General features: G+C 37.3%; 1 protein-coding gene and 1 long non-coding RNA gene across 2 annotated transcripts; one reads left to right on the top strand and one right to left on the bottom strand.

Annotated features, from left to right (window-relative positions):
• The first annotated feature begins 14918 nt into the window (after positions 1 to 14918).
• Positions 14919 to 92173, top strand: LOC129761403 (neuromedin-U receptor 1-like). The gene is made up of 5 exons (XM_055759122.1): positions 14919 to 15587; positions 64709 to 65754; positions 65818 to 66038; positions 73972 to 74092; positions 90525 to 92173. The coding sequence occupies exons 2-5, from the start codon at positions 64845 to 64847 to the stop codon at positions 91379 to 91381; spliced, it is 2109 nt and encodes a 702-aa protein (XP_055615097.1). The 5' UTR covers positions 14919 to 15587; positions 64709 to 64844; the 3' UTR covers positions 91382 to 92173.
• Positions 30905 to 32102, bottom strand: LOC129761404 (uncharacterized). The gene is made up of 3 exons (XR_008740442.1): positions 31946 to 32102; positions 31449 to 31886; positions 30905 to 31392 (listed from the first exon to the last, which is right to left on the bottom strand). It is a non-coding gene; the product is annotated as an uncharacterized LOC129761404 (long non-coding RNA).
• Positions 92174 to 123284: the final 31111 nt, after the last annotated feature.

Here is a 123284-nt window from a genome sequence, read left to right on the forward strand (position 1 = left end):
CGCTTCACTAGATACCCGACAACATTCTGCAAATGTGATCGAGACCAGACAGTTGAGCAAACCTAAGCCTAATTCCAACCAATACTTCAGGCCCTACATTCAACCTGGAGTATAAACGTATCGACCAGAATCTGCAATGAGATCTGCCACAACACAGAAAAATCTCGATATAATTATCTGTCAAGAAGATGAATTTACGAGTATTCCGGTTGAGCTATCCCTAGCTTCCCTCTGGTTTTCACATTATACCCCTTGGAATGCTACAACTTTTCCGCGAAAAACTGCTTTTGCTTATGTTCGATCTAAAGTATTTTTATGTCTGTCAACGCGCGCGGGCTCAAACTATTGCAGACTTCACAACTATTTTATTTTTTAAATTTATTTAAAAACTAAAAATGAAATACAAACAAAATCAATCAATACCATCATCATCAAAGTCTTGAAATAAAACAAAATAAAATTTAAAGAAAAATACACAAAAAAATACACAAACACAGAAGACAATATTTTAAAATATGAAATCATGATGATGATACCCTTACACAAGCTTGAGCTGAACGAGTTCTCTTGTTAAATTATTATGAAGAAATTTATGAAAAAACAGACTGTTTATGTCACAGGCATAGATTCCCATTCGAAAGAGCAACTTAAATCATCATCTGGAACTATTTATTCCATGGCATGTCGAGAGAATTTCCAACCCGGGAAGACCCTAGACCGATCGGGAATTGAACCTAATACCTATGTCAGCATTAGCCTTGAATTTACAAAGGAATTCCCGCTTTACTAGATACCCGACAACGACCTGCTAATGCGGTCATTTTCGAGACCAGACAGCTGAGCAAACCTAAGCCTAATTCCAGCCGATACTTCAGGCCCTACATTCAACCCAGGGTGTAACGTGTCAACCTGACTCTGCAATGAGATTCGCCACAACACAGAAAAATCTCGTTATAATTATCAGTTGAGAAGATGAATTTACGAGTATTCTGGTTGAGCTATCCCTAGCTTCATTCTGGTTTCCACATTAACCCATTGGAATGTTTTTTTTACGTTAATCGAGAGAAATTGCTTTTACTTGTGTTGAATCTCCTGCTTCTTTGCGTCTGTCACAGCGCGTGGGCTCAAACTATTGTTTGAAGTTAAATTTGGGTCTACGACTGAAGGAAAAGAATATATTGCAAAACTAAACAAATAATTAACATACCATCATCATCATAGCACATGGTGCTACTGACACTCGACCGCAACGGTTATGTTTTTAGCGCCATTCTAAAAGAGAATCATAGAAATAAAAGTTTTCTCCTACAACCGGATGCAAACCTTTTTTCAAAGCTGTTTTCGGTCCTAAATATAGCGTTTCTTTTAGCAACAGTCGTCCGGACATCAGGAAAGGAGGAAGCAGCCGAGAAGCCCCCAACGGCCATTCAGGAAGTTGGTTCGGTCGGATTGGCCACTTTGACCGGCAGTTTTCACTGCCCCTTGCGTGTCCCGCTGTTTGCGCCCGTCTCATCAGCAACTTTTTTCCTGCCAGTGACGCGCGTTTTTGGCGCAATTTCTGCTTGAACCACCAGCAACTCAGGAGGTGTGAAAAGAGGTTTTCTTCGCTTCGTCGCTTCGAACCGCTGCGGCGATTGCCCTGCCGTCGGCGGTATCCGGTCCCTTCCCCGCTACCCCACTACCATTTGGTGGTGTATTAGGAGTGGTTCTTCAACACGATCGGTGAGTGACCAAACCTTTATTAATACCAGGAGCTAGTGAGAAATAGGACGCCCATAGGGTATAGGTTAGAAAAAATTTAGATCCAAGGAGTGATCGGTACGGAATGTAAAGACGCTAAACCTCAACGCGACGATAAAAATCGCCTTCAATATGCGCTACATCTACGAGATGAAAAACTCGTTCAATTGCTTCTGGGTACAAAGTCGCTGATCGACGAAACACCCATTGAAATTTTATACCATCCCACCTTGAACCAACGCAAATGCGTTGTGTCCTGTCGTGACGTAATGTTCTTAAACGAAGACCTCCTCCTATCTGAACTAGCCGACCAAAATGTGATCGGCGTTAAAAAAATTTTACGATTTGACCCAGTCTTGAAGGAAAGAGTTCCTACTTCAACCATGATCCTCACCATTAACGGAACAGTTATCCCTGAAGCAATTAACTTCGGATTCCTCCGTGCTTCAACAAGAAACTTCTACCCAAACCCGATGCAATGCTTCGGATGCTTCGCTTTCGGCCACACTTCCAAAAAGTGCGCCAAAAAAATCCAACTTTGTCGTAACTGCGGTGTAGCCCACCCTGAACTTAACACAAATAGTAATGATAAGGACAAAATTAAAAAATTTATCTGCAATGCACCTGCCTCTTGTGTGAACTGCAAGGGAAATCACGCCTCTACCAGTAGGAAGTGCCCAGCGTGGATCGCAGAGGATAACATCACCAGAGTCCGAATTGACCAAGGTGTGTCATATAAGGAAGCTAAATCCATTTTTGAGAACAAAAATGGTCCTTCCTTTGCTAGTAAGCTTCAAGAAAGACTAGTCAAAATCCAGAATACTGGTTGTTCTCAATGCAAATGCAACTGCAATCAGGCTAAGCAAACTTCTTCAAAAAAAGCAGTTCCAATCCCGTCCAGTAATCCACAGGAATCGGAACTCAGCACCTCCTCGTCAGATTCAGAATCCGACCCAGAAATTTCTATGGAAATTGAAACTACCCCCTCCAACAAGAGGAAAAATACAAACAAAAGGTCAACCTCAGATGAATTCAAATCATCAGAAGAGGAAATTTTTAGAGGAAAAAAATCCAATAGGAAGAAATCCAAAAACCAAAAATATAACTCAACCCAACCAGCCAACGAATCCAAACCATCCACTTCCTTCCAACCATCCACTTCCCCCCAACCATCCACTTCATTCCAACCAACCACCGCATCCAAAACTAAAACTTCCAACCAATCCAACCATTCAAACAAACCCACCCCACCTGGCAACAAATCAATTGCCAAACTTTCCAAAAATGATCCTAGACTGAAGAACAAATCCAGCAAATCTACCCATTCCTAATCTCAAGTCTTCTGATGAGGAAAACAAGCAAACCAAAGAAGTCCAACGGAAACGGACAAGGAACGAACAAACAAATCAAATAAATGAAAGAAACAACACACACACACACCAACAATAAACACCCACATAACAACAATCAACAATCACATGCTAACACTCTATACCACTCCACTCCAAATAAAAATAACACTAACACAAATAACACACACACCAGGAAAGTTTCCAGCCCTCCAAAGGGTAATAATAAAAACAAATAAATTATTCCTTCTATTACATAATTTTAACCTTTGATCTGCAGCATTTTTATATCAATCAATATTGTTTTAGTTAAGCCGAACGGCCCGGAGTTGCCGTCCACCTTATTTTTGAGGGAGGTAGGATGGACGGCGGCTCCAGCCCTCGATCTCTTGATACTATTTGCCATACTTTTCGTAGAGTGATTCATAAATCGAAGGACCTGGAGCCACCTTCCGCCTTGTTCAAGGAGGGATGGGACGGAGGGCGGTCTTCAGGCTTTCACTTATTCATATGATATTTAATCGGATTATTTCTTTAAATAACTTTCATAATCGTAGGACCGGAAACCGACTCTCACCTTATTTTGGAGATGGTAGGGTGAGCGGCGGTTCCTAGTCTAATATTATATTTTCTCTAAAGGCCGGGAGTTGTCCTCCATTTCACTCAGTGGGATTGATGGCGAAGACTCACGGTTGCAGACACCATAAGGACAGCACTATCGGACGACGCCGTCGAGCAAAAAAGGACCATCGAGTTCCTAAAGGATACAGGTTTATTCGATCAGATCTAATGTCAAATTACTAAATCTACCTATACTGATAAAACTACGTTTGTTTTCTCTTCTAATTTCAGCAAAAGATGAGCAGGTTTTTTACGCCCTTTTTAGAAGCGAGCTCGTCAAGCACACTAAAAGGGGCTTTTTCCCTGCTCCATTTGTTTGGTTGTGTTTTTGGCCCCAGAGCCGTGTAGGGTGCGGCGTTACGACATACATCCATAGCGGTTACTAGGACTGAGTCGAGCGAGAATAACGAATTTTGCAATAGTTTTTCTTAGTTTTCCTTTAGTTAAATTTCCCGCCCTCAAGGGCAAGAGACGAATGAACTCTCAGAGTTTAAAGTCTCTCTAATTCATTACCATTACCATTACCATCATCATAGTCTTAAGATAAGAAACACAAATATCCGTTATTACTTCGTCATCTTACACACTAACATTGATTAACATTGCATACTGGGTTAAAAATCTAGATCATGTTTCAAAAACTCTTTACAAATACTACGGAACGTTCGAAGGCTTGTTGCTATCTTTGCTTCATTTGGTAATGTGTTGTATAGTCTATATCCTTTATAAAAAAGTGAATTTTGGGTACATGACATTCGAAAGTTCATGGATCTGAGGTCATCTTATGTATGAACGTAAGCGTGCAATATTTAATACGCTGTCCACTGACATCCATTGCAGGCAATCGCGCATAAATTTCCGTGGAGTTAGTCGATCACATCTCAATATCAGGCGCATTGCCTTATTTTGCACAATTTGCATTCTTTGCATTTGCCTCTTATACGCGAGAAATAGCACAGATGCACAATAATCAAAATGTGGAGCGATCAGCGCTTTGTAGATCGTGATTTTACTTTCAAAAGTTAAGAATCGATTTATTCTACAAAGCACTCCATATTTTTGAGCTGCCTTCTTTATAGTATAGTTAATATGTTCATCGAAGTGCAGCATTTCGTCAAGAATAACGCCAAGATATTTGATCGATGATGCTCTTTCTACCGTTTGCCTATCAATATTTATACTAAGACCTTCACTGCCAAAATTGCGTGTCGATACTACCATGTACTTTGTTTTGTTTATGTTAAATTTTATTTTTTTCCATTTCAACCATTCGTCTAAGTTTTGCAGTTCATGGTTCATCTTTGTGTAGCAATCTTGCAATGTCTCAGCTACAACGAATATTACAGTGTCGTCAGCAAATAAGTTTACGTCACTGTCATTTAGCACCTGTTTGATGTCATTGATATAAAGCAAGAAAAGTAGCGGCCCCAGAACACTTCCTTGAGGCACACCCAGATTCACTGGTCCCGCCGATGATTTACTGTCCCTGTAAATAGTGATTTGTGTTCGTCCGTTCAGGTAACTTTCAAACCATTTCAATGCAGGTCCAGTAACATTGTAATTGTAAAGCAAATTTAGTAATTTTATTCGATCTATTGTTTCAAAAGCCCTTTTTAGGTCAATAAATACGGCTAATACTATCTTCTTCGCTTCTATAGCCTGTTTCCACTTCAGGAGCAACAAATTGAGAGCCGTTTCGCAAGAGTGGTTTTTTTCTGAACCCAGACTGTTCATCCACCAGTATTCCATTTTTCGTTATATGTTCCAACAATTGATCTTTAATTACAATCTCGAGAACCTTTTCGTATAATGGCAACATATTAACTGGTCTACGGCCTTCTGGTTTGGATGATTTCGGATTTTCTGGAATCGGTATGACAACAGATTTTTTCCAACTTTGTGGGCATTCGCCGCGAAGCATCGATTCATTTACGATATATAGCAAATTCTCTTTGATTAAGTCAAATGCATCTACTAAAGGGTGTGTCACATCAAATTGCATCACGGAAAAAACGCTGTAGAAATTCGCCCAGTAGACCGATCCTTTTGAAAATTTTAGACAGTAAAATAAAAACTATTAAACAACTTTTGGCATTTTCTTTTTATTCATACTTCGAGCCCAAGCCCGTATGCTCGCACCTTCCTCTTTACCCCGTCCATAAGGTTCTGTACAACGTCAGGTTGTCGTTTTTTTGAACAGAAATCCATTTTCTCTTGAAGTCCGCCTCCGATTTGACAACTTTTGGGTTCTTCCGGAGGGCCTGCTTCATAATCGTCCAATATTTCTCTATTGGGCGAAGCTCCGGCGCGTTGGGCGGGTTCATTTCCTTTGACACGAAGGTGACCCCGTTGGCTTCGTACCACTCCAACACGTCCTTTGAATAGTGGCACGAAGCGAGATCCGGCTAGAAGATGGTCGGGCCCTCGTGCTGCTTCAATAGTGGTAGTAAGCGCTTCTGTAGGCACTCCTTAAGGTAAACCTGCCCGTTTACCGTGCCGGTCATCACGAAGGGGGCGCTCCGCTTTCCGCAAGAGCAGATCGCCTGCCACACCATGTACTTTTTGGCAAACTTGGATAGTTTCTGCTTGCGAATCTCCTCCGGAACGCTGAATTTGTCCTCTGCGGAGAAGAACAACAGGCCCGGCAGCTGACGAAAGTCCACTTTGACGTAGGTTTCGGCGTCCATTACCAGGCAATGCGGCTTCGTCAGCATTTCGGTGGACAGCTTCCGGGCTCGCGTCTTCCCCACCATGTTTTGCCTTTCGTCGCGGTTAGGAGCCTTCTGAACCTTGTATGTACGCAGGCCCTCCCGCTGCTTGGTCCGCTGGACGAATGAACTTGACAAATTCAGCTTATTGGCGACATCCCGGACCGAACTTCTCGGATCACGTCTAAACTGCTTAACTACGCGCTTGTGATCTTTTTCACTGACGGAGCATCCATTTTTGCCGTTCTTCACCTTCCGGTCGATGGTTAGGTTCTCGAAGTATCGTTTTAGTACTCTGCTGACCGTGGATTGGACGATTCCCAGCATCTTACCGATGTCCCGATGTGACAACTCCGGATTCTCGAAATGAGTGTACAAGATTAATTCACGACGCTCTTTTTCGTTCGACGACATTTTTCCAAATTTACGAAAAATTGACAGTGAAGCATGGCCAACGTGATCTATACACTCTGATCTGATTATAAAACCAAAGCTGAAGATATAATTCCTAAAAATTAAATTTCTACAGCGTTTTTTCCGTGATGCAATTTGATGTGACACACCCTTTAATACTGTTTTATTGATGTTTTCAACACCTGCACAGTTTCTTAAATCCATCACTACCTTCCTAAGAGTTCCCATGTTGATAGTTTTAAAACATCTCAATTGCGAAGCCAGGCTAGGGAAAACAAAATTCAGTCGATTTGATGGAGCTACAATCGGCCTGATTCTACGCGGCGTGTGAGGTGAGATGACAATTGTCACATCACCATCACGCAACTCTCCTCACTCTATTCCTACAGTCGTTTCGGATGCCGTGAGAGGTTCATTTGATGTATGTGAGAGGATGAACAGCAAGTGACAAGGCGTTCATTCTGCTGGTTGCCAAATCTGATCAAAGATGCCACATTCGCACATGTGTTCACGAATTTGTAGACATTTAACTTTTATCATAACCTTTTATTCCTGCTGCAGGCTATTTAAAATAGTGACAAAACATTATTGATTCCATATGATAAACGAAGCTGGTCAGTATGTCAGACATTAGCACATATTTACAAATATTTCAGATTTTTATCGCATATATTTGAGAAAAAACATCTGGCATCCCAGAATTTTATTTGTTTTGCTCAGAGAGGTCAGATATTTGTTTTGCTGCAGTCAGTACCGTATCTATAGATCTGATTTAACCTGGCCTGTTGTTAGTGTATCAGGACATTCTGCCGAATTTGCAGGTATTTGATTTAGATTTGGTGAAACAGTTGATTGCATCCTGTAAAGTTTAGCATTTTTGTTTGTTTTGGTCGTAGTTGCTGCTGCTCTCTGCACTCTCAGTGTTAAATTGTTGCTCTGGCTCCGGCTCGGGCATATACCACGGCTTCTGAAATGGATATGCAGTTCGGTGACGATGACTCGCGGATAGATAGATGAAACACAAGACCCATATGATAGATATATTTTAGAGAAAATAAATAGATTTCATGAAATGAAAATAATTTCGGTGTGCTTATTCGTCCAATTGAGGAATAACAGACTCACTACCGCTTTCACAAAAAAAACAAACTACTTGCAATTTGTCTTTCGTACTGTGAAAATTGAAGATAAATTGAATTTATTGATACATATAATACCATTACTATCGATTCTATACGACCCAAAAAAACACTTATTATTCCTCTTTCTTTTTTCATTTGTTTTCATGCACTGTCGACACCTCAAGACATGTCGACGATTGTCACCTAGAAATCCCAGTTCATGTGACAATCGTCACGTATATTTGAGAGCGGGAATAAAGTGAGAGTTCATTCAAGTGAGATTTCTCACGGCATACGCCTGGTGGAATCGCGTGACATAAGTGACAATTGTCATCTCACCTCACACGCCACGCAGAATAAGGCCGAATACCATTGTGGATTTCTTCTACACTTGACGTGAAAATTTTTTTAAGTTTCTCTGCTGTTATGTTGTCACTTTCTTTGTTACCGTCAAACTCAATGTCGATGTCTTTGCGGCCGCCTGGATTACACAATGCTTTAATTTTTTCCATAGCTTCTTCGGATCATGTTGAATTGCATGTATTTCATTTTGGATGAATTTATTCTTTGAATTCTTCAGCTCACGTACATAAATATTTCTCCAGAATCTGTACGTGTTCCAATTTTCAATAGTTTTTGTGCGTTTAGCTATTATTAGGTAATAATCTCGTCTTCTCTTGATGTAAGCCAATGAAGAGTTATACCAGACTTTGTTGCCAATATGTCTGAGTACTGCAATTCCAGTGTGAATACCAGCAATTATCTGGTTCATTGAAGAGCAAAGCGCTTCTTCAAGATTTTCTGCAACAACATGAAGATAGATTTGTTCACTAACCGGAGATATTTTGTTCTGAAGAACAGATAGCAACCTTCGTTACGAATAATTATTCCAACACTTATAAGATTTTTCTTTTTGTATTTCGGAAAAGTCTACATCAGAAAAATTTTACTCCATACCAATTGTTTCATGATCCGAAATTTTGCTATCATAAAAAATCTCAATCACACCATCGTCAAAATTTGTAAATACTAAGTCGATGGTCGTCGAAGATGTTCTTGTTATTCTGGTGTGATCATTAATTCTCTGTTTGAATCCAGCGGCTTGGGTGATTGCTCGTAATTCAGAAGATTTTCTATGCTCGGTCCAATCAATATTAAAATCACCAGTAATGATAATTCTTTTTTGTTCATGTACTTGTATGTGTTGTAACCATACACCATATTTGTAAGTGTTATAATCAAGAAACGATCTGAATACGTACTAATTAATCATCTAGAGGTTAATTAAAAGCTAGCTCAAATAAGGGACGCATTGATACCAATAGAAGGTGATTTTTATAAGCCTTCAAAACATGTGAATACGTAAAAATATCCTATAGAACTTACGAAAATTAATGAAAAAGACTATTTTATTTATATGTTTTGAAACATTTGAATACCAGATTTGACAAATGTACGCTGAACTAGAGCACTCGAAAAGTGGAGAAACCAAGATCATATTTTCGACTGGATCAACCTGTGTGTGTACACCGAAACTAGCGTTGGCAGAAAACATTTCATCTTTGGCAGAAATGATGCCTTTTCGTGTGCTGGAGAGTCAAATGCGCAAATAATGAGCTGTTTTAAAAGCTTAAAATGGTTTGTATGTATGCGAGCAGACATCTCTTTCTGTTTTCTTTTCTCATTTCATTTTGAATTGTGCCAAAAACAAAGTCCATACGACGTCAATGGGGATCGAACCAACGCCGGCTGGATTGCAAAAGCTATTTCACACGACCACGCTATCCATAAAGCTGCCAGCGCTGTTATATTGAAGCGTGATAATATTACACCTGATCATAAAATGAAGTTGGAAAGTGTTTTCTAAGAGGACAAAGAAGAACATGAACGAGAATATATCTTTCTCTGTCTGGGCCGTGTATTTGGCAAACTGTCCGAAAAGTTTTCATATGCTTTCATTTAAATTTGTCTCCTGTTTCGCTCGCTCATATTGGCTCTAGTATATATATTATACAAATGATATACATGTATTGAGGAGTAGAACATTTTCTGTTATTTTTCAGCTCATTCAATGTAATAAATCGGGATGCTATAACTTGTGCTAAGAATTAACTTTGGGTGTAGAAAGCCTAGTTACCAAGAAGACGATTTTGTTGCTCACGTCACTTTTACGAACGTGGGCAGTGTTCACATTCAATATCTTAAAAAAAATAACTACCACGTAAATATATCTCTAGAAAAATAGTGCAAAACCTAAGGAAAACGTTGAAAAATAAGGCATTAGACCGGAAAAAATATCTGTACCCATATTAGGTTCGAAATTTAGCCGACTGCCCTCACAGGGTCTCCGTTTCAGACAGGTGTTAATCTTGAATTGGGATGCGTCTTGGGACTCGATTTCAGATCGACGCTCCCATAAGAACGTAAGGAAGCGGGGAAGCCACTGAAGAATAGAGATGTTGTGTTTAGCCGATCGAACACAGCAACTTATCGTTCGACATTGTTTTGCTTTCGTCGTTCGTCCCGATCCGCTGTAAGGAATGCAAATGGGCTCATCAAGGTGTTGTGTTTTGCCGTTTGCTCCGCTATCGAGGGATATACGTTGGCAGAATATGTATTACTTTGGCAGGTAAAACGGAAATATGGAAGAGCCAATGCTTACTGTTTTTTTGTTTTTGTCGTGTTTTTTGTCGATGGTTTATTTCGCACCAAAAATATGCTCCAATTCTGTGTTCTGAGTTCTATATCATTACAGAACATGGCGAACGTTCGCTTCCCGGCTGTATCATTATTTGCTTTTTTCTGTTCTATCTCGCCGAGCAGGTGGCGCTGATTGTTTCAAGTTTCTATAGTACTTTGTTGGGTGTAGGTTTTTTTTCCTGTTTGTCCCTGTCCCCAGTGAAATCTTGTTCCACTACATCGGCCATGGCGAGGAAATGGATAGCTTTCAAACATGACCACAATAATGAACCGTCTGTCGGCAATGGAATCAGAAGCGGCATCTTGGTCATAACAGAGGATGTTTTTTTTGGGAGTAGATGTTTTCAACATTAGCTGGGGGTGGATAGGGAACAGGAAATCGATTAAATTTCAGTCGATTGATTCATTTTCGATTACCCTTTTTGAAAGCTCGCATCAAGATTAACTTTTACTTACAAAGGCACTGAGGTAATCAGTAAATTAGTTTCAACTGATCCATTCGATTTATCCCAACTTGTTTAATTTACATCAAAATGTTTATATACGGATAGTGCTCATCGTCTGATGGAAGCACCGCTTCTTTTTTATTTTGTTGGTGCGTAACTAATATCGGCAAGCTCCAGCTCTGTTGATATGGTAATGAGATCTTTTTTTGGCCAGACGAGCATGATAATTTATTTATGAGATTCCGTTCGGATGCCCGAGTTTACCTTACTCTAGCATGATTGATGGAAGCTAGTTTTCGACTGTCTGTGGATATTCATCAATCGATGATATGTTTCTGAATCAAACGTATTCATTTATGTACAGACAAGAGCAGGTGAACTAACAGATCAAACCGGCATCGCACCGATTAGTGTAATCTATCAATGCTATTATATTCCCAAAATAGTCCCTTCTGGGGGGTGGTGGTGGGTTTCGCTTCAATGACAAACACACATGCCCCCGGGTTGAATTCATGTCAAACACGTTTGTGGCAAAAGTTGCACCAAAGGGCAAAGGGTGCCCAAAACAAGCAATCTTCTCGGGTGAACTTGGGAGCGCTTTTAGATGTGGAAACAATCAGGCTACCGTCGGACGGGGATGCTTTCGACAGTATTAAAAATTAATTGAATTTTACTGAAAACATATTGATATTAAATTATTCGGTACTAAGAAATAATCAAGCCAGTAATTACTTTGGATGGAGCACTAGACGAGAACCCTCGTAATAAAAAGGACCTAGAAATGGGAATCCATCATTTTGAGCATTTACTCTTGATGCAATAAAGGGTGTGTCACATCAAATTGCATCACGGAAAAAACGCTGTAGAAATTTAATTTTTAGGAATTATATCTTCAGCTTTCGCTTATAATCAGATAAGAGTGTATAGATCACGTTGGCCATCCTTCACTGTCGATTTTTCGTAAATTTGGAAAAATGTCGTCGAACGAAAAAGAGCGTCGTGAATTAATCCTGCGCACTCATTTCGAGAATCCGGAGTTGTCACATCGGGATATCGGTAAGATGCTGGGAATCGTCTAATCCACGGTCAGCAGAGTACTAAAACGATACTTCGAGAACTTAACCATCGACCGGAAGGTGAAGAACGGCAAAAATGGATGCTCCGTCAGTGAAAAAGATCACAAGCGCGTAGTTAAGCAGTTTAGACGTGATCCGAGAAGTTCGGTCCGGGATGTCGCCAATAAGCTGAATTTGTCAAGTTCATTCGTCCAGCGGACCAAGCAGCGGGAGGGCCTGCGTACATACAAGGTTCAGAAGGCTCCTAACCGCGACGAAAGGCAAAACATGGTGGGGAAGACGCGAGCCCGGAAGCTGTACACCGAAATGCTGACGAAGCCGCATTGCCTGGTAATGGACGACGAAACCTACGTCAAAGCGGACTTTCGTCAGCTGCCGGGCCTGTTGTTCTTCTCCGCAGAGGACAAATTCAGCGTTCCGGAGGAGATTCGCAAGCAGAAACAATCCTAGTTTGCCAAAAAGTACATGGTGTGGCAAGCGATCTGCTCTTGCGGAAAGCGGAGCGCCCCCTTCGTGATGACCGGCACGGTAAACGGGCAGGTTTCCCTTAAGGAGTGCCTACAGAAGCGCTCACTACCACTTAAGCAGCACGAGGGCCCGACCATCTTCTGGCCGGATCTCGCTTCGTGCCACTATTCAAAGGACGTGTTGGAGTGGTACGAAGCCAACGGGGTAACCTTCGTGCCAAAGGAAATGAACCCGCCCAACGCGCCGGAGCTTCGCTCAATAGAGAAATATTGGGCGATTATGAAGCAGGCCCTCCGGAAGAACCCAAAAGTTGTCAAATCGGAGGCGGACTTCAAGAGAAAATGGATTTCTGTTAAAAAAAACTACAACCTGACGTTGTACGGAACCTTCTGGACGGGGTAAAGAGGAAGGTGCGAGCATACGGGCTCGGGCTCGAAGTATGAATAAAAAGAAAATGCCAAAAGTTGTTTAATAGTTTTTATTTTACTGTCTAAAATTTTCAAAAGGATCGGTCTACTGGGCGAATTTCTACAGCGTTTTTTCCATGATGCAATTTGATGTGACACACCCTTTATTACGTGAATTTTTGTTTTACTGGCATCATCTTGGTGTCCGAAATTTAACGTGGACAGGCTTTATATCTTGTCATCACGCGTTGATTTTTAACAAAGTTACAGCATTTTAAAAATCACCTAAAAACTTCGACTCTGTTCTTTTAAATTTTGTCTCAAGTGTATCTGCATGCTGTCTGTAACTGAAATGTTTCCAATTTGCTGTACATTTGTTAAGAATTCCATCATAATTTTGAACACTGTTTACGAAATGTTAAAACGATTCTAGCTAGAGAATATCTTTATTAGAGTGGAATATTTCGCTTTTTATTGACATTTCAAAAGCTACAATTGTTTGAATATGTGCGAATGTCGAATACTGACTTTAATCAATACATTTTGGAGATATCTTAGTGCGCTCCTTAAAGGTATTACGTATTCTTAAAATATTTGCTATGTTTTATTATTGTTTTTTTGCCAAATATCTCCTGAAGAGACGACATCAATCGTGGATGATTAAATTTCACGTGCTTTATATTTACATTCTTGTTTTAATAGCAATTCCGCATGGTGACGAGCACATGACTATCCTTTTCCGGTTCAACGCTACCCTTATTGACGGTATCACACTTGCCAGCTCTATTTGACAAGGGTTCAAACGCGGAGAACAATAGAGCTAGACTTCGTGTGAAGGTTGTTTTCTCCATCCTGTGAAAGGGACAATAAAATCATTTATCCGCTTATCCGCCACGGACCGCGTGTAAATTGGAAATATCTTTTGCGAAACGAAACACCTTTTCAAACAAGCTATTGAAAATCAATGAGACTCATTGTGCTTGATTTGCTTCGATAATGAAGCTGTCCGCTGACTCTCTGTGCTCCGCTTTTTTCTCCACAAACCATAAGCTTTTTCAAGAACTACGTCGAGGATCCTATGCATACACTCGGAACACTACCCTGCCTGAATTAAATCTCGCAACGGTGTACAATTAAACGGATAATAGCGTTTTGTCGCGTTGTTTTTGTGTTGCATCAGTGAATAATTATCGTCGCTGGAACGCCATGATTGTGTCGAACGAGTGATTTGATGAGCTATCAACCGCAAACACCCTGTAGGAATTTATGATGACTGTTGTATCACTCCCCCAGCGGCTTAGCTAGCTTCCTGTTCAATAGCATCTCTCGCATCACAGCAAAACGATAATTAATTAAATCCATTTATCATTAGGGTACTAGCATCGCTTCATATATTTAAATGATTCTCGACATCGTTCGCTCAGAGCAGGTTTTTCTTGTTTACACCACCGGTCGTAATTGCATCCGACGAAGAGCACTTCCCCGACTTCGACTGTCTCTGGAAGTTTACCGTTAATTGATATAAGGTTATCATCGGCTTTCAGGATATCGCTTTGTAAATTAATGGGGAACTCCCAAGGAAAGGAAAGAGCAAACCAAAGAAATGGAATCGGCCTGACTCCTGAAATTATTGTTTCTTTCACTGAATGACCGATATTGCGCGCTGAATGAGAAGAAGTCACTCGTGAGAGATCTCACGCAACATCGCCTCTTGGCGCGCGCTAGTGGTCTATTGACCGCGTGTCGCCCGTGCGCGTATCTCACCGAGATGAACACCCGCAGCCACCCCCCCCTTCCCCAGTGCGGTGATGGTGATACAGGAGCAAGTGGCACTCGCGTGCTGAGAAGTACGTTCAGTCTAACGCCGACCATCGACCGTTCCGCAGGTCGATTCTCCAGCACTCGCTGTTGCGTAGCAAATTTGGCAGTTTGGTGATTGGTTCCAGGTTCAAATGTTTGAGATGTGAGACTGCTAAAACGGTTCTATTCTATCCTGTGTAACCCAAGTGACAGAAGCAATAACTTTTATTGTGAAGCCAATTCGTGTACTGGATGTGTACTCCCGCGTATTATTACATCTCTGTCGTTGGAGTTTAACGAGCGCAAAATGTATCATAAAATCACCGAGGATGGATTTCAGTTGTCTACCAACGGTTAATTCGGCCCATTTATCTGATACGGCAGCAGGGCCTATCGTTCCGTGGAAATTTTGGCAGCAGTTCAAGTATTATATTGTTATACCCAATTTGTAATCTTGATTGAACAGAAGACGTAATTGTGATTGATTGAGTGTGCTTATTGGATCCATGGTGACGTTAAATAGGATTAACTGTGCAATAGAATTTTTCGCAATACAATTCATGTAGTATAAATGTTGAAGTTTGTTGAAGTGGTTCGTGTAATTCATCTGGATATATATCATTTTCTGCGTATGTGGTACAGGAAGACTACGCAATGCTATTTCGGCATGATCGGTTTGAAACTACCGGAGAATTAGTGGATAAACTTTTCGGAGAACCCATAAAGGTTCCTGTGAGGTGAGTGTTCAATGAAAATCGCTTGTTTCAATAGCTGTGGTATTTTGTTTCAGTTATCAGAGGGATAGATGGAAATATGTATCGACTGTTTAAATGATAACACTGCGCCCATCATATCACCTTTGAAGTCGAAGACTATGAACTGGAAATGTTATTAACTGATGTTCTTCAGAAGTTGTGTCAGCGTCAGACATTTTCTGAAACGTATTGGTAAATCCAACTCGCGACAATGTTGTTATTGTGACTCACAATGGAGACTTCCGCTGTTTCATTTGACAAACTACACCGTTTTTAAAATTTCTAAAACCTAAAATTTCAGCGTGAAAGTACTTGATATCTTATAATTATACAGGTAAACTTCGATATAACGTACATTTCACTTTCAAAATTGTACGTTATATCGAAGCATAATAAAGTACTCACAAACGTAGTCATTGTTGTGTTGCTGTTTTAGTTAATGAATAACTTCAATCAGAAGACGAAGCCAGCCTTTCTCATGATGTTTTCCTTCGTACTGTTGATTAAAGCTTGATTCATTTAGAATCCGGAATCACAAAACCAGCTGTATTTCGGGATTTATTGAAGGTACAAAACGTGTTTTAGCACCACAATACAGATAATTCATTGTTCTATCAGAAAAAAAATATTGAAAAAAAATGTCCTTTACACTTTGGAAATCTGTACGTTATATCGAGTGACGTTATATCGAGGGTACGTTATATCGAAGTTTCCCTGTAATAATATTAATGAATTATTCAATTTTTTAAATTGTACCCCGAAAATTCCGAATCCTAGAAATTTATATTCCAGTGTCAAAAATATGAAATATATAAATCTTAATTAAAAAAGAGATTCCAAAATCTAGAATCTTAAATCTTGAATCCAGAAATCTGAAAATCTGAAATAAAAACAGTACTAATTCCAAAATCTTGAATCGAAAAAAAAATAAATCCAAAGAATCTTGAATTCAAAAATCTAGGAATCTAAAACATAAAATCTCAAATTCTAAAACCCAAAAAAATCCTAAATCCAAAAATCTGAAGCCAATAAATCTCAAATCCAAAGATACAAATAATTTGAATCCAAAAAATATCCAAAAAATTTCAGAAATAGAAAAAAAATCAATCAATATTCCAAATTTTAAAAATCTGAAATAAAAATAATCATTCTAAAATTGGAAATCCAAAAAAACCAACGAATCTTTAATCCAAAAATTTAGAAATTCAAAATCTAAAAAATCTGGAATTCAAAAATCCAAAAAAAAAGCTCAATCCCAAAATCTAAATCAATCAATCTCAAATTCTAAAAACCAAAATATCTGAATTCCACAAATCTTAAATCCACAAAACTGAAATCGACAAATATCAAATCCAAAGATCCAAAAAATGTAAAATATAAAAATTGAAATTCCAGAAATCAAAAAGTTCCAAATCCTACATCCAAATATCAAAAATCTGAGATTGAACAATCTAAAATAAAAAAAAATCGAAAATCGGAAATCCGAAGAATATTTAATACAAAAATCTAGAAATCTAAAATAAGAGAATCTAAAATGCAAGAATCTAAAATAAAAAAAAAATCCACAATCTGAAAATCAATGATTTTAAAATAATAGAAATAAATTTTAAAATCCTCAATAAAAAAAATATTGAATTTGAAGAATCTTTAATTCGAAAATCTAGAAATCTAAAATCTATGATCCAAAAAATATGACCCATAAAATCCAAACATCTAAAAATCTAGGAATCTAAAACAAAAAATCTCAAATTCTAAAATCCAAATCATTTGATTTCCAAACATCTCAAATTCAAACAAAAAAAATCATCAACTGAAATCGATAAATCTCAAATCCAAAGATCCAAAAAATCTAAAATATAAAAATTTAAATTCCAGAAACCAAAAAGTTCCTACATCCAAATATCAAAAATCTAAGATTGAACAATCTAAAATAAAAAAAAATCGAAAATCGGGAATCCAAAGAATATTTAATACAAAAATCTAGAAATCTAAAATCAAAAGAATCTAAAATGCAAAAATCTAAAGTTTAAAAAAATCCTTAACCTGAAAATCTATGATTTAAAAATAAAAGAAATAAATTTTTAAATCCTCAATAAAAAATATTGAATTCAAAGATTCTTAATTCGAAAATCTAGAAATCTAGAATAGAAAAAATCTCGAATTCTAAGATCCAAATAATCTGAACCCAAAACATCCAAAAAATCTAAAAATCTAGGAATCTGAAACATATAATCTCAAATTCTAAAATCCAAAAAAAAGGTCCCTTATCCCAAAATTTAAAATCAATAAATCTCAAATCCAAAGATACAAATAATTTAAATCCAGAAAATATCCAAACAATTTAATTCCAGAAATAAAAAAAATTGCAATCATAAACCCAAATTACAATGAATCTGAAACCAAAAAAAAAAACCAAAAAAAAAAAAAATCTAGAAATCTGAAATAAAAAAAAATCCAATTCTAAGATCCAAAAAATCCAAAGTTTGGAATCATAAATCCAAATTTCAATAAATCTGAAATTTAAAAATCTTAAATAAAAAAAATCATTCCAAAACAAAAAATCCAAAAAAAAAACCAACGAATCTTTGTATCCAAAAATTTAATAATCCAAAATCAAGAAGTGGGTTATATCTGTGATATAACCGCAAGGTAGACGTAGGACTACCGTTGGCTCGGCAATCATTTATTTGAAATTGGATCTGAATCAATTCTTAATGCATGAATGAATGAATATTTGAGATTGCCGAAAGTTTTTCTTATTAGTGTGTGGATGGATGAGTATACGTGTGGAATTGCTATTAACATAAAATTTAACTCTTTCGAACATGTTGGTGGTCCCGAAACGAACCGATGGAATTTTAGTAGAAAGCAACTGCAACTGAAGATGTTTGATACGTGACTCATTTTTGTTTTCGTGACACGAGATTTTTCATGATCGCTCAATACGCAGAATAGAAACTGAGGGCGCCATTTCACGGTGAAAACGAAAAAAAATCTATATAAACTTGCATAAAATTCATTTCGTATTTACCGTGATGTGGCAATTTTTCATGACTTTTCCACGCGGAAGCAGAACAGAAACTGATACTATTGGATTGCATCACGGGAACACCAAGCCGAATGCGTAAATGAGTGCGAATATTCCTTCGCTCGGACGCATTCACACGCAAACAATTTTTCATGACTGCTTCATGCGAAAGCAGAACAGAAACTGATGCGAGTGAAAGTACTCACGCCTTGCGTGTGTCCGCTATAGTTTCCCAAACACTAATGCAAGCTAGCAAAACAAATCACAGCTTGCATGTATTCGCTATAAAGGTTTCTCCAGGTGCCTAGATTTTGCGTCCGTGTTCGGGAACACAATGCGATCACCAACCATCATCAATGAGCTAGATTGTTATGACTTCAATAGCATGTTTTCAAAGCAATTTTTAATTATACCACTCCATTCAGCCAATTCCAATTCCAATTGGTGATCGGAAATTTTGAGCAGCTGATCGAGCTAAATTTTCACTCCGGATTCATGAGTTCATATCATGAATTCATCTCCATGCAGGTTGATCCTTCTTCGTATATTCCCAACCGTGTTTGTTTCCTTGACTACATCAATTCCTCTGTGCATTTTGATCTGTCCATGAAGCAAGATATCCATGGATATTCAGATTACCAACGATCGAGGATCGCTCCAACGATCTTCGATGAAAAGTATGGGGTTATCAATTGTGATAATATGTACTTTACTGATGGGTCCACTATAAACGAGTCCACAGGATTTGGAGTGTTCAACGAATTTTTTAGCACCTCACACAGTCTTCAGAATCCTTGCTCAGTGTATATTGCTGAATTGGCAGCAATTCATTGGGCGCTGGACAGCGTCGCCTCACGACCTGTTGAACACTATTACATTGTAACGGATAGTTTGAGCTCTGTCGAAGCTATCCGTTCAGTGAGGCCGGAAAAGCACTCGCCGTACTTCCTTGAGAGAATACGAGAAATTTTGAGTGCTTTATCCAAACGCTGTTATGTCATTACCTTTATCTGGGTCCCTTCACATTGCTCCATTCCGGGTAATGAGAGGGCTGACTCATTAGCAAAGGTAGGTGCAATTGAAGGCGATATTTATCAGCGTCAAATCGCCTTCAATGAATTTTATTTTTTAGTCCGCAAAAATACCATCGCCACCTGGCAACGCAAGTGGAATGAAGATGAATTGGGCCGGTGGTTTCACTCGATTATCCCAAAGGGTAGCCTCAAACCGTGGTTCAAAAGTCTGGATTTGAGTCGGGACTTTATTCGCACCTTCTTCCGACTCATGTCCAATCACTGTTCGTTAGACGCGTTACTCTTTCGTTTCAATCTGGCCGCTAGCAATCTCTGCATTTGTGGCCGAGGTTACCACGACATCGAACACGTTGTTTGGTCGTGTGAGGTGTATCTTGTTGCCAGATCGAATTTAGAAAACTCCCTTCGGGCTAGAGGAAGGCAGCCCAATGTGCCGGTGAGAGATGTGTTGGGTCGGTTAGACCTCGATTACATGTCCCATATATATGTTTTCCTTAAAGCTATAGATCTTCGTGTGTGATTGTCCCTACATCCTTATACCCTCCTTTCCTTCCTTTGCGGGTAATTCGTCCCCTTGCTATAAATAGTAGAATAAGTTGAAATGTAAATACACTCTAGATATACGAATAGATTTAAGAAATGAGTGTTCATCAACATTGTTACAATTTCCTTATATCCCATCCTTCTCCTAAAAATATGTCACCCTTCTAAACTCGAGTACACCGCGAGTAATCGGTTTTCCACCTTACTAACCATAGATTTAAGAAAATTGTTTATATATATAGTTTTAAAATTATATTTAAGAATTCGGCTCCTTTAAACTTAAGTAACTGAGCCTGTAAAAATAAACGAATTAATAAAAAAAAAATAAAAATCTTATATAAATACAAATTAATCAAATTCATTAACTTCAATAAATTCAATAAATTCATTACATTTGAGTTGGAGTTCGCAAAATCTATTTGATTCCTATGTAAACGAACTTGAATTAGTAAAATTCGTTAAATTCGTTGAATTCGTTTGATTTGTTGAATTTGTTAAATTCTTCAATTTTTTTTTGAATTCTTTAAATTCTTTAAATTCTGTAAATTTGTTAAGTTTGTTAATTTTGTAAAATTGGGTAAATTTGTTAAATTTGTTAAATTTGTTAAATTTGTTAAATTTGTTAAATTTGTTAAATTTGTTAAATTTGTTAAATTGTTAAATTTGTTAAATTTATTAAATTTGTTAAATTTATTAAATTTGTTAAATTTGTTAAATTTGTTAAATTTGTTAAATTTGTTAAATTTGTTAAATTTGTTAAATTTGTTAAATTTGTTAAATTTGTTAAATTTGTTAAATTTGTTAAATTTGTTAAATTTGTTAAATTTGTTAAATTTGTTAAATTTGTTAAATTTGTTAAATTTGTTAAATTTGTTAAATTTGTTAAATTTGTTAAATTTGTTAAATTTGTTAAATTTGTTAAATTTGTTAAATTTGTTAAATTTGTTAAATTTGTTAAATTTGTTAAATTTGTTAAATTGTTAAATTTGTTAAATTTATTAAATTTGTTAAATTTGTTAAATTTGTTAAATTTGTTAAATTTGTTAAATTTGTTAAATTTGTTAAATTTGTTAAATTTGTTAAATTTGTTAAATTTGTTAAATTGTTAAATTTGTTAAATTTATTAAATTTGTTAAATTTATTAAATTTGTTAAATTTATTAAATTTGTTAAATTTGTTAAATTTGTTAAATTTGTTAAATTTGTTAAATTTGTTAAATTTGTTAAATTTGTTAAATTTGTTAAATTTGTTAAATTTGTTAAATTTGTTAAATTTGTTAAATTTGTTAAATTTGTTAAATTTGTTAAATTTGTTAAATTTGTTAAATTTGTTAAATTTGTTAAATTTGTTAAATTTGTTAAATTGTTAAATTTGTTAAATTTATTAAATTTGTTAAATTTATTAAATTTGTTAAATTTATTAAATTTGTTAAATTTGTTAAATTTGTTAAATTTGTTAAATTTGTTAAATTTGTTAAATTTGTTAAATTTGTTAAATTTGTTAAATTTGTTAAATTTGTTAAATTTGTTAAATTTGTTAAATTTGTTAAATTTGTTAAATTTGTTAAATTTGTTAAATTTATTAAATTTGTTAAATTTGTTAAATTTGTTAAATTTGTTAAATTTGTTAAATTTGTTAAATTTGTTAAATTTGTTAAATTTGTTAAATTTGTTAAATTTGTTAAATTTGTTAAATTTGTTAAATTTGTTAAATTTGTTAAATTTGTTAAATTTGTTAAATTTGTTAAATTTGTTAAATTTGTTAAATTTGTTAAATTTGTTAAATTTGTTAAATTTGTTAAATTTGTTAAATTTGTTAAATTTGTTAAATTTGTTAAATTGTTAAATTTGTTAAATTTATTAAATTTGTTAAATTTGTTAAATTTGTTAAATTTGTTAAATTTGTTAAATTTGTTAAATTTGTTAAATTTGTTAAATTTGTTAAATTTGTTAAATTTGTTAAATTTGTTAAATTTGTTAAATTTGTTAAATTTGTTAAATTTGTTAAATTTGTTAAATTTGTTAAATTTGTTAAATTTGTTAAATTTGTTAAATTTGTTAAATTTGTTAAATTTGTTAAATTTGTTAAATTTGTTAAATTTGTTAAATTTGTTAAATTTGTTAAATTTGTTAAATTTGTTAAATTTGTTAAATTTGTTAAATTTGTTAAATTGGTTAAATTTGTTAAATTGGTTCAATTTGTTAAATTTGTTAAATTTGTTAAATTTGTTAAATTTTTTAAATTTGTTAAATTTGTTAAATTTGTTAAATTTGTTAAATTTGTTAAATTTGTTAAATTTGTTAAATTTGTTAAATTTGTTAAATTTGTTAAATTTGTTAAATTTGTTAAATTTGTTAAATTTGTTAAATTTGTTAAATTTGTTAAATTTGTTAAATTTTTTAAATTTTTTAAATTTGTTAAATTTGTTAAATTTGTTAAATTTGTTAAATTTGTTAAATTTGTTAAATTTGTTAAATTTGTTAAATTTGTTAAATTTGTTAAATTTGTTAAATTTGTTAAATTTGTTAAATTTGTTAAATTGGTTCAATTTGTTAAATTTGTTAAATTTGTTAAATTTGTTAAATTTGTGAAATTTGTTAAATTTGTTAAATTTGTTAAATTTGTTAAATTTGTTAAATTTGTTAAATTTGTTAAATTTGTTAAATTTGTTAAATTTGTTAAATTTGTTAAATTGTTAAATTTGTTAAATTTATTAAATTTGTTAAATTTGTTAAATTTGTTAAATTTGTTAAATTTGTTAAATTTGTTAAATTTGTTAAATTTGTTAAATTTGTTAAATTTGTTAAATTTGTTAAATTTGTTAAATTGTTAAATTTGTTAAATTTATTAAATTTGTTAAATTTATTAAATTTGTTAAATTTATTAAATTTGTTAAATTTGTTAAATTGTTAAATTTGTTAAATTTATTAAATTTGTTAAATTTATTAAATTTGTTAAATTTATTAAATTTGTTAAATTTGTTAAATTTGTTAAATTTGTTAAATTTGTTAAATTTGTTAAATTTGTTAAATTTGTTAAATTTGTTAAATTTGTTAAATTTGTTAAATTTGTTAAATTTGTTAAATTTGTTAAATTTGTTAAATTTGTTAAATTTGTTAAATTTGTTAAATTTGTTAAATTTGTTAAATTTGTTAAATTTGTTAAATTTGTTAAATTTGTTAAATTTGTTAAATTTGTTAAATTTGTTAAATTTGTTAAATTTGTTAAATTTGTTAAATTTGTTAAATTTGTTAAATTGTTAAATTTGTTAAATTTATTAAATTTGTTAAATTTGTTAAATTTGTTAAATTTGTTAAATTTGTTAAATTTGTTAAATTTGTTAAATTTGTTAAATTTGTTAAATTTGTTAAATTGTTAAATTTGTTAAATTTATTAAATTTGTTAAATTTATTAAATTTGTTAAATTTATTAAATTTGTTAAATTTGTTAAATTTGTTAAATTTGTTAAATTTGTTAAATTTGTTAAATTTGTTAAATTTGTTAAATTTGTTAAATTTGTTAAATTTGTTAAATTTGTTAAATTTGTTAAATTTGTTAAATTTGTTAAATTTGTTAAATTTGTTAAATTTGTTAAATTTGTTAAATTTGTTAAATTTGTTAAATTTGTTAAATTTGTTAAATTGTTAAATTTGTTAAATTTATTAAATTTGTTAAATTTATTAAATTTGTTAAATTTATTAAATTTGTTAAATTTGTTAAATTTGTTAAATTTGTTAAATTTGTTAAATTTGTTAAATTTGTTAAATTTGTTAAATTTGTTAAATTTGTTAAATTTGTTAAATTTGTTAAATTTGTTAAATTTGTTAAATTTGTTAAATTTGTTAAATTTGTTAAATTTGTTAAATTTATTAAATTTGTTAAATTTGTTAAATTTGTTAAATTTGTTAAATTTGTTAAATTTGTTAAATTTGTTAAATTTGTTAAATTTGTTAAATTTGTTAAATTTGTTAAATTTGTTAAATTTGTTAAATTTGTTAAATTTGTTAAATTTGTTAAATTTGTTAAATTTGTTAAATTTGTTAAATTTGTTAAATTTGTTAAATTTGTTAAATTTGTTAAATTTGTTAAATTTGTTAAATTTGTTAAATTTGTTAAATTTGTTAAATTTGTTAAATTTGTTAAATTGTTAAATTTGTTAAATTTATTAAATTTGTTAAATTTGTTAAATTTGTTAAATTTGTTAAATTTGTTAAATTTGTTAAATTTGTTAAATTTGTTAAATTTGTTAAATTTGTTAAATTTGTTAAATTTGTTAAATTTGTTAAATTTGTTAAATTTGTTAAATTTGTTAAATTTGTTAAATTTGTTAAATTTGTTAAATTTGTTAAATTTGTTAAATTTGTTAAATTTGTTAAATTTGTTAAATTTGTTAAATTTGTTAAATTTGTTAAATTTGTTAAATTTGTTAAATTGGTTAAATTTGTTAAATTGGTTCAATTTGTTAAATTTGCTAAATTTGTTAAATTTGTTAAATTTGTTAAATTTTTTAAATTTGTTAAATTTGTTAAATTTGTTAAATTTGTTAAATTTGTTAAATTTGTTAAATTTGTTAAATTTGTTAAATTTGTTAAATTTGTTAAATTTGTTAAATTTGTTAAATTTGTTAAATTTGTTAAATTTGTTAAATTTGTTAAATTTGTTAAATTTGTTAAATTTTTTAAATTTTTTAAATTTGTTAAATTTGTTAAATTTGTTAAATTTGTTAAATTTGTTAAATTTGTTAAATTTGTTAAATTTGTTAAATTTGTTAAATTTGTTAAATTTGTTAAATTTGTTAAATTTGTTAAATTTGTTAAATTTGTTAAATTTGTTAAATTTGTTAAATTGGTTCAATTTGTTAAATTTGTTAAATTTGTTAAATTTGTTAAATTTGTTAAATTTGTTAAATTTGTTAAATTTGTTAAATTTGTTAAATTTGTTAAATTTGTTAAATTTGTTAAATTTGTTAAATTTGTTAAATTTTTTAAATTTGTTAAATTTGTTAAATTTGTTAAATTTGTTAAATTTGTTTAATTTGTTAAATTTGTTAAATTTGTTAAATTTGTTAAATTTGTTAAATTTGTTAAATTTGTTAAATTTGTTAAATTTGTTAAATTTGTTAAATTTGCTAAATTTGTTAAATTTGTTAAATTTGTTAAATTTGTTAAATTTGTTAAATTTGTTAAATTTGTAAAATTTGTTAAATTTGTTAAATTTGTTAAATTTGTTAAATTTGTTAAATTTTTTAAATTTTTTAAATTTTTTAAATTTGTTAAATTTGTTAAATTTGTTAAATTTGTTAAATTTGTTAAATTTGTTAAATTTGTTAAATTTGTTAAATTTGTTAAATTTGTTAAATTTGTTAAATTTGTTAAATTTGTTAAATTTGTTAAATTTCTTAAATTTGTTAAATTTGTTAAATTTGTTAAATTTGTTAAATTTGTTAAATTTGTTAAATTTGTTAAATTTGTTAAATTTGTTAAATTTGTTAAATTTGTTAAGTTTGTTATATTTGTTAAATTTGTTAAATTTGTTAAATTTGTTAAATTTTTTAAATTTGTTAAATTTGTTAAATTTGTTAAATTTGTTAAATTTGTTAAATTTGTTAAATTTGTTAAATTTGTTAAATTTGTTAAATTTGTTAAATTTGTTAAATTTGTTAAATTTGTTAAATTTGTTAAATTTGTTAAATTTGTTAAATTTGTTAAATTTGTTAAATTTGTTAAATTTGTTAAATTTGTTAAATTTGTTAAATTTGTTAAATTTGTTAAATTTGTTAAATTTGCTAAATTTGTTAAATTTGTTAAATTTGTTAAATTTGTTAAATTTGTTAAATTTGTTAAGTTTGTTATATTTGTTAAATTTGTTAAATTTGTTAAATTTGTTAAATTTTTAAAATTTGTTAAATTTGTTAAATTTGTTAAATTTGTTAAATTTGTTAAATTTGTTAAATTTGTTAAATTTGTTAAATTTGTTAAATTTGTTAAATTTGTTAAATTTGTTAAATTTGTTAAATTTGTTAAATTTGTTAAATTTGTTAAATTTGTTAAATTTGTTAAATTTGTTAAATTTGTTAAATTTGTTAAATTTGTTAAATTTGTTAAATTTGTTAAATTTGTTAAATTTGTTAAATTTGTTAAATTTGTTAAATTTGTTAAATTTGTTAAATTTGTTAAATTTGTTAAATTTGTTAAATTTGTTAAATTTGTTAAATTTGTTAAATTTGTTAAATTTGTTAAATTTGTTAAATTTGTTAAATTTGTTAAATTTGTTAAATTTGTTAAATTTGTTAAATTTGTTAAATTTGTTAAATTTGTTAAATTTGTTAAATTTGTTAAATTTTTTAAATTTGTTAAATTTGTTAAATTTGTTAAATTTGTTAAATTTGTTAAATTTGTTAAATTTGTTAAATTTGTTAAATTTGTTAAATTTGTTAAATTTGTTAAATTTATTAAATTTGTTGAATTGGTTAAATTGGTTAAATTTGTTAAATTTGTTAAATTGGTTATGTTCTTTATGTTAAATTTATTAAACTCTCAAAATTCGTTAATACAACAATATCACTCTATCATTGAATTAATAATATTCATACTAAAATTCGTAAAATTTATTAAATTCGTTAACTCCGTTGAATTCTATACATTTGTTACATTTGTTGAATTGGCTGAATATTTTTTTTTAATTCTATAAATTAGTTAAATTCGTTTCAACCAATTCTTAAACTTGTGACATTAGTTAAATTGATTGAAATCGGAAAATTCGTAAAACTTGTTATATTCGTTGAATTCTTCATAATCTTTAAATTTTTCAAATGCGTCACTTTAAAGTATTAATTTTTTTTCCATAATACCAAGTCTACCTCAATTGATTTGAGTTGTGTGCGTTGTTCATGACCAACCACTAAATTGAATACGTCAATTAGATTGCTTGTACAAATGCATTATAGATCATTTTTAAAATTGAAACAAAAAACAAAGAAATATTATTTGGCTTCCTGAATGTTTCGAGGTTTTTCGAGGTGTCGGGCTAGAATTATTGCTGTTTATATCATTTTTAGGAAGCTCATCGTTTATTTTCACATCTATGTATATAAAAATGGATGTCTGTCTGTTTGATTTTGCCATACAAATGAAACACAAATTTCTGCATTACTCAAGAATTAATCAAGCAAATGAAACCAAATTAGGCAAAACCCCTCTCTAAGGGGGGCTGCCATACAAACGAAACACAAACTTCTGCATAACTCGAGAACTAATCAAACACAATTTGGGAGGGTTTTAGGGTACCCCTCCCTCCTCTGGAATGGAGAGAGGTCCCATACAAATATTACACATGTTTCAACCAAAAGTATTCCAACCAAACATGACAATTGAAAATTTTCGGAAAATTATGAAGGGAAAATTCGGAAAATAAATTCCCATATGTTCTACAATTGCATAGTGACAAGTGCTGCTAGTCCATGGGATGTTTGCGCTAGCGAAATTGATCTTTGTTCGAAACTGGAAATGGATTTGAATGTGATGAAACCCACTCCTATATCTTCTTCTATCTATACCAATAAAAAAGTATCGCCGAATGTGTTGATAAGAGCAGAACTCGAGGAACGAATTGTCCGATTTAGGGCTGACTTTTTTCTATCACATTTTCTGTATAAAACATTCATTCCAAGTAACGGAGAAACATGTTATTTGCAAGTGGTTGAAAAATCTTGAACGGGAATTTTGTCTGAAAACAATCTGATATTATATTGATGAGTTTTGTTAGAAATACTAGGAATTTTATAGTGAAAGGTAAATTGAACGGGGTCGATTAGAAGATTAGCAAAACACAATTTTTGAGCGGGATGAAGTTTGCCGGGTCAGTTAGTAAAGCGTAAAAATCTCAGGAACATTTGTTTTTTTATTTTTGAGAATTTTTTTCTTGTCAGAGAAAGCGGAAACTTTTTCACAAAAAAATATCAAAATATAAGGAACACTTTTTTTAGATTTTTAGACTCATTTTAGACTCATTTTACAAAATTTGTTACTTTCATACCACCTGACCCATTTTTTTATATTTTTTGGCTGAAAAAACTCAAATTCCATTCATTTTGTTTTGTATTTTTGGTGGTGGTACTCCATAAGTATTTTTAACAGAGAAATGGTTTTGATAATAAAGTTATAATATAAATAAAATTATAATATAAATAAAATTTTGGTTTACCTTTTTTTCAACTTACCATTCATGGATTATGGATTCATGGGGTTTATTGATTCGTGCAGTGAACGGCTCAATTCACGGTCAGATACAACTCGCTGTGACAAATCCGCTGACACATTCCTTTATGGATGGAAAATTATTTATTTATCAAAACACAATGATTAGAAGCACAACAACTGTTGCCGCTTTGGTTTCCTTTGCGAATGTCCCAGACATGGATTGGGAATCACCGCTTGGTGAGTGATTATTAGCGAAGGTGAATGTAATTAAATGCAAGTGAGTGGAAAATTGCAACCAGTACTTATTCAGCATGATAAATAGTCCCGTATTATGCGTTAGAATTAGGGATAGATCATCGAAGATCGTTTGCTTTTTTCTGATGTAACTTTTCTGGAGTGTAACTTGAAAACATGTCTTTTTCCAGAGAATTTTTTTTTGAACCGTCCATGGCTTTCCACTATTTTGTTTACATGTTTCTGGCATTTTTTGAATTTTTTTGAAAATTATTGAATAATTATGAATTAGTGATCAAAGAAATTGAAACATTTCTTATTTGGAAGCAGTTCTTTTGGATCAAAAGCAAGACCAATCCCTCAATTACACTCTAATTTGTTCAGATAGGATTTCAAAACAAAAAGAAATGAATGTTTGTCTCGAGAGTGAATCGATCAACCTTGAACATTCTATGCATTTTTAAAAGTCACAATCTCTGTAAGAGTCGGATCAAACTTATCACAAACAAACTTATTATTTTTTTCCATTTCCAACAGTTCGACTAATTTTCTTTTTCCTACGCTGTGTTTTGAAACAAAATAATTGAGACGTCTGAAATTTAGAACAAAAATAATCATTTTTTGAAATCTTCCTCTCAAAAGCGTTGATCAAGACACAATCAATTGATTAATTGCAAGCTAACCTTGCACTGCACTTGCTTTGCTGGTGCGTAGCTCAGGCGATGTTTCTCTAGCTACTACTCATGGAAAATGAAAAATGAAAAATGAAAAAACTAGTGCACAATGTGCGAGAGCAAAACTCGGTTCTAGTAGACCTGTTAAAAGCATAGTGGTTGGCTAAAAAGTCACACGGCTAGCGGCAACACCTAGAGTAGCTGAAATCGATGCTTTTGAGGTGAAGCGTTTCATTAACTGAATCACGCGAACTCTGATAGTGCCATTGATGGATAGGAAAATGCCCTCACAATAGGTTATAGCGCCTGAAAAGTGTTGGGCGGAGACACGCTAAGGTCACCCGATAAGATAAGGTATGGAACAGGTTATTGATAATATAGTCGATACCTTGAGGAAGACGACAAGGATCTTTGGGCAGTAAATGTCGATGTTTGGCTACTCTCGGGATGAGGACTCTCTGTCTCCCCCCTTGAAACAAACACATTACAAACTTTTTTTGGCTCAAATTTGTTTTCATCGATGGTGTATTGGATCAGAATGTTTACCTGAACATCCTGGAGGAAAATATGAAGCAAAGTGTCAAAAAAAAAATAAGATGAAATCGAGACTTCACGTTTTACTAACATAATGACCCAGATCACAAGACATATAAAGTCTTCACATATATGAATATTGGAATATTGAGATTCCTCCACAATCTTCCGACATCAATCCAAAAAAAAAACTAAGGATGTTATCTGTGTACAAAATTTAGAAACCATCAAATCTCTAAAAGTAACAATTTTCAAAACCACTTGATGAAAAAATGATAAATATTCCTTCCGAACACCCCATAAACTCGCAGATAACGGCTTATGACAGCTGAAAATAGTTGCAATGAACACGGGATATCATATTAATGATGGAATTCTGAAATTGGTCAGCGCCTTCGATAACGAGTTGAGATTTCAACCAGCGTACGAATATGAGTTTGAGTCAATTTTCATACATCAGCCCATACAATCGCCATTCTTAGAGAAGTAAAAACCATTATTCTGAGAACAGATAGCAAACATTTTAGCTCGCATATGACACTATGACTTTATCTAAATAGAATGTTCCGAAAGATTGTTTTCGACTTTCAAACGAAGGAAAAAGAGATTCTGCATATTGGAGTACGATTACGAGTTTGAGTCACTGTATCTCTATTGTTGATGCGAAATTCCACCCTTTTTCGGTTATTATTTTTTTAAATTTACAATAAATTTAATTTAAAGTATTTTACGGTAAATATAACAAATGAGGGGCTCAGAATGCAAGGGGTGTAAGTGACTTGATCGATTTCTCTTCATCAACTTTTTCTTCGGTTAATAACCCACATTCCGTTTTGCCTGCCAAGATCGGGTCGATGAAATGTCAACAATCGACCTCAAATGCTGCCACCTTGCAATCGAGTTATCGACCTTTCATATGCATTCATCGAACAACTTGACGCCACTTTTTCGCCAACATGTGCAAGGCGTCGACCTGCTTGCAGCGCTGCTTCCAGCACTGCTTGCCGCTTGTTTGTATTGGTTTGTTATTGAAAATGAAAAGGAAATACATTGATCGATTTTAATCATTTTATTGAAGAAAAATAATAAAAAACCATGTATAATAAAAATAAGGTATATAAGGAAGGAAGGAAGGTATTGAATTAGAGAGACTTTAAACTCTGAGAGTTCATTCGTCTCTAAGGTATATAATGGAATCGGTGCATCCGGGTTGTCTGGATAGACGATTCAAATCCGACTGAGTACATTGATGAATACCTCCTTGCCCTTGATGACACAGATATGTGGCTGAGGAGGATTCTTCAATGTGCGTGAAGCACGGGATCTCCGATGGGGAAAATTGCTCGAAATACTATCGATGGCCGGGTCCTGCTGCTGTTGCTGTTGATGCTATTCCCCGGAATAGCACCCTGGACTTAAAGGATACTGCTGCGGGAAAGCTGATGCTGTTGGCTGGTGTGACAGAAGTGGAAATAAGCAATGTGGTGATGAGGGAAATCATCTTTCTCACTCGCCGATTGATTGAGTCGGATGTATTCATAGCTGAAACAAAATAAAATGATTAGTAAGTGAAAAGCAGAAATGAATTCCCTACTCACCAGTTGTATGATCCGGATAAAAATGCGAACATTAAAATATCATGCGACTACGTTCGCTAACCTCGCCTATTTTCATTCTACTATACTACGGAATCAGTGCATTCGGGTTCCTCCGGGGTGGTAATTCAGCTGAGAAAGTTGATAAATACCTCCTTGTCGTTGAGTTTTCGTGTCTGAAGAGGATTTTTGAATGTGCGCGAAGCACGGAACCTCTAATGGGAAAAGTTCTTCGCAATACCATACCATGGTCAAATTCTGCTGCTGCTGCTGTTAATGCTGTCCCCCGACATTGCCAACAGGGGTTGGAGGTTACTGCTGCAGGAAAACGGATGTTGTTGGCTGCTGTGATAAAAGTGGAAATCCGCACTGTGCTGATGGGAGAAATCATCTTTCTCACTTACCGATTGATGGAAGCGAACGAGTCGAATGTATTCATAGCTGATAAGACAAGATAAAATAAATAATAATTAAAAAGCCGAAATATATTTCATACTCACCAGTTGTATGATCCATTTGTTTTTGTTTGAGATGACAGTTTAGCGGAGTGGAAAAAAGAACCACCAGTGATGCCATTTGGTTTGTTTAATTATTCAGTATTTTCGACTAACGAACTATCCGCGTTGACGATATTGGGAATAGGCATGACAGTATGGATTTGCAGAAGGAATGAATACACTTTTAAAATGAAAATTATGAATGAACATGATTTTTCCATAATCAAATTAGTACTCTATGTAAGTGAAAATCACCATTGCCTGCAAGTGGTGAAAAAACATCATAAAAAAATATGTTTTGAGATAATTTTATATTATAATGACAAGTTTTTTTGAGAATATCTGAACGTCTATAGAAAATAATTCAAATTAGGGTCATGACAACGTACTTTAAGTAGAAAAAATTATACCAAGAAAAAAATTTCATACAAATTATAGCAAATATAAACTGATTCGGGCCGACTAATATGATAGAGAATAGTTTGCCTCACACAAACTAATGCCGTATCCAGATGTCGATACCTAATCGTCGTCATCGTGAATAGGTAACAGCGTTACGGTCGTTGTTAGGTCGATGTTTTTTTCGTCGATTGGATTGTGGGAACTCATCTGCAAAAACGTTCCAGTTTGAGTTTGCTATAGAATCCGATAGATGAGGCTCTGACCTGTCTTCCGCATTGTCAAATACAGCTGGGAATGTATTTGCAGCTAAGTTATGACCAAAAGAAAGAGTCGATGTAGAGAAATCGATAAAATCACTTACACCCCTTTCATTCTTCTTCTTCTTCTTCAATGGCACTAACGTTCCTAGAGGAACTTCGCCGTCTCAACGTAGTATTACTTGCGTCATTTTTATTTGTACTTAGTTGAGATTTCTATGCCAAATAACACGCCTTGAATGCATTCTGAGTGGCAAGCTCTAGAATACGCGTGATCACAGTGCAAGTCGGAGGAAATTTCTTTGTCGAAAAATTCCCCCGACCAGAACGGGAATCGAACCCGAACACCCGGCATGTTAGTTATGACGCTATCCACTCGGCCAAGGGAGCACTCCCTTTCATTCTAAGCTCCTCAAATATAATCTTCCGAATGTAAATCTGTATTGAAAATTTGGTTCTGAAATTTTATTCTGGAATTCGACTCTGAATCCGAATGCAGAATGTGAAATATTAAATGTAATGCATTGTATACTTAGAATTCGTACGCGTTACTTATTTTGTAACGGCACGCTCAGTAACCACATCAAGACTTTTTTGACAGCGGTTTGTTTATAAAAGAATTCTCTTCAGCAGGGTTGCCAATAATATTTTTCAATAAAGTTCTCTTCCACAAAAGAAAAATGAATCCTGTAAAACCGTTTTGTTTTCAAGAAGGTGACAATTTATGAAATTATTATTATGTTTTTATTATTATTTTAATTATTTTGTTTTTTGGCGTCTCGGATATTTTCTTTTGGGAAACGTTTCAGGAACGCCTAAATATAGGCAATTTTTTACCACATGAAGTTCGAACTCGGTAAGAGATTATTTCGATTTCAAAATACGGAATTTTACTCGGTGTGATAGTGATAGTGATTGTATCGACTTCTCGATTCGATTTACATAATAGGGCCCATTGTACATATACAGTCACTGCGAAATGCTATAAAGGTCCTCGCATTAGTATTAGTGAATAAGTAGTAAAATATTGGGTGCAAAAACATTGTAACTTGAAAACTATTTTTATTTGTATGGGTGTGTTTGTTGTGTTTTGGAGTGAGACATAAAACATCAAGCATACCTGTTAAACTACACCCAAACTAGCGTTGGCAGAAAACATGCCATCTTTGGCAGAAAAGATGCCATTTCCTGGTCATGAGAGTCAAATGCGCTAATAATGAGCTATTTTGAAGCTTAAAAATGGTTTGTATGTATGCGGGCAGACATCTCTTCTGTTTTCTTTTCTCTTTTCATTTGGGATTGTGCAAATAAAAAAGTCCATACGACGTCAATGGGGATCGAACCGAGGCCGGCTGGAATGCGAAGTTACTTTACACGACCACGCTATCCATATAGCGACCAGCGCTATTATAAAGGAGCGTGATAATATTACACCTCATCATAAAATGAAGTTGGAAGGTGTTTTCTAAGCTGATAAAGAAGAATACGAACGAGAATATATCTTTCTCTGTCTGGGCCGTGTATCTGGCAAACTATACGAAAAGCTTTCATTTAAATGTGTCTCCTGTTTCGCTCCCTCATATTGGCTCTCGCATATATATTATACAAATGATATGCATGTATTGGGGAGTAGAACATTTTATGTTATCTTTCAGCTCAGTTAATGTAATAAATCGGGATGCCAGAAAATGTGCTAAAAATTAACTTTGGGTGTAGAGACCACAAAAATATTGTAGGAAAGTAATGACAATGATAATGATAGTGTAGGGTTGAAGAAAAACGATAATGTGGATTGAAGTGCATTTCGAATGAATATAATTACTGGTAATGTCAATTGCGATGATCGTGTAAGGGCCGCTTAAGATTTTTTCGACTCTATTTCATCTCAATCTTAGTTCTTCCTTTGCATTTGCTCGTCTTATACAACGTATTAAAACAATTGATTGATTCATTTTTGGTGGTAATTTTTCATTGAGTACCATATCCAATTCGCCCAAGCCATCGATGATTACTCCGACAGACAAACACTACTTAACTTTATTGGTTTCGGTCGGAGTCACGACTAAAAATTGAACATTTAAAACTAGAACTGTCGACAGTTTTTATATACCTTTTTCTACAAAACTGGTCATTTTGACCAGTGTGATATTTAGTTGGCATAATATGTAAATTTCAAAAGAAATAAACTATAGTTAGAAGAAGTCATAACCTTAATAGAAAATATTAAATAAAATTTCATGTTTGTGAACAAATGATTCAACCTGTCATTTTAGCCGATTGATAGTTCTAGTGTGAAGATAGTTTTACCTCGAAATTTAATCCTAACACTTACCTTCCGCGCAAAAAAAATGAATAAATAAACAATGGATTTAACAAACAAAACAAGTAATCGTGAATAGTTTTTAAATAAATAAATAAAAAAAAACATTTGCATAAACAAATAAACATATTTTTTTCCCGGTTGTGTAATATTTTTTCGAATCGGGTAAACGCGATGCAACATTTATTGGAAAACTAGCTGATCCGGCAAACGTTGTTCAGCCATACAAATTATTTCTAGTGAATATCCTGAGACGATCTGAACGAAAGTGTGTTTGATGTTAGGGCTGTCTTACAATTTCAATGTCTGCGTTGTTGATATTTTAGAACAGTGGTTTTCAACCTTTTTTGCTCCATTCCCCCCTTTACGAAAATTAATCCCAGTGCATCCCCCCTATCAGTAAAGGGTGTGTCACATCAAATTGCATCACGGAAAAAACGCTGTAGAAATTTAATTTTTAGGAATTATATCTTCCGCTTTCGCTTATAATCAGATAAGAGTGTATAGATCACGTTGGCCATGCTTCACTGTAAATTTTTCGTAAATTTGGAAAAATGTCGTCGAACGAAAAAGAGCGTCGTGAATTAATCCTGCGCACTCATTTCGAGAATCCGGAGTTGTCACATCGGGACATCGGTAAGATGCTGGGAATCGTCCAATTCACGGTCAGCAGAGTACTAAAACGATACTTCGAGAACCTAACCATCGACCGGAAGGTGAAGAACGGCAAAAATGGATGCTTCGTCAGTGAAAAAGATCACAAGCGCGTAGTTAAGCAGTTTAGACGTGATCCGAGAAGTTCGGTCCGGGATGTCGCCAATAAGCTGAATTTGTCAAGTTCATTCGTCCAGCGGACCAAGCAGCGGGAGGGCCTGCGTACATACAAGGTTCAGAAGGCTCCTAACCGCGACGAAAGGCAAAACATGGTGGGGAAGACGCGAGCCCGGAAGCTGTACACCGAAATGCTGACGAAGCCGCATTGCCTGGTAATGGACGACGAAACCTACGTCAAAGCGGACTTTCGTCAGCTGCCGGGCCTGTTGTTCTTCTCCGCAGAGGACAAATTCAGCGTTCCGGAGGAGATTCGCAAGCAGAAACTATCCAAGTTTGCCAAAAAGTACATGGTGTGGCAAGCGATCTGCTCTTGCGGAAAGCGGAGCGCCCCCTTTGTGATGACCGGCACGGTAAACGGGCAGGTTTACCTTAAGGAGTGCCTACAGAAGCGCTTACTACCACTATTGAAGCAGCACGAGGGCCCGACCATCTTCTGGCCGGATCCCGCTTCGTGCCACTATTCAAAGGACGTGTTGGAGTGGTACGAAGCCAACGGGGTCACCTTCGTGCCAAAGGAAATGAACCCGCCCAACGCGCCGGAGCTTCGCCCAATAGAGAAATATTGAGCGACTATGAAGCAGGCCCTCTGGAAGAACCCAAAAGTTGTCAAATCGGAGGCGGACTTCAAGAGAAAATGGATTTCTGTTGAAAAAAAACTACAACCTGACGTTGTACAGAACCTTATGGACGGGGTAAAGAGGAAGGTGCGAGCATACGGGCTTGGGCTCGAAGTATGAATAAAAAGAAAATGCCAAAAGTTGTTCAATAGTTTTTATTTTACTGTCTAAAATTTTCAAAAGGATCGGTCTACTGGTCGAATTTCTACAGCGTTTTTTCTGTGATGCAATTTGATGTGACACACCCTTTAGAATACAAACGGGTTTCAAGATATATTCACAACAAATTTGAGGTTATACTTGTACCTGATTTCAGAAAGGTATATAAAGTCAGTATGGCACCTGAACTGCACCTGAACGATTTCCGACAAAATCGTAGTTCTTGAGAACGTTGTCGAAAAGCACACCTCATGTCATCTTCGATATCCACTCTGTTATGGTGTTTTGTTTCCATCAGCAGCATTGTAGGAAATCCAGCCTCACATAAATACTACGCAAAAGACAACAACGCTCGTAACGCCTATTCAAACCTTGTCCAAATCTTGTTCTTTGATATAAGGAAAATATGTTTCAAGTTTAACTTGGTGTAAAAATAGCTTGACAAATGCTGTACAATTTTCTTTTTAATGGTATTCTGAACTGTTTCGTCGTCTGTTCCATCATCATTCACTGAAGAAAGTCTTTCAAAGATTGTGAAGTTGTTCAATCAAACATTAAATTTCAGATTTGGAAATGTTTTCCGAGAAATCCGCAAATTTCCGAAAATTTTAGCACATCCAAGATGGTTTTGTGGCAATTTTTGCTAATCATTGTCATCTTCAAAACGAAGTAAATATGCAATATTCCCTTGCAAATTCCCCCCTTTTGATGACCAAATTCCCTACTAGGGGGAAATTTCCCACCGGTTGAAAATCACTGTTTTAGAATGATTGTCCACTGTTATTAGTGTTTCTTCGTTGATATATTGAATATTCGCCTATGGCTGTGATCGTGTCAATGGTAAAATCTTTAGGAAATCGCTTTGTACATTTTCCATCTGCCATGCAAGACGATAAAAGTTTCCAATCACCGCATGGGCCATGAACCACATTTGTGGTAACAATATCGAAGAGTCTTCATTCGTATTCCGAAATCCAATTCGTTCGAAACTCGATCGAGTTTCACGATTGAATTCTGAAATCCGTTGTTAAAATTTGAATGTTAATTAATACTCAATGATATTTGAAAACTTAGAAGACAAAGTCCTGATACTAATTTAACTATTTTTCTTTGAATCTTCTTCCATTTCCGCCAGAAACTTGATCCATGATATAAAATCGTTATCAGACACAACTTTCGTTCACAATGTTCAAAGAATGTGTTCCTTTGTCACATTAAATAGATATTATATAGCGATTTTCATTTATAATTTTCGTTTTAAAACGTGCTTATTCTATCCGAAAATTCATTACAATTTTCGCTTCACAGAAATGGAACACGAAGCTCAATGGCGTCTATGTCGAATTGCGTGTCAAGGTTGCCACATTATCGCTACTCGTTTGGAGTTGAGTCGAACGGATTACAGAATGCAAAATTGCGATCAGTTCGGGTAATTATGACTCGATCGAATTCCATAATACGGGTTAACAGTTGATCAGTAGACAAATCTGGAATTTCAGAGGAAAACTATTTAACCAGGGTGTATTCTGTCGACTAACCAAAGTAAAAATGTGTAATGCTAGCCTTCGCTATTCAACCGAATACATCCATTAACGTGTGGCATCGAAGACGTGTAATGTAATGAGGCTCATTAAGGACTTCATTGTTCGTTTGAACAAACGTGTTGTAATGTCATGATAATACACTGCGTTTTGGCCCGGCAGTAGCAAAGGCTGTGTCGACGTTGCTAATGATAGCGTCTCGCAAATAAAGGTATTCTTCCTCATGCCGCTTCTGTTCTGGGGGACTGGGGGAGGTCAAAGATTTTTTTCTAACATGCACTGGAACTCGTTTTCTAGAAATCTCAAATAAGTACTATAAAATGACGCAAGTTATGATAAATTGAGAAGGTGCACGTAAGGAAGTGTTATTCATATTAAATTTTCCGGGAGCGTAACAATAATAGGTTGAGTTATTTGGAATACAATATTGCTGTATTAGAACTCACATTTGTGGGTTTCTCATTAATTCGTACCCAAACTGGATCCTACATGTATGCGATCTCTCAGTATTTCCTGGATAAAAATGTTCAATCAGTAATGCATCAAAAAATCGTATCTACCTGAACTACCTATCAGCGTGTTTATATCTCTATAAGAGCCAAGTGAGGTTTTATTGAATTTGTGATGTGAATTCTATACAACGTTTCTTCAGAACAGTTAAACTGGCATTGTTCTTTTCCAAGCAAAGAATAAGCTGTTGCTGTTGAGCTGAAACCTCAAGAACCTGAACAAGGTGAACTTTCATCATTAAAAGCTCTCGCAGTTTAAACGTCGGCGCGTTGATTCTCGTCATGAGTGTACGCAACAACATGCGTATTGGATCTAGATGCGTGCTCTCCAGCCTAAAGGGTGTGTCACATCAAATTGCATCACGGAAAAAACACTGTAGAAATTTAATTTTTAGGAATTATATCTTCAGCTTTCGCTTATAATCAGATAAGAGTGTATAGATCACGTTGGCCATGCTTCACTGTCAATTTTTCGTAAATTTGGAAAAATGTCGTCGAACGAAAAAGAGCGTGGTGAATTAATCTTGTACACTCATTTCGAGAATCCGGAGTTGTCACATCGGGACATCGGTAAGATGCTGGGAATCGTCCAATCCACGGTCAGCAGAGTACTAAAACGATACTTCGAGAACCTAACCATCGACCAGAAGGTGAAGAACGGCAAAAATGGATGCTCCGTCTGTGAAAAAGATCACAAGCGCGTAGTTAAGCAGTTTAGACGTGATCCGAGAAGTTCGGTCCGGGATGTCGCCAATAAGCTGAATTTGTCAAGTTCATTCGTCCAGCGGACCAAGCAGCGGGAGGACCTGCGTACATACAAGGTTTAGAAGGCTCCTAACCGCGATGGTGGGGAAGACGCGAGCCCGGAAGCTGTACAAGGAAAAACCGACGAAGCCGCATTGCCTGGTAATGGACGACGAAACCTACGTCAAAGCGGACTTTCGTCAGCTGCCGGGCCTGTTGTTCTTCTCCGCAGAGGACAAATTCAGCGTTCCGGAGGAGATTCGCAAGCAGACACTATCCAAGTTTGCCAAAAAGTACATGGTGTGGCAAGCGATCTGCTCTTGCGGAAAGCGGAGCGCCCCCTTCGTGATGACCGGCACGGTCAACGGGCAGGTTTACCTTAAGGAGTGCCTACAGAAGCGCTTACTACCACTATTGAAGCAGCACGAGGGCCCGACCATCTTCTGGCCGGATCTCGCTTCGTGCCACTATTCAAAGGACGTGTTGGAGTGGTACGAAGCCAACGGGGTCACCTTCGTGCCACAGGAAATGAACCCGCCCAACGCGCCGGAGCTTCGCCCAATAGAGAAATATTGAGCGACTATGAAGCAGGCCCTCTGGAAGAACCCAAAAGTTGTCAAATCGGAGGCGGACTTCAAGAGAAAATGGATTTCTGTTGAAAAAAAACTACAACCTGACGTTGTACAGAACCTTATGGACGGGGTAAAGAGGAAGGTGCGAGCATACGGGCTTGGGCTCGAAGTATGAACAAAAAGAATATGCCAAAAGTTGTTTAATAGTTTTTATTTTACTGCCCAAAATTTCAAAAGGATCGGTCTACTGGGCGAATTTCTACAGCGTTTTTTCCGTGATGCAATTTGATGTGACACACCCTTTATGTTCTATCAGGATTGATGATAAAAGTGTGATTGTCATTTCGCAATCCGAGCATTTGTGATTTGAAGAATTTAAATAACTTATTCTGCTCATTCAATACGATTCCCAGCTTTCCTACCAAACATAGAGCATCACTTTGTTCGCCTAGAGACTCTTCATGTGTACTTAATGATATGTAATGGTGGTTCATTTCGCTTATGCTAGTTTTTTTTGTTCAACATTGATGTAAATGATATTCCATGACCATTATGTTATGATTCAAAAAACGGCATGTTTTCGTTGCGTTTAAAAAAAGGATTCAAAGATGGATATGCGATCAATTAAAGGTGTTTCGGTCAAATCGTGTGGATACATATGTCGTAGTGATTTTAGTAACCAAGCTTCCCTACATGCTCACCCGAAAATTATTCTTGATCAGTGTCTCGATTTCCGAACAATCCAATTCTATTCCAAAGCTGTCATACATATCATTGATAACACGTAAGCATGATTGCAGATGAAAGACACATTCGCATGTTCGAAGCATGTTCCATTCTGCTCATTCAGAGATAGAAATCTTCGACATATTACGGAAAGCACGCTGTTGAGACAGTGCACACATTCCTCGTTCTTCCTGAATTATCACAAGACCCTGCATATCGGATGAAGCCTTCTACATATGTACTTGTTGGTGAATCGTTTGATTGCACTAAATTGATAACTGTGAGCGATTTGCTTTTCACCGGATCGTTACACTTGATGCGAAATGCAAAAGTGCCTTCTTCATCCTTAAATTCGCGGAATACATTGCAACGGAGCATGTCCCTATGATGTTATGATACCCTTCCTAGTTGTAAAGGAATCCGGGAATCTCCTCAAGCACAGGTTCTGCTTTGAAGCAAATGATGAGTAGTGGTAAACATTAAGACATTGTGCATCGCATTATACATTTACCATCCTCGCGTGAATTTTCCCCCGGGCACAGAATGGATTCATGAAAATTCAATTTCCGTATCAATTAAACTTAAAACAAACGGTTGAGTCGAAATATACTCAGTCAATTACATCGGTAATCAATTTCCCTGCCGAAGATTCTCGGAACTGAGGTCTGCGATTTATCCGGAATTCGGTTCAAAGCGTTATTGGTGAAACACATTTCTTTTTATCTCATGGTGTCGTGTAAAGCCCGATAATCGATCGAAATCCGAAACATCTGCGTACGCAAAGTCCCTTTTCTTAAATGCTGCGTTTGTCTGAAATTAATCGTTTACCGAAGATTTTTTTTTCCTCTTTCTAGTGTATGTATAATTATAATTTATCCGATTGAAGTCCGCAAATCATCGCTCGGAGATGGGGGGAAAATTAAAACAAATGTGTCCGCCGCTATCGAGATTGTTACCTGGTTGTGCCAGCCGTAATTGGGTTTATCTCACGGGCATAAATATATCGCAAACGTTTTGCCTGTTTTTGTCGGTAGCTCACGATGGAGATATCCTATAATCCAATTCCTCTGATCTGGAAGCTCATTTTTTGTGGCTTTATTCTTTATCCTATGAACGGTTCTGACCGCTAAGCTGATCTTTTTCTTGGGGAGGATGGATGGCGCGTGCACAGAACATAACATGACAGCACTGCAATCAAGAAAAACCGTTCGGAAATGAGGGAATGCATTCCGTCGAAAATGAGAAACGATCGTCGATAGTATCTAGCATATATTGGGATTCTCAGTTATGAATGTGAAATAGACCACTGGAGCCAATGAGCACACACACCAATGGTAGACGTACATACCTGCCATTTCCGGTGAATGGAAAAAGCAGAATAGGATAAAGTTATTTGCTACAATATTTCCGCGCGCAAAAAAGCGCCCCTTTCAAATAAGTGCATTTTGATACACTTGATACGCTTTTTTTTGCACGGGTTTTAGATCGCATTCTAAAAACCTTTTCGATGTGCAACAAGCACGGAAAAGGGTTCGATAGCGCAGCAACAATCAATTAACGAACAGCAAGTACCACGGAATGGATACTTTTTTAATGGATTGGGAGAGGGATAAAACTCTGACAAGAGCCGAAAAAAGATTAAGCAGTGGGTGAAATTTAACTTCGCTTGAAAACGGGGAAGTGGGATGTGTTTAAGAAGTTTTTGTCGGATTCTTAAGTTAGACAGCAACCAACGTATTGAGTAATTCCACGAAGAAACATTCATCCGGTGCGCGGACCATGTCTGGGCTTCCTAGAATTTGTATATGATGCTACACTGAATGGAGCTTTTTAAATATAAAGTGGCCAATTTAAGTCTAGACATTATTAGTAAAAAAGAAAGTCTTTTACCTATGATAGACGTTTTTTGGAGATCCTGCTAAATATGAGTACAGGGCGGACTCGATTATACACAGTCTCCCATTTGTTTTCACTGTATATAATTGAGTTAAAATTATTTAATTAATTATTATAAATTTTTTCAAATTTTCATGCATATATGATTCGTTTTTTTGAATATAAAACAAGAATTTAATTTTATAATATAGGGTTGGGGAAAAATAAATGTCGTATTTCTGATTGAAATTTGACGCTTTATTTCACATACTTAAAATTACCCCCCCCCCCCCCTTTATAAAACCCCCCCTCATCATTAGCAAAAAAACTCAGACAGCCAGTTTTCGCAAGCCTCATTTGAGGCCAACTTAGTATCACCAAGAGCGTTTTGCATGGATCGGAAGAGATGATAATTATTTGGAGCCAGGTCCGGACTATACGGTGGGTGCAATAGGACATCCCATCCGAGCTCCCGTAGCTTCTGGCGGGTGATCAAAGATGTGTGAGGCCGAGCGTTGTCCTGATGGAAAACAACACCATTCCTATTGATCATTTCTGGCCGCTTCTGGGTAATCGCCTGCTTCAAACGGTCAAGCTGCTCACCGTAGAGAACCGAGTTGAGGGTCTGGCCATAATTGAGCAGCTCATAGTGGATGTATCCCTTCCAATCCCACCAAACACACAGCAAAACCTTCCTGGCCGTCAATCCGGGCTTGGCGATGGTTTGGGCCGGCTCATCTCGCTTCGACCACGAATTTTTTCGTTTTAGGCTGTCGTACGTGAGCCATTTTTCATCACCAGTCACCATCTTCTTCAAGAATGGGTCGAGTTCGTTCCGTTTCAGCAGTGCATCGCAGGCGTTGATTCGGTCTAAAAGATTTTTTTGCGTCAACTCGTGTGGCACCCATACATCCAGCTTTTTTTGGAATCCAATCTTCTGCAAATGGTTCCAAACGGTTTTATGGTCTATACACAGTTCCTGGCCAATCGAGCGACTGCTCACATGCCGGTCTACTTGGATGATTTCAACGATTTTATTGGTTTCCACGACGATTGGCCTTCCAGAACGGGATGTATCTTCGACAGCCACTACACCAGAACGAAATCGATCAAACCAACGCTGTGCTGTGCGAATCGTTACAGTATCGGGTCCATAAACTTTTGATCCATCCCCTTAAAGTCGGAAAACACCTTTTTCACACGAAAAAAATAAATTTATCGAGAATCTCCCAGAAGGTGATATCATTATATTTGATGAAAAAAAACCTTCTGCGCATATGTTCGAACTTCAACAATGACAGAGTTATATTTTTTTTTGTTTCGCTTCCAGTGAAAATGCTACTACTCTTAACACTCCTATACTCGCACATTGGTCTGTCAGACCGAGAAATCAATAATTCGTTCATTTCTCAGAAAACATCAACACTACGACTTTGCGATTCTCTCTAGCTTCGTTATTCGTCGTTCGTCATCGTTTAGCGTATCGCATGTGTTGGTGCAAAGGGGACGTGTGTCACTTTTTAACACTTTTGGTCTGACACACCGACGCGAGTATAGGAGTACCTTTTTTGGACAAGTGCCTTTTTTCATATTCTAGAATATTGTTGAATGAAATGTATAAATTAATGTTAGTGGCGTGGAATATTTATTGAATATAATGCATAAGATCATTACCGGACTATTTTTATTTGATTTCAGTCCATTTTGTGATTGGATTGAACGGATCCATATATCAACTATTCGTCGTTAGATTCATACGCTCAAAAGCGCAATATAAATATTTGACTTTCGTATAGTTATTCGCTAAATATAATGGTCATACATATACACACTTGTGAAAGAATTTCACTTGTGGAAGAATTGTAAACAGTAAACTATAAACTAATCGGTAGTTTATGGTAATTTTTAACAGTTACAGTTTCGGGGGTATTTTTTTATAATGGACAACATCGACAAGAAAACAAGAAAAAGAAAAGGAAGTTCCTAGATCCGTCTATATCACCTTTTTATGCCCCATCTAAAAAAAGGCATTAATTTTTAGTTTACTAAGAAAACAGAGACAAAGAATATTAGAAATATGCAAACTTTATATTCCAGAACCTTTATCATCTGGTAATTATCTAGAAGGTCGTTATACATTCTTCTCTTCGACAAAAGACCCGAAAAACACACAACAACTGAACGAAATGTAAAAAATATGTTTGTTTCGAGCATGCAGTTATGCCATGTTCTGATTCTTACTCAAATGAAACCACAATCGATTAATACGATTAATACATGAATTATATTCAGTTGCTTACTTTTAATTAAAAACAGTGAAAAATTCGAATTCCGTTATTTGTGTTGGAGTATCAACAATTACTCTATTTTGAGAAGGCTGACTTAGATGATTATTAAAACATAACAAAGACGAAAAAAACATATTTTTTGGAGTTTTTTCATTCAATCATATCCTGTTCTTCAAATAAATGCCAATACAGCCTGAAAAATACACAATAGCAACATTACAGAGAAGTTCAATTGTCGGTCTGTGACACCGTGCGCGAGTATACCCCCTTTATTCCGCGCGGCGAATGAGGTGAGATGGCTCAAGTCACTGCATTCTCGTAGGCGAATGGCGTGACTATAGTTTATCACTAGGTGAGATTTGAAGTCGTGTCCTCATATGTTATCGACTCGGGTATCAAAAAGATGTTGAAAAGTAAGGTAGCTTCCACAATGGAACGAGAAACTTTGCTATCTCACGTCACTCGCCGCGTGGAATAAGGGGGTACGTGTTATGATTTTGCACGCGAGTACGGGAGGGTTAAGGACTATGAATACGACTGCTCTCTGCATCTTTTTACTAATCAAAAAACGGAAATAAGTCACAATACAAATGCCATCTATTAGATAACAAATAGTTGTAAGAATTTGTGAATTTTTTTTCTCAAAACATCATGAAACAGAGAGTATTTTCAACAATGTTATGTTTATATACATTTCACATTGAATGCAAATAATTACGACACCATATTTGTTACCAATCCAAACACACTTCGCCTACTACTCCATCTCGACATGTAATTACCTAAGATAAGATCAGACAATAGGGGGTCTTTTACGGACCAAATTTCTGTCAGATACGGACCAAATTTCTGTCAGTCGTTCTGATTTCTGATTGGTCGATTTCGATAAATTTTGTAAACAAAGTCGATTTTTCCAGTGTTGCCAATAAAAATAAATTACGTTGGGTTTGTATTGAATTTAGAAAAAAAATGAATTTAATTGATATTACGATACTTAGTTTAGAGGAAATGTGAAGGAATTGTATACACGTTTTACCTAATTATTTTGTTACTATATTTTGATTGAATTGAAAAATTTATATATATATATATATATATATATATATATATATATATATATATATATATATATATATATATATATATATATATATATATATATATATATATATATATATATATATATATATATATATATATATATATATATATATATATATATATATATATATATATATATATATATATATATATATATATATATATATATATATATATATACATCCATTTCATGTCAAACCGATATAGTGCTCCTCAGATTTCTATGAAAAGTGGTAGTTTCTTTCTTTATTGCAAAATATTAGACCCGTATTTTTTATTTTTTCGTTAGGGTGACCTTTTCTTATTTTAGGGTGGTCCGAAAAATCATTTTTTTCAACTTTTTCCTAAAAGTGCCTTTTTTAAAAATTCATAACTTTTGAATCACTGAACCGATTTAGATGATCGATATATCAAATTGAAGCCAATTAATCTTTTTTGGAAAAATATTAGGCTTGCCAAGAAATCTAATTTTGTTTTCGTAACTATTGATTGTAGTTGTTTTTTGTTATTTTTATGTTTTTTGTTTTTATGTTTTTATATTTTATGTTTTTTCTTGAAAGCTGAGGATTTATTACATAACATATCTCGATATCAGATAGGCTTTTTTGTGTTTTTGAGTGACTTTTCAAAGTTAACCGGTCGTCCGTAAAATCATTTTTCCACTCTTATCCAAAAATAATTTTTTGCAAAAATTTATTACATTTGAACTACTGAACTGATTGAGATGATCGACATATTAAATTGAAGCCAATAAGCCAATCTTTTTTGAAAAAATATCACACTTACCGGAAAGATAGGATTCTAGTCGCATAGGTCTAGTCTAGTCACATAAGAATATTGAACGAAGACTTAAAACATGTTAAATTTACAAAATAATGACTCTAAAACGAAAAAAACACCTCTCTAGAACCCTCTTTCCAAGTTCAATACTTTTTTCAATATTTTTTCTATTAAAAATCTACCTCATTGGCTTCAATTAGATTTATTGATCATCTGAATCGGTTCAGAGGTTCAAAAGTTATGATTTTTTGAAAAAGTCATTTTTGGGAAAAAGTGGAAAAAATGAGTTTTCGGACAACACTAAAATGGAAATGGACATAAGTTTAGTTTAATAATAATCTATTTGGTTTCTGATACTAATATATTTTATTTCTACCATGCCATGCTCCTGCTATCAAATTTTCGTTTCCTTGTTTTTTTGTTTTCTCCGCTTTTTAAACGAAAAGATATAAATTTTTTTATAATGTCATTCCTTGTTTTTTCACAATGGAATAAAGTGGATGGCAAAACATACATTTCTCCTGCCATTTTCTTCGGCAAATCAGCTTCGTTAGGTTCCAAATGCGATTTCATATTTCGGAATAGAATTTCCATTGCTAAGAAGAAATTAAAAGTCTCATCATTCACTATGCAGATGGGAGAGTTAGAAGCTGTAGCTCGCAAATATGAAAAAAGAGACGGTTGATACAATCTAGGTTGTGTTTTGCTGACTACCAATCTCTTGTTACACTGCTGACATGTTCTTTCCCGCTGAATAATTTTTTTGATGATGAAACCAGCTATATAGAACAACGAATTTTGTTCTGTTCTGTCGAGAAAAGTTTTCGCTTCATCGACGGTGTACTCATAGTCGAATTCAATATTCATATCATCCACATTATCACTAGAATTAGATGAAGCTGAAATTCGATATGATGTCGATGCTGCTTCATTGTCCATCAATTTCTGGGCTGAACATTCTTCACGCCGCTTTGATAGCAAATCTATCAATCCAATAAGATGTTGTTGTGTATCGGCTGTATACGAAGCATTCGGTACTACGGTCATGTATTGCGAAAGAGTCACAATTTTCAAGTTATTGCTGAATTGCAATGGAGTTGGGCGTCGTTGCTTTGCACGAATCAATGAGAAAAGACTCTCCAGACAATCTTGGACGAACCGCGATGTAAATATTTGTGGGTGTCCTTCATGCAAAAGCCGATCTGTCAACCTCACAATTGCATTCGTGCAAACGATTACACTTATTTGCCATGGTTTCCAATGTCCGTGTCCTACTTGGAGATCATACATTAACCGCACCATGGTCTTCAGATGAGCGATATCCTCGTCATATTTCATAGGATCATTCAAACAAAATACTTTTTCTTCTGCCCTATTATTGATAAGCTCGAACCATCGAGCAAAGTCTTCTATGAAGCATGCGGTAGTAAGAAGCTCCGGTAATTATCGTATTTCCGCATGAAACTTCAATGCTGCAGCCACCGTCCTGTTGCAATATTTTGTTGCGTTGCATACTTTCATTTTATCTATTGAAGATGTTCTGTTGTCAAAGCACACATCCGAGGCCGTTAGTCTGTGACAAAGCCGCAACGTGTTGTTTATTTCGGAGTTCACGATTGTGGTTAAATGGTCTCGATGAACAATATTGGATGTTAGCTTTTTTTCACGAACATACCAATCCGGAACTTTCAGGTAGACATTGTTCAACCAGCCATGTACTGTATTTTTAAATACGTGTACGGGATCGGGTATGATCTCTAGCATTCTGTTCTCTGCGTTTGGATGAGGTATCGCAGCATTTAATGTCTCATTTTTGCGACGAATATCGATCCCCAAATCCTTCCACATGCGCTGGTTTTCGGACCCGGAATCTGTTGTTATAAAATGGACACGCAAACTGATTCCCTCTGCTCTTGAAACTGCAGACAATACAGCATTCTTCAAAAACTCTTTTTGTATAGAGTTGCCGGTGTACTCGAAAGCAACCACCTGTTTCCAGCGCGCTGCGATTCCAACTAGCATGAATACCAAAGCTTTACAGGCTAAAGTTTGGGACATAGGAAGCGTTGTTGTTCCAACAAACTGCTTCGTATTTTGGCAAAACTCATTTGCCTCGTCTATGCTCATTTCGTCTAGAACCAATCCGCAGTCCTTTTCTTCAACCGACATTGTGGAGACTTTATGTTGTAGCAGCTCGAATATATCTTCAAGAATACCTACAAAATATCATTTCATATATTAACATGCGATGAGACATATGATTATAATTACATACCAGGACTGAAACGAACTCCTTCAATTTGGCGTAGTAGAGTCCTCGTGGATGGGAACGGGAAGCCTTTTTGAATAAGCTTGTCGTATCCACCTTGACATGCAAACCGAATTTGTAAATTTTCCGTAATCGTTTCATTGGACCAACGTTTCACTTTTTTAACCTCTCCTGTTAATAGCTTAATTTGATCTTCTCTGAAAAGCTTCTTCAAGGGTTGTTTTCCACGAATTCTCGAGGTCAGATATCCACATTTTTTCTTCCATTGTTTTACAATTCTATTAACGGTTACATCAATATAAAATATTAGAAAATAACATATTTTTTGACACACTACCTTTTCAGCTTGGAAATTTGATGTTTCAAACGAAATATTTCTTCCTGTAGTTGTTTATCTCCTTCATATACGTCAACCAAATCATAATTGTTCTCAATACTTTGTATCTCTTCCCATTCCTCATTCGCGGATGCAGCTAAGGTCGGAATTTTCGTAACTCCATTTTCATTGTATTTCCCATCAACAAAATGAGCCTGTATATATACTAGTATTAGGATATGTTTTAGAATTAGTTTTTAATACTTACGCTACATATTCTTGTGCTTGATTTGATTTCAAAGAATGGAACTTCTAATTCACTGTTCACGCAAAATCGAATCCATTCTTTCCGAATATTTTTGTCTTGAGGGAACCGATAAAATTTATACTCAGGATGAGTATCCGTCCTTCGCTCACAATTTAAGGCTTTACACTTCATTTTTATTTTTGAATTACGTTTTGTATGAATAAAATGGCTTCCTAACGTTGTTTTGGTTGTATTCCTGCTCATATAATAAGATAGAATGTTTTGGTTCAGACAATGAGAATCTGCATAACGCTGTAACGGTTGTCAGATTAGATTTATTTGCTAAAAAAAAATCCCAAATTTGTTTTGGAAACGATTATATTATAGATATGGGTATTTAAAAGACTTATTTTATCCTTTTAAAGCATATTTTTGAGATTGTCTATTTGAAAATATGCAATAATCATTGAATTCGCACCAACCAAATGTTACGATTCATTAAAATAGAAATTTGAAAAATCCGATATTTTATAATATTTGGCAGCTCTGGCATCTTCATGTCATGGCTTCGTTTTTGGACGACGAAGAAGAGTAAGAAGCCAGTTGTCTGGTCTTGTCTTAGGTAATTACAATGAGGTACATATTGAAGTGGAGTAGTAGGCGAAGCATATATGTATTGACAAGCAAAATATGGTGTCGTAGTTAATTGCATCCAATATGAAATGTATATGGAAGAACCAAAACAATGAGCGAAATGTCTCATGAAATGTTCCTACTGTTGGTTTCAACTCTGTTTCCTTAAAATAATGAATGTTCGTTTGTTTCTATGAGGGTGGGAGAGTGAAAATGACGTACCAAAATATCATTTTTATTTGCCTTTTGCGACGTGATTCGCATGTGATTTGCATTTAAGGTGAAGGTGGAAGCTAGCCACAAATGGCTGCTACAATGGCGCTCATTTCTTTCATCTCCCTCCCTCACCTCTCGCCAGAAAATCAATAATTTTGCGAAACAGTGTGAAGAAAATGATCGTTTTTGCACACTTCCCATCAAGTAATATCAACCAAACTTTAATCGATTACTCACAAGATATTAAATTTTCATCTGCTTTCGCACCGTATAGTGAAGAACGTCGGAAAACTCGAGCAAGTGCTCTGAAAGTTAAATTTTCGTTTTTCAATCTTCAGCAATGGTTTTGTTTGCATTGGTGGAAGCATCGTTATTTTTTCGACACTGATGCCAAACAACATCATCGAAACAGCTATAAAAACCACTCAATAAAATGTTATTCCGGAGTCATAGCGTCCCATGTCATGAAAATCAATAGAATAAAATTGTGTTGATATCAATACAATTATTATTTTTACGTTTGATGGGTCTATAATGTAAGTTTTAGCAACTTTAACATTGGGTAAGAAAATTGTATTGCAGAGCTCGGAACACTGCCACGGCTGCCTATGCTTTCAAAAACAGTAAACGGAAAAGTATTAAATTCAATCTAAATGCCTCGGCCAACGAAGAGGAGGGTTAAGGATCTCCAACGTGAATATATGTGAAAACAATACGATCAACGAAGGAAAATATTAAGGAATTATCAACATCGAGTTACTATGCGGAAGAACTTGTTAATACCAAAAGAGCCCCAATTCGCATGTGTTATAAATTTGCTCATGTTACGCTCGCGTATAATCAGAATCATATGCAAATGCACCTTCTATATATATTTATATTTGCAATTGTTCATCGGAACATATCGTTCATACATTTTACTTTAGTATTGAATTGTTATTTGTTTTTTTTTTTCAAATGTATTCAAAGACTCGTGTCAATGAAGCGCCACACAGTCTGATAAGTGAATTGATCTATTTACGTGTGCTTTGCTCTTCTCTCACAAACACTATTACCCCATTTTTACAAGAGGGTTTACCTATACTACTACAATGGCTAGCTTCCACCTTCACCTTAAACATAAACACAAATCTGGACGTCACGATTTGAAAATAGTTATGGCAGCGCATGCTAAGTTATGGCAGCGCATGCTAAGCATCCTTCACCATCTTCATTACTTCTATTTCCAGGACATTGATGTAATCAAGGAATTGTGAAGATGGCTGCCTTTTAGTCGCTAGCATAGAAAATCATGGGTATAGAAATCATAACCTAAAATTAAAAATGAAGTGCTCCGCGCGATTCTTCAGCTGTGATTTGATTGCAAATCATCAAGAAAGCTTCCGGATGCGTATCTGAACATCGCTTGCCAAAGGAAACTATCCAACGTAATCAAATATTCACATATATGACTCCAAACATTAAACAATACGTGAGCCCCCAAAGCGCGAGCCCTGTTTTATGCTGCCTACGCTCAATTTGCATTGGATGGGATAGGGTTTGCCAGAGCCCCGGATGTAATTCATTGTGTATGGTGAATTAATCAATGCCCCTCTTTATACTACGCCCTTGTCATGTATTTTATTACATTTCCCTTTGTTCCGCGCGGCGAATGAGGTGAGATGGCAAAGTTTCCCGCTTTATTCTGGAGGCCACCTTTCTTTTTAGCTGCTATTTGATACCACAGTTGATCACATATGAGGACACGACTTCAAATCTCACCTAGTGACAAACTATAGTCACCCCACTCGCCTTCGGGAACCCCGTGACTTAAGCCATCTCACGTCATTCGCCGCGTAGAATAGGAGGGATTACTTCATGTGTCAGTGGATAAGAAAGGCTACGCTACAGAGATGCGTGTTTTTTTTTTCCTAGACGCTATTTTCGTTTTTTTTAAACGGTAACAAAATAATTTCAAAAGTCTTCGTAGATACGGTTGGTTTGTTAGGAAGTGCGAAAGTCACGAGTGTGTTGTTTTCTGAATAATGTAAACTACAAAAATTAGCGAAAAACGGCGACTCCTAAAAACAGTGGTGCTACGCAAAAGCTAGAACAAAACTTTTCCAGGTGCGGGTGCCGGAAGGTGCAGGTATAACGGACAGTGGGAGTAATATAGACAGATGGTTGATTTATATAGTTACATTATGAATTTAATTTTTTTTTAATGGGAAGCTCTTCTACATGTTATTCTCTAATATTTAAATCATCCTATGACAATGAATAGTGATCAAAAGTGGAAAAGGGAAACAAATAGCGAAAATTATATATGATTCTGCGTGTGGATGTGATTTTTGCGGCCTCGACATTAAACATTTTGAATGGTTTAATTTTAAAATTCAATTCGCTGATGGTTATATTTGGTTAACGGAGAAGAAATATCAGGTACGTACGAAAAAGTAAAATACATTTTAAAGTGGGAAATTTCAATTCTTCAAATAATTGTACATGTGGGGTGAAACGGACAGTTGCCAGCTGGAGTGAGATGGACTGTGAAAAGTCTGTTTATTCTATTCATAAGAAATTCCCTGCGACTATAAACAGAAATCAAATCGTCAAAGGTGGACTGACTAGAAGCTGACTGGAACCAAAAGCAAAATAGTTGAGGGTCTGTTCGTTTATGCTGCTGAAAAGCACAATATTACTTCTAGGTGGATTAATTCGATTTTTCCATTATTTAGCGGACATTCGTGGTTCAATAGAATTAGTTCTCTCGCGAGCGATAAACTTTTACGCTTCGTATATTACCAACCTGCCCATATTCCCCCACTATAAGTCCATATTACCCGCATCAAAAAAATTCATGTACTTTTTGGTCTGTTTAAATTTCAGAAAAAAAAACAATGAAAAACATATTTTTGGTGGATAAACAACTAATGGTATAAGGTATACTAAAAATACTCTTTGTTTTATTTTTACGGAGCATAAGAAAACGTTCAAAATTCGTGTCTCTATACTAGAGACTATACCCGTGAATACAAAGAACGTGTAAGACAAGAAAGATTGATCTATTACTTTAAAGGTAAATACATCTTGGATGAATCGAACGGTAAAAGTCGAAAATCAAAATTGATCAAGGAATAGGAAGGATGAAGGAGGGATAATATATTAATTTATTTGGGTAAAACTCAAGCACACATATAAAAAATGGATAAAACTGTTTAATTGTTTGACTGGATTGAGAAAAAAAATGAAAGAATCCAGTTTAAACTGGAACGTGTCCAACCCTGATGTTTACACATAGCACTTCTAACAACCGGTTTTTTGCGCACTCTAAAACTGTGACCTGCTGATTTAGAATCAAGTAACATTTTTTCCCCGTTCGTTAAAAAAAAATTGCTTGGACAACGGCTTTTCTAGACTACAGTGGGTGTTTAATGGTTAATGACAACAGATGATTATGTGCATCGAATGGATGTTTTACACGCATAACGCCTATATTCACATCCCTCACAAAAATCATGTACATTACAGTAAAAACAATCCGCCATAAATTGTTGAAATATTCATGAATGATTTCGCTCTCATATTGTGTGAGTGCCCAGTTGAATGGGTGAGAGATTATTTATGAATATTTCAACGACTTTTTACGGATTGCTTTCACTGTGAAACCTTTAAAATCTCCAAGTACACCAAAAAATCCATGTAATTCAATTAATCAAAAAAAGGTAAAGAGCTACCGAATGCTTTCAGTATCAAGATGCAGATAAAAACCTCACTCGAGGCATTGCATATATCCACAGCGCACCATTTGAAGTGTAAACATTTGAATGGGGAGTTTATCGGAACACAAATATGCGTACCGAATCCGTACGCAAAATTTTACAACAAGGTGCGAAAATCCTTATCTTCTGCCACTCGATACAGAGAAAATTTTCCCGAGAAACAAATTTTAGCACCCACGCACGATTCCCGGCTCCGGTCTCCTTCCACTCCGCCAAAAACTTGGGGCAACAAATAAATCGATTCCTCCAGCAGTTTCACAGGGCGACAACATTACAATTACCTTTTTTGTTTGCGATAAGAAAGTCCTTAACCGTCCAACGACGACTGCTGGAATTAGAACGCCACAGTGAAGGGGAGAAGGGGGTGGTGGGTGCCCGGTTGTTTGAAACATAAAAAGAAATATAAAAATACATTTCACCAGATTTGTGGCATGTAAGGCGCGCGCGATCCTTGGACCAGCTGCCGGCTGACATTAAAAACGAGAGTGGATTACGTTCGAAGGCGTCGTCGGTCGTCCTTCGACAAACACGGAGTTCCGCTCCTCTCCGTTGACGTGAAACGATTCATCGAACTGGAACGCATTAGTCGTTTCATAGATCCCTTGCCCCAACTCCCAAATCTAATCCGGGATAGATTCAAACCCTCCCGCGTCATGAAACCGTGTTAAGAATTGGGACACCCGTGAAATGGTGTTTTATTCGTATCAATTTCTCCACTAACTCACGTTATATGGGTTCCACGGTTGAGCACGGTTTGAAGTTGAAACGATGTTTGTTTGAAATTTTAATACAACGCATTCATTCAGTCTGTTTCGAGCTTCGGCGCCACTCCAGTTGTTATATTTTTAGACATGCACTCAACATTCGGCTTCGCGGAGTCGGAAAAGCAATTACGCCCTTCAGACACCACATGCGAGAGAGGGTGGTGGCAAACAAAGAATCACCCCGAGAACATCTCGGGAAAAAAGAAATTGGCTGCATCACCCGGGAGACGGCGTTAAAACGCAATTCGCGCAACAACCAATGAATCTGGCCGAAACCCACTAATTTCTGTGATTATGAATTGCTAGGAAAAAGCGGAACATTCACTGTGGTGGGAGGCCACATGGTGACGTCCCACTAGTTTATTTTATTTCATGTTACATTGCCATGTGCGCCAATGTTGATTCCCACGCTCGATTGTCCTTCCAGAAAGGATGTTTGTTGACACAGAAGAGCAATTCCACATAGTGGCTACCCTAAATGTGAGTTTTTCATGTGACTAATTCTTATTGAGATTGTTGTTTCAATAAAGATGTGTTGGATAATGGACATACACTTGACAAAAAAAAATCAGAGGAACAGATCAGAAAAAACAACGTATTAAGACATCATTGTTATCATTTCGAAACTTCAACTTTCATGTCCCGAAATACTCTACAAAGTTCCATCCTGCCGTGTGCCCACGTGGTGCCCAAAAATATTGGGGAGAAACAAAAAAATCGAGTTCATTTCGTTCTTCTATGTTTTAAATCAAATGGAGCCCAACTACAGGAAGTTCTAGTGAGAATTTCTTCGAGATGGGGGTGTTTGGATGAAAAAAAAATCCCGCTAACTATTAGGTGTACCGGTAAGTTTCTTCGGTTTTACAACAGATGGCGTAACTTGTTTATTTTTCCAGTGAATCGAATTTCCAGACATTCGTTGGAAAGCTACTGTCATTGCGCGTTTTTTTTTTGTGTCAAAAAGTTGAAGCGTAAACAACATAGTTTTTTGCCACTTCGAATATGTTGAATTTCGTACCAGCGAAAGTGTTTTTGCGGGGAGTGTTACTTCATTACTTCAATATGAAGAAAAATATAGGAGGTTATGTCCAACATACGACCGCATTGTTGACGTAGAACTACGCTGTTATTCTATAGAAGTCGCTTGTTATTATCGGATATTATTCTATAATGCTGTGAAATTTTAGAAACAACTGCTTAGTAGAATAATCTCTGAAATGATTTTTTCATTGTAGAATCAGTTGACGATAATTGATTGATGATTCAATCCTGCCCTCGCAAAACAATCGTATGTCGCCATTTATTTCATGTCAATGCATTGAAAATTTACCCTGAAGGCTATTCCGGTGGCCTATTTCGAAATTGACATAGACTCGGCTACAGTCGATTATATACATGTTGCACCAGCACCATTATTCCATATCTCATAACTACATCAATATATCTTTGGCACCGCATGTAAACATCAACAATGACAACACTTGCAAGTATCAAATATCATGCTACATGTTATTTAGTATTGCCTCAAAGGAATCGCACCTCTAGATATCGTTCGTACAAACTAAGCGTAAACCAAGCGCCAAACAAGCGTTCACCATAGCATGCATACAGAGCCATACATTGGTGGCTTGAAACTATTAACAATATAAACATTTCTCATCATTTTGCGCTATTCTCAAAAGAAACGCTTCTGTTAATATTACTGGCCTCGAAAAGAGTTGCATTACTTTCTTATGCTCGAGATAAGCGCAGCTGTCTCCTTTAGTGGAGGAAGTTTTGCTACTGGCAAGCAAAACCTAATCACATACAAAATTCCAGAACATTTACTTTCTTGATGACTAAACAAGAGAAATAAACTTTTTTTGTTAATAACAACCTCGAAAACAGTAGCAATGCTTCATTATGATCAATATTAGCGCAAATGCAATCCTAGTTGAAGGCAGTTTTGCGACTGCGACGCGAACCCAAATAACTTATAACATTCCAGTAAGATATTCAAGATGCTTAGTATTCCCAAATAATTTTTTGGTGCACAACCTTAACGTCTGCTTCGCCATAACGTCAGTTTAATGCATTGATGCATTCTCAAAGGCACAAACGAAGCCCTTATGAAGACGGAAAATAAACAATGTTAACTGCTTGGAAAAGGATCGAATTATGCCACACAGCTTGTACTCTGCTGTAACACCCATCGATGCGAATTCGCTGATGAGTTTGTCAAGAGCGACCGCCTTCACCACCAGCGGGGGGAGCTTGATTTTGGTTGCTGCCTGGGCATTTACATTTTCGACCGACGCGCCGAAATCGTCTACTTCGCTGTTGTTCGGTGCGGTGTCACATTCGCGAAGGCTCGGTTCAGTGCGAGCGCTTTTCACTGCACCAACACCGCGTGCATCATTAGATGACGCTTACCTCGAAAATTTATTGCCCCTGGCAATACGTTCGTTTTTTGCAGGGCTCGAGCCTGCCTTCCTCTTCCTCTTGCTCATCGCACACTACGCGAAGCCTCCAATTTATGACGCGGAAAGAAGAACACACGATACGAATAACGCGAAAAACGAACAGAAAAATCAAACGACGATTTCCAAGTTGGATTACCACTGGTGGGGTCCAATCTTAGATCGAAGCGCAGCGAAAGCAAAGTGAACTGGATTACTTAACAGTCCGATGCCGAATGAAAGTTTGCCTCAGCGGGATCCACTGTTTATACTCTAGGCAAGTATTCCCCTTCATTCTTCTTCTTTTCCTTTGTTCACGGAGACTTTAAATCCTACGATTTCCCCTCCGTTGGTCGTCGATAAGTTGCTCGTTATTGATAGCTCTGTTCGGGAAAGCACTCAAATGGATAGAACAAATGTATGGGAAAATAAAAACACTTAAAGTTTTCATGAATTTTAACCATTTACTAACAAGGGGATTCTAATGTATGGCATATTAAACAAATCTTACGGAATTTCCGATTCGTTTAGTATGTAAATCGCCAAAATCCGTTCGCGGCAAAAATAGTTATTGAGGTTAACTTTATTTCATAAAAACGTGACCTGTTTTCTGATTTGACACCCTTAATGAAAGACGTAGTTCTACGTCAAAAAGCTGCGGAAAGTCATCGCATTTTGATGGAAGTTTATGGTGACCACGCTCCAACTGCGCGAACGTGTCAGACGCGGTTTGCACGGTTTAAATGTTGCAATCCCACCCGCCGTATTCTCTAGACATTGCTCCGTCCGATTACTACCTTTTTCGATCGATGCAACATGGCCTGGTTGACCAGCACTTCTCCAATTTTGATGAAGTCAATAATAGGATCGATTAGTGGTTAGCCGACAAACCGGCTGATTATTTCCGCAAAGGGATCCATGAATTGCCAGAAAAATGGGAAAAAGTTGTGATTAGCGATGGGCAATTCTTTGAATATTACATTTGTAAGCATTTTTGCAGAATAGAGCATTATTTTTTTAAAAAAAAACGAAGAAACTTACCGGTACTACTATTAGAAAATTTAAAAAATATAGGAGGTTATGTCCAAGACACGTCGGCATTGTTGACGTAGAACTACGATGTTATTTTATTCAAGTCGCTTGTTTATTACTTTGGATATTATTTTATAATGCAGCGAAATCTTAGAAATAACTGTTTCGTAGAATGATTTGGTCGCCCTGAAATGCTTTTTTTTTATTGTAGAATCTGTTGATAATAATTGATTGATGATTCATTATTGCCCTCGCAGTATACAGAGTCATACATTGGTGGCTTAAAGCGACTAGGAATATAAACGCTTCTCATCATTTGGCGCTATTCTCAAAAGAAACGCTTCTGTTAATATCACTGTCCTCGAAAAAATTGCATTACTTTCTCATGCTCGAGATAAGCGCAACTGTCCTCCTTAGTGGAGAATGTTTTGCTACTGGCAAGCGAAACCTAATCACATACAAAATTACTGAAAGTTTGCCTCAGCGAGATCCAATATTTATGCTCTAGGCAGATATGCCCCTTCGATTTTCTTCTCCTTTTTTGCTCATGGAGACTTTAAATCATTCCACTTCGTTGATCGCCGATAAGTTGCTCGTTATAGACGGCATGGTTAGGGAAGCTCACAAATAAGCCGAACTAATGCATGGGAAAATGGAAGTGCTTCTAGTTTTCATCAATTTATACCGCTTACAAAAAAGGGATTGTAATATTTAGGATAAAAAACAAATCTTAGGGAATATCCAACTTGTTTGGTATGTAAATCGTCAAAATCCGTTCGCGGCAAAAATAGTTATTAACGTTAACTTTATTTCATAAAAACGTGACCTGTTTTCTGATTTGGCACCCTTAATGAACGTCAAACGTCAAAAAATGAGTCTAATATGATAAAACTATTTTTAACGAACTCAAATTTTTATAAATTTTTGAAACTTCGATTTTTTGTATTTTAACAATAAATTTTAGCCACAAATTATGAATCCTGATATGATTGAAAATCTCCTTCTAAATACAGCCATTCTCTAGATATTATATTAGGCTGTCAAAAAAGTCCTGCGGTATTGCTGCGAGGTGTCGTTGTAAGCGCGTAGTTCTAGTTGTATTCATTGTATCGAGTCATACTATAGCTTGTTGGAAAGGTATTTTTGCGCGCTATAATATAGTCCTTGACAGTGTTTTGTTTGGTTAAGTCGTTCGTGAGTTATAGTGTCGCAATTATGGAGCAAAATAAAGAGAAAATCCGACATATTTTACAGTACTACTATGACAAAGGCAAAAATGCATCTCAAGCTGCCAATAAAACTTGTGCAGTTTATGGACCCGATACAGTTTCCATTTCCACCGCACAACGATGGTTTCAACGTTTTCGTTCTGGTGTAGAGGTCGTCGAAGATGCGCTACGCTCCGGAAGGCCTGTCGTCGAAAATTGCGACAAAATCGCTGAATTAGCTGAGAAAGACCGACATAGTAGCAGCCGTAACATCGGCCAAGAGCTGGGGATAAGTCATCAAACCGTTATTAACCATTTGAAGAAGCTTGGATTCACAAAGAAGCTCGATGTATGGGTGCCACACACGTTGACGCAAAAAAACATCTTTGACCGTATCGACGCAAGTGAATCGCTGCTGAATCGCAACAAAATCGACCCGTTTCTGAAGCGGATGGTGACTGGCGATGAAAAGTGGGTCACTTACGACAACGTGAAGCGCAAACGGTCGTGGTCGAAGCCCGCTGAAGCGGCTCAGACGGTGGCCAAGCCCTCATTAACGGCCAGGAAGGTTCTGCTGTGTGTTTGGTGGGATTGTCAAGGAATAATCTATTATGAGCTGCTTCCCTATGGCCAAACGCTCAATTCGGACCTGTACTGCCAACAACTGGACCGCTTGAAGGTAGCACTCATGAAGAAGAGGCCATCTTTGATAAACAGAGGCCGCATTGTCTTCCATCAGGACAACGTCAGGCCACACACTTCTTTGGTGACGCGCCAGAAGCTCCGGGAGCTCGGATGGGAGGTTCTTTTGCATCCGCCGTATAGTCCGGACCTTGCACCAAGTGACTACCACCTGTTTTTGTCCATGGCGAACGAGCTAGGTAGTCAGAAGTTAGCCACAAAAGAGGCCTGTGAAAATTGGCTATCCGAGTTTTTTGCCAATAAGGAAGCGAGCGTCTATAACAGGGGTATTATGAAGTTGGCATCTCGTTGGGAACAAGTCATCGAACAAAACGGCGCATATTTGACTTAAAACAGATGATTGTAACTAAGTTTATGAACAAATGAAAATTCAAAAAAAATATCGCAGGACTTTTTTGACAGCCTAATATTTAAAATAATATTTCTAATTTATTATCTTTTTTATAGTAAATAGGTCCTTTTAATATGTTTGTCGTGTTATACCGTCATGTTCATGACATTTTATGATAACTATAACTTCTAACAACTGTTCCAAATACATCATTATGGTAAAAATATACGTTTAGGAGTTACGTTGAAAAACATTTGAAGACGTGGGGGTTAATACAAAACGTAGTGTTATTAAAATTTTTCTTTGTCTCAATACTTACTTAACATAGGAATACTCTTACGCCTAAAAATGGCTACAGTGTAATGTACAACAAAATTGTAAGATAAAAATGTACATGAATAAATTCTGCTCTGTTACAGCTGAATTGCTCAATGAGCCTAATAAAATAAACAAATGGGATAAAAAAAAATCGCTGTGCGGCATTTGCGCGCAGGATAAATCACCAATACGCTATCACTTTGCCATGTCTGGGAGCAACGATTGCAAAAATGGACGAGTCTTGTTTACGTTTTGTTTACTCCTGAGTTATAGCGCACACACACGAACATAGAAACTCTTAGTGTCACGCATACATCTCAAAGAGCAGTTATGTATAAGCGTGCAATCAGTAATATTTTCCTCCTAAATATTTTCACCAGAACGCTGAACCCAACTATCGCTTGATTTGTATAGTTGTTCCTGATTGTTAATTAAGATATCATCGTAAATGGGTGGAACCTGGTACTTTGATCGGCTGACTCCCAAACGGTTTCCTCCGGAGCAAAGTTGAAAATATCTGCCAGGCCCACAAATACATTGCAGGTTGCATTTTCTCCTACTAATGGCTTCTGAAAATCAAGAAAAAAAAACTCAATTTTAGCTTTACATCGCGCATTGACGTAAGAAAGCGGAGTCAATATGCCCGGAACATAAAAAACGAGAAAGACTGACCCAAGCCTGGCTCGACACATAAAATCACTATCGACCAGAATTAGGCAAACAGTGATTCTCGCAACGGTGCTAAGACCTACTCAGCCAAATTGAATCGAAAAAGGAATAATCATTTGTGTTTCCACCTGTTTGAACTTCTTTCCCGAACGTAGGAAGCCTACCTTTCCGGAGGCCAGTATTAACGGAAAATCATAGGTGAGCTTTCACGATACCCAAGCATGAATCTTGATTGGGACAACATGGTGTTCTCACATATATCCTGGCTTCCCAATACCCACATCTAGGACGTGTTCGGTCTCAGAAGGAAACCTACGCAACAACGGAACAGCCAGGAAGGCTACACATGTTCGAAATGATTGTCAATCGAGTGGTGGATTTGGCCATCTAATTATTTGCGCAAATACATGCTTTTTGAGCAATCCCCATCCACCTACACATATGGTTTGGCACAAATCGAACGACAAAACTTGATGTTGACAACGATACAAGACATCAAAGGGGAGTTGCAAAAAAAATGGCTCATTGATGGAAAAAGAAACCTAGTTTATCGTGAATATATCGGAACAGAACATGGAAATTCTCATTGAAAAATGCAAACTGATGCATCGCTTCATGACTATTGTGGGACCATTTTTTGACAGCAGTATTTCATGTGAGAAATTGAACAGTTGTGCAAATTTGCTGCTATGAGTGCTTTAATTCATATTAACATTAATTCTTTTTTCTCGATCTACATCAATATAGAAGAATATACTAAAAACAAAATTGTAGGCTGATCAAAATAACATCATGAGCATGCTGTTCGTTAAATAGGGACCGAAAACGTTGGAAAAACATTGAACATTTGCGTTGAAAGAATGACCTACTTACAAGCCAGCCCGAAGCTGGCCTGCAATGGGATAATAATATTCTATATAGGGGAGGCGATCTGGCGTAGTGGTAACATCCATACCTCTCACGCAGAGATCACGAGTTCAATTCTCACTCCCGACATTCTTCCAAAAATGGAAGTAAAAGTGACGAACCAGCCGAAATGTGTTGAAAGTCACTATAATAAAGAAAAAAAAAAAAAAAAAAAAAATATTCTATATTCATTCCGAAAGTTTGCTTTTTTCAATAAAAAATTGAACAGTGTTTTTCATAGCTTTTTGAAAAACAAATACAACGGATAAACGAGAACAGTCGGGTCAAACAAAATTTTGTCAATTTTCAAATAGTCATTGTTCGCGGATAAATAGAGTTATTCGACAGAAACTGTTTGTATTTGATCGGGAAATTTATCTAGTTTCGTTGGTCTTTTCCTGGCATTGCCATAAGCTTTTATTTCCCCCTTGTATGAGAATTATTTTATATTCCTATTGAAACTGAATCGATGTAATGCGTACATTTGACATGATATTACACACAAACGGGTGAATCTTTTTTGTCGTGTAATCAGAGCACGCTTTGTTTACATGTCAAAAAACCGAAATTCAAGTCATTTGGTCGCGGTCAGAAAGTTGTTTTCGAAATGTCGCGGACTGATTTGGAAACAAAAAAGAAAATTCTGCACAATTGGTGCATACAAAAAGGGTTTTACATACCACGAAATAGCAAAATCCAAGTTTCCGGAATGTGTTAAACCCGGACCAAGTAATGCTGAATCGGATCGAAAATTATATTCAGAAGAACAGGTCTGCATCTATTCGTGATTTGGCCGGAAAGTTCAAAACCAGTGTTGGGATGATTCAGCGGATTAAACAGAGACATGGTCTTAAGACCTATAGAAAGCAAAACAGTGGCCAAACAAACACCGGAGCAGCAAGATCACGCTTAAACATGAGCTCGAAAGCTATATGAGCGTATTTTGAACAATCCCAACCAGTGCATTCTCATAGATGGCAAAACATACGTCAAAGAAGATTCCAGAACGCTGCCGGGACCTCAATTTTATACCAAAAAGATTGGAGAGAGTGTACCATTAGTGGATACGGCTGTTGCGATTGAAAAATTCGGCCAAAAAGTGCATGTTTGGCAAGCCGTGTGACATGCGATCGTAATTTTTTTCCACAAAAGGACCTATATATGCTCAAATTTATGTGGAAGAATGCTTGAAGAAGAGATTGCTTCCACTTTATAGAAAGCACGAGGTACCTCCTCTATTCTGGCCGAATTTGGCATCGACACATTACAACGCTCGCTCTACAACGGTTTTCGGAGAACAACATCATGTTCGTCGAAAAAGACCTCAAACCACCTAACTGTCTTCAGCTGCGGCCAATCGAAAGTTACTGGGCAATTGTTAAAGCCAGGAACAAGAAGGAAGGTATAGTATCTTAAAATATGTCAGAGTTCAAGAAGAATTGGTCTGCAGCATCCAGAAAGTGCACAAAGACTACTGTGCAGAATTTGATAAGTGGAGTTAAATCTAAGGTTCGATCATTTTTTAGAAATCAACAATAAGCTTGATTTTTTTTATATCATTGCTATGTAAACGTAAAACTCTTTAATAAAATTCACTTTTGTAAACACTTTCTGAACGTTTTAAGTTTTATTCTGATGATTGAAAGTTTAAGACTAGTGTTCGATACACTCCTTAATTGATAGGATAGTTTCAATCGTCAAGTGAAAGCACCTGCTTTCAAATTCAGAGGAAATGTCGGCAGAATGAAAACGAAATTGAAAAATCGATGTTTCAGTATGCGTAGTGAATACACACAATCGAAATTGAAAATGGTTGAAGAGAAAGGAAGAAGTTAAAAAGTCATTTCATATTTTAGTCATCAAAATTGTCAGAGCAGAATAATCATCCGTAGCTCTTCTCCTGTCTAAGGTAAATAATTATCCACCACAATTAGCATCGTCTTGGAAGGCAAACGGTCAAATTCCAGTGGCATTTAGTTACAGCATATCATTCACCGTTGCCCTTGGCGTATTCTTGATATTAACCTTTTGGCTGTCAGGCGATGATGTGTAAATGACGAGAATCTAGTTTATGTTTCCATTAGTTTAGTCCACTCACGCCTGGAGTCTTTGCTCATCATTATAATAATTAGATTGATATACTTTGAGCTTCGATAATATTATCATTTATGACACCATAAATAAGTAAATCAATTAATCGTGTTTAATCGTTTGATTTGTCCGTCTTTCAGGGCACAGAACTTCCCACCAGTATGAAGGAAACACATCAACCTCATGAGCACCGCGTGGGAGCACTATTTGGCAGCATGAGTGTTTTTGGTTACAATCGAGTATATATAATGACGAGATGAACACACAAAAATAATAATGCTCAGCACAAACGAAACATATGGAATGAAACAAGTAGCAATTCGGCATGAAAATGAAACCTTCGCGCCTGTGATAATCAACACCACAACCGTGTTGGACTTAATCTACGCGGGAGAGTCGGGGTTGCCCTCCGATATGACATCAGCTAATCATGGCGGCGTTTATGACAACACAATCGACAACTTAACGGCTATTTATGGCCCGAAGCGAGATCCCCTGTATGTGGTGATACCGATAACTATAGTATACGTGCTAATTTTTCTCACCGGAGTGGTCGGCAACATAAGCACGTGTATTGTGATAGCGAAAAACAAATCAATGCACACGGCAACCAATTATTACCTGTTCAGTTTGGCCATATCGGATTTTCTATTATTGGTTTCGGGAGTCCCGCAAGAGATCTACTTTATCTGGAGCAAATATCCGTACATTTTCGGGGAGCTGTTTTGTGTGGTGCGAGGAATTGCAGCGGAAACATCGGCCAACGCCACCGTCCTGACAATCACGGCGTTCACCGTGGAACGCTATGTGGCAATATGCCATCCATTTTTGTCCCACACAATGTCCAAACTTTCCCGAGCCATTCGATTCATTTTCGCCGTGTGGATCGTGGCCATTGTGTCCGCCGTTCCGCAGGCGCTCCAATTCGGGGTAACAAACCAATCAGGTGTGGACCAGTGTGTGGTGAAGCGGATCATTATCCAGCACTCGTTCGAGCTGTCAACTTTTCTGTTCTTTTTCGCACCAATGACACTGATCACGGTGCTCTACGCGTTGATAGGGCTCAAACTTCGGTCTTCCACAATGATGCAGCGCGACGGAACGCTGCAACGACGGTGCAATGCCTGTCCGAATGCTCGCCAGCAGGGAACGAGCCAAGGAACGAGAAGGGTTCTGAAAATGTTAGGTAAACTATCGATCCGTAGGTCATCCTTCCAAAATTCCAAGTGTTTTTTCTTTTCTCTCTCAGTTGCGGTTGTGGTGGCATTTTTCATCTGCTGGGCACCTTTCCATGCGCAACGGCTAGTGTACATTTACGGCGTTGACAAGGACCATCAACCCAGCGATCCATTGATTCTCAAGCTGTTCGTGATAACCACTTATATTTCGGGCATCCTGTATTATCTATCAACCTGCATCAACCCACTGCTGTACAACATAATGAGCAACAAATTTCGTCAAGCTTTCAAGGTAAGAGAACTAACTTTCACTTCACACTATCATTATGTCTCGCCTTCAATTTCACCCAACACCCAGCAGACACCTGATGCTACTCTCTAATCTTCTCACGCTTAATCATCTTGTTTTTCTTGTGTTGACAGTAAAGGGCAGCGAAGAAATGTGCCATCCTGAGATATCATTATAAAATTAGCCCGGGAACCGTCTAAATACAGCATTGCAACAAACTTTTCGAACCCTTCGCCGTTTGATTCGAAACGTTTGAAGCGAAGACGCGGTCGTGTTGATTTCGAATGCGACGGAAAGATCAATCACTCAGTTCTTGCTGCTTCCTTCTGTGCAGGAAATAAACAAGAAACTTTAATCACCTCCCGGAATGATTTACGTTTGTTTGTTAAATAAACCCACGCACCGACTCTGGGTAACTCTCGCGCGCGCTCCTGCAAAGTTCCTAAATTGTAGACTTTTTACGTCATAATTACGAGTTGAACTTTGAACGTTAGCCGTTACGTCATCTTATGTTGGGGGACTGTAGATAACTTATAACGATTTTAACGGTTGAACCAAGATAAAGGGTGTATTCGATGTAAATTGTACACACAAATTGAACTGTAGCTCTTTAACGATGTGAGTAGAAAACTGAATTTGTGAGTAAAAAAAGTTGAGAGTATATTGTTTTCCTTTGTCAAGATTCATAGTAGTTCATACAATGCCAACAAGAATCATCCGCGAAGCTGTTTAACAAGAAAAAAAATGTGCGGTTACTTTGGTGTAACTTATGTTCGCACGAGTTTCAGCTGAAATGTTGTCAAAATATTTTTAAATGCTTATTATTTAACTCAAACATATCTTCGATGCCAGCGAGATATGATTGATTCCGCAACGAAAGCGATCATGACGTTCTAGTTCGCATGCTTGTGTATCACAAAGGGTTGGCCCAAAGAAGAATTCTCTCTCGTTCTGACTCGCACCAGAGCCCGGACATCCCTTTTCCAACCAACATGAATATAGAAGGGGGTGTCTTATTCACGATCGCATTGTTAACGTAAAACTACAGAACGGTTTCATTTAATTCATTTGTTCATCACTAAGAGAATGTACGATATTTAACTCTAATTAACTCTTCAGTGCAACAGAACATCTTTTGATTGTGAGAGAACACATCGTTAAATTGGTCGTTCTTTCATTGTGTATCACACATCTTCCCTCTTCTCAAAAAAGCGCAGAATTGTACACGCTGATAATAGTAATCTTTTTGTTTGTACAACTAACTTGATTGATAAATACGCAATAGTTCAGAAAATAACCTTCAACGTGCGACCAAACAATCCTCTATTCATGCTAACTTGATTTTCCACACACTGATGTTGCATCGGGTACCAACCTTTGCAATGTTGTACTTGCATTGGGAGCAATATCGAAAAATGCTGCTGTCGATTCCCCTTCCCAAAAAACCAGAAAATTGTTGCCTCGAGGAACAAGAATGTAAACATGGAACAGATTCCCATCCGAAAGATTTTCGCAGGAAATTTTCAACTTAATTATCGTCAACAATACTCGTACACAAAAAGTATTCGCCAATAATATTGCATGTTTATCTAAAGATCTCTAAGGATCTGGAAGAAACCCTCTTATGGGACGATTTGCATAATCCACGAAACAAGTCTCAACTACGTGATTTCCTTCACTCAAAACCAGAGGCAAGAACCACACAATTGAAAGGATATACGATTATTCCTTAGTGATTCGATAATGGATTTTTAGGTCGCCTTGAAGTTCATGTGCCACACGTAGGTGCAGGTGGCGAACCAAATCATTGCAACGATGAAAAATGTTGCGTGAACTGTGCTAGCCAAAGATCGTTAACGCAGAATATTTGTTCGCATTGTGCCAATCAACGACGAAAAATAGCAATGGTGAACATATTGAATTGCTTTTCCCCAGGCGACGAGTTAATGAATCTGACGATGCTCGTAATCGGTGTACAGTGGATCCTTGCAATGCAATCCACAGATCATGTTGCGTTGAATTTCATCACTTCCCAAACTTTTTTACACTTGGAGGGATGCAACGTTTCGTTATATTTTTTAGATACTCGGTTTAATAACTCGTGTTATTCAACAATCGACATGGTTTCAGTGTTATCTTGCACATTTCAAGTAAAGGCAAATATACAATATCTTCTCCGTTGATCGTCTCACATTTAGGGATGAACACCGCACAAAGAAAAGGCAATATAACTGCCACTAACATACGGGAGCATGTCGCAAGGAATTGTACTGGCACAGTTTATCATGTGGTAGTTCTTGACTAAATGAATCTGTGAGATCTAGACTAAGTATTCTTAGACACTGCGGAACATTGATCCAATATGGGCGTTCTGTAACGCTAGAAGGATAGTCGCAACGACATTTGAGTCTGTTTGAATTTTGGGCATTTTACTCTGCGGACATCCCGTTCCGCTCAAACACAGAGTTTTTTGCACTACGAGCAATTTGCGAACATCCCGTTCCGCCAAAATACTGAGGACACTCCTTTTGAATTTTCATCACAATGCAAATCTGCGGACATCCCGTTCCGTCACATCACTGCGGACATCCCGTTCCGCCTTCACTACGGACATCCCGTTCCGCCACTACTCTACACACTCCATTCGGCCAAATCACTGCGGACATCCCGTTCCGCTGAAACCTGTCTGTCTGATCGCGGACATCCCGTTCCGCTTCAACACTTTTAGTTTTACGTTGAAAGGAATTGACATAAACTAAATTCTTCGAATAGCTGGGTGATTCCCTTTTCACAATTTTTTTATTTATTGAAACCTTGACAATAAATTATCAGGTTCCAGGATTTTAAATGTTGCTTTATTAAGCAACTCCTGGCAGGATCGCCAATGTGTGTTTCATAAATATATCTTTCTTTAGGAATCACCCAGCGTATCTATTCTAACGGAGAAATGTCTTACCTCGTGCTCGTTGATGATGAAAGTGAAGTCCAGGGCCAATGATTACTAAGCAAAGGTTTATGCGGTGTCGATGTCTTTCACGCCGCTGTCATGACGTCACAACTAAGCGTTCACCCTACGTGTCATATGTTTGAGAGAACACATCGTTAAATTGGTCGTTCTTTCATTGTGTATCACACAGATACCTACAAAATTTTTGTCAAACGATGAACTGTTGTTGTTTAAATTTTTACGAAAAAATACCAAAAAATTTTTGGGAAAAAATTTCGCTGGAAAAAAAGTTATTTTAAAAATTAAAATTCATTTTTCTCAAAAACGTATTTTTTTTAAATTCCCAAAAATATATACATGAATAGCCCTTAGAATTTCCAACAGGTCGTCCATACATCGGAAGAAGGGCACTTTTACAGGGAAAAAGTTTTTCTAACAACAACTTTTTGATATTTTCTTTGAAAAAATACAACTAATCCTAATTTTGTTGAAAGTCATGATAGCGATATAGTGTATTCGACAAAGTTTTAGTTCTTATTATAATGTGAACTTTTGTCGCAGACATCAACTTTGTATCTGTTATAATTTTTGGAATATATGTCATTTTTGTATGAAGGCTCCTGAAAAAAATAATGTTTGGTTCGTAACATTTTTGTGTGTAAAGTCTCACGTTTGACATGTTCTTGACATGCTTCCAAATAGAGAAAAGTTAACAGAGCATTTAAATAGCGATAATTTATACATGAAAATGTTACGCATTAAATATTAATGGTATTTTTTCAAAGAAAAAAATGAAAAAGTTGTTATTTGAAAACTTTTTTCCATGTAAATGTGCCTATCGTCCGATGTATGGAAAACTTGTTGGAAATTCTAAGGGCTATTTTTTTCGGAATTTAAAAAAAGAAAAAGTATATGCTTTCAAAATTCTGAAAGAAATAGATATAAATAACCCTTAAAATTTTCAACAAGTTTTCCATACATTGGAAGATGGGCACATTTACATGGAAAAAGTTTTCGAACAACAACTTTTTCATGTTTTTCTTTGAAAAAATGCTATTAATGTTCAATGCGTAACATTTTCATGTATAAATTATCGCACTTTAAATACTCTGCTAACTTTTCTCTATTAAGAAACATGTCAAGAACATGTCAAACGAGAGAATTTACACACAAAAATGTTACGAGCAAAACATTATTTTTTTCAGGAGTCCTCATACAAAAATGACATATATTCCAAAAACTATAAAAGATAGAAAGTTCATGTCTTCGACAAAAGTTTATATTTTAACAAGATCTAAAATTTTGTCGGATGCACCATATCGCTATCTTGACTTTAAACAAAATTGGGATAAGTTGTATTTTTTCCAAAGAAAACATGAAAAAAGTTGTTGTTCGAAAACCTTTTTCCCTTTAAAAGTGCCCATCTTCCAATGTATGGACGACTTGTTCAAAATTGTAAGGGCTATTCATATATATTTTTTAAAATTAAAAAAATACATTTTTGAGAAAAATTAATTTTAAATTTTAAAATAACTTTTTTGCATGCAAATTTTTTTTCCAAAATTTTTTGGTAATTTTTTGTGAAAACTTAAACAATTTCCTACATTTCATTCATTGATAATTATTTTGTAGGTATCATAGTTTTCAAGTTATAAATTTAAAAAAAAAAAATTTGGCTTTTCCCAAAAAGTAGTCTAAGGGGGTCTTCGTAGCCACTTGGTTACGCGTTCGCTTACCAAGCGATCGATCGTGAGTTCAAACTCAGGGCCCTCAATTGACCATCTTTGTGTTGTTATAGAATAACTACGTCCACGCAACAATCGTCAGCGATGGAGAACGATCCACGGTCGAAATAAGATCGATCATCCATGCAACTGCTCTGCTCTGCAAGACACATCGGGCTGCTGTTCTATAAATAACTCAACAATGATCAATATCAACTGTCTCCGCTGTCCGGTCTGCTGAACAATGGATGAACAGAAAGAATACCCTTACGCCTAAATGGCTACTACTGTGTAATTTACCATAATGTAATGGAACAGAAAGCTTAACGCCTAAATGGCTACTACTAACGACTGTGTAATTTACAATTTATAGAAACATAAACATATGTACATGTACACGATTAAAACCCGGTTCTGTTACGGCTAAACTGCTAATGAGCCTAATAAATAAATAAATGAGATAAAAAAAAAATAAAAAGTAGTCTAATTGTTTTTCGAATATTTCAAGTATGCAAAGTTGCTTAAATGACCCAGGTCTTTACGCCCACAATGTTTCACTACTATCTGAAACGAGTTGGCATGAAATTCGTCAGGTGGAGAATGAGCCTGGAGTGAGTTGCGCTAACAGGCCCTTTTCAGGGCTAGAGCCGAATGAACTGAAATAATTTTAAAATCTCCATAACTCAACAAACAAACAAACAACAAAACACAAATCACAAAATTCGACTTTTTTCTTATTATTAATTGAAAGTAAGCAACTGCATAAAATTAATGAAAGTATAAAGAGCTAGAAATTAACATAAAAGCATATTATTCGATTGTGGTTTAATTGGTGTAAGAATCAGAACATACCATAACTGCATGCTCGAGACAAACATTTTTTTTACATTTAATGCAGTTGCACGAAACACGAAACGTATCTATGGTACGGGATGCGTGGCGAAGATGATTGTGATGATTGGCTGTTGGTCCTTAAAAACCGCTTCAATGTATCCCTACTACTTTTGACAGTTCCACGTACAGAGAGCTCGTTTGGGATCTCCCCTCAATACACTTAGGATTCTTATCTTTCGAAAGTTCCACATGTTACTCGCTGCAAGTGGGACAGTGTTTCTTGTTGGCACAACAAGCAACTACATGACCAACTGATTCGCTTCTCAGGCGTGTTGGAAATAGAACCTAAACATCGAACAGATTTTCGACCTACCTTTGGACTCCATTACTTTTAATTGATTCACACATCAGACCCCCGAAATTTCTACGTCTTGGACAGGAATGTACACGCGGAACTCTAACGTAAATCGCTCTGTCTACAACGATATCGTTAGCGTGTTTTCGGTTAGTCACGAGAACGCGCCGGCCACTCGTTCTGACCTTTTAAATATCGCCATGGAGAAGTTTTCGTGACAAACAGGACTATGGATTCCCAAATGCACAAATGGAAAAGCCAGAAAAACGTATTTTTTCGTACGTAAAAGTTACAGCGGAGAGGTACTACAGTGGTATCGAGACACCGGGGTAGATTTCTGCTGCACCCAATATCGCTCAATTGAAAAATATTGTTCAGTTGTCAAACAGAAATCGAAGAAGAGTGGAAAGATTACCGCTCAGGATAGCCAACAAAACATCCAAAATATGGTAAGTGGCATTCGAAGCGAAGTTCGAATTTCCATCAAAACCAAATCGGAATAATTTTTCCGTTATTTTCTCATTGAAGTTCAATAAATGACCTTCATTTTGAGTAGTAAGCATTTTTACTTCATCAACCTGGTTTCTAGAAAGATCCGTTTTTTTACGTTTAGAGATATTGAACGACTCAAACTTTAATGATTGGATGTTGGTAATTGTTCAAATCACTCAAACGTTAGCTTGATTTTTGTGTGAGCGGAATGTTTTTGTTTTATTTGCCTGCAGCACGTTTCGGCAATTGTCAGGCGAAAAAAAAAGCTAATGGCCGGAAAAACAAGCTATCACTTTTCTTTCGTGAAACACATCCACATCCGCGTGGTAGACGTGATATAAAAGCAATAACAGTTTCTGTTGCGAGTTGTTTTGAGTTTAATTGGCGGACTGTTTTTTACGGCGAGCTTGAAAGTGGTATCAGTTCGTATCATTAGTTCTCGCTATCCATTTCCTCAAATATGTCCCTTTTCCGGCATACATGGGCTCGTGACAAGTGGCAATTAAGGTAAATGTTTATACACATTGAAGTGAAGGTGAATAATACGATAAATAATAAACTTACCCTTGGCAGCAACGAGGGCATTTTAATTGGGGATAAAATCAGACGACTTCATCACTTTGAATATTGTCATGAAAGAAAAAAAAAAACGCTCAAATGCTGAAGCGTAAAAAGTGTTGATTTCACCGATAAAAAATCGCTTGATTTCCTGAGATCACCGCAGTTGATCTTTTTTTACGCTCGAGGCCTCCCATTTTCGTCTTTCATCTTCCTTTGAAAGTTTCTATGGGTTTAATATTGACTCTTTTCTTTGCATAAGCCCATCAACTGTTAAGGATCTTTTAAAGAGCAAAATGCGGCGTGAAAAGAAAACGATAATTGAAACAGCTTAGTAGCTCTTAATTCACGCAGAATTATACGGTGTTTGTCGGGACCGGAAAAAAATGTTTGTCCCTTCCTTTTTTTTTTGGGTATTGGGGTATCGGTATCGGTATTGAACCAGGGGGGAAAACAAAGAAACAAGTTAAGTTATCGAAAATTTCCTTTCGAGCCAACCTGTTTTCACTTCCCCGCGCTCTATCTCTCTAGGCCAGCGAGTTTTGCGGAGGACAGTGCTGATAAGAGTATCTACACCGAAACGTGGTGCCTCCCATGCAATATATTAGGGAAAGTTTTTTTGGGGGGAAAAGGCGCAGCAAATGCTGCGTGGTAAATGTTGGCTTCTTCAAGATAGGTGGTGTTTGTGGGGGTATGAACTAATGAAACAGCGGAGGGTGAACACTGTAATGAATTTTCTGCGAATTTATGTGACTCGTTGCGAACCGTGAATTGCTACCACTATATAGCTGTTCGGTTAGGATCAGCAGTTAATGTTTGAATTATTCATCGCGGAGGTAAAAATAAACCAAGTTCTTGGAAGGGCGCTTAAATTTAGGTCATTTACATTTCCAAGAATTTCATCATTCACCAACTAATAATTCCTATAATTAAACAGTCATCACTCATCGCTCGTACTTTCGATAAACCTTCACTACTACTTGATCAATGATCATCTAAGATTCATTTACAGTCTGTCTTGTTTAGGAGACGCTGGCCCACGGCTGTCATATTGCGCGCAAACCACACGGCGAAGAGCGACCATACCGAATACTATCCCGACGGAAGCGACGGTCCATTTCAAACAAGGAGTCTTCTGAATTCTCAGGTTAGTCTGAAAAAAAAACGCACAGGTTTGTTTTGCGCCCCCTTTAGCATCTTGCATAATTTCCACGTGTATATTTTGCATCGATAATGATGCAATAACATTTCGCCCCCACCCCCACACCACGATCCTGGTGTTATTTGAATATCTATCTGGTGGATTACTCCTTTAGGAAAACAGAGTTGTTTCCTTTTACGCAATTGTAGCTCCTTCTAGCGACCGGGGCGCTGTTACCGGGGAAGCAGAAAAAAAAGTTACGTGTGATTTAATAATTCATAAGCTGCGTATTATGTATCGCTGTGTGAAAGCGATCCGAACCGTGTTGGAGGCATTTATGGGTTGCTAATATATTGAATTTTCGAACAGATGTTGTTTTAAGCACTCAATATTTTGGATGCCCTATACCGAACGATTCAAAATTCCCTAGCGGTTTGGTTCGGTTTCCGCAGTAATTGAGGGGAACTATGTAATTGGCGCTCAGGTAGATTAGCTGTTTATTATATCGATGACAGATACGCATATTTGTGCTGTGATTTACAGCTTCCATCGGTGGTATGCTTGTATTACATCATTGGCATAACGGGAACCAAAGTTGGAGATGTATCGCTTTTATTGTTCACTAGGAACAATGTCTCAGATAAACCCTCATCCCTACGCCTTGCTCAGTAAACTATCAGCAACGAAATATCTTGGAATGCATTACAGTTCATTCGCCTCTAGCCCTGAGAAGGGGACAAACCAATCCAAACTTTTTCTCCACCTGTCTTGACAAAGACACTTCATTGTCGCTCGACGCAAACGAAGATCTGTTGTACGGATTTCCGAGCGGGCACCATCTTATAAACAGATTTTTATGATTTGAATAGCCTTTTTTCAAAGCAATTTTTATTCTATTGAAACAAGTTTTCGGATCAATAATTAACAAGCACATAACTCTTAGACATTTTAATTGAATAAATTGATTACAATACCACTTAGAATGCTTAACACCCAAAGGAGGAATCGATCTCTCTTCAAAACTACCCAGTACAAATAATAAACCCCCACCCCTCTCCTCACCAATTAGAATCATCGATCGAAGGTGGCGTACGTCAACAAATCATATTAAAACGCCTGCTTTCATCAAACAATGTAGTTTCTTTTGAATGGTGGAATATTCTCTACACCATATCAAACATTTTGTTTTCCCCGCTGTCAAATCCATAGCCAATGCCACCATTTTTAAACAATCTGCATCGAATTGTCATCCACATTTCGTTTTTCACCAAAGGCACCGTTCGCTCCGACTGCAGAAAAGAAACGGAACTGGAAGAGAAGAGCATAGTGTTTCAGCGAGCGAGCGAGACCATCTTTCCGTTATTTTTAAACTATTGAAACAATGTTTCCGGTAAATAAGTGGCGTGGCAATCATATAAATCTTAGGCATTTTATCTTTGGTTTGAAATGATTATCATACAATTTCGTTGATCCGGAGCAGAGCTATTAATGCTAAAAGAAGGGATGGATTCCCCCTGGAATTACATAGGAAAAATTAAAACCTCCTTCCCAACAATTGGAAACGACGATTGATTGCGGCATTCGTAAACAAATAATTTTGTAACGCTGATTTCATCAATGTGATTTCTTTGATATGGTGAAATATCCACTACACCATATCAAACATTTCGTATTCTTCACTATCGAACTTATAGCCAACGGCTCCCATCTGTACCGAATTATCATCGATACCTCGATTTTCGCTAAATGCTTCCCGCCTACCCGTCACTTTCCAGCAGAGATCGAAATGCTCGCCGATTTGAGACGAAAAACATCCATTTTCACCCACAGAGAAATATAAAATATAGGAGGCGAGAGAATACTATACGCTCACTTCGATTCTCGCGAGAAACGTAGAGCCGATTTTTATTTTTCGGTGAGTTATGATTGCCGAAAAATGGTCTCGTTTTCAGTGACTCCTTGATGCCGACAATGGTTTTTCACTTCTTCAGTACAGCTGAAAACATGCGGCAATATTGGGTTCCATCGTGAAGTGAACATGAGATGGATTAATATTTGCACAATTCACATGCTGTCCAAATGCAAATCGTTTGGACGCTGCTCTGACAGACTAATGTTGGTAATGTTAGTTTTGATTTTTCGCTCCATATTTTCAGTACCAAATGAGAGACGAAAAAGCATTCTCGTTGAACTTCCGAGATAGAGATTTTCGACATCTCTTTCTCTCTGAAAAAGAATTTTCGGTGAAAAGGAAGAGACGAAAATATCAACAATACACAGTTCATCGAAAACTAGATTGATTGAATGAATATTTATCGCGCAGCCGAGCGAGAATTTCGATCTCTGCTTTCCAGCCATATTTTAAATGGATTTCCGAGCGGGCGCCAGCTTATATACGAATTTGTGTGATTTGAATAGCTTGTTTTCGAAGCTATTTTTAAGCAATTTCAACCAGTTTTCGGGTCAATAATTAACAATCATTAAACTCTTGGACATTGTCTTTCGAATGAAGTGATTATCATACCATTCCGTTCAATCGGTAAAGAGGTATCAACGCTCAAAACCTTGCCCTCCAAGTGTAACGCTCTCGTTTTCGAAACATTGAACTTACATCCCGGTACAGAAAAGAAAGACGTAGTCTGGCACACGTCAAAACTGTCTGGCTGTCTAAAAGAAGAAATAGAGTTATGCACCATATAGTAACCCTATGTCATGGTTTTGATGCCAACATCTCAAGCACTTAAAAAAGCCGAGATAGAGACGGTTTGATTAGTTTTCGTCATTACCGACAGTTGCTTCAGCTGAAATGTAGGCGCTTTTATAGCTTTTGAACTAAGATTGGGCGATGTTTACAAAAAGATCGATCTTGACGAATCGATTTTCTAAACGGCGTTGGGATTGATACACAGAAAATTAATAAAAGGTTGGCAAATTTTACCTCCTTTGAGTACGCTTCCCCTCTGGAAGGCGAAACGCGCTCTATGAGTCACAGGTATTGAGCGTGTAACGGGTGTTACTTAAAAAATGAGAATTTTTTCAATCACTTATATTCAAAAAAATGTCAGTGAATGTTTGAGTAAGGGCCGTGGTCTGCTGTTCGACGCAACTTTGTCGCGATGCTCTCACAAGAACGTTGTACGGCGCTTACGTCCATTTTCCGGATACAACTCCGGATTCTTGTAGTCGGTTGCTTCGTATACTTGGCCCTCCAATTGTTTTTATACACTAGGGCACTGAGTGAGCCAAAGAAATCCTCCATTGGGCGGCACTGGGGCAAGTTTGTTGGGTTACGATCTTTCGGCACGAGCGGTATCTTTTTCTCCTCAAGATACGCCAGCGTCTTCTTGACGTAATGGGAAGACGCCTTGTCCGGCCAGAAGACGTATTTCCCATCCGCGTGATGCCCGTTCAGGAACGGCAGCAGGATTTTATCGAGGCACTCTTCTCGATAGATTTGTTGGTTGATTGCCAGACCGCTCGGCTTAAACCAAGACTTTGAAATGCCCCGGTCGGAAATGGCGATGTACAATATAACCTTTTTTTCAAACTTCTGCTTGAACTTGTATTTCACTTCAGGCGGTGTGGATGACTTGTCGCTGGAGTAGTAATTATCATTTCCTGGAATATGCGTTTTGGACAGCGGAAAATAGCTTTCGTCGTCCAGAACGAAAGACGTCCCGCGGTATTTTTTGGTCATCCACCGACACTGGGATTTAACCGTCTCAATCTGCTCCTCCGTGTACTCCGGCGACCTCGGCTTTTTCCTGCAGACGATTCCTTCCATCTTGAGGGTCCGATGGATCAATACGTGTGAGCAGGCATATTTCCGACCGGCGTCACGCAGGCTGGTTGCGTCCTTGTTGTCAAACAGCTTCTTTAACGATGTCTTTCTCTGCTTCGTCATTATCGTCACCGGACGACCACTTCCGACCTTCCGCTCTACGTTCAGGTAACCCAGGATACGATATACCGTACTGACAGGTACATTTTCTTCCTTAAAATGTGCCACCGTGAACTTTTTTCCTTGCTGGAAATGCGTTTCGTAGAACCGTACAATGCGTTCGCGGAGCACGTGCTGTTTCGACGCCATATTTGCTTTGACTAAATTCAAACTAGCAAAACCAAACACGCCTACTATTTCTAGGGAGCCCAAAGAGCAATTTTCTTGGAGAAAGAAAATTTTACGCTCTTTATTTGAGTTACTGAAAGGTATTGAAAAAATTCTCATTTTTTATTTAACACCCGTTAGTTTGGTCTTCATCGGGAACCACAATCCTTTTGGAGCTTTGTGAAAAAGCTCAATACTCCCGTCCGATTTAGTGTATTAACCAGAGGGAACCATTTGTGGAGCCGAAGCATATGACCTTTTTGCTTCCGTCTTTCAATTTGAGTCATCTAGCGTTGCCAATGCTGAAACTAGTTGCGTCTATTTTTTTATTTGCACATATTTCCGGATGCAATAGATTTTGATATGCTGGATGGTATGGTGCCTCCGAAAAGTCGCACTCTTTTTTTCTGGATCGGACGGTATTCCTGCAACTGTTTTCCGTCGCTGTGTAAGTGCAGTTGCGGAGTCGCTTGCCTCCTGGAAAGAGTTGTACATGTTTCCTGTACATAAAAGTGAGGATCGATAAGACATGAAGAATTACCGCTGAATAACCAACCTTCCTGCACCATCGATAGTTTTCAAAAAACTTGTTATAAGCGTCGCTAAATGCCATGTAATGAGCTTTTATCAATCCAAGATCATGATTATTTTCGATCGACGATAATATTCTCGAGAGAGTGAACGAGGTAATAGAACTTGACGCAGTGCTGGACTTTTCTTCCATTCGTATTACACTTTATTTTACTAGAGTGAGTAATAGACTTTAGCAAACCGACAACTTGGCTTTATCTCTAGGATTGCCAAAGATTTATTGGATCCACATTGACCAAAAGCATTGTATTACTCACTCGATTGGACGATCCTAAGGAATACATCTGCTCTTGCTGATCTGATCTTAAAACACTTGATTGAATTTAATAATAAATAGAAAATAAATAATAAAAAGATCTTTACGAAACCGTGGGAAACGACTAAAGATAAATTTGAAATTATTTGCAAAATACAGGCAAACCTGTTTTTGGGCGGGAAATAGAGACCGCACAAAAAAATCGCATGAAAAATTGTACTAAACTTCACCAGTACCTTTAGAAATAGTGTTCGCTACACAATTTGAAAAAAAAGGTGGATACGGACCGCATAAAAAAAGTTCCCTTAAGAAAATAACCCAAATCGTAATGATTTCCATCGTGATCAACATTCGATTTCCTATTTCACTTTCATAGGCGGCCTACTCACTTACGCAGATCATAAAATTTCTTTGCTTCTTTCAATAAGCTCCTACTGACACCTTAAAACAAACAAAACAAAACAAAACATGAGAAAGGAAATTACCTGACTCAGTCCCTATGTAGAGTGATGAAATGCATATCAAAGATAAAAAAATGACCGATGACTTCATTTTTTTAAACACCACAAAAAAGCCGTACAAAAAAATGTACGCGATTTTTGACGCATTTTTTGTGTGATCGCGCAAAAAGAAATTCGTATGAAAAAAAAACCGCACAAAAACGGGTTTTACTGCAGTTAAAAGTGACAACTAGAAATCGAAATCGAAAGCCGGAGACTGCAGCCAAGGCGCGTAGAAGTATATCCTAAGGTGGGCCAACTTGCTAAAACCACTCTTCAGCCATATTAGAAGTCTACTGTGTTTTGTTTGTAAACAAAACACAATACGCTAGTGCCGAAGCTCGCTCCTGATCAGTCTGTCTCTTTCACGCTTCAAGGAAATAATTCCCCTTCTGCTTTCTTCCGTACTGTTTTCATATACCGCTCCCCTAACCAACTTAGTGACGAAACGGCCTCACCTAGTACCATAGACCCGTCTTGACTGCAGCGACGACAAAAAAAGTGGATTCGAGATACCGTAAAGTGCACCAGAAGCTAAAAAGGAAGAACATGAGAGAGTCGAAAAACTTGCCGACTTATATTTTTTCATCGACCAAGGCTAAGGTTCTGGCTAACTACCGTAAGGGCGGCCGAAACATTTTTGAAGAAAACACTTTCTACGATAGGGTAACAGGCCCTTCGAGTACTAAAAATGTAGATTTTACGACCACAAAAATTTCATCAGGACATTTTAATCAACTTTGAAATCAATTCAAGCACCTCAAATGTACCGTGGATAAAGATGGTGGCTGCGAACCGTCAAACACATATATGGCTCGTAGAACTTGTGTGTCATATGTTCCATAGTATTGGGAGGAGGAAGTTTGGCCGCCTAGGATCTTTGTCATCAGTCCACTGATCTACTTTCTTTGGGACACCATTGAACGGGATACCAATAGAGATCCTCACTCAACAATCGGTTCCCTCAAGTCCTGAATAATTTGTGTGATGATCGCGACATGGTGAAACAACCGTGTAGCGGTTTCCGGAGGCGTTTTTTTCTAAATGGAATTATTTTAAAATGCCCTATTATTGTTCATCAGATGTTTCATCCTAGTCCTAAATCCTAGTCTCGTCCAATCAATCGTCCAATTAGGCTTAGGGCCTGATTCTCGAATACACTACGAATACACTTCACGGTGGAAACGGAATGAAACGTATTCGCGATGACAACGGTACAGTGTCGACATCTGGATACGAGATTAGTTTCCCACTAAATTTATCATTATAATATCAAATTATCTTCAGATGAAATTTTTGTATGAGATTATTATATCACATGAAGAAAACAAAAGTTTTCCACTCACATTGAATACCAGTTTGATACGAAGAAGTTAATTTTCATTAATGATTTTTCATTTGAAAAGTGCTCATTCTGCCTGAAAACTCATCATTATCTTCGCTTCACTAACTCGTAAAACGTAGTTCAATGGCGTGCCGTTTATTTCGTTTCCACCGTGAAGTGTATTCGAGAATCAGGCCCTTAGTTATCATTAAATTGTCAGTTTGAATTATATAGAAAATAGGTTTTATTTTGATATGTGACTCTGAGAACGTGTTTTTCATGTAATTCATGTTTAAAATTATTTTAGTGGCGTATTAATTCAGTCCAAAAATACCACACAAAGTTTCATATTTCATAGTCAATGAAAATGATTACGGAACCAAGACGTTGTACTATAGGTGGACCGTAATGTCAAAATTGCTGTTCGGCCATTGCTCGTGAAAAAACAAATTTGTTTACAAAACAAATCGTATCTGTTGGTGTCAAATGAATTCGTTGGCAAAACAGCTGCTCGCGCTTTACTTTCGAATCATAACAGTGCAGAAGGATGTTTTTAGTATATCTTTTCGCTTCTAGCTGCGCAATCAATGCCTTTCTTTCCAAGCAAAATGTACTTCTGCAATTGTTTGTTTTGTTATTGGTAGGGTACGCCATTTTTGCATTTTCACATGCGAGAGTAGTGGATGAACTGGATGAGAATGAAATTCTACAAAATCATCCCTTCTTTTTCACATAAATTCGCGGAAGCCGAACATAGTAGGCATCATTCGAATAAGCGTCGTAACCGTTTGTAGAGAGCCGCCGGCAGCTGTTTGTAAATAATACCGACAGCAATTCCAATATGGTTGAAAGTGCATTTCATATGATTGTTTCACCTGGTATATATATGCGCCTTGGACGGAACCAATCAAATATACCTCGCCTACTACTCCATCCCTATTTTATACGTTGTGCTCCTGAGTGGAACTTTTCAAGCAGCAAACAATACGGGAAGAAATTCCACTATAGATTCAAAATCTAATCTTTCGTGATTGCCAAATGAGCGAATCACCACGACAAATATTCGCATAGGGGTAGTGGGGGTAATTTGGTCACGTGGGGTAAAGTGGTCACCTGCTTGTTTGGTAGTATAACTATTGATTATTGACACAGTATTGATAGTCATCCAATGTTTGAAGAATTTCATGACTTTTGAGTCACCCTGTACTACAGTGGAGCTGTTGCATGTCAAGATATAAATAAAAACAAAAAAATGCTCTCTCGGTAGCCATTTGGCCGTAGTTTTGTGCGTTCCGAATTTGAGAAATTTCTAGTGACATTTAGTTTATTTGACCTGATATTTGCAACAAATTAACAGTTTGGACGATTGTTCACATATTCTAGGGGAGATGAACAGATATTTTGTTCAATTTTAGCGATTATTTAGCATTTTTCGCATTTCGTTGTTTGGAGGGCAAAGTGGTCAGTGGAGGATTACTACTGACAATGTTATGTTTTCAAAAGATGATATTCCTTATCACCTTTTGCTTTTAAAGGGGTCCCTTTTGCGGTTTTGACCCAGGAAAAATATTCCACCCCAACCAAAACTAAGGCTCATTTTGGAAAAACGTTATGTATTTCCTACTACGTTTTTGTACGTATGAGAAAACTTCAATTACGATTCTAGGTGAATAGGGCTAGCTCATTTCATACATGTACCTACTATTTCAATAATGATTTAAACAAATTTGGCAAAATCTATCTTTTCTAGTGTGATATGTGCGAGTGACCACTTTGCCTCCTCACTAAAAATAATGTTCGATTTTTCAACATTTTTTTCTAATAATGAAAAATGTAGTATTTTCAATTTTCATAATAAAAACCGCTTGCTATCTTGAACTACAATAAGTTGTGCTACAATATTCTTCGAAGAACGGGAATTTTAGTGGTATTTGAACACAGGAAATGGGCATGTTCCTTAGGGTGACCACATTCCCCCCAGTTCCCCTATATATCCAGAAGATCAGTTTGAAATTCAACACTCTGATCGGAAGCGAAGCTGAGCGACTTGGAAGAAAACTAACACGAATGAAAATCACCAGAGTTCTTGAAATGTGTTGTATGACCGGATGAAACAAGAAACGACATCTAAAACATGGTGGGAAAAAGAGACTTCAGGGCAGTCATTTGCAAGCAACCACGAATTTAAATGCATTTTTTTTGCTTTTATCTTATTATTCGTTGTTAACATAGAACATGTTTCAAAAATTTTTCATCCAAATATAAACAATGAAAACACTCAATGGCATTAATATAGTATAATCTTCTGAGTGTTTTTCATTAACGACATAAGTCAAGATAAGATTGTGATAAGTTTCCTTCATAAGTTCACAAGTATAGAAGGTAGAGATGGGCGAACGCTAACGAGCCGCTCATTTGATGCGGCTTTACCACAGCGCCGCCACCACAAATTTGCGATTATATATTTTTTTCGTAATCCTATCGAGGTATCAAATGAAATGGTTTAACTGAAGGGTGTGTCACATCAAATTGCATCACGGAAAAAACACTGTAGAAATTCGCCCAGTAGACCGATCCTTTTGAAAATTTTAGACAGTAAAATAAAAACTATTAAACGACTTTTGGCATTTTCTTTTTATTCATACTTCGAGCCCAAGCCCGTATGCTCGCACCTTCCTCTTTACCCCGTCCATAAGGTTCTGTACAACGTCAGGTTGTAGTTTTTTTTTGAAGAGAAATCCATTTTCTCTTGAAGTCCGCCTCCGATTTGACAACTTTTGGGTTCTTGCGGAGGGCCTGCTTCATAATCTCCCAATATTTATCTATTGGGCGAAGCTCCGGCGCGTTGGGCGGGTTCATTTCCTTTGGCACGAAGGTGACCCCGTTGGCTTCGTACCACTCCAACACGTCCTTTGAATAGTGGCACGAAGCGAGATCCGGCCAGAAGATGGTCGGGCCCTGGTGCTGCTTCAATAGTGGTAGTAAGCGCTTCTGTAGGCACTCCTTAAGGTAAACCTGCCCGTTTACCGTGCCGGTCATCAGGAAGGGGGCGCTCCGCTTTCCGCAAGAGCAGATCGCTTGCCACACCATGTACTTTTTGGCAAACTTGGATAGTTTCTGCTTGCGAATCTCCTCCGGAACGCTGAGTTTGTCCTCTGCGGAGAAGAACAACAGGCCCGGCAGCTGACGAAAGTCCGCTTTGACGTAGGTTTCGTCGTCCATTACCAGGCAATGCGGCTTCGTCAGCATTTCGGTGTACAGCTTCCGGGCTCGCGTCTTCCCCACCATGTTTTGCCTTTCGTCGCGGTTAGGAGCCTTCTGAACCTTGTATGTACGCAGGCCCTCCCGCTGCTTGGTCCGCTGGACGAATGAACTTGACAAATTCAGCTTATTGGCGACATCCCGGACCGAACTTCTCGAATCACGTCTAAACTGCTTAACTACGCGCTTGTGATCTTTTTCACTGACGGAGCATCCATTTTTGCCGTTCTTCACCTTCCGGTCGATGGTTAGGTTCTCGAAGTATCGTTTTAGTACTCTGCTGACCGTGGATTGGACGATTCCCAGCATCATACCGATGTCCCGATGTGACAACTCCGGATTCTCGAAATGAGTGCGCAGGATTGATTCACGACGCTCTTTTTCGTTCGACGACATTTTTCCAAATTTACGAAAAATTGACAGTGAAGCATGGCCAACGTGATCTATACACTCTTATCTCATTATAAGCGAAAGCTGAAGATATAATTCCTTAAAAATTAAATTTCTACAGCGTTTTTTTCCGTGATGTAATTTGATGTGACACACTCTTTAATAGAATACAGTACACCATGAAGACGTTTCGAGAAAAATGAAGGAAGAACTTAAAAAAAGGTGAATGGTTCAACTGTTATTTACTATTGATACAGATAATGTACTGAAAACTAGAAAATAAAACAAGCAATAAAAACTTTTCATTGTGATTAAACATTATGTTTTTTTTTCATTGTGATTAAACATAATATTATTATGTACTAAAAGCTAAAAACTAGTTAGGCGTGTTGCAGCTATCATACGCCTTCTTTCATTAATCTAGGACATGGATAAGACTAAAATAAAATCTTGGGGCACGTGGTTTTATCATATGCCCCACGGTTATTATTTATTCACTAGTTGACTCGGCAAACGCTCTGTCATATAAATGATTCATTCGTTCAAGATTCGTGTTACGTTACGTGTTACTTTGCTACATAGTGGAAAAAAAAGTCAAAATCGAGTCGATTTTCGGCCAAAAATTTTGTTCTCGAGATAACACCAGATCTGGACGTTTCATGCATTTTTTTTGGAGATTTTCGAGGGCCAAACAATCAACTTTGAGCGTTTTGAGGCACCCCCCCAATTCATGGCCGATTGAGCTGATATTTTGCACAGGTCATTTTTTTGGGCCAATAAACAAAATGTACATTGTCGGTTTTTGAATGACCATTGACCATTTTCGCTGCCACCCTAATATAGATAGACAGAAGAAGATATAGAGATGCCTTATTTCATCTGAAAATCCATTTCCATTTTCGAACAAAGATAAATTTCGTTAGCGCAAACATTGAATAGACTAACAACGTTTATCATGATGTAATTGTAGAACATATGGAATTTTCGATTTTTTTTTCCGTAAAATTCATCTACGAGCAGAGACGAATACAATAAAGTAAAGCCGGCTCAAACATGAACAATGCCTTCTCGGGTTTTGTAGTATTCTAGTCTAGAAATTAAAAAAAAAATCAAATTTTTTCCTTCATATTTCTGATTAGGCATTCAAGAATATACCCTAGTAAGGACTTATCGAAAATCCCATTATTTACCGAGATTTTAGTGATGTGGTATCTAACCTAGTACGGCCTTAACAATGAACTTAAAATGCGTTTTTCTAGAAACTAGTTTTTTCAAACTGGCGTACACGATATCTCAAGTTATACTGAACCGATTCATGTCGAATTTATATGAATACAATCTGTATGCATCTCTCTATCGCACGAATCTCTGAAAAATAATATTTTTCAAATTTGAAAATATTTTTAAAAAATTGGACCATTTTAAACCGCATTTTGTTTTTCAAACGACCACCATTTTGTCAAAAAATATGTTTTCGACTTGTCCGAGGTTCATGCGATAGCGGCCTCTATACTGATTCAGAATCTGTTCGATTTTTTTCGTTTCAAATAACCAGAAGGACTGGAATCGTGTACGCCATGGTACAACTTTTTTTTGAACCCCCCTCATTTTTAAATTAAATTACAGAATTTTGTTTTTCAAGGTGGGTTTTTAAGTGGGAGCACTTGCTAGAACTTCGCGGAACACCATTTGAAAACCCCTGATATAGATTATAAACACAACACAACCCCCCTACGTAACACAATTTCCTATCTTTAATACACAGAAAGTAACGCAACCTCGACCCCCCTCCCCCCCTTATCACGATACGTAATTTGTGCACGACGTCTTATAAGATGAAGCACAGTCATCTGTGTAGGAGGAGTTCAATGCATTGATTGGCAAACTTCAAACCTCACTTGATCCAGAAACTGCGGGAGTAGTCGAGCTGGACAAATATTTAGCGTGTCCATCCACGGCTATATTAAATAGAGTGTAATTATTATAGTATACCGAATATGCTCGAATGAGCCAGCTCGTTTCATTGGAAACATGGCTCTGAGCCGCTCACAGAGATGAACCGTTTTGAGAGTGAATCCTTTCTTTTGTCGGTCATTGTGGTAGAAATTTCGATGCCGATTAATTCGTATAATCTGCACAGATCCAACCAAGCACTCGAAGCTACTAAAAAAAATTATTCTACATATTTACTGAAACCCGGGGTCTCGCGCGGAGCGTCGTCGTGTATAGACATGTTTTTGTTTCGCTCCGTGTTTAGTTCCATTTTTTCTGTTATTTCGGTGGTGTGATTAAAACGTTTTATTTCCAAACCGGTCCGAAAACCTTTTTTCAAAGAGATCGAAAGATCCTTTGTACATGTTTTATTAGCTTTCTATTACATGAAGTGGAGTGAAATGCTGCAATAGAAAGTGGTGAGGTTTAGCGATTCAGTGTGTTAAGCGTTCATTTTTGCATATTTCCTGCATGGACACGCGCAAATATTTATATGTGTGTGTGGAGTGCAGAGCAGTTTACAGTGAGAATATTGGGCTGCATCAGAGAATGAAACCCGCATTTACACCAGTGACGTGAAGAATACAATCAGGCTGAGTCTCTTCATGTTATGCTCCTTCTCTTAGTCTCTCTATTTCTCTTCATCTGTAACTCTCGTTTGCTCAGATCTTTCGTGACAGTAGAGGTCCGATGGAGGAATAGGCAGTGTTATTTAGAATTGTTAGATATGATTTGGCAAAAACAAGTGTGTTCTCGCAAAAAAGCTATTTTTCGTTTCCAACATAGCTTTTGATAGCGGACTTCATATGCTTTTAAGAAAAAATGCTTTGATACTCAAATAATAAAGCAGCGAAAGGAAAATTTTGAATATATTTTTAATTTCGTATGTTCGTTTACACTTGCATCTGTGTATGCAGCTATGAATAATTGAGACAGGAGATATTGCGCGTGTTTTTCCATACACTCTCCCAAAAGTCTAGCAGTTTTCTCTCGTAAGAAATGCCGCGCAATGATGGTGGTGTGCATAATTTAATGTGCAATGTGTCAAGGAACGACGGAAGTTATTCAGGAAGAATGGATATAAGCATGAAACAGTTTTGGGGAGCAGATGAAAAGAGAGTAGCTAGTGATCCCAGATTTTTTTTTTGACGTAGGACTACGTCTTTCATTTCTATACCGGGGTGTAAAATCAATGTTTCGAAAACGAAAGCGTTACGCCGGAGACCGAGATTTTGAGCGTTAATAGCTTCTAAATAACTGAACGAAATGGTATGATGAACACTTCATTCGAAAGATAAAATGTCTACGCGTTATATACTTGTTACTTTTTCATCCAAAAACTTGTTTCAATAGCCTTAAAATTGCTTTCAAAACAGGCTATTGAAATCACCAATCGGTATATAAGCGAGCGCCGCTCGGAAGTCCACTCAGTTATAATTGAACAGCGATTGGAGCATGTTGTCGTTGTTGTGGTGAAGCTGGTGGTGAAGTTCATCATGAAAGCGCTGATGAACGGTGTCACCAAGAGACTTTTGGTGCACCTTAGGCCAGAAGGGAATCCATCAGGAGGAGAGCGATGCTACAAACTGTTCCGTTTGAGACATCGAAGCAGCCGCCGCACACACACATACACGCGCGGAAATTTTCTCGTTTGAATGCCATCCAGCACTGAGAAGATTCCTGACCTGAAACGCATTAAGTTTGGAACTGTGAAGGAGCGCAAAAAGCCGATCTATCAGAAGAAAAAGAGAAGACGACCGAGAGAGAATCAGCATTGGAAAAAGGTTCCGTTTGAGACATCGAAGCAGCCGCCACACACACATATATACGTGCGGAAATTCTTTCGTTTAAATGCCATTCAGCATCGAGAAGATTCCGGAAACATATTGTGATTTTTCAATCAAGTGCAATTAACAGGTGCTTATCGAGTTAGCATTAACCACTGGTGGGCTTCGAGTATCGAAGAGAATCTGAGAAAATGTTATTGTTGCTGAAAAATAATCTGCCAGTTCCCCTGGGAATTGAAAAATACATTCATCCGAAAGAGTTTTTTTTAATGTTTTCTAACATATAACGCTGCGACCAAATACATTTGTTTTTTTTTATTTTTCAATCAAGTCCAATTAGCAGGAAAGCTTCTGAAGATTATTCTTCCCCATCAGTAGGATATGTTCGTTTCCAATATTGGATGCGCGTGCAACGGAAAATGTTTCGCATCGCGAAAAACATTATTTTCAATCGATTTTTGCTCAGTCGCCGAAAGTTTCAAACTCAGAGAGTTCATTCGCCTCTAGTTTGCCTTCCAAATTTTCATCGTTAACCACACCTTCTTTCGATTCAATCACGGACAAAAAGCATACTTAAGCGATATTCTGGTGGTGAAACGCATTCATTTTTCGTGAGAACATCGACAAGACAACATCGTTATTGAACGAGCTGAACAAGCGGAATGAGCTGGACGAGCTGGACGGCGAGGGATCGAGGGATCGAGAGATTCATCACCTGGCCTGACCTGGCCAGAAAATTGGTTCCGTTTGATGCATCGGAGCACCCACCACATACACATACACATACACACACATTTACATAAATCTTGTTATGACTTTATTTATACTAATCGTTTCGTTTCGTACATGGGCTCACCAATCAAACCATCTGGCAATCACTCATTTCAGGTCCACATAACACGAAGCCGGTTCTTTTCAGGAGCACTTCACAACATTGGAAGAGTTCAATTGAAGTTTTCTAAATATATATGATAATTTTGTACACATACTCATCCGCTCACAGATTTACAAGAACTTTCAGCAATCTTGCAATTTATTCATTCATCCATTCATTATGAATTGATTCAGATACAACTTCAAACAAATATCAACGATAGTCCTACGTCACCCTTGCGGTTATACCACAGATATAACCCACTTCCTGTTTTTTAATTAATCTTTCAACAGTTAATCGCGTTGACGGCATTGAGTTTCGTTTGCGAGTTTATGGGAGCGTCGGAGATGGTGATTGAATTTCAGGATAAAACTGCAGCGGCCGTACGTTTTTTTTTCTCTAGGTTTGAATCGGTTATTCGAAATTATTCGTTCGCTTCGATTATTGGTTGCACAGTGTTCGTTCGATTAATAATCGATTTCTGTGGGAATTATTCTATTGATCGATTCATCGAACGATTATCGGGGATCATTAGGAGTAGCGTTCCGGATTGAAGTGTGATACAGAGGGCCTCATAACGAGCGTCGGTGGGGGCGAGATGTTTTGTATGCAAGGTTATATACACTTCATCTCGTTTTCACCGTGAGGTGATGTTCGTGATCAAGCTCAGAGTATGTGTGATGAATAACAGAACATATCGCCGGATCGGTTGGCCTTGGAGGAGTTTTCTCGGCTACCTTATCAGGTTTCCCACTATTGAATCTCCGCCAAGGCGATTGAATACCGATGAAAGGTATATCGAATGAATACTAGAATATATTAATATAATATATTATATAAAATGTATCAATTTTTAAGGTTTTCCTTCTCAGGATACCTAAAGATAATCTATGCCGCGTGTTGTAACACATGAGATTTCCGGATTTTTGTTTTGTCGAGAGGTCAATTGTTCGTATTTACATAATCACATCACTTACCGCAGTGAATCCTGATTTTTCTTAACCATTCCCACTAACAACAATCCCTCCCATGATAAACGCTAGGGAACCACGCTATAGAGGCGACCCTTTTGGCCTTCGGGCGGCGAATATCATACTAACATTCCTTCCCATCCCCTGGTGACTGTAAGGACGTGGCCGGCGTCGTTATTGACAATTTAAAGCTCGAATCACCGAAAATTGCACAACGAGAATGATTTGCTAGTCCCAAGCGTCATTCTGTGTGTTCTTTGTGCAATTTGGTAGGTTCAGATCAATCACGGAGAGCAACTACGAATTGTACAGTCTACCCAAGCTCAAGCTCAAGCTCAAGCTCTACATATTTACTGAAACCCTACTTTCATTTTTGTTTTGCAGGCAATTCCATTAAGGATGATAGCTTGTACTCGTCCTCTACTCAAAAGCAATCCATCGATTCCATAGCCCCGTCCCGAGGCCATTCTATAAAACGCTGCGGCCGCGATCATCATCGCTCAACGCCGGCGGAACGCGAAGTCGGATCGACGACGGAACGCAGCAACACCGCAACTCAGCGGCATCCGTCCCAGATAGTGGTGACCTCATCGGCGCATCTTAATCTCTACACGGAAGAGCGGGAACTTTTTCTGAACATTTTCCCGTCAAACGATTCCCTGTCGCCGCCATCCGAGCACCATATGTCCCGCATCAGTATACAGCTGAATCGGCTGAGCTCCGAAGATTCCGCACAGCTGTGTCTGTCTTCATCGCGTCAGGATCCGGCACTGATTGTGGCAACATCCTTCCAGGATAACTCTTCCCGCCGCCAGCACGAACAACAACAGCGGCAATATGGCGAGATAACCAATTTGGATGTGAGACACAGCAAAGAAGGCAAAATAAAAATATTTATTAAGCATAAAAATCGTGAACACCGCAAGCGGCTCAAATTCTGGCGATACTTTCGTCACATATCGCCGAAGAAAGACCGACATCTTCGTCGCCACCCAACGCGCCCAACGACGGTACATTTTTACAGTCCGGATTTATGCAGTCAGCGCGATGACGGTTCAAAGGGTGAACAACATTATGCGTATCAGCAGCAGCAGCAGCAGCAGCCGCCGCCCTCATCAGTGGCGGCAGTTCCGACGGTAGATTTTGGCCTATCAGCTTCGAGCGGCTTCGAGGATGACTTGGAAGCGTACATGAAAGAGATCAAATTGAGGCAAAATCAGTGCGGGACGACCGTCCCCTGAGTGATTTGTGCGACGACTTTGGCGATAGAGCTAACACACGTCGCCTCCCCCACAAACGGAAAGCGTGAGGAAATTTACTACACACATTGTTATCTACGAAAAGGTTCTTCTCTTTCTCTGAAGAACCATTAGGGAATTGATTTTTCATTTATGCCGAAAAGTTGAGCTGCAGACAGACGGTGATCGTTTTTCGAACGTTTTCGGTGTGATGGAAGTATTGTTGTGATAATCATGTATAGGAAATATCTAGGTTCGGGTCGGTACCATGTGTAAAGGTGTAAACGAAACTATATTTTACGACAAGTAATCCCGCTATAGAAGAGTTTATATGTGTCAATTTGAACTTGATTCACAAAAGCACTATTTGTCTGTCGGTTTCTCTGATCAAACTCACAGACGGAAATAGGGTCCAGTGGATGTGTGTGTGTGTGTGTGTGTATGTGTGTGTGTGTGGTGTTAGAAATTACGAACAGATTAATTCATCACCCCGCTAAACGAGATCATTCAGTGTGATACTTAATTCAATCAAAACGCTTCATATAAATAGAGCTTGCTTCACATTGAAGTGAACGAAAGAGGGCATGCATCGGAGCTGTTAAGTAGAGATGCAAGCGTGAAATCAACGAACGAAGAGTCTTGGGTTGGAATGTGGATTTGCTATTTCAATAAAATAAAATTAAAAAAATCAGACAACGTAATCTTCGAGTGAAATGGCTGTTCATAGATTTACCTTTTTTATGTTAAATTCATTGCAATAGTTTAGTATATGTGCAATTAAAGAAAATAAGTAAGTTAGGAATATAATTCATTATCTTAAATGATTCATCATGCCTGAGGACTCATTGATTTTATATCACTCTCTCCCTCTATCTTCTTCTCGATACAATCTCGATTTTGGATCCTCAAAATGTCCTAAGGAAACATAGTTTTTGATCAGAAGAAAAATACCAAATTTCATTGAAGTTATTCTTTTTGTGGTACAAACAGTTCAAACATAACCTAAACCCATCTTATCGGCAGTGATTCATAGGAATGCTTGAGATTCTCATAATGATGATGATGATGAATTAAAGAGGCTTCAAACTTTTGAGTTCATTCGTCTCTAAAATTCTCATAATTGAGATTCAAACGTTTAGAACAGAGTTCAAAATGAATGCAGATAACTTATTGTTCTTTGCAGAAAAAATATTCCGTTACAGTTGCATTTTCGTGCTTTCCTTCGGATATCCTCTATCAGTGTTTAAGCTCCGTGTTGGTCAACCTTAGCGCCACTTTATTCTACGATCTCTTCATGTCTACAGCATCCCGAGTCACTTTGGGACCCTTTTATAATTTTTTGTTTTGCAACTTTCGAGCGTTTTTTGTGGTCACCAGATTCTACTTCAGCGTTTTGTTTGACTGCTTGCTTGGATATTACGATAATCTTCTCGCATACGGATTTACCGGATGAACCTGGATAGAATTGTGTTTTTTTTTTGCAATTTCTTAATCCTAGAGTCCCGGAATTGCTTGAATTGTTATCGATTTCTTTTAACCTCAACTTTCGACCGTAAGTTCCACTACGACTCAGATCCTTCCGAACAATAGATGTTTCAACGATTCCGCGATTTAAGTACTAGACTAGTACTAGAATGTTTACCGTCGAAAGACACAGCTTTTCCAAAACAATTAGCTGTCAAAAGATTTCAGATACGCCTACTACGACCGTTGCTATAGAATGAACAGTGATTTCGGTTCTAAAGCGGACCTTACACCAGGGGATAGTGATCCCCGATAATCGTTCGATTAATCGATTAATCGAATACTTCCTACAGAAATCGATTATTAATCGAACGAATACTGCACAACCAATAATCGAAGCGAACGAATAATTTACGTCGATTAATCGATTCAAACCCAGAGAGAAAAAAACGTACGGCCGCTTCAGTTTTATCATGAAAATCAATCATTATCTTTGACGCTTCCCTAAGTTCGTAAACGAAGCTCAATGCCGTCAACGCGAATTGAGCTTCGTTTACGACTTTATGGGAGCGTAAAAGATAATAATTGATTTTCAGGCGGAATGAACACTTTTCAGATTCCATATGGCTTTCTAGCAAATGAGAAATATTAGTCTAATTAATTATTTCTCTCAGTGTGACGATTAATCGATTAATCGATTATTTGGGGCGATTAATCGTATCGAATAATAAACTACTGAAAATTATTCGATTAGCTGATGAACGATTAATTTCAAAATTCGGGGATCACTACCAGGGGATAGTAACTTCAAGCAAAAAAGTGGGACCGATTCGAGATTGCTTTTATGTAAACAGTGAACTTTTTTTACACTCTAAAAATCAGACCGACTTGCACTGACAACTGAATGATATTGTCAATTTGTGCGAGGTGCCTCAAAACAGCTGGGAATAAATATTGTTTATATACAGTAAGTTACATTTAATGCGACGTTTATATTATTGAACAGACCTGTAATGTGACACGTTTAACGGGACATTTTTGTAAACATCGAGTTCGGGGCCCAAATTATGGCGCCACATTAAAGTTGCCACCAGACGTAGACACTGTACCACTCACATCGCCAATGTTCAATTACAGACCAAAATCGCCTCCAAAGTGACACTGATTGGTGCCTCGGCATGTCGTATTAAATTTAAATTACTGTATTATATTGTTATTTATGTTCGCATCATAGGCAACGCACACATTTATTTTCCACTTGCAACAGTTCTCACGATGATTGGATGGATGAATATACGACTTATACATGCATCTAGTACGACTAATGTCATGCGTATATACAATTTACTACAGACAATCAAAAAACGAATGGCGGAAAACGTTCTTGATAATTATAATAATTGTTATAGATTTTTGTAAATACATGTATATTTGGAATATTATTTAAAAATTATTTTTAAGTCCGAATATTTCCGGTTTCAAGAAAAGTGAAAGTTAAAGTTGCTTTTTTTATTTTTAACTTTTAAGAACGAAAGGTTATCTGTTTGCCGGTCTTTTGCGTTCTGATAAACATAGTGACAAAAATAAATTAGTTCCACTTTGTCATTCAATTGCACTTAACTCAAAACTGTAAACATGAGATTATGAACTTGACAAACCAAGTTGCCAAGTATGCCAACCCAGCAAACATTAAATCGTATATAGAGCATCGAATATCTGATATTTTGGGTGGTATATGATGCGCCCAAAGAGCATGTACAGTAAGTTACATCTAATCCTCGACATTCCGAGGCACTACTCAGTGTCGCATTAGAGGTGATTGGCCTGTAATCGGACATTCACGATGATAGTGGTACAATGTCGACATCTGGTGGCAACTTTCAATCTGGGGCCATACTTTGGGTACCAAACTCGATGTTTACAAAATATCCAATTAGAGATGAAAATGTCCAATTATTTGTGTCCCACTACTGTACATGCAAGGTTATTAGGCAATACCTAATAACATAATAAGTCTGTTGTCATACGAATATACGATTCATCACTGCCATAAAAAAATGGCGGAAAATATTAAAGTAAAATTTTCGGCCTGGGGAATCACCATTTTTGTATGTATATAGAACCTTTATAAACATTTATGTTTGTACAAAAAGGAATTAATCAATTGACTTTTAGGGATATAAATGTTTGATATGAGTGGTGTCGACGGTTGTAAAAATGCTCCGATGGGATTTGAACTCCGGTTGTTTGGATTATCAAGCCGCAGCTATCTCGTATGGCTATCTGAAATATGATTTTAGGGCAATTAAAGATCTTACATATGATACGAAAGAGTTGCAATCGGATACGTCATTACTGTTTGTTTATTGTGCTTTAGTGGAAATATCGCAAAATAGAAATGGTTAAATAAAGTTCAGTACTACATGTTTTGAGTAATCAAATAACATGAAGTAAAAAATTTCATTCATATTTTAACAATTTAAAATTGCCTTCGGGCCTGCCCAGCAAACATTCAATCGTAAAAGATTCGAGGGGTTGTATCCGAGATACGACCGCTTAGAACATAGGACTACGCAATCTTTTTTCATTTGAAATTTGATGGTTTATCATTTCGAATATTATTTGCGAATACGTCGAAATTCAATAAATAACTCTTTAGTAAAAAGTTCCGGGGACTTTGAAAAGGTTTAATGGCTTACGTAGTTTTGTAGAATCATTTCGAGAAGCAACGATCATTTTTTGCCTTTGCGAGAACAATACACTAATTGGTCACATGTCGCAATTTGTTTCTTTATATCAATGCACGCATTGCACTGAATATTAACGAGAGGCATCTTCCGTGCATCGCCATCAAAGACGAATGAACTGTTTGAGTTTCAAGTGTCTATAATTCAAAAGAAAAAGAAAAAGTGCACCGTCATTCAAAAAGCATCAAACACGCGTCTAACATATGCACACAGTTGCAGTGCTAAAAACGAAACATCGCGAGAATGACCGTTTATGAAAAATCGTTTCTCGACTCTCGGTCAAAACCGTCAACAAAGTTTCTCTAAGTTTCTATGTTCCGCGCAACGAAAACGAGCAACACACAAAAAACCATACATCGATGTTTAGAAGCGACCTATAATCATTTGCACTCTTCTCTTCTTTCGCCTTCTTTGCCATGACTTAGATGGTGGTGTTAATTGCAATGCCAGATGCACTTCAGTGAAATATTCGCTAGCGTTCACAGCTTGAGGGGAAACATTAAACACAAAACTAGCAGAATAAGCGACCTTTGTTGTTTCGGGCACAGAAAGATTCTGAGAGTTTTCGTCAGAGGAGATGCAATACTTATACGCTAGCGACAGCTTACTTATTATGCAATGGTGGAGTTTACTTCGCAAATTTTCTCTTTCCGCTATCCCCATTCGTTGTTTCTGTTCTAGCGGCTGCATAAGATACCCGATATTGACAGCTCTGTTCGGGAAAATGGGAAAATGGGAATGCTTCCAATTTTCATCAATTTAAACCATATACAGACTATGGGAATGTGATGTATAGCATATCAAACAAAAAATCAAAGAAAATTTCCAATTTGATTGGTATGTAAATCGTTTAAATCCGTTCGTAGAAAAAAATAGTTATTAACGTTAACTTTATTTCATAAAAACGTGACCTGTTTTCTGATTTGGCACCCTTATTGTAAGACGTAGTCCTATGTCAAAAATCTAAAATTGGAGGCGATATACATACATCCAAGACACATTACTTGTATGATGTGTATAACTGGCATATGCATATGAAATTGGAGGCCATATACATGTATATGGGTTATATGATGTAATATAAACGATAATTATACGATTTAAGTTTTTCTAGGATGTATGCATATCGCCTCCACGTTTGCATGTATGGGTTGGCAGGCGCATCATATACATGCAATTTATATTAATCATACTTGCATGTTTGTGAATATAATCTTCAAAATGAAATCATTACACTAAACCTTCGTTTCAAACAACTTATGCAGTAACCAAATCACGCAATAAACATCAATAATTGCTGGGAATCTCTTATCAATATTTGTTCAAATTCAAAAAGGTGCTTAACCCCAGTTTTGTTGACATTTTTTATGCATTCAATTAAATCGTACGATAAATCATATATAAACATAAACATTCCCACCTTTCATCCTTCATTAAACACCTCGTAGTAGAAATCTGTCAGTATGCATACACTCTCCTACGAAACATAGTGGAAAAAAATATATTTGTCGATGTAAACAAGCGGTGAAAAAGGAGACACTTTTCGACGAGTGATTTGTATGAAGTTCCACTGCCGTGCTTACACGGTCAACTTTATTGACAATATGATGACATTTGAGAGCATAATGACAGCTGAACATGGCCGACGACGCAGATATCCGGATTTTCTGATTTTCGAGCATCAATATCGTGACATTTCATATGGATGCATGATGTTGACGTTTTACCTCACGGACTTCCAGACTGAGTTTTATTAGTCTTTTTTGCGATTGCAATTAAAATTTATAAACTACTGAAATTGTAGGAATCATAAATGGAAGCTTTTGGTTTGGAAAACCGATACTTTGAATAGCAAAATACGGTACTTTTCACGATACAAATCAAAACTTCAAAGTAAACTGACAATGTGATGGTGAAAGAGTGGTTGAAACTTAACAACGTTTTAGGACATTTTTAACGTTGAACTCGGTCATTCTTTGCGCTAGTGAGCGGGTTGTGTGTTTCTTCACACTCCGCTATAAAATTTGGAGAATGAGAAGATCTGGGAAAATCACAGATGAAAAAACATCATGTGTTAATTCAAGCTACAGTAGAATCCCGATTATCCGCGGAATAGTCGGGCAAACTCATCGCGATTAGCGAAAATCGCGGATGACCCATTAAAAGACAAAAAAAAAATGCAAACACGAAAAGAGATGTTTCAACATAAAAACTATGTTCTATCAATACAGAAATCAATCAACTATCCATCTATAAGGTCGTGTACACCAGTGGCTAAATAATGTAAAAGCCATGACCACAACAAAAGAGCATGGGCCTACCACTCACTAACAAATTCCGGAAATGCCTATTGATTTACTATGGAACTCGCAGTCACGAATAATCCGCAGGGCGGATCACCCGCTCGCGGATAATCGGGGTTCTACTGTCATAGTCTCATTTATGGAATAAAAACATTTGCTTGCAGATAAAATAACTTGCATAGATTTTCGCAAACTAAAATAATCTGGCATCTCTGAAACTGAAAGGAACAGTCTGTATTTGTGAAACGAGTATTATGATGTATTTTTGAGAAGAAAAACCGAATTCAAAAGTGTAAATTATGAATGAAAATTAACTTTTACGAATCAAATTGGTATTCTATGTGAATACAAATCACTTTTTTTCAGCAAGTGGTGAGAAAATCCCATACAAAAATTATGTCTGAAATTGACGTTATATTATAATAATACATTTTAGTAGGAATATCTGAAAATTCAGGGGAAATAGGTTAAGTTAAGGTTAGGACTACGCGCTTCAACTAATTAAATAATACCAAGTAGATATTTTCATTCAAATTTTACCAATTGAAAATTGCCTTTTAGCCTTCTAATCTGATAGAGAATAGTTTGGATCCCAAACTCAAATGTCGCCAGTAGCCATCGCGGATATTTTCGTTGTCTCGGGTTGAGGGCGATATTGACCGTGTAAGGTGGAAAAATATTGATTGAGGGTAGATCAGATGTTGAAAGCCCAGCTGTCACGATATTGAAGACACTTATTGTCAATCCGGTTGATCGTGTAAGGTGCCCATAACTGAATCAAACATTAATAGGTTTGATTTGTTTTCTGTATTATAGTGACTTTCAAAGCTTTTGACTGGTTTGGTTCATCACTTTACTTCTTTTTTGGGAGAATTGAACTCATGAGTCATGACCTTTAGCGTTAGATGTGAGTTTAAGCTTAGAAAGCCGTTTGTGTACGTGTTAAATTCTTCGAAGTGTATGTTCAGTTTTGTAGCAAAAAAGTTGGGAAAAATGCATTATATGATTAGATAAGACGATGGATGCGTTTGGAAGAGATCAATTATTAGCTTAGGCGAGGTCCCGAGAAACGAGGCTTCTTGCTCAATGTGAAGCGTAACCGTTGTGGAATTCCGTCAGCTGCTGGTTAAACACCCAGACACTATGAATGTTCAGAAAAAATAGGGGGTTAGTCCAAGACACCACCGTGCTGTTGACGTAGGACTACGAAATTTATTTATTCAATGCGGATCTGTTTATCACTTTGGATGTTCATCCATATTCCGGAACCCGAACGAGTTTAGAAATTTCGCAATTCGATCGAGATCTATTTTTGCATTCAGCAACTCGAACGAGATCGACTTCTGCGTTACAAAATCCAGCCGAAATTCAAACCGATTCGACTTATTTAAAAGTGGCAGGATTGTCATGGCGCGAAAGAACAGTCAAAATAACTCATCAATATTGACGAATTTACGCAAAGCTGAATCAGCTCAGCTTTGTGTAAATTCTACAGAATAATCTGTATTTATGCAGATTTTTCAGCCTTTTTGGGGCCAAGAATCTGTGATCACAAATTAAAGATTTTTTTGAGTTTCATACAGATTTACATATTTTTTAAAATAACGTTCCAACATTTGTTATAGCTTGATGTTAATGATATTTATCCTTTCTCACCACTTGTATTCATATAGCAAGGTGGAAAAATGCAAAAGTCTGTGACATTGGCTAGCTTTATAATAAAGAAACTACACCCTTTATCTTTTTTTTTACTAAAGTAATGAATCTCAAAATTTCCATTTTGCTTTGAAACTTCTTGTTTTAACGATTGAAAATATCTAAAAGAATCATCGATAGTTTTTGACGTAGGATTACGATTTTGTGAACATATAGCAAGTACAAATTAAAATACCAGATATCGGTCACGTCACGAAAATAATACTCAAAATGACTATTACTGGAATCCATCGTTCAACCCAACATAGAGAGGATCAACTAGGACCGAAAGATTTTGAAGATCATTAACAGCATCTGAAGAAGCCACAAAAATCTACGTTGGTGTTGTAGCTGTAGAAACGAAAGCTACTGAACTGGGCGAAAGTAGATAAAATATAAATCTGTCCGTATCCTATGTATACGGCTTTAAAGCCACTTTATGACTATTTTTCAAGCGTTGAGAATTTTAATTTTTTTAATTGTAATAATAAGGTAATTATGATATTGTAATTGTTTTAAGAAAGCTAGTAGGTAGCGCAATATAAACAAGCCGGACCCGGGTAACTGTGTGGACTTCCATTACACCTCGATGGAGCATTGTATCTTTACTACAATTCTGGCACTACGCGAATACCATCAACATCGTTGAACTCATAACAACTACACCAATCAATGATACTAAAGCTAGGATTATGCTTCAAGTTTAGATTTATGAATTTTATACAGATTTAAATACAGATGTTCTGAGAAAAAAGTAAGATCAAAAGATTTTTTGAGACTCAAAACACAGATTCTATTATTATCGTTGAACTCATAACAACTACACCAATCAATGATACTAAAGCTAGGATTATGCTTCAAGTTTAGATTTATGAATTTTATACAGATTTAAATACAGATGTTCTGAGAAAAAAGTAAGATCAAAAGATTTTTTGAGACTCAAAACACAGATTCTATTATGGCAACCCTGGTGTCGGGGGCCGGGTGGCGTAAATTGGGTTTAGTGTAATCTCTATCAGATTATAAGAAACGAAGCCGGTTTTAGAATTTTAAAATTTGAATGAAAATTTTCACATTATGTTATTAATAAATTCAATGATGATGATGACCCACCTCATACCCCTACAAAGGTTTGAACTGGCCGATTTATCTAATAGATAATATTTATATTTAACCAAATTAAGATATCAGTATTATAAAACAAAACAGCGAACTGACTCTGTTGCAGGCATGAATTTCTATTAATCGAACATCATAAATAGGCAAAAACTTTAAAAGAAAAACAATGGTCCTATCCTTATCGACATTATCATAATGATAATCCCAACTTCAGACCCAAAGTTTTTTTAAGGCATGTCAAGAAAATTTCCAACCCGGGAAGATCCTTGACAGATTGGGAATCGAACCCAATATCTAAAAGTGTCTACTTAGAACATGATAGAGATCTGCCACATTCACAAATACTCGATATAACCATCTTATGATAAGATAGTTTACGACAATTCTGAATGAGCTATCCCCATTCCAGTTTCCACTTCAGACCCACATAAAAATTTCACTATATATCAGTGTTCTGCCAGTGTTCCATTAACATAGTCCAGGCCGACCAAACGCGCGCGAGGCTCAAACTCTCGTAGACAACGCTTATTACTTTTTTTTTTACAATATACATAAACAAAACAAAAAAAAAATCATCATCATCAGTACGAACATGGTAGTTTAACCTGTAAATAAATTTTATTAATTTTTATCAATTGCAAACATAAATGAATGATTTAGGAAAAATTATAAAACCTGTTTACAAAACAGATTTTACGTGTGAAATACACATTTTCTTGAACTCTGCCATTGTTGCCGCACGTTTAATTTCTCTGGGCATCGAATTGAAGAAATTTATACCTTTATATAACAACGAGTTCTGCGACCTACTAAACATAAAGTTGGGTGTTCTTGCATCATTCGCGTTTCTTGTATTGTATCTATGAACATCACTTCCTCTTTCAATTCGATCACACAAATATCGAGGCAGCATATCGTTCAAAATTTTGAAGATGAACACCATTGTCATGTAATAAATTCTCTGCTTCACAGATAGCCACTGTAGCGCGTCCAACATCAAACTGGAGGAAGTGTATCTACTACATCTTAAAATCAAACGCATTACTTTATTTTGTAAACGCTGCAATCTCGTTAATTGTGTATTATTTGCAAGGAAGAGGATCGACGAGCAAAAATCTATGTGCGGTGAAATCAATGATTTATACAATTTAATTTTACTGTTTATTGTCAACTCTTTCTTCAAACGACACAAAACGCCGTACTTCTTGGCAATCTTTTTGATGACATTATTGATGTGAGACTTGAAAGTTAACGTGTCATCAATAATAACTCCTAAGTATTTGATTTCTTTCACGCGTTCTAATGTCTCACCATCTATTTCAAAATTTACGTCAATACTGGAGTTTGCTGCAGAAATGAGCATGTATTTTGTTTTGCCAACATTTAACTTTAATTGTTTAAATTTAAGCCACTGAGCCAGAGAATGCAAATCTTCGTCTATGTGTTCCGCGGTTTCTTTTATATCCTTAGCTGCGATGAACAGGACAGTATCATCCGCGAACAAATTAATGTCACAGTATCGTAAAATTCGTCGCAGATCATTTATGTATAAAATAAACAAAATGGGCCCTAAAACACTTCCCTGTGGCACCCCGAGTGAGTTGCCAATGGGATCGGAAACAGAATCGTTGAAACGAGTCTTTTGAGTTCTATCGCACAAATAGCTTTCAAACCATTTGTACGCCATCCCTACAATTCCAATGCGCTTCAGTGTTTGTAACAATAAGGGCCTAGAAATTGTTTCAAAAGCGCGTTTAAGATCCAGAAATACCGCAAATATAGTCTCTTTCGCCTCGATATACTCTTTCCATTTTGCTAATACCAGATTCAGCGCGGTTTCACAAGAGTGTCCCTCTCGATATCCCGACTGTTCTGGAATTAGCAAACTGTTATTATCTATAAAATGTATCAGCTGACCTTTCACAACAAGTTCTACCAGTTTCTCTAATATGTGCAGCATGTTAATAGGGCGGTACTCTTCGGCTTTATCCGTCCCATTAACTTTGGGGATTGGAATCACAAGGGATTCCTTCCAAACCTTTGGCACGTGCCCAGTTCGTAAAGAGTCATTTATCAGGTCCAGCAGATCGTGTCCAATGATGTGAAAGCAATCTTGAATCACTTTCGCGTTGACATTATCGGTACCAGCCGATTTTTGCAATGAAAAACAGATACCTTTCAATTCAACAAAAGTGATAGGTGAAAAACAATCTAGTCTGCTATTGATAGTAATCGGCTGTATTATTTCGTCAGGTTCTCTGACCAACGCAATACTTTGGTTGATCAGCAGAACACTATTAACGAAATAACTGTTAAATTTCTCTGCAATAATTTGGTCTGACTGTTCTTTTGATCCTCCGAAAACTATGGAACGCGGTATACTATTTTTCGAATTTAATAATGTTTTTAATATTCTCCATAGCCCTTTACTATTATTTTGATGTTCATCGATTTTCCTCTGTATATATTCACATCTAGTCTTTTTCAAGGCCCGTGAATATATGTTCCGCGCTAAGGTGTACATGTTCCAATGGTTTTCTGAATTAGTTCTCAAAAACTTTTTGTACTTTTTGTCTCTTTTGCGTTTGAGGCGCATCAGATCCAAAGAGTACCAGCTGTTCGAATTGCTCAAATCAATATGTTTTTCAACTACTAATTTATTCGTACACTCTCTCAAAATATTAGTTAGAACAGCTGCTTTATCATTCAGATGTCCAGTCATTGCCACAAAATCCAGGCTTGCCGACACAAGCTGAGACATGGATTCTTTAGAATATATTGGTTTGATCTTTACTTTATTTCCATCACTGTCATGCTGTCCATTCTCAATGTATACAAAAATTGTCTCATGGTCAGTTATTTTAAATTTGGCCTCGGTCGAAGAATGAACAGTAGCAAAATTTGAAAAGACGTGATCAATCAGAGTTCTACTATGTTTAGAAATTCTAGTAGCTTCGAGAACCGTTTGTTTCAAGTTGAAATAATGCGATAATTGTTTCAATTGATTCGAATTTCATACATTGAGCCAGTCAATATTAAAATCACCAGCAATTACATTTAATTTACTGCAATCAACGATATTTTCCCACCAGTTCTCCAAAATTTCAATAAATCGCTGGTCACTGGAACTAGGGGAATGGTATACAATTCCATAATTTCCTATCTGCATGCCCCTTTCAACTGAAATAGCCAAGAACCAATTATTTTCAACAGCTTCGTTTAACCGAATGTTGAAATTAACTGATTCTTTTGCATAAATTGCAACACCTCCTGTGTGTTTAGAGTGCGACAAACAAAAAACAACTTTGTAACCCGGTATGTTGTACTGGTCAAATGATTCTTCATGAACTATGTGAGTTTCAGAAAGAAAAACCATCTGAGGACGCACGTTTTCTACAAGTAATCGCATTTCTGCGTAATTTGTACAAAGCCCAGCTATATTCAAATAGATTATTGCCAACTTACTTTCACATGTAGTTTTCCGAAATTGCTATTTAGTTTGAAAAATGTTGCTTTTTTGCTTCTCCAGCAATCTCCGATACACAGGACACTGTGTACTATAAGTTGGATGATTTTCATCCAAATTCATTTTTTGTTCCTTTTTAACTTTCAAGCAATTTATACATTTCCATTCTGTTGATGAACACTCAGATGTTTTATGTTTTCCATTACATCTTGAACATGTTTGTTCTTTTTTGCAGTCGGTGCTCTTATGTCCAAATTCTCCACATTTGAAACATCGCAAAACATTAAAGGCTTCAATCACATTACATTTATCCCACCCAACACTTACTTTACCAGCAGTCATCAGGTGGCCATAAGTGTCATGATCAACTTCAATAATCGTGTTATATTTATTATATTTCAAGCGTGGATTTTCATACTTCGCAACAACTTTAACATCAGTGATAGAAATGTTATCATTCTGACTTTTTAAATAATCGATAAAAACCTCAGAGGAATATTGATCGCTCATCCCAATAATTTTCAATTTTGGTTTGATCGGTTTTGGTATAAACGTATTAAACCTCTCTCCAAGATTGCTTTCAATTCTTTGTTTTACATTTTCTACATTATCCCCTTCCGCACATTCAACAATAATCGAGCCATCTTTCCCGTTCTTGAAATTGGCTATTTTGTGTATTTTGGGATCTAATTTAGTTTTTAAAATTTTTCTTGTTTCTTCACTCTTTTTATTAGACTCAACTGGTTTCACCACAATCACCGGACGAGCCTTACGAGCAACGACATTCGCATAACTTACAATGTTCTTGCTATTATTATTCAGCATCACCTTTTCTTTCAAATTACCTTTTTGCATCAAATCATTATTATTATTCATCAACATAATTTTTTTACTCGGTGTGTCCAAATTGGCACTAATTGTGCTTGGACTAACATGTCGCTTCCTGTTCATAACAGCTGTGTCCCTATCTACATAATTTTTTTCAGAGAATAAACTTTTTATATTTTCAAACTTTTTGGCAACACTGGTTTCCAAGCTTGCAAGCTTCTCTTTGAAAAGCTCGTCGAAAGATTTAACAAGCTTATCCCTTTCCTTCTCAATCGCAATGTTTATTTGCTCGATGATGTTTTCTTGAATGCTAGTGAGAGAAAGCGAGACCTTTTCCATCTCTCTTTGCAATCCCACAACATCTAAACCATCATCTCGCACGCCACATTTCTGGTTCGACAAACATTCGTCACATACAAACTGAATATTCGCATTATCTGCAATCAGTTTCGCTGTTGCCTTTGTAAGTGAAGTACAGCGCCGATGGAATCGAACACCGCACTTACCTACACAAGCGACAGGATCATCGCTAATCATTATTTTGCCGTCACACGCCTTACACTCGCTCATCTCGAGTAGGCCCCGTGCGGCAGCAATGGCTAAAGCGGATGAAAAAAAAAACAATACAACAATACACAAAACACAACACAAGCAGCTACGGTTGCTATCCTGAGCGATAGCGAGCCGTAGAGCCGTGACGCAAAATCACACTAATATACACAGAATAATTATCAACATGCAAGCAACTTGTACTTATCTGATAATTATTCAAATTCGCCGTCTGTTGCACAATTTTTCAGCAATTTCAGCCGTGAATTCCACACACAAAAAACACTTTGAATTCAGCACTATAGGCATACAAACTACCATGTTCGCCGAAAGAAAAAGCTTCGATTACTTGAGACACGTATTTCCGACTTTTATTCAACCCTACGGCTATAAATTTCCAACATTGTTACTGAAACTTTTCGTTATAATATAAAGTTGTCTTCAAAAACAATTTTCGTATGAGATTCTTTCCTCACCTGCAAAAAAAAAAGTGTTTTTCATTTAAATAGAATACTAATTTGGTACGGAAGAGTTAATTTTCATTCATAATTTTTATTTTGAAAAAGTGTTCTTTCCGCCTGAAAATCAATTATTTTTTGACGCTCCCTAAACTAGTAAACAAAGCTCAATGCCGTCAACGCAGATGGGAGTGAATTGAAATATCGTGGCGAGGCACGCTCATGCCCCGCTCAACCCACGTTGACGTCCCGCTGCAGTAAGAACATGGCCTGAAACGAAGCTCAATGCCGTCAACGCGATGTATTTTATTACACCCAGAAAATGACTTACTAAAATATTATCAAATTTTTGGTAATGTAAACATTAGTAGCTTATTTTCTGTCATGTCAGAATGCAATACACAATGTCAATGTCAGATGCAATACACATCTACACATACACAGAAAATGTAAACATAACATTATTAGCTTAATTGCCGAGCTGTTAGTTGAGTTGAATGACACTTCTTTTCGATATTGGTTTCTACACGGAAGAAGGCCAAACTAATCCAGATTCCGGACAGGTAAGTGACGTTCTTGAAAATCATTTCGATTTATGTTCTTGGATCAAAATTGATACATATTGAACAGCCCAGCAATGACCCGTGTTCGTCTGCTGCAGGAGAATACCAAGATTCCAATAATTAGGAATACGGGTACTTCGAGACACAGAAACGATCCCCATCGAGTCCTAGTTCCATGGATATGCTGTCAGATTTGGTAAAGAGAGCAACTTCATAAACGTTTTGCCGACGATTGCGATCGGTGGTTCGATCAATTGTATGTTTCCCGGATCCGTCACGACGAAGGTTCCGTTTCCAGTGACGTTGCGCTTCAAGGCAATGTGGCAACGGGGCGTAGAGCTTGTCTCACTTAATGCCGCCTGGGTCTCATCAGTTTCGTGATATTATTTTAGATAGTGTTCATAAATGTATATTTTCAGATAGTTCAAATCGACACTCTGGGACTTGGTTTTCCCCGGAATACGAGACGAAACGAATTGGCGATCTAACGTACAAATCTACACCTAGGCGGCGCTGCGGTGAAAGTGATGATGGTTTTAAATTTTGCCATGTGAGCTTATGGAAGGTTAGTAGTTCTTTCCATAAATTACAATGTTATAATCATAAAAGATTATTTGATTACGATGAGTTTGTAAGAAATTTAATTCTGCGCAATTTTTTATATAACATGTTATTTATTTACCTCTTTAAGTAGTGAAAACTATAAAAATGTTGACAATGGTTGAATTAAAGAAGGAAATTCGAGAGCACAATCAAACACAAGTAGAAAAATGTACGATTCCTGCATGTGAGAACTATTTTGGAAAGCCCGGAAGTAAAATATACGTGATCTGGTTTTGAGTTTTAGGTTACATTAGCATCATTTTCTTAGTTCAAAAACAAAATCCAGATGTCTCACCGATCGTTTACGTTTTGCGTTAGATCGCCAATGGTTTTAAGTGCCAATAAAAATAATTATCTCGATTTTTCATTCGGAACTTGCTGCGAAATGTTGATTTGCACGATAAAATACCCTCTGCAAAATATTGGCTCATACGGACTTCACTTACTATTGTCGCAGATCTCAAAATTTTAGTTTTCTGAAAATCGAAAAATCACCGAAGGGGGGAGTAAAGGAAATCGGGGTTTTCAAAAAAAAGTTTCTTGATGCCAAATGTCTTAAAATTGCATGAAACGTCGAGATGAAATTGCTTCGTAAAATTCAAAATATGCGACAAAATATTGCAGTTTGATAATGTTAATTCAAGAATTTTTAATCCACAAAAGATTTTTTTTCTTTGAAAAAAAAATCCGTATTTCTGGCGTTACGTAATTTGTGAACGGAGCCATATCCAGCCGAATACTTAGGGGTAGTGGGGGAAAATTGGTCACGGGGGGCAAAGTGGTCGCCTACTTGTTTGGTAGTATAACTATTGACTACAGATGCCGTATTGATAGTCACCTTATGTTTGAAGAATTTCATGACTTTTGAGTCACCTTGTACTTCAGTAGAGCTGTCGCATGTCAAAATATAAATAAAAACAGAAATTATTCTCTCAATAGCCATTAGACCGTAGTTTTGTGCGCATGGTATCTAAAGAATTTCTCGCGAAATTTAGTTTATTAAAACTGATATATTGGACAAATCATCATTTTGGACGATTGTTCACATAAAGGGCGAACACGAAATTATTGAGACACATTCAACGGGGCATAACTTTTTTACCATTGGATAAAAATCAACCAAATTTTGTACACTTTCTCATTGATGTGTATTGTCTACATACTGTCAAACTCGAAGTCGTGTTTTTCGATTCAACGAAAATGGAGGTGAACCAACGCGAGTCGAACAAATTCTTTCCAAACACCTGGAATTTCCTGACCTGTCGCACCGGCAGTTGGGAAAAATGTTGAACATTCACCATTCAACCGTCTCCAGAGTGTTGAAGCGATTCCAGGAGCGGTTGACGTTGGACCACGGCAAAGGAGCTGGAAGAGAACCGGGACCGGAGAATAAAAAGACGGAGGGAAAGGTGAAGCGGATGATTAAAGCAAATCCCAACATCTCAAGCCGTGATTTGGCTAAAAAGATCGGCATGTCGCAGAGCTACGTCCAGAATGCAAAGAAGAGAGCTGGACTACATACATACAAGGTACAGAACATCCCAAACCGCGATGAGCGGCAACAATCGACGGCTAAAACTCGGGCACGGAAGTTCTACGAGAAGATGCTGACAAAATATGGCTGCTGTGTGATGGACGACGAAACGTATATTAAAGCCGATTTTAAGCAAATTCCGAGGTTGGAGTTTTGACGTAGGACTACGTCTTTCATTTCTATACCGGGGTGTAAAATCAAAGTTTCGAAAACGAAAGCGTTACGCCGGAGACCGAGATTTTGAGCGTTAATAGCTCCTAAACAACTGAACGAAATGGTATGATAAACACTTCATTCGAAAGATAAAATGTCTACGCGTTATATACTTGTTACTTTTTGATCCAAAAACTTGTTTCAATAGTCTTAAAATTGCTTTCAAAACAGGCTATTGAAATCACCAATCGGTATATAAGCGAGCGGCGCTCGGAAATCCACTCAGTTCTAATTGAACAGCGATTGGAGCATGTTGTCGCTGTTGCGGTGAAGCTCTTTATTTATCATCAAAGCGCGGATGAACGGTGTCACCAAGAGCCTGTTTGTGCACCCTAGGCCAGAAGGGAATCTATCAGGAGGAGAGTGATGCCACAAACGGTTCCCTGGGAAGACATCGCTACACACACATACACGCGCGGCTATTAACAGGTGGTTATCGAGTTGGCATTAACCACTGATGGGCTTCCAGTATCGAGGAAAATGTGGAAATATCTAATCGTTACTGAAAATAATCTGCCAGTTCCTTTGGGAATTTTCAAAATATATTCATGTGAAAGAGTTTAATTGAATGTTTTCTATCCATGTGACCAAATACATTTGGTTTTGTGGTTTTTCAATCAATCGCAATTAACAGGATAGCTTCAGAAGATTATTCTTCCCCATCAGTAGGATATTTCCGTATCCAATATTTGCGCCCGCAATCGATTATTGCTCAGTCGCCGAAAGTTCCGAGCTCAGAGAGTTCATTCCCCTCTAGTTTGCCTTCCAAATTGCCATCGTAAACCACACCTTCTCTCGATTCAATCACACACAAAAAGCATACTTAAGCGATATTCTGGTGGTGAGACACATTCATTTTTCGTGAGGACATCGACAAGACAACATCGTTGCCTAACGTGCTGGAGGAGGTGGACGGCGAAGGATCGACACATACACGCGCAGAACTCTTTCCGTTAGGATGCCATTCCGCATCGGGAAAGTTCCGGAAAGATCTAATCATTGCTGGAAAATAATCTGCCAGTTCCTCTGGGAATTTTCAAAATATATTCATGTGAAAGAGTTTAATTGAATGTTTTCTATCCATGTAACACTGTGACCAAATATGTTTCAATCAAGTGCTATTAACAGATGGTTATCGAGTTAGCATTAACCACTGGTGGGCTTCCAGTATCGAGGAAAATGTGGAAATATCTAATCGTTACTGAAAATAATCTGCCAGTTCCTCTGGGAATTTAAAATTACATTCATGTGAAAGAGTTTATTTTAATGTTTTCTATCCATGAAACACTGTGACCAAATACATTTGGTTTTGTGATTTTTCAATCAATCGCAATTAACAGGATAGCTTCTGAAGATTATACTTCCCCATCAGTAGGATATTTCCGTATCCAATATTGGATGCATAAAACCTTGTGGCTCCAACGTAACGCTCTCGTTTTCGAAGTTCTCCAAATATTCATTCATTCAGAATGAATTCAGATTCAACTTCAAACAAATGATCTCTAAATCAACGATAGTCCTACGTCACCCTTGCGGTTATACCATAGATATAACCCACTTCCTGTTTTTCACCGGCAAGAGCAAGTCCGATGTGGACGACAAATTTGAGAAGAAGAAAATGTCGAAGTTCGCCTCCAAATATCTCGTTTGGCAGCCCATCTGCTCTTGCGGACTGAGTAGTGATCCTTTCGTGACAAAGGGCACAGTAAATGGCGAGATCTACAAATCTGAGTGCCTCGAGAAGCGTCTTTTGCCGTTCTTGCAGCAGCACGACGAAGCTCCGCTATTTTGGCCAGATTTGGCATCATGCCACTATTCTAAAAGTGTCCTGGATCCTGGAGTGGTATGAGGCCAATTTTGTCCATTTTGTTCCAAAGGACATTAACCCGCCAAACTGTCCGGAGCTGCCCGGTGGAGTAGTACTGGGCAATAATGAAGCGGGAACTTCGGAAGAGCAAGAAGACAGTCAAAGACGAGAAGGACATGTTAAGAAAAAAGTCACAGGAGGGTTGTGTCCGAGACACGACCGCATAGTTGACGTAGGATTCCGCTAGACTACCTGTTGATTTTGGATATGCTTGAAGAATTACATCGTTAAACACTTTGATAATGATTTGGTGACACTGAAAAAGATGCCGAATGAGATATGATGAAAACCGCACTTTGTAACTCTAGACGAGATGCCTTCTGTATTGTGTATAATGATATAAAGAAAAAAAAAACTCACCAATGTAATATAAAATAATTATCAATACCGAACACAATTATCAATTTTTGTCATCAGTAAACATGTTACCTACATGTTTAATACAGTGGAACCTCAATTATCCGTGAGCAGATTATCCGCGAAAGCGAGTTCACTTGTAATTCTATAGAACTTCACGAAATTTGCCAGTGAGCGGTAGGGTCTTGTTCTTTTGTTTTGGTCATGTCTTTCACATTATCTTATCACTGGTGTAAACGATCCTACAGATGGATAGTTTAATGATTTCTGTATTGATGAAACATAGTGCTCATGCTTAAATATTCTTTTTGTGTTCGCACCTCATGTGTAGCCCTTTATTGCGTTATCCGCGATTTTCGAAATCCGTGGTGAGCTAGCCCGACTATTCCGCGGATAATCGGTGTTCTACTGCATAGAGGAAATATATTTGAACTGGAGAAAGTAATGTTCTTTTATAATTTACACTTTCTGAGTGTTTATTCAACCGTTTATTCAACCCAACGCGAATTTTAATTGGTCTAACAACACGTAATACTATATGTAGAGCATATGAGAAATCACTTTCCCATTTTTTCTCGCCATAGGAACATTTCTAATTCCAAGTCATTTTTAACACAACTGCTACCATATACAATTTTACACTTACACTTGTGCTTAATTTTTCACAATACACTATCGGTCATTGATATGCAATTTCACGAAGCAACCAATATTAAAGTTCGAAATTTAAATTTTATTTGCTAGAATTAACCGTATCACTTACATTACCTTCAATATAAAAATGGCCTCGACTTGCATAAATTTACAATGCCGATTTTCCCGGACACCTTGGTTTTGGTGTCTCTGTTAGGAAACACTTTTCGGCAGGAAAAAAAGTTCCCACTACTTCCATGTATTTACAATGCCAATTTCCGCCGGCTAGCTTGGTTTTGATGTCTCTGTTAGAGAACCGCCGCATGTGTCGTCAATTTCGACCAATCAGAAGTGGGTATTTCCGGTAGGATAGGGGTTGTGAATTTTTAATTGTTCAATGATAGTTTCATGACATATATTATTTTATTCTATGTAAAAAAAATATTATGGAGTGCCGAAATCCATTGACGCAAAAATTTCATCAATCCATCATGAAATGGCTAAGCAATAAGCGTTTGAAATTGGACATTTTTCACGATGTGCTCGATTTTAGATTTTCAATTTGTACCCCAATATGTTCCCGAAAGACGTAATCCTACGTCAATAGAAAAAAAAAACTGAGAAACTGGTACCGGATGACACTGTAAAGACTTTGATGGAGGGCATCAAGCGAAAATGCGTTCAATTTTACACTCAAGGCTCCATCGATTAACTTTTCTTTTGATTTTTGAAGTAAATATATGTATAAAACTACCCTAAAATTTTGGTTGGTGTCGCAATAATTTCGTGTTCGCCCTTTATTCTAGGAGAGGTGAACACATATTTTGTTTAACACGTTAAGGCCTGCGTCGGTCCCTAGGGACTGACGCTGAATTTTTTTACAACATAACCAAGTCTCATTATGCGGAACGTTATGTGTTTCTTACTACGTTTTTGTATGCATGAGAAAATATAAATTGAGACTCTAGGTGTATATGCCAAGCTTATTCCAAACATGTACCTACTATATCAAATATGATTTAAACAAATTTGGACGAAAAAAACACATAAATCTATCCCATTAAGCTTGATATGTGCGAGAGACCACTTTACCTCCAAGCAAAAATAATGTTCGATTTTTCATCTTTTTTCTAATGTGTACTAATGTGTACTATTTTGAATTTTTATATTCAAAGCCGTTTGCTATCTTGAACAACAATGAGTTGAAATATAATATTCTTCGAGAAACGGAAATTGAAGCGGTATGTGAACGCTGGAAATGGTCATATTCCTTAGGGTGACCACTATGCCCCCACTTCCCCTACTGTCAGTTCGGATGGCGACGAAATTAAATTAATTCTGTGGAGACGGATAGTGTTTTGTTAAAGTAAGCGACCAAATGTCTCCCCTTATTCTAGCATTTTAACTTTCATCAAGAATTTATTATTGTTCACAATCAATAATTTCTATACTATAATCTTGAGATATTTCAGAACATAGCTTCAAAAAGAAAACATTGTGTTGAATTTTTTATGTATCCCTCGATTTATCCCAGATTCACATCTAGGACCATTTTTGATACCGTTCCATGGGTTTTTTTTCCCCAAAATATATATTTTATTAAGGCACATGTGGCGTTAGCCTGACGGGGCCGGGAGTCCAATATTTTGACAATTTTTGTCTTACAACTATGTTAGTAATACGTAACCGATTACTCGCGGTTGGCTCGAGGTTAGTATTACAAGTGTTCTCATAATTGGTATGTTGCAGTCTTCGATGCTCTGTACGTGTGCCCGACACGGGATACTTTCTATTGGGATGCAGCTGACCATTAATCAGCAACGCCCCATATTCTGTACCCCATATCTAGCGTGGTGCGTCTTTCTCGACTCGAGGAATCCAGGATAGAATAGTCACTAGCCGGCGCAATCATCAGTTCGTGTAGAGTTGTCATGAGCGGTACAATCTTTAACTCTTGTTGAATGATCAGTGGACTGCACAACCTTTGGCCCGTGTATCTGTAAAGAGTGTGTGTATGTATTGCCGCGACTAAGTAAAAGTTTATCGATCGGATAGGAGGGATATGAAACGGGGACACAACGAAGGAAACATCATTAAACGTTGACATCGGCGTTTCTGAGGAACAGGTATAGATGAAGCAGAAGATCAGGATCACGGCTACCTAAGATATCCCGGACGGGGATATCCGATTGTCTGCCTTGTGCTCTCAGTGCTCTAGAGAGCTGAGAGCGAGCAGCATGGAACCGGATACACGACCAGACAACATGCTCGATGTCGTGGTAGCCATCGCCACAATCACAAAGATTGTTTGCTGCGAGCCCAATGCGATAGAGATGCGCGTTTAGGTTTTAGTGATTGGACATAAGCCGAGATATCACGCAGATGAAATCACGACCTACATTCAATCCCTTAAACCATGCACTCGTCGAGACCTTAGGGATAATCGTGTGTAACCAACGACCGAACTCATCTTCACTCCACATGCGCTGCCAACTAACGAGTGTGTCCTGACGAGGAATGTGAAAAAATTCATTATAGGCAATATAGGCGCCCACCTTAGCTAGCGAGTCCGCTTTCTCATTCCCCGGAATCGAGCAATGAGAGGGAACCCATGCTAAGGTAATCTTGAATAATTTTTCGACCAAAACACTCAATAGTTGTCTTATTCTTGTTAGGAAATAAGATGAGCGTTTATCAACCTTCATTGAGCGGATTGCCTCTATTGAGCTGAGACTGTCTGAAAGAATAAAATAGTAGTCGATGGGCAATGTTTCAATGATCCCCAGTGCGTAGTATATCGCACCCAGTTCAGCAACATACACGGAACAAGGATCTTTGAGTTTGAAAGAGGCACTGGAATTTTCATTGAAGATGCCGAAGCCAGTGGACCCGTTTATGTATGAACCGTCAGTAAAGAACATTCTATCAGATCCAACTTTCCCATATTCTGCCGAAAATATCGGCGGAATAGAATCGGAGCGTAGGTGATCTGAAAAACAGAGGAATTGCAGAAGTATGGGAAGCAAACTTGGTTGGAGATGCCTGGTGAAGGGTGCACGTCGTGTGTAAGGTACTCATGGTATAAAGACATAAAACTTGACTGAGGAGTCAGTTTGAGTAGATTTTCGAAGTTATCAATCACCAATGGATTCATGATCTTGCAACGGATGAGAAATCTGTAGGATAATTCTGTGAACCGAAGAGTAAGCGGGGGTACTCCTGCCAAAACTTCGAGACTCGTCGTATGTGTCGAATGCAAACACCCCATGGCTATACGCAAGCAACGATATTGTATTCTCTCCAGCTTGAGAATATGAATCCTGGCAGCTGATCGGAAGCAAAAACTGCCATATTCTAACACTGATAATATCGTTGTTTTGTACAACTGAATGAGGTCTCCTGGATGGGCACCCCACCATGTTCCGGTAATTGTTTGGAGAAAATTGATTCTTTGCTGGCATTTCTGTTTCAAATACGCAATGTGTATTCCCCAGGTACATTTAGAGTCAAAATATACTCCAAGGTATTTGAAAAACATAGAGTGTTGGATCGTTTTGCCGGATAGGTGAAGCTGGAATTGGGCGGGTTCGTGCTTCCTAGAAAAAACGACCTTTCAGTTTTATCCGTAGAGAATTCGATACCCAGCTTGAGGGCCCACGTGAACAAATTGTTCATGGTATCTTGCAACGACTTTTGCAGAACGACGGGATTAGTACCCGTGATGGAAATAACTCCATCGTCTGCAAGTTGTCTCAGCGTGCAGTCTCTAGTTAGACAATCATCCATATCATTGACGTAAAAACTGTACAAGAGGGGGCTTAGGCAGGAGCCTTGTGGTAGGCCCATAAAACTGTAACGAGGAGATTTCGAGCAGCCATGAGAAAAAATCATGTGCTTTTCTGACAGTAAATTGTACAGGAAATTGTTGAGAATTGGTGAAAGTCCACGATTATGAAGCTTCTCTGAGAGAATTTCCATGGAAACTGAATCAAACGCCCCTTTGATATCGAGAAAAACGGAAGCCATTTGTTCTTTGCGAGCCAGACGTAGTAAACGCTGAGCTTGCATCAAACTACAGCATTTTTCGTTGTGACCGTAATGCTAACACAAGCACTCTACAACGCGGTGGTGGCGTTTTGGTCGCCGTTAAATCCGATATTCGGTGTTGTGCGTTTACGTTAACAAACTGTACTCATCTCGAACAAACGGTCGTTTCTATTAGTCTTCCCGGGACAACTATTTACGTCTGCGGAATTTATATTCGCCCGAGCTCTCGTCCTGATATTTATGAATCGCACGCAGCTGCTGTTCAAGAGATTTGCGACCTGTCCTCCGCAAACGACGTCATTGTTGTACTTGGCGACTATAATCTCCCACATCTATCATGGTGTTTCGACGACGACTGCAACAGTTACCTGCCAATCAACGCCTCTACCGAATCTGAAATTGCATTTGCAAATTGCAACTCAGTTCGTAACGCAAACGGACGTCTTCTTGACCTGGCGTTTGTGAGTGAATCTACCTATGTAGAGCTCATTGATCCACCATCTTCGCTTTTAAAAATTGATCCTCACCATAACCCGTTTGTTCTCCGGCTTGAAATCGTGGCTGGAAATCAAAACCCTATCGGCGTAAGTGATGTTGATGATTTCGATTTTAAATGATGTGACTTCGTAGCGCTTAATGACCTGCTTGCGGCGGTTGACTGGGATGCTATACTCGGCGACGCATCCACAGACCAGACAGCTGCACTGTTCTATGAAAAGGTTTTTAGCATACTCGACGATCAAGTTCCACGAAAACACAGGAGTTCCGCAATTCACTCAAAACTCCCTTGGTGGACACCAGAACTACGACACCTTCGTAATATCGTTCGGAAATCACGTAAACGTTTTTTCCGCGAAAGATCTTCGTGCAACAGGGATAGATTAAAACACCTTGAAACGATCTACAATGAATGTCAAGAAAACGCGTTTCGAAGTTACAACAACCGCACCGAATCAAACTTGAAACGTGATCCAGCATCTTTCTGGTCCTACATTAGGAACCTGAAAAATACTACTAGAATTCCCTCAGGAATGACGCATGATGGAGCTACTGCGGACTCGCCCGAGAATATCGCTGACTTTTTCGCGGACTTTTTTAGTAGCGTGCACAATCGTGACACTCCCAGTTTATCAGCGGCTGGTCGAAACATTCCATCGTTTGACATAAACCTTCCGCTATTAACTTTTGCCCCAAATGACGTAGCTGCAGTTTTGAAAAACCTTGACGCTTCCAAGGGTGCCGGTACAGACTGTCTACCTCCAGCATTTCTAAAAGAATGTGCAGATGCATTAAAAACTCCTATCAGCACAATCTTCAATCGTTCCCTGAGCGAGCGTAGGTTTCCAGAGGTGTGGAAGATGGCATCGATCACTCCAATTCACAAGTCTGGTAGTGTTCACGCCATTTGTAACTACCGAGGAATCTCGATATTATGCTGCATTGCTAAAAATATTTAGGAAAATCTCTTCCATATTGGACTGCTATGCTCTACAAGCTGACGTGAATGAATTGGTTGCATGGTGTGCTGATAATGGCATGGAGTTGAACATCAGCAAGTGCAAGACAATCACATTTACAAGGCGCCAATCGTTTCTGTCCCATGACTACATAATCGGTTCTGCTGTTATCGATCGCGTTACCTCCATTCGAGATCTCGGGGTAATTCTCGACATCAAACTAAAGTTTACCGAACACATCAACAACGTCATCGCAAAAGGATACGCTGTTCTAGGGTTTATCCGGCGGAACACGCAGTCCTTCCGTGACCCGTACACGCTGAAGGCTCTGTACAGCTCAATGGTTCGAAGTGTCCTTGAATACGCAGCATGCGTGTGGGCTCCTTACCATACAACGCACATCATCAGGATCGAAAAAGTGCAACGCTGTTTTATTCGCTACGCCTTAAGAGAACTGCCATGGAATGATCCCGCTCATCTTCCTGATTACGAAAGCCGCTGCATGCTTATTGACATAGAAACGCTTTCGGCGAGGCGGAAGAAAATTCAACGTCTGTTCGTCTTCGATTTACTGTCCGGAAACATCGACTGTGCGGAGTTAATCAGCGAGATACGGTTTTACGCTCCCACCAGACAGCTCCGCGAAAGACAGCTATTGGCGATACGGCCGCATACAACGTCGTACGGGCAAAACTGTCCTTTGTCCAGCTGCTTCCGTGCGTTTAATGAAGTTCAATGTCACTTCGATTTTAATGTATCTAAATGTGTTTTTAAACGTAGAATTAGGAATATTAGGTAGTATTTAAGATTTGTCAGTCTGTGAGATGTTTTTTTTTAAATCTAAGACGAAGTGAAATAAATAAAAATAAAAATGCGATTTGGATTTCAGAAGATAGCAGCGCGAGACAATCATTCGTCCCTTTACCTCGGCGGAAGCCAAACTGCGTATTTGACAGCAAATTGTTCGTTTCGACCCACTTGTCCAAACGAAGTAGAATCATTTTCTCTAACAATTTACGAATACAGGATAACATTGCAATCGGCCTATACGAGTTGTGATCGCAAGCCGGCTTGTTGGGTTTTCGTATGGCTATCACTCTCACTTGTCTCCAGTCATGCGGGACAATATTCAGCTCCAGAAACTTGTTGAACAAGTTCAGCAAACGCTGTTTTGCCAAGTCGGGAAGATTCTTCAACAAGTTGAATTTAATCTTGTCCGACCCCGGAGCTGAATTGTTACATGAGAGAAGGGCAATTGAGAATTCCACCATCGAAAAATTCTCATAATCGCTTTGAAGTGGAATGTCGCGTACGACGTTTTGTGCAGGAACGGTATCGGGGCAAACCTTCCTTGCAAAGTTAAAAATCCAACGGTCAGAGTATTCCTCACTTTCGTTTGTATGGTCCCAGCCACGCATTTTCCTAGCCGTATTCCAAAGAGTGCTCATAGCGGTCTCCCTTGACAAACCATTGACGAACTTCCGCCAATATCCACGCTTTTTTGCTTTAATCAAACCTTTTAGTTTGGCTTCTGGAGCTTGGTACTTTAGAAACCATTCCACTAATCCAGTTTTCCTGAATTTTTTGAAAGCGGATGATTTTTCAAGGTAGACCTTTGAACACTCCTTGTCCCACCAAAGTGATGGAGGACGACGTCGGAAAGTGGTAGCCGGTACACGTTACTTTTGAGCTTGAAGTGCGCTTTCGTAAATCAAACTCGATATAAAGTTATACTCTTCGAGTGGAGGAAGTTCATGCATTGAAACAATTGCTTCAGATATTATTTCCGCAAATGTTCTCCAGTCAATATTCTTCGTGAGGTCATACGAAATATTGACTGACTCACGAGAGCTTGATTCACTAGCGATCGATAAAATTATTGGTAGGTGATCACTACCGTGGGGATCTTGGATTACCTTCCACATGCAATCCAGGGATAACGAAGAAGAGCATAGAGATATGTCTAGCATGCTTGCCCGTGCAGGAGGGTTGGCTATTCTGGTTGCTTCCCCAGTATTCAAAACTGTCAATTTGAAGTTGTCGCACAGATCATAAATCAAAGTGGCACGGTTGTCATCGTAGAGTGAACCCCATGCTGTTCCATGGGAGTTGAGGTCACCTATGATCAGCCGCGGCTCCGGCAGTGCCTCGATGATATCAAAAAACTGATGGCGGCCAACCATAGTTCTTGGAGGAATATATATCGAGGCAATGCAGAGGTCTTTGCCATTGATTTGTGTCTGGCAAGCGACAACTTCAATGCCTGTCATCGATGGGAGAGTGACTCTATAGAAGGAGTGACATTTTTTAATCCCCAATAGTACGCCACCAAACGAGTCATTTCGATCGAGGCGAATAATGTTGAAATCGTGGAAATTCAGCTCGTCGGCTGAAGAAAGCCATGTTTCACAGAGGGAAAATACATCACAGTTAGAACTATGAATTAAAAATTTAAATTGATCTAGTTTAGGGATGATGCTTCTGCAATTCCACTGTATTACAGTGGTCAAATCCTTGACCTCTTGCACTGAATCAGGCATCGAGGGAAATGAACGCTGCTAAAAAGGCACATTTTTCTTTCAAGAATGTTCTCACTACCGGAAGCAAACATAATACTATGCTTTTAAGAGAGTCATTAATATTCAAAGCATTCAAAATGTTGTCCACCAGGTCAGAAAGCGCAAACAAGCCAGGTTGTGACTGCTGCTTTGACCGCGAAAAAGGAACAGACGTCTTGGGTGTTGCTCCGGAACGTGCTGAGGACCCCTGGTTAGTAGAAGAACCGTGTAAACCAGGTGGTACTTGCTTCGGTCTATTTTCAGCACGTTCGGTTCGAAGTTTCAATCCAACTTGGGAAATTTCGGACTTCTTACTGGGGAGTGATGGAAAAGTAGTAATTTTCCTTTTCCTGATGGCACCCTGCGATGTACCAGAACTCCGTTGGGAGTTGGGAGCGTCAGCGACAGGTTCGTCGTTCTGCAGGAGGGAGTAAGGATTGTCCTGCGTCGTTGGCACGGAATTCTTAAGCATTTCTGCATAAGTCCGTTTTGAAAATTCCTTTAAGGAACGCTTGATTTTTTCCCCTCTTTGTATGTACACCGGGCATTGAGAAAGATCATGGGGGGCCCCGTCGCAATGAAGACACTTGCGCTCTTTTGCGCAAGAAGTCCCATCATGACTCTCTCCACAATCTGCGCAACGCTTTTTGTTGCAACAGTAGACGGCCGTGTGACCAAGTTGCTTGCAGTTGTTGCAACTCATTACCCGGGGTACAAACAATCGAACAGGTAAACGAAGCGCATCTATCGAAACGAAGTTTGGAAGGGCGGAGCCCTCAAAGGTTACTCGAAAAGAATTTGTCGAACTGAGAACTCTCTTATTATTTATAATAGAAACGGATTTCAGTTGGTCGCATGCAAGAATCTTCACAGTTTTAAGCGAAGAGTTCTTGAAGCGACCGACTCCATCCTTGAGTATATCATTTCGGGTCAAACCCTTTTCGGTGATTACGCCGTCGATTTCTACGTTACGACAGGGCACGTATAGGCGATACTCAATCGCAAAGAGATCGCAACGGGTTATATCATTTGCTTGGGTCCGGCTGGAGACGACAACTCGTAATTTGTCTGGCCCCATCCGAGTAATCTCGGTAACATCTGAGAAGTTTTTTGTCAGCTCTTTAGATATGCGAATAACATTGAGGGGTTTGGATTTTCGCCTAAAGTACACAATGAATGGGCCTTTGGAACCCTCAGGGTATACTTTTTGACGAAAATCCAGTTTTTCTTCATCCTCCTCATCATCAGAAATTACGTTTTCTATTTCCTTTCTTCTTCCAATTTCTACTTCACCTTCCGGTTCTTCGAGGGGTTCCGTATCAGAGATATACGTTGGCGTCGTTGCGGGATCCTCCCCGCCTTCAGCCATAGTAATAAATTTCGCCAACTGTTCGATATGAACAGAATTTATTGGTAATAAAAAAAATTAAAAAATAAATATAATCAGATAAACTTCTATTTTAGTTACAGTAGAAAATTAAAGTTATTCAAACTAAGTTTTATTAAATTAAATTCAAAAATGAAAAAAGTTCCAACAAATGTTCAAGTGCAATATATATGAAGATGGTCACCCTAATGCCAACGCTTGATGATTACGTAAACACCAAGCGAAACAATGGTATTTGTTATGCACAGAAAGTGGAAGAAATGATAGAAAGGAGAAAAAAAGAAATAAACTTCTACTTGCCGCTGCGGTGTGACGTATGTGATCTGTTGAATGGATCCTCAGTGTCTCGATCGTACACCACTTATTTGGTTGAGATTCACCACGCTTGCAAGCGCGCCGGATGAAAAAAACACAATAGAATCGATGTGAAAAAAACACCTCTTTCGGATCGACTGAAGAATGCGTCCGATAAGCTTGCAAGTGAGCGAACGAATCCCATGGGTTGATGGGACCAATCTTTTGACGTAGGACTACGTCTAACCGGAAGATATAGGGGGTGAAATGGAAATCTAGGCACTGAACAAGTAGGAAAAAATGCAAGATTTGGAACGCTTATAACTCGAGCATTTCTCAATAGATCGCGAAGGTTTTTGCATCAATCGATAGGAAATATATCTACGCATCTGTCATAACGAATAACATTTCATTTTTCTTGAGATAAATAATTGAATAATTGTTAAATATCAAGCATTGTCCAAATGCCCTATGTGCCCATTTTTGATTGGTCCATTTTGTGCTCCTCAAATCGTACCGACCAAAACGGGCAACCAGAGCAGCAGCGAAATAGAATGAAGCACGATTGGAAAGGAAAAAGAAAAAAAATGAACGAAACATTAGTCGCAGTCTCACACATGCGTAATTCTCGAGCCAGCCAGTCAGCTTAAAAATCCCCGCTCCGCTGCAGTAACGATCATTCTTTGTGTGGACACCGACTGGACAACATCGTTGCTGGACAAGCTGGACGGCGAGGGATCGAGTGCCTTTCTCAAGGCAAGAGGGTGGAGGTGGTAGCGCTGGAGTAGAGTAGGGTAGAGTTTTCAAAGGGCCTTTCTCAAGGCTAGAGACAAATGAACTGAAAAAGTTTAAAGTCTCTATAATACAATACCTTCCTTCCTTCCGTAACGATCATTCTCATCCAAACCATACACCATATCGTTTCGCATCACATCACATCAACAAACCAACACAAGCAGCCATGGTTGGATATGGCAAAGGAAGAAAAGTGAAGGGAAAGGCAAAATCCCGCTCGAACCGTGTTGGTCTGGAGTTCCCCGCAAGGGTAGCTAGGCTGAGCACCTTAGTACCAGTGCACCAGTCCACCTAGCCGGCGTTATATAGTTTCGGCCGCCGAAGTGATCGAGTTAGCTGGCAATGCTGCTCGTGACGATAAGAAAACCCGCATTCAGAACAGAACACATTCGGTTCGGTGGACATCGAGACAACAGACAGTTGCAGCGAGTGGCGAGTGACAAACGCAATCGCAAAACGGCAGCAGGTAGCAGAAGAAAAAAGTTTCGTTCTTTATACAAACTGCTTTGGTGGCAAAACCAGCCACCGTAAAACACGGCGCTTGTCAGGGCCATTAAACCTTTTAAAGAGGAGTTATCAAAAGTTATTCACAATACCAATGCATTCTAAAGTGACATAATATGATATATAATATGAACTGATTTATTTTGTTTATGCTTGTTTTTGAACTTATTGGTGGTTGAGGTCTTTTAAATTGATCATTCAGTTTTCACAAACCCATGCATGGTTCCCGAATTAAAAGTGGCTTCAAATTACAACACATTGTATGCATGATGGCATTCACGAATTTCCGTGGTAGCAAGAACTGCTTTCTTTGGTTGATAACTGATGTTGAAAATTGACTGAGGTTACATCTGCATTGTATAGAAACATAACTAAGGAGCAACATGATGAGCTATGTATTTCCTGCTGCTCTGTTCTTATTTTAAAGGACTTTAATCCGAAGGTCATCCGTCCCTGTATTCACTG

This window comes from Toxorhynchites rutilus, chromosome 1, assembly GCF_029784135.1.
Source record: "Toxorhynchites rutilus septentrionalis strain SRP chromosome 1, ASM2978413v1, whole genome shotgun sequence".
Taxonomy (NCBI): Eukaryota; Metazoa; Arthropoda; class Insecta; order Diptera; family Culicidae; genus Toxorhynchites; species Toxorhynchites rutilus.

Excerpts from the sequence above, each read along its gene's own strand:
- LOC129761403 (XM_055759122.1), top strand. The coding sequence starts at position 64,845 with ATGCTCAGCACAAACGAAACATATGGAATGAAACAAGTAGCAATTCGG. Across the intron at positions 65,755-65,817 it reads AAGGGTTCTGAAAATGTTAG|TTGCGGTTGTGGTGGCATTT; the intron begins GTAAACTATCGA and ends TTTCTCTCTCAG. Across the intron at positions 74,093-90,524 it reads GGAGTCTTCTGAATTCTCAG|GCAATTCCATTAAGGATGAT; the intron begins GTTAGTCTGAAA and ends TTTGTTTTGCAG.